The sequence below is a fragment of the Coloeus monedula genome (genome assembly GCF_965178545.1).
Source record: "Coloeus monedula genome assembly, chromosome: 12".
NCBI classification, from domain to species: Eukaryota; Metazoa; Chordata; class Aves; order Passeriformes; family Corvidae; genus Coloeus; species Coloeus monedula.
This window is the reverse complement of record NC_138792.1, coordinates 9,055,848-9,200,026: the sequence shown is the minus strand read 5'-3', so window position 1 is coordinate 9,200,026 and position 144,179 is coordinate 9,055,848. Positions and strand designations below refer to the sequence as shown.

The 144,179-nt window shown below is 42.8% G+C and overlaps 2 protein-coding genes across 6 annotated transcripts; one reads left to right on the top strand and one right to left on the bottom strand.

Moving 5' to 3' along the window:
- Positions 1–24,838: 24,838 nt before the first annotated feature.
- On the bottom strand, positions 24,839–59,469 carry LOC309577620 (putative global transcription activator SNF2L1). 3 transcript variants are annotated; one of them, XM_082289760.1, is made up of 24 exons: positions 59,340–59,469; positions 55,370–55,456; positions 52,874–53,040; positions 51,837–51,937; positions 51,615–51,715; positions 51,158–51,337; positions 49,666–49,821; positions 49,287–49,418; positions 48,438–48,506; positions 47,577–47,686; positions 45,774–46,000; positions 45,112–45,233; positions 44,570–44,722; positions 43,061–43,193; positions 41,943–42,091; positions 41,232–41,351; positions 39,921–40,031; positions 39,622–39,735; positions 37,597–37,719; positions 35,939–36,071; positions 34,876–34,994; positions 34,463–34,675; positions 29,603–29,713; positions 24,839–28,930 (listed from the first exon to the last, which is right to left on the bottom strand). In XM_082289760.1, exons 1-24 carry the CDS (start codon positions 59,418–59,420, stop codon positions 28,859–28,861), a joined length of 3,084 nt encoding a protein of 1,027 aa, XP_082145886.1. In that variant the 5' UTR covers positions 59,421–59,469; the 3' UTR covers positions 24,839–28,858. The 3 variants fall into 3 exon arrangements, with proteins under 3 accessions (XP_082145886.1, XP_082145887.1, XP_082145885.1); XM_082289761.1 differs by lacking the exon at positions 29,603–29,713; XM_082289759.1 differs by lacking the exon at positions 24,839–28,930 and having other exon boundaries at positions 29,460–29,713.
- Positions 59,470–71,435: 11,966 nt separating this feature from the next.
- Positions 71,436–134,861, top strand: GAB3 (GRB2 associated binding protein 3). 3 transcript variants are annotated; one of them, XR_014226768.1, is made up of 11 exons: positions 71,436–71,831; positions 116,616–116,919; positions 122,991–123,204; positions 123,628–124,106; positions 126,645–126,700; positions 127,808–128,063; positions 129,182–129,263; positions 130,869–130,971; positions 132,229–132,342; positions 133,332–134,701; positions 134,787–134,861. XR_014226768.1 is itself a non-coding variant. In XM_082289603.1 (10 exons), the coding sequence occupies exons 1-10, from the start codon at positions 71,760–71,762 to the stop codon at positions 133,446–133,448; spliced, it is 1,794 nt and encodes a 597-aa protein (XP_082145729.1). In that variant the 5' UTR covers positions 71,436–71,759; the 3' UTR covers positions 133,449–134,799. The 3 variants fall into 3 exon arrangements, 2 of the variants coding, with proteins under 2 accessions (XP_082145729.1, XP_082145728.1); XM_082289603.1 differs by having other exon boundaries at positions 126,648–126,700; positions 133,332–134,799; XM_082289602.1 differs by having other exon boundaries at positions 133,332–134,799.
- The last annotated feature ends 9,318 nt before the right edge of the window (positions 134,862–144,179 follow it).

Below are 144,179 nucleotides of genomic sequence, written 5' to 3'. Positions count from 1 at the left end.
TTCTGACACCAGTTTTAATTCAGCCTAGTTCAGCCAAAGGCATTCAAGGGAAAAAAACCAAAACGACTTAGTGGTCAATAGCCAAAGAGAACCCCTATGGTACCAATTTCATGGACATCAGTGTTGATGACTATTCTTATTTTCCTTACATGTCCATCCATAGCCTGAGTATTTACACCTATGACTGATACAACTCATCTCATGGAAGTCAGCAGAACTCCTAATGTTCACCCACTACTGCTGAATTAAAGCTCACTGCCTACCACTCACTGGTAGCAGCTGCTCTCCTCAGGTGACCCAGTCTGAACTCCATACCCATAATTAACAAAATCTCAGCTCCCCTCCAAGGAGATACCACTGTGCTGTGTTAGGCACATCCTGCAAGGACAAGGGCCAACTAACACAGAAAAACCTGTGCAAAGTCAGCTCCGGTCGCTGACACCACTCAGGTGTTGCTCGTAGCAGGCGCCTCCTCTAACGAGATTTGCAGTGCATTTTTTAGAACACTTGGTTAAATTAGTATCTGCAAAGTACAGTGCCACACATGCATAATGCAGTGTGGCAGCTCTGAAGATTCAGTACGGCTGTACAGAGAAGCATCCATAGTGATAAATGAAAAATACAGCTTTTGAAAATACAAACTTTATGTCTCAAGACACTTGTTACTTGCTCAGAGAATGAATGGAAAACTACCATAAGTAAGAATAGGCATTCTCATTAGGCTGTTTGTAACTTACTACTCCGTTCTGCACTGTCAGACCTCTCTGGTCGGGCTAAAACTGTTGCTGTCCCAAATTCAGTCAGTGGGAGAAAGCCAAGCAGACAGCAAAACCTGGAACCAATCTTAACTTGGTCAAGGTGTAGGGATGTTCGAAGGACAGCTCAGAAGGCAATAAAAGACATTAAGTATCTCAGTCACTGATGTGACACTCAGGATGGTGCAAGGTCTAAAGAAGTAAATTGTAATGCAGTCTTGGTCTTTAAAGAAATTGCAGAAGGAGGAGGATAAAAGTCACACCCTTGTGCTTCAAAGGCACAAAACTCCTGCTGCTTAAATGGAGAAAGGACAGTCCTGCAGTTCTTAGTAATATCTGATGCAGCAAATTTTTCAAAAAGACAGAAGAGCAAAGAAAAGAGCAATGCAGGAACACAACAGGATTTGAAGGCACAGATTATTAATCAATATTAATCAAGTTAAGGTAGAGCTTGTTGTTAGACACTATTGCCTTCAAGTTGCTTCTGTTCATGTATTTATTAATTTGGATATTTTTACACATTTTCTGTACAGAAAAAAAAAAAAAAGAGAGAAATTGATTTTAGATTTCCAAACTATGCTCTGTCTTGCTTCACTATTTCCATGGAGCTCCAGAGCAAAGCTGTCTGTTCAAAATGCCAAGTAGGCATTCTGGCAATGAAAACCAATAAAAATGCACAAACAAGAATTCTACCTTGGTAACTAATAGACATGTGCTTCTAACTTGCATTCTGCTGCCTGGGAGCCCCAGGGAACAGCCCTGCCATGGGCAGCACCACACCCAGACCCCTGTTCATAGCTCTTTCCCTAAGGCTACCTCTTGGCATCACACAGGTGAATATTGTCCCCTCACAACAACTCTCTCATCCAGCTGACAATTCCCGAAAGAGAAGCCTTTGAATTATCAACCAGCCATTTGTACAGCTGAAAGAGCAATAAGCCAATACCAGGGTCATAAACAACCATTCCAAGTTCTTTTTTGTGATAAATTGGTTGCAAACATTTCTACTGGCTCTAGCAGTATGAGGTTGGAAGTCATGAGTGAGCAGAGCAATTCCCACTGCAGCTGGATAAACCCTCCCTTCTCAATCTGTTACAGCTCTAACAAGATATATGTGTAGAAATAGTGTTGATCAAGGTGGAATAATATTTAGAGCAGAATGTCAGGTTCAGCCACAAATAGATTTGCTCGTGGAAGCAGCTGCTACACCCGTTAGAATCTTTTAATAAACTGTTATGGAGATTGACACCTTGGAAGTAATTAAGTATTAAGTATTTTTAGGTAATTACTGCAGCAATAACATAAGACGTGCTCATTTTCAGAATGAGGAATTATCTGTAGGTCCCATTGCTGTGCTGCTTTTAATAATTCATAATAGTTTGACACCAATGATTATTACTCCAGCTATCCAACTTTCCAAACAAACTAACAGGAGCCAAATAAACTGTTTACAGTCCAAGGGGAATCCCACCAGTTTGACATGAGCTGGTTATATGGGACTTCTAGGGGAAAGGAGCACACAGTAAGCATGATGGCAATGCACTGACCAACAGCAAGAAATCCACAGGTAAAGCAAGTACCTTTAAGTCAGGATCCTGTGTAGAAGGACAGAAAAAATAGTACAGCAACAAAAGTAGCCATGAGAAAATGATGTCTCATTAACAGGCACACTGCCACGTCTGTGAGGATACTCACACGCTGACAGTGATGAGGAAGGGCTGTTTTCATACCATCAGTGCTCATGGACCACCACCCAAACCAAGCTCCCCATCTTCTCTCTTCCACTGACACCTGAACTCAGGCTTGTTCCCCAAGCCCTTTGAAGGGCACAAGTTCATCCTGGATGTCCAATCACCCGTCTGTGTTTGCCAAGTGAGCCGTCAGAAGCTCTCCTGGACTCACACTCATTCCATGTTCACACAGAGCACATCTTTACACCTGCACACAGAGCCAGACTCAGGCTCATGCTGCTTCCAAGCAGCATTTTATCTGCTAATTGCAAAAAATACAAATGCAAAACTTCACATAGGCACGCACACTTGTTATTTTTGCTATGAACTGCCCAGTTAAACGACAACAGGTTTCCTGTGAGGTTGTATTGATAGGATCTCCACATGCAGATGGGTTTTCTCAGTGCAGGAAAGCTTAACTGTGCTCCCCCTGTGGAGGCAGTGTGCCTATCCTGAAGTCCATTTTAAGAGCAGAGTGACCAGGCCAGACTTCAGTCCCACTCCTGCACAGTGTCACCACTCCAGAATTCAGCAGTGTCCTTCATCCACCCAGTGCCAACAGGCTGGGCATGACACCCTTCAGGCCTTGACAGGTTGAGAGCAGCTGCACTCAAAGAAACTGTTTTGCCGTCCTAAAAGAAATTCTGAGAATTAAAAAGTGAATAAAAATAAATACACATCAATTAGACAAGAAGGCCAAACCCTAAAAAATGTTACTGAATTAAAAAAAAACCAGAACAACCAACAAAGGTTAAAACAAAATGGTTTTATTGATAAAAAATGCTTCAGTGGTTTTAAAATTACCTGAGAGCGCCTTTGGCCTTATTATTTTCAGTAAATCTGGAGGTTTGTTTTGTATTTTAACTTAAATTTCAAGTTATAAATGCACTTGGAACTGAAAATGCAATTTAAAAAAAACCTTTTCAAAATGGGACATTCACTAAAACTAACCATCTTCCCATAAGCAGGCTTGGCTTTGACAGAAAAATGTCAGCATGAAACATACCCACAGCTCCGTTCTGAACTGTGTGGCCCCTAATGAGAGGATATTCCTATATGGCCTTCTGAAAATATCTCTCAGTGCCCCACTACCCAGGCATTCCCAGACAGCTTTTTTCCACAGCCTGGTCAGACCACTGATGTTGCTTCTTCAGGATTTTTAGCTGCTGCCTCACTCCACCCTCCTAACAGAGCTGCTCATCAGGAAAGCTCAGAGTCCTCTGCAAAGATGGGAATATTGTTGCTTGGGACGGATAGATACAGTTAGATTAACCTCCACTTTGTCTTCATTTGCTCCCATCACAGCAAAGACAGAAATATCTGGCCCATACACAGCCTCTGCCCAACCCCATTAACAGTTGGTTAAAAGAGCCACCAAAGGAGAGATTAACAGCTCCTCATTTATTTTAAAGTGTTTCCTGGTTTGTTTTTGAAATGCACCATCTGTGCTTCCACTACGATGTGCTAATGAAACCTGGCTCGTAGTTCTTTTAGGGTACAAAAGTGATTTAAATGCACCGGTAGCCGGAACCTGAACCCAGAAGTTGCAGCTGTGACTGTAAGTAGTGTGTGGTAATGGCACATCCACCTTTTCACCTGGAAAAGCTCATCCTCACAGCTGCCAGGAGCTCTCCGAAGAAGGTTGGGAAAAACCCACCAGTAACATCCAGCCTCTTTTACAACTCAGACGTAATGAGGCCAAGGAGATTTTAGCATCCATAGATTTCAAGTAATGGTTGGATTCAAACAGCTGGAATTGAGACACACTCTCACAGATGGTTCTTATGTTTGCTTCTGTGGGGGTTTAGCCAGTAGACTTTGGGGTTACTGTGTCTGCAGGATCCCAAGGCTCTAAAAAAGCTGCATTTCCCATCAGCTCTATTTTTATTTGCATTGCTACAGGATACCTTGGCATCTGCAAGACAAGACAGAAAGGCTTACAGAGTGGATTGAAGTGTAGGATTAGGGGACAAGTTGACTCCTCAGATAAATATACAAAACCCGCAACTAAACTGAATTTGAAGAAGAATTTTACATTTTATTAAATCTGTTTGGTGCTCTCTGACTGTGTACTCAAGACAGAAGCCCAAGATTTTTATCCTGCTTAAGAAAGCAGTAAAGGTAGTTAAATTCCATACAAGTTCTCTCAGACCAAAGCACATTTCCACAGCAGATAACCCAGATTATGCCAACAAAGCAATGGATTAACTTTTTTTTCCCTCAAATGGTAATGCTGTTGAAAACACAAAGGCAAGTGACACTGTCCTGGCTAGAAAAAGCCCATCAGTTAAATAGTAATATCTCCATCTGGTGAGAAATTACCATCATCTGGGGGAGACAGAGAAGGAAGGAAAGGAGCAGGAGGAGGAGGAGGAAGAGAGTGGGACAGAGGCTTTAACATCTGCCTTTAAATACATTCTTCTATCTGGTAAAAGTGACATAGTTGTGTTTCTAAAGAGATGAAAATCTGAACCTAATGTCAGCAGTCTGCCTTTTCCTGAGAAAAAACACCACGAATTTCAACATCTTTTACCCACGAGGTGAAGTGGTACCAGTTATCATGAGAGAAAAATAAATCACAATGTGTCATGTCCAGACCAAAAACTAAGTAAACTCTGGAAAAGCAACAGTAAACCCTGGAAAGACAAAGTTTTATTCCGCATTAAATATGAAATAAACCTACTAAAAACAGGAAAGCAAAAAACAAAAATTTGAATTATGCCTGAAGATACCTTGGCCATATGTGGTGCCATATTCAGAAATTTCTTTCTAGGCTGCTATGCCACTGTTCAATTTGTTAAATTATTTTTATGCTAGTGAGAATGATTAGGTTTCTTGTGCAGTTATTGGGACCTGAAAGGCACCTTTATTTACCTCATTTATCACATACAGCAGCATTCAGCTGAAGTGTAGAGGTAAACAACTTTAAATAGCAATATTCTTGCTAGAATGCAGTCATCTTGACCACAGGAGCTTTGGAAAAATGCAGATTTAAACTGTTCACATTACTGTTTTATCTGCATTTCAGTCTGAATAACTAACTTATCACCAAGCTCAGCAATAAAGAAACATGGAGGGAAGATATTAAATATTTATGCCTACAGTACCTTATAAGTTTTCATTGAAATATCAATTGTAAAACAAAAGCATAACTGTTCCAGCTACCAGGAGTGGTAAAGGCAATACTTAAAGCCAGCCAACAGTGCCACAGCCAATTTAGTTTGGTGTGCTAAAAGAATTGTTAATTCAGTTTAAATTTGTCAAAGGAAATACTTTGAAAATAGATATTCAAAGTATTTGTCAGTCACTTTGCAATCAGCACCTGCTAGAACTGTTAAATTGTTTGCATGCTACAGGATAGACATAAACTAGGGAAATATCTCCCTACCCTGGCTCCCCAGTTTACGCTGAATTTCTGTCCCAGGGTTTCCTGCAGCTCTGCACACTCACACCAGGACTGACACGTTAGTCCAGGACTCCAGAGCCTGGCCTGGCCATGATGGTTATGGCAAAGCAGGTGCCACAGGCAGCCTTTCATTATGCCATTTTCTTAAAAGGTGGTCTGTTCAATCAGAGAATGTCTTTTACAGTAAGTTGCAATTATTTTTTACAAGAAATAAAGGCTTACTGCAATCTGAAAGAAATAAAAGCTGATCTTTGCTGAAAGAGCTTATTATAAAAGGCAACCTGTGTGGGTGAGGAGGGGAGAAATGCCAGTTAAAATGGGCTGAAGAGAAAAATCAAAGAGTAGTGGGGATAAATGAAGAGTAACCTCTACTTCACAGGATTAAATTATTAATTATCCTGGAGAAAGCCCTGTGTTTACCTCACACATGTTCAGTGCCTTAACAAGGGCCGCCATCAGTGCTGCATAATAACAGCGCAGCACACACTGAGCTGGAGCTCAGCTTATTGCATTACAGCGGATTTTAAACACTGCTGCTCCTCAAAGGCAATGATATGGGGTCAAGAACATAATACCCATTGCAGAGAAATCTAATTCCAAAGCCGGGAAAGTCTCTTCCCACCCCAAAATAGCTTTAGGTATTGAAATGAATCCCGTATTACAGCTAAGCTTTGGTCAAAGCAGAAATTCTGACAGATTTATTACTACCTTATCAAGTGACTTCATGGTTTCAAAAAATACATATATTCTTCTAAAATCCATTTATCTAGGCAGAATTTAATAGTTACAAGAAGTATGCTCATTTAATTGAAATTTGCTCCTAGCATGTTACTCTAGGGCTTCCTCCATCTGCAGCACCCCACCAAGGTGTGCATCCTTTTATTCCTGACGTCTATCTTCCACATTCAGAAGCCCACTTAAAATCATGCTAAGGCACCTTCCTTTATGCCTTTGCATTCTCAGAAAATTGCTTTTTAACTTGGGTCAGCTTCAATTTTAACTTTATTTTTTAGGAAATGTTTTTTAATCTGCAGCAGCTCAGCATTTATATACCTCATTTTACAATGCTGCTCTGGAAGAAATGAAGGAAGTGGCCAAGGCCTCATCACCCCAAAGCAGTGCACTATGTTCCTCAAATGTGCTATGAGGCTCTGGGGGAGACAGGAAAAATAGGCTGTAATTTTGGCTCAGGCCCTCCCCTGCCTCCAGCTCAAGGTAAAATCACTACTGGGTGATGCTGGATGTCAGGACATGCTTTGTGGCATATACATGCCCATGGGCCCATTGGACCTTTACTATATCCAAGCATTTCACTTCTACAAACTTGCTGATTAATGAAGCTAAAAGCCCTTCTAAGAGCTAAGGACAGCTCTGGAGAAAGGCAAGCAGAAATCATCACTCAGGTAAAAGCTTTCAGTTGCATTAGTACACATCTGGAATAACTTGTTCAATTCAGGCCACCTCAAAACAAGCTGACAGGATGCCATGAGAGCCCTGGGTGAGGCTGCAGTCCCTGAGGCAGCTTTGCGTGATCCCCCTCAAGCCACAGGCAAGGTCACACTGGGGCTCTGGGAGCACTCACAGACAGCACAGAGAGAAGGGTCTGGCAGAAGGGAAACCAGAAAGACATTGGATTTAAATTAGAAACTAGGAAAGACATTCTGGACTGTGGGGAGGTGAGGCCCTGGCACAGGTTGCCCAGAGAAGCTGTGACCACCCCATCCCTGGAAGTGTCCAAGACCAGGTTGGATGGGGCTTTGAACAGCCTGGTCTAGTGGAAGGTGTCCCTGCCTGTGGCAGGGGGGTGGGACCAGGCGATTTTGAAGGTCCCTTCCAACCAAACCATTCTATGATGCTGTGATATTAAGAAAGCAGTGTTCCATATAATTGAGACTGCAAACATAAATCTTTGACTAAAAGCATCTTAGGAAAGAAACTCCTAACCGATTCATGGATGTAGGCTGCACACTGAGCTTCTAAAAGTTAACAAAGAAGCATTTCAAATATACATTCTACTGGGTTTGGTTCCCATAATAAATTCTTAATGTAGAGGAGTTGATGCTTCATATTTCCTTTTGTCCACTTCCAATCACAGTGCGAAGTGCACTTAACTGAAGGACATTATTTTAATGAAGTCATTTGTGCCCTTAAAAATTAATATGTCAGAGCAGTTAAAGTCTAGTGACTGTAACCAAACCAAATAATGTATAATGGAGAAATGCAGTGAGAAAAAAATACAGCCTGAAGTCAAGGTTAAAGTAGTTAACCTTAGGAAAAAAGAGGGAAAAGAAAAGCCAACACCAATTATATGTCCCCTTGACACACCATAAAGGATACCATTACATTGTCATCACACTACTGCATACAGCTGTGAACTGAGATGATTAACCATCACTGTACTGTACATTGAAGGCACCATGAAATTTATCTTCATTCGAGGAGATAAAAATTGTATTCCTGTGTTCTAGAGACACTTGATCTAACAGAAGCCCCTCTAGCAGCACAGTACCAGAGCTTCTCAGAGAGCCACGACTAGAGCAGTCCTTTTTGTTGTAAAGAGTTTTGTGCAAGCTAAACACATTGCAAAAATATGATGCAACATTCACTCTTCCTGCTCTTTAAGCTAAACCATACAGAAACTGCTCTTTAATTCCATCAGTGCAGGAAAATTCTTCACTCTTTCTTTGTATAAAGCCATAACAGACTGTTACAGCAGCAGCTCCTTAAATTAGAACAGCTCCAACTCAGGGCTTTGTCTTTAGATAATTCAGCTTTTCCCACATTCAGGTAAAAGTGAACCATGTACCATCTAAACTGCCAACAACATACAAGAAAACAAAGTGCACCTGTTGATGTGCTACTTCTTCATCACCTTTCTTACCATGGTATTTTCTTCAGTGAATGCCATCATTCCAATAAGTAGTTACAGAAGTAGGGTTGATCCCCTGTGAAATGACAGGAAGTGTTCACATGCAGAACTGAAGCTCCTTCCTTCAACATTCCAGCAAATTCACTGCCTTTTGGGTAGTGGAAGGAGATTGCTAGCTGAGCATACAGGAAGTCTAAACACATCAAGAGTTAATCTTCTGTCCAAATTTCCTGATATCCAACACCCCCCACTTCACTCCCAACAAATGGACAGTATTTTTCTCTCCTGCAGAGAAAGACCACATCCACTGGAGCCCAGCAATCTAACACCACAGTAGTTCACTTAAACTGCTGCTCACATGGGGGTTTTCTTCATTATTAGCTGCAAACACTTCCAGACAAGAAAAGCACAATCACATTTGCAGAGCCCATCACAGATATTTATGTGTTCTTCTTCTTGGCCCATGGAATTTACCAGTTTGATAAACTCCCTTCTCCTTTTAACACAGCTTAGCAGTCTCCAAGGTGCACCTCCAAACCAGATTAATGTACCTCCAGAACATTCATAAGGTAAAGAAATGTAATTTAATTTGTGATTGCATAAACCAGTCACGGAAGCCTCCCAAGAAGCCTGAGTTTTCATTTCTTTCATAGTAGACATTTAATTATATGATAATTACTTACAGCTTGCAGCTCAGCTTCTACTTTTATGAAATATAAATTGCTCTTCACTCAAAAGTGCAGGATGAGCATTTAAAAGGCTTCATTAAGTAGGTTTTAAGATTTTTCTGATGACTTTCTTTAAGCTGTGGAATGGAAAGCAGATGTACCTGTAAACTGAAACTTGCTTCACAGAAGAACAAAGTAGAATTGCTAATGTAATACCAGGATGGATGAGGCTTTACAAGAAAAAAAATTAACTTTTAACAAACACATTTTTTTAAATAACAAACAAAATATTTCTGTCAAGCTGCATGATAAAAGGGACCAGAAGGGAAGAAGCAGTATTTCCAGACTCAGATGTGAACAACAAGGCTCTTTATTCTAAATTTCCAGAGCTTGGAAACCTGAGGTTGTGTCAGACTCATAGAGTTATTAAAGCAGCCCAACCAAAAACCCACCAACTCATTTGTGGTTTCCTAAAAGCCTAGGAAACAGGAATTATGAAAGCAGAAAGAGGAAGACAAGAAAAATAACTTCAGAGGAATTTATATATTTTAATTCTGTAACTGTTTTGACCTTGCTTTTGATTTTAGACCATTAGGAGATTGCAGTGCTGGTACTTCTGCCCTCTCATATCTTCACAGTGCTACAAGACTAGACCTAGGAACAAACATATGAGGACACAAAACCACCAAAGGCTGAGGTCCTGGCTGCTACAAAACATTGTGCAGGTGCTACTGCTGTATCAACACACAAATATCTCACGGTGGTGGTAGAAAGATGCTGTTTGCTGCAAATCCTGCAGGAAACCATGACCCAGGCAGGTTCTTAGGCCACCACCCAGCATGTTCTTAGGCCACAGGGTTGTGGTTCCTCCATCCCAGGCAGGAAAGGTGAGCTGAGAAAGGTGCTGAGGTGTGAACTCCACCTTTTGAGACTCCAACAGTAAGTTTTTCTTATTTTAGATTAGTAGATTAGATTAGTAGTTGGGTATGCCCATACTATTAATTACATCTGGATTCGTTAAACATGAATATACAAAATGAGACAATAAAATTAATACACACAACCTGCCTGTAAATTCTGCTTGGCAGCTGTTGTCTGCCACCCTCCAAGTCAGTACCTCAGAAGAGGAATTCTCTCTGAAGCAGAGGAACACAAAACTAGAGACTTGCCTAGACCAGTGCACTGTTAAGGAAACTGAACAGATCTAAAAAACACAGATTGAAAGGCTCAGTTATACTGCATTAAGCCTTTGTATGGACACTCTCACAGAGAATTAAAGCACCCCTGATTCAAGTGAGGCTTATTCATTCCCAAGGGAAAACAAAGCTTATTATGATTTTTTGTCATTTAAATTCTGAAGTAACAAGTCTACTGAGAATTTGTTCATTTGGTTTAAAAGGTACTTTGGAATCATTTTCCTAAGGGCTCCCATCTAGAGCAGCATTTGCAGACTGCAGTGTCTTTTCAGACATTTTACAGACACTGCAGTACTGAGCACTCACATCACCCCAGATTCTCCTCTGTGCAGCAAGGGAATTCAGTTTACTGTTTTTCCTTCCTCTGGAGATGATATACCCCAAAGAGACACGTTTAAGTGTGACCTTGGGCAAGCAGCCCCACAGACACTGGTCTTCACATAGAGGCTGTGAACTGTGCTCCTAATGCACTGTTGGCTGGCCTCAGCCATGATCCAGGGGAAAATAAAGAGCCAACACCCCCCAGCAAGCTGTGCCTTGGCTGGAACGGGCAGAAAAGTTCATCTTTATTTTATATAGTTTACAAAAGGGCAGAAAATGCCACGCCATTTCATTCTGAACAGCTTCTTCCATTATCTACTGCAGCACGTAGTGCTTAGCAGCTAAATAACAGCAAAGGAAGGAAATTAAGAAGTATAGAGGAGCAAAAGGAGTTGTATTTCCAGCTGAGACGTGGAGAGAATTGAGAGACAGTCAAAGGCTGCTTCATGTAGGACTGAACATATCTTCTGTATCCTTAATCACACCAACACAGGCTGCTGGGGTCAGGCTCTCAAATACCCTCATATTGATCAGTAATGTCTCAACCTGTGGAAATCAGCTTAATGCTGAAACAAAAGCTGCCTGGCAGCACATAAAAAATTTTACAGCATTTTTTGAGCACAAGTGCTGGAAGGAAGGTGTGCCCGTGGGCTGCCCAGCAGCATAGAAGGGTCTCTCCCAAAGGGAAAAGGCTGCTTAGAGCTACTGTGAGACCTGACACACTTTTGGCCACACACTTTGCCTTGAAAGGGGACAATATTTTCTACAGCTGCTTTCCTGAAACTTATCTCGTGTGCAGAGAGGGAAGAGGAGGGTCAGGGGACCAGGACACATCACTGCCTTCTATGTCCTGGCCTCTCTATACTACAGCTATTTCCATACTTGACCAGGAGGATCATTCAATGAAATGGTTTGAAGGCAGTGGGGAGGTAAGGAGAGCACCTGATCACACAGTCCCATAAAAATAAAAGGTTTCTCTTTTAAGTTCCACTCAATCTGGCTGAAATTTTGCACTTGCAACAACTGCACAATTAAGACTGTAAGAGATAAAGTTGTAATTTAAATCTATAATTAAAACAAAACTTCTAAAGAGCAATATTTTATTCTTTCCAATCTGTTCTTTTAACATTTTATCCATTTAAGGCACTTTTAAGGCCCATAGCAAGATACAACACCACAATCTTCCTAGAAAGTGAAGTAGCAGGTCCTCAGACAACATCTGCCATCAGGCAGGTGCACTTTGTGCTCCAATGAAGAATGTCCCATTTTTCATGGTTGGATACTGCTGGGGAACCTCATTAGAAACCAAATTACTACCTGCATCAGGTTTACACTAATGTATTGACATCTACAGCACTTGTTAAATGAACCATAAATCCAATACACTAAAGTCATTTTCAACTGAATCAAATCAGGTTTCAGTCAAAAGAATTACAATTCTTATATACTTAATGCTTGGCACTTTCCTGGTGTCTCCAGCTAGATCATTTCAGACACAGAGAGAAAATTGTGAACCTATGAAACAGCACAAGCTAAATTGGACACACTGCAAGCATACTAAACACAGGGCTGGGAGTTTGAGGATGATAATTGACTCTAATTGACTACTTGGTAAAGCTACCCAGGCATCCACAGGCACACTCCTTACTAATCTGTTTCCAACAGATGCTATTTTCTTCTTCTTAGTTAATTTATACTTTCTTATTATACAGAATCTTTTCATTTTAAATCTTTACCTCCTAGTCCCTCTCCAAAGTAATGGCTTTGTGGGACTATGGCAAAACAGAAGGACCAGGCAGCAGCACTGTGCACAGCCCTCCTCAAAATTCTTTCTCAACAGGAAGAAAAATGCCTTCCAGGCCTTGGGAAGCAAATTCACACTCATGTGCTGTCTCTTCCCCTCACAGCCACCACTGGTCTGCTTTTAATACTGATCTGAAAGACCTTGACCCACGTGCGAGTGAGGACAGCATTAACCCCTAATTTCCTTTTCTCTCGGGATCAATGATTTCCCAGTAAATCCAGGTCTGTCATTCAGTGCCTGGCCATGTGCACAGTACAAAAGGGGATGTCAGCAGAGAGGACAAAGCCAGTTTCCCCCTGTCCTGCTCTTCCAGCCTACCGAACAAGCTGAAAACAGCTTGTTCAAACCAACACATTTGAAAGGCCTAATTCAAATTCAGTACAGCTACAAATTTGAACTAGCAGATTTGTCCAGCTAGATTTTCCTCCAGCCTCACACAGACACTTTCCCTAAGTGGCCTTAGTTCTGCTTAATTCATTTCCCAGAAATAGAAAACAGCAAAATGTAAATTAAAATGGAAATATATATGAGCCAGCTCCTCTATCAGCATTAATCGAACCGGGTACCAGTGAATTACTCTGACACTTCCATAAGTGTCTGAGGAACCAGCTCCTTATCAAGAGTTTATATAGATTAAATTCATTTACTAGGCCAGACCATAAACAATCTCTTTTGGCCTCTTGCTATCTAAACTCCAGGCAGTCTGTCTGTGCAAGTCCTCTTCCCCTTTGCTTGGAGCAGTGCTGTCTCCATGATCCACCCCAGCAATAAAGAGATGCCCCTTGGAAGAAGTAGCCACGTGAAAGAATAAAAGGCCACATTAAATTTATGCAGCCTGGAAGCAGTTCTGCTTATCAGTCAGAAATAATTGGTGACCTTCTATTATGAGAAGAAATAACCTCAATAGAAGGGGTGGAAACTGCTTGCTTCCATTCATGCATAGAGCTGCATTGTTTGGAGAGCTAAGGCTGTCCAGTTGGATGGTACTCTCAAACCTCTGGCCACTTTCCATCCCCATTTACCACTTTCCACCCCCATTTACCACTTTCCACAGTGCCTGTGCTGTTTTCAGCCTGCTCCTGGAGGACTCTAGCAGAAAGTCATCCTGCCAGTGTATTCAAGGACACTTTTGCAATGCACTGTTACTCATCTGACACATTTAGAGGCTGATGGTGAAAGTGAGGATCACCCACACAGTGCATCTCATTCCCACATTGTTGCTGAAATTCTGGATCTGCCCCTAGAACAGGCTCTTGAACCTCCCAAGTCAGCCAGCTGGCAGGGAGTCAGCCTGTCCCCTGAACCCAGCACACAGGCAGGCCTTGGACCAGGACAAGCTGGCACAGCTCAGCAGAAGGCAGTGGGCCACTTGCTCAGTGTGTTTGCTATCAAGTGAAAGGTCAGCAACTCATTGTGGAAAAACTTAGAAAATTCTGGTAAACTGAGGTGAAAACACAGCCTCAAGCAGAGTGAAGATGGTTAGAGTGAAGATCACACCTTGGAACACATTTGTTTTCAACTGCTTCCTCCTTCCAATTCTCAAATTCTTTTACGTCCCACTCAGTTTTCCAGTACATTGTTAGTTTCTTACTCCTCTGTGAATAAACATCTTGCACACAGGTTCCATACAGCAATGGAAAGGAGTCACTCACTCTGCATCAGTGTCCATCAGGAGATGGATGAGGATGCCATGCTGCTGGCAGCAATTCACCTCAGCTATTTCTGCAGTGAGCTGGGAAGGCTGTGCCCTCCTCACCACATCAGTCTATAGTCAACTCTCCTACACTTTAACCATGGTCATTTTATCCCCCTCCACCCTGCAAAGTAAAAGAGCAGGTATTAATTTACCAGTAAGTTTGCTTTGCATCCTACAGAGGCAGCTGCCATGGGACACCTGCACAGGATGCTCATCAGACAATCAAAACACTGGTGGGATAACCAGCACTGAGGCTGATGCAGGAGCTGTGAACTGGAGATCTCTGTTACTAAATACATTAGAAAGAATAAAGTCTGTGATTTCACTGTAGCTGGGTGTGTAACACACATCCTCTGTGAACCACACGTTCTCCAGGGGATTAGGGGACCACATGACTGCACTGGGCTTCCCTTTATAGAAGACAAAAAAGCTGCAGGGCAAGCAGGGAACAGAGTCAAAGAAAAGCCTGGTCCATCGGGTAAAGGGAAAGAGATTCAAACTATGTACCAATGAAAGGGCAATACCAAGAAATTGAGGTTAGTTCAGAGCCAGTTACAAAAGCTCAGAACAAAGAGTGGTTACATGAGACTTTAAAAACTAGTAGCAGATCCAGAAATAAAAGCCAATCTTAAAGTGAGTTGTAAAGGAAACACATTAAATCCCCAACATAGTAACAGGTCAGAAAGGTCATTTCACTGTAGAGCTCTCCAAATACAACACAACAAACAAGCTTGCTAATGCTGAGAGAGTCAGGATAATTTTCCTGTAGTACAGTGTCTGTGCCCAACCATAGTGCAAACCAGCCAGAGCCAGTGCATCAAGTCACATAATCAGTGTAGGAGTATCAAAACACGTTCCTCAAACATCTCTGATGAAGGCTTCTGACTTTTGAATTACCTGCTATGCTTCCATTTATTATTTTTGATGACAGTCTTTTGTTTTCATCCAAACTAATTATTCCCAAATCAATGGTAATGGTAGATTTGGCATCAATTATCCCTGTAGATGCTCTCAACTTAAATTATCCTTTTGCACACAGATAATTCCCTTGGCTACCTCCTGCCAGAGCATCGACACCTGAGTATTTATTTCACTAATTATTTTTATGCACATCATCACTGGCATTTGATATAAATTATAGGAACATAAACAGCTTCCCCTTCCTGTGCTGCCCAGAGACATCAGAAGATGGGCTCCCTCAGCAGTGAGCCACTGTCTAAAAGTTGCTCAGAAACTGCACTGAAACTGAGCTGTGTTCATGAAATCTTCCTCAGTCACAGACCCTGTACCAAACAAGGTGTCCAAGCAGATCATTTGTGGAGTCTTATCAGTACAAGACCAGATTTACTGATGTACTAGACTAGTGTCTCTTCATTGACCTCACTGGAGAGTCAAGAGTTCAAAAAAGCTGAAAACTGTCAGGGTTTTTTTGCATTAAAAAAAAAGACTTCTGCACTTTTGTAGCTGCCTCTCTTGTTGTTCACTTCTCCAAGTCTTCCCTGGCCTGGAAGGGATGACTCAATTCTGAAAGAGAAGCAAAGCCCACAGTGATTGGGATGACAGATGGATCCACCTGCTGGCATAAAGATCTTGATTTCTGTCTGTTCCACTTCCAAATTAGGGGGAAAAAAAAAAAAAAGTTGCCTGTTGGAAGTGAAAGGCTCCTACATTATCCTTTACATTATTTTGTTTTCCACCATTTTCCTCATATAAAAATCACCTAAAATCACCTAGGTCAAAAGTAGTCACTTGACTTTCACAGAAAAAAACATAACCAAATAGATGCAAACATTTTTTCTGACATTCCCACTCAGAATGTAAAAATCATCTCAAATAGCCCCTCTACATTTGAAAATTGTGTTTACTTCTGAGACAAACAGGATTAGTCTCAGTGACAGATTAATTTGCTTTTTGATACAGAAAAAATGCTCTGTGGGATAAACACAAACACTGCAGGCTCCAGAGAACTGCAGGAGAGCATTTCACCTCCAGGTCCCTGGTTCAGGTTCCATCTGGAGGTAGAGACAGAAGATTTTTTTAATGTCTAATGATCAGTGGTCTATGTGAAATGAGTTTTGTTGTTGTGCCTTCACTTCAAGCAACACTACTTAGTGTCTTAGTGGTGAGGCCAAGGACTGGGCAAGTGCAGTGAGCAGCAAACCCTCCCTCCTGCTTCCTGAATTTCCTTTCCATAAAGGAAAGTCTGCTCTTGAGCTGGCTGTAACGCAATTGTTCAGAAACAAAACAAAGGATTTCTGACACTGGGGCTTATCAGCTCACTGCTTGTCACCAGAAATAAAATTGTTCTAAGTGAATGCTGAAGGCAGCATTTATAACTCACAAGAAGCAGTTAAAAACTTAGATCTGATTTAGAGAGATGAATAGGCTACCCCCCTCTAGAAGTTTCTCCTTTTTTGCCTATTTGCAGACATGTGGGTTTGTCTAAAGAAATATATACAGTCCCAAAGCCTAGGAGACTGCAGTTTTGGAGCATTTCCAGAAGCACCAGATGAAACACATTGCACCTGGAAAGGTCTGCTGTGGGCAGATGGAAATAAGCAATAAGCCATTTTTCCTTTATGTAATCCCACACCGCCAATAACACTGCCCAGAGGCCTCATTCCCTACCTGACATGCATATTGAGTTACTTTTACTCCTGTGACATAACACACTTAATGTCTTTTAAAAGCAAAAGGCTACTTGAGATTTCCCAAATTGAAGCACTGTTTTAAAGGCCAGAACTTGAGACACTCTGTTTCAGGGAGACCACTACTGCTCCCAGGAAGGCTGCTCTGCCGACCTTAGCGGAGCCACAGCAGCAATAAAGGCACTGCAGACAGTCACAGAGAGCAGCTGTGCTGAACACGGTGCTCTGTGGGAAGGGGAGACACTGGAGAGGGAATGCAGAGAGGCTGCTGCATCCTCCCAGCCTCAGGGCCTCCTAAACCCATGCTGCAGACATCCTCTCAGGATAGCTCTAGCCATACCTCTTCCCCCAGTCTATGCACATGAGATGGGAGAGGAGAAGAAAAAGGCAACATTGCACTTTGCCTGCAATGAGTAGAGGAAGCAAGAAATTAACTGATATGTTTTCCAGATCTTGCCATGATGCTGTATAAAATAAAACCAGGTTCTTGCACCAGCTACCCACCCATAACAATTTATAGCACCTGATTTGGGGGCATTAACCTGTGCACACAAAATGTGTCAGTTCTTATTATTCACTGTAAACATGTCATCAGCATGGAAATATGCTCAGCAAGGCTATTGAGGCTAGTCCTGAAATTGTAAACAGCCCATTAAATAGGAGCAGTAAATGCTCCAAAGTGCTGTAGATCTTGGTCAGCTAAAAAGCACTGGACAGACTCTAAACCACAAAAAATACTTGGCTCCATCTAAATTCCCTTCTTGCAATCCAACCCAATGCTGCACTGCAAGAAATTGAGGAGAAAAGAGCAAGCAGGTAAAACCCACACAAGGACAGAAAATACAGGAGCACTTTCACAGCTGCTGGCTGCTAGAGCAAACACCAACACCAGCATAACAAGCACTCCTCTGAAAGAGAGGGATGAAACACAGGCAGGGGATGCCTATGAGCACACATCCTTGTTCAGATCAAAGGTGTATCTGAGCCATCTCAGGCAACAGAAACGAGAACAGTGGCTCCACTGGTGGTAACTGGAGATTTTGCACTGGAACACAGTGTGGGAGGCAGAAACAAAACATGGTCTAGTTTATAGGAATATTTTTGCTAAGACACAAACACCTAATGCAGCTGGTCCTGTGTAGCCCAGTCCCTGGACCAGTGCAGACACTGGGACAGGATGGGGACATGGGGCTCACCACCACAGAGGAAATACCTGAACCAACTTTTGCAGGGCTGGAACTCAGCTGGTCCTCACAGCAATTTACACTGCTCTCAAGGATAGAAACCACATGCTTCTTTCTTTACCAAACACCACAAAACTTCATTTACTCCCCTGATTGCGTTAACCAATATGAAACAAAGTAATTTTTAATAAAGTGTGCCATGGCAGAGAAAAATTGATACAATCACAGAGCCCGTATAATAGGATTTAATTCTGCTTCAGATGTGCTAGTTTTAATAAAAAAGGATTGAGCAAATCTAAAATAAATTACACTGAAAGGTCAGGCTTATTGCTTGTACAGTTATGTTAACTCTTCCACAGACATTTTTACAGACTGTATTTATGAGACCTTTTGATTTTCAGAAGAGGTATAAAATACATCTGCAATTTTCTCATTATTTGCAGCAATGTTTCTTCCCCAAGTGTCATTTCTTAGTACTTCAAAATAGATTTATTTAACGGACATCTATAAAAAATGATGAGTTATTTATTCGGTGGTTTTGTTAAATTAGTGAAACTGTAATTCCCAATGGAAACTTAAACCCAACTAGAAAAAAATTTGTTAAGGGAATGATGATTCCCATTTGTGTGTCAGTGACACTCGTGATTTCTTACTCATTAATCATTCCACCAGCATGTCATTTATTCAATAGAAAGCAAATCAATTACTTATTTTTATATATAGCTAAGGCCCTGATACTGTGAACTACTCAGAACAGCCATGAATTGGAAAGGATTGTAGACACTGAATCTTATTACAAAGCTCTTATTAATATTACAGCAGCACCTCAAGAGCCTACCCAAGATCATAGCCCACATCACTTAGGTGCTACCATAACCCAGAGATAAATATCCATCCTACCCCTAAATATATGGCATAAACAGACCTGAGCAGAGCAGAGAAAGAACAGAGAGTCTGCAGAGGAAGGAGCTTGCTGCAGTCCTAGGGGAGACACAGAACAGCATGGCAGTGTCCCAGCTCACAGTCCTAGGCTGCTGCTCTCCTGCCTTGCCTGACCCAAATCCTGCAGGCACAACCAAGGACTCCACCAAGCTGCAATGACACCAGTCCACTCTTACCCAGTTCCTTGCCATTGCCATGGCTGCACAATTCCATTGTGTATGAGCACAGATGTTCTCTGCTGCTTCTCAGTGGTTTTACCCAACTCAGGTGAACACAAGACCTCAGACTTGGAAAAAGAACTGTCAGTCTTGATATAATATCTAGACACAACAAGCTCAATTCTCTACAGCCACACCAGAGAAATCCTGCTGAATTTGACCAAAGAAACTATTGGAAAGAACAGAAAATCCAAGCCAGTCTTGGTATTGACACTTCAGGGAACCTAGGCACTAGTCCACCAGCAATGAGCACAGGCAAAGCAGGTTGGACTGGGTCACCACATTTAAAAGTAAAATCTTGGGTTCACTGGGAAGTTCTACTCAACACTTGCACCAGTGAAGAGTCTCTCCAGCATCAGGAAACTGCACACAACCACATCTGGCAGCAGCAGGATAATAAAGACCTGACACAGCAGCTAAGGACTTTCCCAGGGGGTCTTGGGTTTTAAGGGTCACTTCAATTCCAAAACACTGATTTTTATTTCATTCTAATGAAATGAATGGATACTAGGTGACTGGGAAACTGGAAGAGGGTGTTGTCTTCATTTTTCTATTTGGAAAATACAGCAAACCTTAGAAATACCTCCTCAAATCTGCCTCAACAGCTAAAACGTCCACCAGGCTCTAATACATCCGTTCATACACACTTTTTCTTCTGATACCACTAACTCTGACAAGATATCTGTATCTATTTCCACCTATATAAGATAGAGACACAAACTATAGTGTCTGCAGAGGCCCTGTTACATACAACCTGCAGTTACTGCTGCTGTGATTGATCCAAATCCTCTCATCTCCCACAGGAATGTGGTCTCTATCTGACAAAACTATCTATTTTGTCTTTTATTTTAATCAGTTTCCTGTCAGCTGGGCTCTGCATCCATTTGATCAAGTGAACTATGTCCTCAATCAACTCTTCTCCTTGATTTTTTTCCTCTCTATTTTTAAAAGCAATGACCCAAGATCATGAAAGCCATAAAAAATATTGCATTTTCTCAACTTTTATTACTATAGCTAATTCCCAAAGAGAACAAACATTTCTATAGCAGTCCTCAAACAAAGCTCTCAAAGCTCTTTAAATTAAAAATAATTTATTAATGCAGAGAAACTGGCAGTGCTGCTGCTCTCAGGTTGTAGGCACCTTTGTTTATCCAAGAGGAACTCAGAAAACCAAGATACATAATCCACTACCACAGTGTGGGCAGGGCTGTGTTGAACACACTCATCCTGCTGCACTAATTACAGAGGAGACTCCTCTCAGCTCTCCTGTGCTCAGCACATGCAGCCAGGCTGGAAGTGATAGCCTTCCCACATGGCTTCATCTGGCCCACACAAGAACATCTAGTTCTGAGCAAGGAATGGCACATCCACTCCAAACTCCAGGAATGAGTGTAATCAGTGGTTTCATTCCAATCCAGAAGATAGCACTGATTTGCATGGGGTGTATCAATAGGGTGTTATTAGCTCCATATTACTTTTAGTTTCCTCCAGTGAAGACGACTTTCTGACCACCTCCAGACACACTGACCACTGGAAGGAGCCTTCTGTGTAGAGAAGATGTCGATTTCTGAAGGGTGATGGGTCTGCCTGTGTACAATATCCATGGATAGGCACTGGGGCCTGGGATCAGACAGCCAACCCCTGCACCCTAGGCTTCTAAACAAATTTTTAAACCAGGATGCCTGACAGCCAGCATTTTAAGAAAGTCCTGCAGCACCCAAGAAATAAATAGACTAACATTACTCTTGTGTTTCTGATTCTGCCTCCAGTTCACTACAAAGTAACTTGAAGCTCAATAAACTTTGACATGTTTTCATGTTATAAAAACAAAGACAAAAACTTATTTATTCACTTTTTACCTCATACATCCCAAATCAATAATTGCATCTATTGATCGATGACAAATTCAAAACTTTAATTTACATTGAGTACCGTAACCTAATAAGATGGCAACAACTGAATTTGTTGAAATCGATTTTCGTTTCCAACAGAAAATCTTCAGGCCCGTAGCATAATAAGATGCAGTACATGGAGCAGTTAATTACCAATGAGTATCACAAAAAGCTAAAATTAAATTTCTTTTCGACTATTGAAAGAAAATGCTGAGTCTCCAGGGCTGACATTTAAGAAAAAGAAACTTCTTGTACCTCTTCCACATGTTCATTTACGTAATGCTAATCAACCCTTTGTAACATAAATAAGTAAAATTATTTCAGAGATATGTATGTATAGAAGCCATAAAATAATGCCGACATATTTTGAAAGGGTAGGGGGTTTTTTCTTTTAAAATTACGGCGACATAATTTTAATAGTAACTCCCTGAAGAAAAGTCCTGCTTTTTGTGGTGCAGAGGTGCCTGCCTTCAAGCAGTCATTGAATGTGCTCTAACACAAAGCCAACACAGACCTTGCAGGCTGGCTCTGAGCTGCTCTGAGTGTCACATCAAGTGCCACATCAGCTATAGTTCAGCTTAAACTTTGATAGAGGCTTTTTAAATTGAACATAATGCAACTTCTGGATGGGAAGACCTCCTCAAATCACCTCTTATGTGGCAACTAGCCAGCAAGCCAGGCAGTCTGCATGTATGCTTGGAAAGGAGTGGCAATGCTGAGGAGACACTGGATTACAGCCCTGTCAACACAGAAATCCAAGCAGTTGCATAGAGTACCTCAGTATTGCCACACCATTGGCCCTGTTCACAATTCTTCATCCTCATGTTTCCTCCTTTCAGATCCCACACCACCACCTGGGGTCTGAACAGGTAAGAACATGGGAGCTCTGCAGGCAGGAAAGCCAGAGAGAAGCGAAGCCCAACGGTGCCTTCACAAGCTGCGCTCCACACCAGGCACACGCACAGCTCCAGGGCCTTCCTAACTCCACACACTCAGCAGCAAGTTACAGTAGCTTTACTTTAAATTTCCATTTACTAGCAATAAAAATAGATAGATTTAGCCATCAATCTCCAGTTAATTACACACAGATTTTTGCAGCCCAGCTCTCACTCCTGCCTGGCACAGGCAATTTTTTCCAGGATTCAGCCTTTCCGCTCCCCATTTCAAATGTTGGAAGTGGAGCCTGCTGTGAGAGTAGGGCTTGCACAGGGACTGGGAACTGTGCCAAGACACCCCATCTGTTAATTTGGACAGCTTTCCAAGGAGCCTCCACATGAAAATATCCACAATGTCAACTGACCCAGCAGGATTTGAAATAAGGTCTAGAAGCAAAGGCTTAGTCCCAACTAAGAGTGCATCACGTACCTGTGCACCTTCCTGCTCCTGACTTCACCACCAGCCAGCATTAAAGCAGGTTATTACAACAACCAGCAACTTCTTGTCTCTCCTCCACTTTCCAGCCTCATGAGCACTGTCCAGCAGCACAGCTTGGCATCAGGCTCCAGGATGGTCCAATTAGAGTGTCCAGAGGTCAGGCAGACTCCTCACAGCAAAACAAGTGCCTGGGTTTGCAGCCTCCAGCCAGGACATGGTAACCAAGGGCAGCCTCACAAGGACCACGGGGCAGAAATGAACACCAGACAAGCCACACCTCCCTTTGTGCCAGGGTACAGGACACTGAATGAAAATAACAATCCATGTTTCTAATCCTACAGGGCACTCAAGGCTTCCAAGCCAATAAATGGCCTTTTTCAGCTTAAGGACCAGGCACAAGTGTCACCTCCCAACAGAGACAGCCAAAAGACACTTACTGCCACCCAGAGCAGAAATTAGGCAGGCACAAGGCCACATCAAGTTGAGGGTTTTTGAGAGGAACTGACTGAAGGCAAGGGGAGGTGGTGCAAAGTAGGCAGGGAACACACAAATGCTTGTACCAACACCTAGGCTAAAAGGGCCCTGTAGCATTGGGGCTCCTGAAGTGAACATCATTCCACACCCTCACCCAGGTTACACTCCCAGCTGAAACACCCTTCCAAGCCAATTAAAACAAACAAACAAACAAACAAAATCCTGACCAACAGCCCTCCATGAACAAAGACATGAAAATCAAGGCATCTAGAAAATCAGGTCATTTGAAGAAAATGCAAGTGCTACAGTTGTAAGGAAACAGAATTAACAAAAGCCTTACTGCACTCTAAACCCTCAGTGTAAAGTCATGTCTTAAGTAATATCCACCTGTTAAGCTAAAAAAGGAGAACACGTAACAAAGGCCATTTTCCAAACTGATGGGTGGTACTTAAGATTTTGTGGCCTTCAGCATTGTCCACCTAATTAACAAATAAGAAGATAAATGAAGATGACTTTTCAGTCTCTTTTCTTATGGCAGGAAACTGCCAAGAACTGTTTGCTCCCTGCAGAAGCTGACTACAGCCTGACCTTCCCCAAAACAGAGCACACAAGAATGATCATCCTGTGTCAACACAGAGCCCCACACCCACTGAGTAGCTCTGCAGACAGGATCACTGCTCCCATCTGAAAGTTCTGTTGTTTGAACAGAGCTTCTCCTCCAGGAGGGTTGGCAGGTACTGTTTCCAAGAAAATCTTGGAAACAGTAGACTTTGTGCTGGTAAACCACCCCTCAAAATATGCAAGAAGCAGAAACTAGCTATGGGATCCTGCTCAGCCTGCCAGGGAGCAAAGCTATCTGGAAGAACTACAGCTCTTGTAGTGAACCCAAAAACTTTTTTGGCTGCTACTGAGGACAAGGTAAGGTGGAACTACATGTCTATTCCCAGCTCCTTCATCCTGGTCTACGTGCCTCACCTGAAAAAGAACGAGGTCTATAAAAAGTTCAGTGTGGAGCAGACAGAATTGCTGCCAGCCAACACCAGAAAATCTGGTCCTCCAGTCTGTCTTTTTTTTTAGGTCATCCTGAGGAAAAAAAAAGGTAGGAAAATGAGCATTCATGGAGGGCATGCACCTCTCCAAGCACAGTATCTAGCAAGTCTACTAGAGATCAACAAGTGCAACAAAAATTTTCATGGTTCTTACCACTGTGTCAGCTGGACTTAAGCGCCAAAGTATTTCATTTTAGTAACACACCAGAGGTATGAAATAAAAGGGAACCAGCAATATACTTTAATAAAGAATCAATATACATTGTGTGACAGTGTACTGAGACAACACAGGCAAGGCTGTCAAAAAAGCATAGGCACTACTAGTATAGTTTTAGATTACAAGAACCTATAATTTGAAAGCAGATGTGGAACAGCCACACACACCCCTTACGTTCAGCCACCATGGCCTGAAGGTTACGGGAGGCACAAGAACAACAAAACCAGATTAAACTACATTGAAAGTATCCAAGTAACAAGCCCCTGTGTACCAGAATTACCAGAAGACATCAAGTTCATATTAACTTTTATTTTCATATATGTACAACTTAAGAAACAAATCTCAGTTTGAAAATTTTAGAAGTTATCTTGAACAACACAACACCAACATACCTTTGAGGCAGCAAATATTACTCCTATTAAGGCTCTCATAAAAGGATGGATATCATGCAAATGCAATTAAAGAGTACAGTACATTTCAAAATATGCAAACTAAGCTCAACTTTAAGTCTTTCAGAAAAAGAACATATCAAACATTAGAACAATGACCCACAAACGCATTTACATACATGCTTGAAGCTAAGTACATGGACTAGATAAAATTAAGTAAAATGTAACAATTGTCAAGATCTCTTAGTCAGATCAGAACTACAGTTGGTGATCAATCCCTTCTAGCATCACAAGTGCCAATGTCTGCACCAACCTCATCATTTTACATTCACATAAACTGGTATTGACCGCAAAATTCCACCTTTTTTCAAGCTGTAATGCTTTGGCATTTATTTCTCATCACTGAAAGTACTTAATCCCCCTACTGAACGTGGGCAAGAGACATGAACAGAGTGCCTGCAACACAGCAGTGCACAGCAGGAGCTGCAGGCACTGCACAACAAAGTTACTTCCATTGATGCCAAACTAATTTTTGCTTTTATATGCTCCTCATATAGCTACAGAGCTACAAATATATATATGAAGAATATATAAAAGCAAAAATCAGTTTGTCATTACCATCAGGCACTTAGAGTCTGATTAATTTCTGTATACTGTACTCCTTCCTCATCATCTCAAAGAGGGATAGCTGCTTTTTTGTTAAACCATAACCAGCATTACCACTAAATCAAACAAGCAATGCTAATCTACAAGAAAAACATTCATACTTAATATTTTAGTATAATAACACCACTTGTGCAAACCAGCATCTAAAGATGGTCTAGTATTACCAGCAAGAAGAAAGTTCATTTCTTCTCTATGTCATTATAACAAACTGAAATTAAATACAATGAAGACGGTCAGCAGCATTACTTTTTTGGCGTCATCACTAACATAACTCAAAAATAAAAGGACTAGTAAGTTGGAAATGATGAAAATGTGAAAAGAAAACCACCACAATTGCTGTGACCTCTCCCAGGATGTTATGTGCACTGCTGGGTGAGCCAAAGGTGCTAGGTGACTTTCTTCAAGACTGATGTTTACACAAGCAAATTTTACTTGTCCACTGAAAAGGAACTAAATTAATTTTCAAAATGTTGTATCTTGCAGCATTTCTGGCAACTCTAAAATTGCCTGAAGGCCCAGACTTTTCAGAAGTTTTCTATCACATAACATTCAGTGCTTACTAATTTCTTACAAACAGTATTCCTCACCTAAGAAAAGAACAGTTAAAAGTAAAAGGAAGATGCTTTCATTTCTGTCATCTAATTTTGAGTCACAGCAGCATATAATTTAAGATACTGCTAGGCACACACTGTGTGGGTATCTGCAACTGGAAGAACGAAAAAGGGAAAAGAAAGATCCATTTTACTTTAATCCTGACCAGCAGCTGTTAGCAATTTTCTTTAGTTATCACTGTAGGACATGATGGATGGGAAGGCTCAATCCGCTAGGAACTGGTTTATAGCGTCCAAGTGCTCTCAAGGACTGTTGTTCAACAGCACATTCAGTTTAACTAGGGACTACAGACTGCAAGAGATAGCAGATAGTTCCTGGGAGAATCTATCATTCTTCAGAGAAGCTGTCTCATCAAGGGGATAATATCTGAAAGAACAATTGCATGATCTTTTGCTATATGGCTTGTGTACCATGTCATTGAGAAGAGTGAACATTAATTCAAGTGGTAACTCAAACCAAGAAATCTGCATAAAAGAACATGTTAAGATATTACCATTTTAAGACTTTCCATACACTTTGCAACACAGAGAAACCGGATACACAAAAACATGCAAGTCAAACAAAGCTAATCTACAATAAACAAAACCAGAATACACTTATTTCAAGACTTAAAACATTAAAATATTCATCCAATGCTAAATAGGAGCAATAGAATAAGCTCTAGACCTAGCCATGTAATTCCATAAACATTTCAATTGGCTCTTTCAGCCTTTATTTCCCTTCTCTTTCAACTTGTTTTTATAATTTCAGGCCATAAACTTAGTGAGTGGCACATGAGCCAAAAAGCAAATGTAAATAAGGCATCTTCCTCTCTCTATTAATAGCAATGCTCCAGGGATTTGTGGTTATATCTGCACGTAGCTGCACAGCCTTTTTCCATAATTACATGGGATGCCCTCCTCCCAAGGATAAAGCAGGATGTTAATTGCTCCAATACCAAAGCTATCATCTGGGGAGACATGCTCCTTTCCTGAGCACACCTACCCCACTAGGTTGCACACTCATTTAAAAACATGCTCTGACTCCAATCTCCTGCCTGGAAGTTGTGCCCCATCATTGTCAGATGTACCTTTCAACTCATCACATGAAGCTCAACAGATGAATACCAAGTCTTACAAATATAAGCCCAGTGAAATAATTAACGTGGTCCCTGGACAAAAGCTACAATCCAAAATATAGAATCTAATCTTTATAATTACCTTTTGAAATGCTCAACTAATTCATCACACCCATTTTGACCCAAACCTTAAACAGACATTACCAAAAAAGCTGGAAATTGCTCATCAAACTTAGGGACCCTAATCCCAGAAAACTTCAAAGACATGCCAATATATTTTAAATGACATAGAAGAATACGGGCAGAGCTCAAGAACTTTATTTTATAAAGTCCTGAATTTTACAAACACAGAAGAAGGTAGCAAATGCAAAGCACGAAATACAAAGAGTAAAGAGGTTTCTTTATCTCAAAACACCTCAAACCACTGAAGGAAGCAAACTGCACTACAAGTTTACAAGAAGTCTTCAAGGGAAGTACCATGTAAAGCACACTGCATGAATCTAGACCTGACATTATGAGGGCATGTCTCACCATAGCAAGGTCTGTACTAAACACCAGATCAGAGACAGAACATTAAAGTAAAACATCAGATGTCACAGTTACTGTTCTACTGATCCAGGAAAGGCAGAGACTCTGAAGTGAGCAGGAACTGTGAACCTGCTTAATAAAGGCCATTCTTGCAAAGTCAAAAAATCATACATCCAACACTTTCGTCCCTTCATTAAAATAGAAATACTAAAAAGGAGCACTCCATAACATATCCCCATTGCTTTTGACTGACATGTTGAGTAAAAGGTAAAAGAAGAACTTTAGCAGAGATAATTAGAGCAACGAAGATCTTTCAGCACAAGGCAGCAGAGCTGAGCAGCCTACCAACCAGAAAGTGAATTATTGTGTTTGCTACTTAAACAACCAGAAGCTGTTAGCTGACTACTTCCTTTTATGAGGCATAGAAAAGTTTTCATCTAGAAACCCTTCTGAAGAACACCTCACCCTGTGTTTAAGCATGTAGCCCAGCAGAAATCACTGATAAAGAAAAACAAGAAGTGTGTATTTGCTGGGTTTCCTTCTGAACATTTCAGAGAAAAATGTCCACGTAATGCACAGAGCAAACAAGGATGTCAGTCTAATTAGATTTTGTTTTGTCATGCTCCTGATCCTGTCTAAGTACTCCTCTGAAAAAAATCTGATTGATGATGAAGGCACAATTATACAAACCTTAACATTCTCTCTAAATGTAGCTATGCAAAAGGGAGAGAAGGTAGGGAAAACAAAGGTGAAGTATATTTCTCTTCAAATAATTAAGTCAGTTTATTTTCCAACAGCCATATAAATTTAAAATATGAAATAACAGTAATACAGCTATAGAATCTAGGTTTTCTTTCAAAGCAGCAGCATATAAAACATATAAAAGCCAAAAACCTCAGCACAAGCTTCAAAAAACCAAGGACTGAGTGAATTTTGCCAAAGACATAAACCTCACAAAATACAGTACACAAAAATACTGGAATGCATAAGATATAAAGCTACACATTTTAGGTAAAGAAAGCCGTTGTAAAGTATACAAAATTTGCAAAATTAAAGCATGGGACTTGGGGAAGAGTACCATGAATACAAAGAAGTTGGCAATTAATACACATAGATGGAGTGAAGAAAGTGGCAGTCTAATATTTAGCATTCGGTTTTCAGGTTCACGACTTCACTTTCTTAGCATCCTTTTTTCCAGAGTTCTCAGCAGCCAAATCTGCTTTTCTCTTCTGTGACTAAAGAAAAAAAATAAATATAAATTTCACAATAAATTTAAATACATAATTGACTATTTCAAAGGGAATGTATGACCCCAATGCATTCTAGATTTCAGTTCACCTTTGTAGGATATAATGGAAAGGCAAACATAAATCGCCAGTGTAGACACTTAATTCTCCTACCCTTTTTATATCCTTGAAATCATCACATAGTCTCAGTGGTGCAGGCACCACACATACCATGAATTGGATGACAAGATCAGGACCTTGACTTATACACAGTTCTGTTCTAAAGATGACAACCCTTCAAAATAAAAGCAGCACTTTCATTTCTTCTTCCAGCAATTATTATGTAAGGGAGGAAAAGAACTCTGAGAAGAAATTGAAGCAACGTGCGATGTACGTAAGTAGGCAGAAAGTAGGCAGTGGAACTTTCTAAAATGAGTGTTCCTCAGCTACTTAAACAAAAGGCTTCCCAAAAAAAAAAAAAGCCCCAAAATACTATGCACTGGGAATACCAACCCAAAAAAATCTAGAAGATCTGCGAATAGACAAGTATTTCAGTTTAATTTCTCAACTAATGGTTTCTACTAACGCAATCAGTGCCTACCATTATCTTTTATGTTTTCTAACAAAATATATAATGGAATTCTGCCCCACTAGAAGCAAAGTAAGTGCTGCTAAACATACTGCTGTAACTTTTGCTCCTCTTTTCTTCTTTTCAGCTCTTTCTTTTTCCTCAATTTCCATATTTTCTTTTTCTATTAACGATATGAGAGTATTGCAACGTCTCTGAAACTCCTAAGGAAAGAGAACACATCAGATTTTTAAGTAAATTATACAACTTCTCTTGCTTACGTAAGTATGTTCAAAATTCTTTAATTTCAAAGCATTTACATTTTCCTAAAATATTCAATAACACTAATCATTAGCTTAGTTACTATTATCTGTCTTTCCCTCAGTGTAACTTTTAGAAACAGAAAAGGATTTACTGTCCTCCTGACAAGGAGTTTTCAGGATTGTATCTTCCAAACGGACATCCCAAAAGACTGATGTGATCTTTCATTGGTTAATGAAGCAAATTACAGCCTGCCAGCATAGTATGCCAGATTTTAGGAAAGAGGTCTTCAAATATATCTTTAAAGGAGAGAGAAAAGGAAGTAAAGCTATCTTAAGCAATACTTTTTTCAAACAGACTAAGGTTTGGGGGTTTTTTGTGAAAAGACACTGTAGAGCTGCAAATTGGCCAAAAATCTATCCTGTCTTACATTGTGAATTCACTGCTATATTTTTACTCAAATAGCACCCAAGAGACAGTAGGCCCTAAATGCTTTAACATCAAGACTTGAAAGCCATCTGAAAGCCATCAGGACTAAATGCCACAAGGCTGTTTATACATTAAAAAGTATTTGCAATGCAACTCAAAATATCTGCATTGCAGTTACTAATGGTTAGCTTGCTTAAAAGAACTCAATTGACATGGACAGTTTCTTGTACCCCCATCTAAAAGATCTCTTACAAAATACCTAACAGTGCCTATTCTTATTATAATTACTCAATATATTCTATGTACTATTGAGAACATGATTCCATGGGCTTTTCTTTCCAACTCGAAGCAGAAAGCTTTCTTCTGAGAAAAAAAAAAAAACCCCAAAAATATGTCTTATCTCTGTTAAACTCAGTGAAGCCATTTTTGAAACACAGGCTATCCTAGAATTACCTAGTAGCATAAATCTTAACCTACAATGGGTCCATTTGCAATGAAGTGAACAGCTGACCTTTTTGCCCAGAAATTAGTCTCTATTTTCTCAGCATCTGTAAGCTGGGTACTGCCTCAGCCACCATGGTCCCTGACAGAAAACGATGCAGCCTCTGTGCTTTCCTGATCCTGAACCTTCTCACACAGGCGGGCATGTGACTCATCTTTGAGACATTCAAACCCTCAAGCTTAACCACATTCTTTAAGTTCTACAGTTGTCACAGATTCCTCTACAAAGGATGCTCCATGGCCTTGGGCAAAAGCTGTGTAGTTCAGAATGGACACAGAGAATCCTACCACCACATGAATTCTTTTTACCAGACACACACAAAAAAAATCCTCAGGACATTTTTCTTAACAACTCCCTTCCAGAAATGTTCCAGTGTCATGCTTGTAGCTTCACAAGGTATGGTAGTAAGTCATTTCTATCACATCCTGTAGCAGTAACCCCACACCCTCCAGTAAAGGTTAAGCCACGAATTAGGGTGCCATGCTTGTGCCCTGGTATGTGACAGTCCTGGAGCTAAAATACTCTCACTTTAACCAACAAACTTCCTCAAATTCCACCCAAACAACAATTTTTAGATAAAAAAGCAACAAGTCTGAGTAAACTCGAGTTCAAGCCATCCCAACATACACTGCAATCCCAAACATAGAACAAAAGAGAGCCTCTGTCCCAAAAACCTACACACTACAGATGAACAGAGATGAAAGAAGACCAATATAGAATGATGCTTGTCAATATGCCAGAAGTATTTTATATCATTTAAATTTGTGTATATTGCACTCAGACTTAGGAGCTGAGGTCAAGACTGATGACAAGCTGCCTCATGATAATAATAATCAGCTGGATTTTTTCTAGCATATGAGAAACCGGACTGTGTTAAACTCAAGACAAGCAACTAATCAGAAAGGACTAAGAAATAACCTTGATCCATTTGCCATAAGGCACTCAGAAAGATCCTACTTTTTCCTGGGGACAAATGCTTGCATAAACACATACATTTGTAAAGTGTTCATGTTCATGGTTAGACTTCCAGATGGACTACTGCTCCAAAGCATCTGCTGTGGACAGAGGATGGACTCAAGAACAATTTTCTCTGGAGAATCACAGAATCAGCTGACAGTAAGATGTGACATGCACACAGGTTTCTGGTACATCTACCATGAGAAAGAATCTGAGTGATAAATCCTGCACTGAGCTACTGAAATTTCAATATGGACTGCTGCATTCCATTTTAGTGTTATAAAAATACACTTATTTAAAACGCTTTGCACTTTCAGAGATGAGTTTTTATTCTGTGTGGCCTGATACTTTTCTCTTTAGGATGGAAAGACAGAAGATGTACTTTGTTCACCCCTTCACAGCTATAAAGACCTGTATTGCAATAAATAAGATGGGAGCACTGAACCATTGCCTTCCACATGGCTGGAGGCAGAGATGCTGACTTGGGAGCAAAGGCAGCCCTCAGCTCTGTCCACAGCCCCGATACTCCTGTATTTACTAAGGAGTCATTTGTCTTATGCTGGGGAATGTTTGCAGAAAGGTAAAAGAGAATATGCATAATTTATGACTTCAGAGAACAGATACATGCTTCACTGCTGCCATGATATTTTGCATTCTTCCTGCATGGACAGAAATTTAAAAAAAAAAAAAAAACCCAAAACAAAAAAGAACTCAATTTAAAAAGAAAAAAAAATTTACAATCTTGGCACTTGTGATATCTTTAAAAACTTACATTTTGGATAAACCATATGATTTTGAAATAATTAAATGAAGCAGAATTTGTTTTTCAAAGAGAAATCTTCAGGAGAAGAAACAGAAATAATAAGATGGAAGATAAATTAGCTATTTATATGGAATTCAAGAGACATCTAGTGGTTAGAACACAAAGTTTTGTCAAAGAGCCTACTAAGCTCTTTTCAGAATTATGCTGCCCTTCTTATCTTGTTTAATAGGAGTTTAAATGATCACATGTAAGTTTTAACATTCTAAGAAGCCCCTCCACTTTCACTGAATTTATTGACTCCTCTATAAATATTTGTTTATACTGCATTCATTATTCTTATTATGTGAGAATATGTGATTTTATGCGATTTTCCAGCACATTTCTTTACAAAAAAAAATCATTGAACTAGTGCAAAATGGACCCATAGAAATTAATACCTCCACAAATGCCAAGATATTAGAATATATCAGCTATATTACTAAACCATAGAGAGCATGCTAATTTAGAACATTTCAGAAAATTAAATGCACATTGAAAGTGAAAAATTGTTTTAAGTTTGTATTTCCATAATATTCTTTTTCAACCGTGTAGTAGCAGAAAAACTAAAAATATTAATGGATAGAATTTTAAGAGAAAATCTAAGCCAAAAGATTCATTATATGCCCAGTGTGTCAGTTTCAGCATTAAGACACCACAGAACATACTTCTATACTTCAGCAAATGATTTCTATCCCCTTTAAAAAGAAAAGTATATGGAACATAAGGATCTGCAAGGTTTAAATTGAATATTTAACTCTACCCCTGACAACTATATATCAACTAATATTAAACACTGAGCTACATTTTTAATTTCTAGTACCCATTTCTATGATTTATTTAAATGGATTCCTGCACAGACAACTTAAAAGAAACTTCTTAATATACTAAATATTGGAGGCTTCTCTCTTTATGGCTGTAATTTTAAAATCCAGTATTTCTTCAAACAGACATTTTAGTAAGTAACACTTGTAATTCTTTTTAATTAAGGGCTAACTGCTGCACTATCCAGAAGCACTTTAACTGCTGAAATATCAAGTAAAAAATTGTATTGCGTAACTATAAGTGGTACTGGGAAAAGCAAATACCCAGCTGTTCAAATACAATTTTAAATATTTTATCTTATGTTTTATTTATTCTTAGTACAGTACCCAGAACTCTGAAAGAACATTCTTTCAGATAAGCAAATCCTGAGGTCAGGAAATGAAGACAAACAAGTAGAAAGAGCTGAGCAAAAATTTTGAGACAGATCCAACAGCTTTTTATCACTGCAAGAGTCCCATATTCTGATGCTGGTACCCACATACCAGCAACCACCAAAGCTTCTGTTAGTGTTATCAACTCCTGCTTAATGACTGAATTAAAAATCAATGGCTCTGCTCTAACATTCAGAGTACTAGTCTAGACTGCTATTAACCTTGTATTATATTCCCTAAATACAAACAAAAATTTCAGGAAAGTATACATAAAGAAATTTAAGCACTTGTAGTTGTGAATGTGGATTATCCCATGCAAAGTGCATTTTCAACCTGTTGCTTCAATGATTAATTTCTATGTGAATCACTAATTTTCCTCATGCTGTTAGAAATTAAATACTGTATTAGAAAACCTGCTCCTTTCTCCAAGTATATTATTCAGATATTTTCAGTGTTTAATTATCCAAAAATTCTAAAAAAGTCATATTTTAAGAGACATTGTTTGATAAAACACTCAGTTTGCAATAAAATTAACAAGGATATTTTTAAGTCTAGTCTACCTCTGCATTAATCCCTTTGGGTGACATGGGACTTCAGCTTGGCAGGTTTTCTAATCTGTTTGTTTCAGTTGGAATGTTTTTGCTGTACTAAAGGAAAAGGTTACTTTAAAAAAAATAGAAACGAAAATAAAAAACCTTAAGTTATTCTTTCAGCACTTGTTTCCTGAACACCAGTGTTCCAGCACAAACCCAAATTTTATGTGGTGGTGCTTAAAAGAAAGGAACAAGACACTTCATGTCATGCCCTAGTCCCTGGAAGTGGTACTCACCATTGCAGTTCTGGATTTGATAAACCAGTCGAACCTGAACTGAGGAGCATTGCGCACGCACTGCCTCAGCTCCTCATACACGTTTTCCTTGTCAAAGCCCATCTTGTGTAACATACAGATCAAAAATCTGTCTTCTTCTTCCGTGTAATTTTTCCCTTTGTTTGTCCCATACTGAATACGCAGCTGATGAAAAGGTGCTTTGTACCTTGCAATCTGAATGCAAAACAAAAATAAGGACTAATAAACATACAGTGCTACATCAAGGAATTATTGCACGTTACTGTAGATCACTGATAGATGGTATGCTACCTATGCTGCATAAAAAGACAGAACTCCCATCCCCAACTATTCCTTTTCTGAAGAAATTTTTTGGAAGAAGTCAGCTGCAGAAACAAAAAACTTAGAATCATTACTTTGGCATCAAGGGCTTTCTTGATACTGATCCTCCGCTGAATTCTTGCCTCTCCTCGTTCAATTTGAGCCATAATCCTCTCAATGTCCTGTAGTTCATTACAACGTTCCCAGAAAACGGCTAAAAACACAAAACAAAATTGTTGAATATAATCTTTTCCTCTACTCCTACTATTTTACTCAGTTAAGATACTCTGGCAAAAAAAATAAATGTAGCCTGTGGTTCCATTAAATCATGAACAATGAGCTAATGCTCTCCAGCTTATTATGCTAGCCAAAAAACAAGCTTGCACAGACTCTTTATTCAATATCTTTAAAGCTTAACTATAAGCAAAGGCTTAGTAAAAATTCTAACAAAATTTACATTCCACATAATTAATTGTAGTCATGTAAAACTCTGAAAAAAATACTTTTAAGGATGCTTTCCATAACAGTGGTGAAACAGAGCTGCCAGTCTAGCAGTGAAACACATTCATATTTTTGTTTTCACTAGCTATCTCTAACATCAGAGGATACTTAGTCTCTCTATTATAAAAGCTACTCATTTGTGGTTGCTCCAATGATACAAGTTTTAGTCAACCCAAAATAAATTCAACACTTTGAACAGAACTCTTGTGGAGCTCTTCCTTTTCAACTATAGGAAGAACATTGCAAAGTTAATTTTATGAAGGTGTTTGGTAAAATTACATCCAAGGCTGAAAGAGGAAGAAATCTAAAAAGCACTGTGTAAATACAAAAGAAAGATACAGTGTACTAGCTAAAATAGCAGAGACAGAGCATAAAGAATCACATTGCCACTATAAGGCAGCTTCACAATTCCACAAGTCCATGTTATCAGTGAGAATTAACTATGTCAAATTCTAAATCTTGACTAAGGAGGGATAAAGGCAGCTGCAGGTGTTAAGTTATCAAATCAACCTTTTTAACAGAATTTTTTCTTCTAAAAAAAAAAAAATTCTTCCATGCATCCAAATTCTCTATCGTGTAATTTTAAAAGAACACGTAGCAAAAATCGTGGTAATACAGTGGTATTAGGAAATAAATACATTTTAAAATATCACAAACCTGAGTACTCAATGACCTCCTCAGGTGACTTTCCTTCCACCTCACGGGCAATATTGTCTATATCATCACGACCATATTTCTCATTAGCTTTAATAAACTGGTTAAAATCTCTTTTATTCCAGTTTGTAAAACCCTGTAAGCAGCAAGAAGGCATTATTAGGTCAAAGGGAAACATTTTCCAAAATTTTGATTTATGTAAGTACCATTTGCTCCTCTGCAACATCACATAATTACAGCAGCTAATGGTCTTTCAGGATTTCCATAAACTTGCGTTATCCAGGGTTTATTACTGAATCATTAAAAGTCTAAAGAGTTATTTTTGGGCATGACTTCATGTGCATTAGTAAGAGCTTTTTATCCTTTCTTTTTAAAGTTTTTGTGATACTTCTCCAAAGAAACCAGCTCAGTGACAGTCGCCCTTCAGTGGATACAAGCACCACACTTCAGAGGAGTACAGGGTGCAGCAATGCAAGTGTCATCACAAGTTCTTAGAGCAGTGCAAGTATCTAAAGCAAGAGCTCCTACTTCAGATGTTTACAAACCTGGAACCAGACAAACAGGTGGATGAAAGTATAAGTATGTCAAGAAACCATCTCTAGTCCAAAAAGATGCAATCAAATGCAAACTCTAAAGCACTGTCAAACAGAGAATTTGTTATGCACCAAAGTAATCAATCCCAAACTGAACAAGCGAGATGAAATGCACAAAAACATCATCCAAGAAAGAAACATTACAATTTAAAGACAGGGAAAGCAGGAAACACCAAGAACAAACAAGACAATCACATGCCTGGGCAATAATCTGTAGTGCATTGAGTTTCTTTCATCACAGAAATGTATTTACAAGGAGCTTTGTCAGCTCTCCAGCTGAATAAACTCACTCCACAATTAGACAGCATCTTCAGAGTGAGTCTAATATACAAGTATTTCTTTTTAATCATTAACAGCAGTACTGATATGCATATCAGCACATCAACTTAAATATTTCCTCTGCTATACATATGTGAAATTAATAGTGAAATTGTGACCTTGCAATTTTCTTCCAAGGTACACTAGGCTCAATTCTTTAACAGAAAATTTTCTGAATCAAAAAATCCTGTTACTTTGAGACACACCTTTCTCCTTAACAATCAGCTTTTAATAAGCCCACTCAGCAGGGTAACCAGCCAAAAGGTCCAGAAACTAGCCAGTGACAGGGATTCAGTCCCAGTATAAAAGGAACATGCCTAACAACCCAACTGGGACAAAATTATGGATGTGACATGCCTTAGACACCTGCATAAACACCATGTATGTTGACACAGGCTTGTCCTGATTCAAACCCTTTTTGATTTAAAAAGACCACAAGCCATATGCATGTACAACAAACCCACTGATTGGCTTTCTGCATGTATTGCTGGGTAGTGCATCTACTATACAAGTTGTTGCCTCAGAAATGTTCAAAGACATTCAAGGAAACAGTAGATGACCAAGATGTAAACTTGTTGAAGGACAGGAAAGATCCCTCAAAGCAAAACCAATCAAAATCATTACATGTTGTGTGCTCTCTTCTTTCAATAACATCAGCATAGCTTTCCTGTGTGTATTTACCATTATTAGTACTGATATTCCACACTAGCAAAAACCTATGATGAAATACTTCAGCTGATTTTATTTTACCTGTGTTAGAAGCTTTTCTTTCTCTTCACTTTCCTCAGTATTCAGAGGCATAGACTCATCTATCTTCTTTTGTTCCTCCTTTTGTACCTGAGCTGCATTTGGAAGGTCAGGATTCCTGGGGACCTAAAATCAGGGGAATCAAAAAGCAGTAGTACACCAATGTTATTTCAAAGATTGCATTTTAGAAGCACTGATCTGTGCAAGTTACCAAATGTGTTCTACCTAGATTCAAATCTCATTGCTTAAACCTCTCCTCCCAAAAACAGGACTGGATTTAAGTTCTAAGTTCGTTATGCCCTGGACCCACCACTCCTACACACAATGACCACGGGATATTGTGAGAGGCAGAGCTGTCACAGGTCACTGATTTCAGTGGCACCTTTCACTAGCAAAGGACCTGCTTTCCATCGTTCAGTGGTTTAGAATGTTTTATAACTACAGCGAAACACTAAGTTCTGCCAGGTTTACTATAAAGCCATGCACGCTGCCAAAGAAGGACCAGACACACAACACAATGTAAACAAGGACAAGCAACATTTGATCTGTCCCTCTCCACACTGACCAATTTAATATTTGTGACCTTTCAACTGTATTCCAATTCCACTGCACATAACAGCAAACAAGTCAGAAACCAGTATTCAGTAAAGGTTTAGTAGACCTTACGTATTTCTGCAGCAAAAGGTAGTGGAAGTGTTTAGCTAGTTTTAATATATAAGAAATCTTCTTGACTTTACTGGTTTAAATTAAGACTGACACATAAAGCTTGGTCTCTGCCTATTGGATACCTTCTGATACTCTTTATGGCAGTTTTCAGTTTTAATAATAAACTCTCTTCAGATTGAAAGAGCAATACTCATATTTCCATTTCAAAGCAAAACAAATTTAATTATATTTATCACTTTCACCACCAGTAAACAGTCAAACTAACTTTTTAAGATAACAACTATTCATGTTCGACCTTTCCAGTCTGACAGGTTTCCGTAACAGGGCTGAAACACCTCTTTTTACACTCATATTGTCAACATTAGCAATTCTCCCATCCTTCTTTGTTGGAGCATTAATTGAATAAATTTTTTCCCTAAACTAATTACATACTTAACTTAATTCTATCTGCCATCCCCATGAAATTCTTTTGGCTGCAAACAAGATTCTAAGATACCTTCTGCTTTTTCTTAAAAATACATTTTGCTAACATTAATTCTACTGTCTGGCAGCACCAATTTTCTATCTGTTGCTTTGTATGACAATTTTATATTCTCCAACACATTTTATAGGTGATTTTTTCTTGCTGTAAACTGTCATGAAACCTGGGACTTTTTAAAGCAAGTTACAGACATGTCTGGCTGGAAGTAGGGAATCCATTTGGTTTATTCAATCTATTCTGGTCCAAGTAAGGATCACAACATTAAAACAGAATCTGTTCACTGCTTGTCCAGTAATGTCAGCAGGGAAAAGGGAGAAATTCAGCTAAGGCACAGTAGGAAGGGAAAAAAAAGGAAAAGAGAGAAGTCTGTTGTCTCCCTTTTTGTAGTAGTAATACATTTAGACTTCTCCACACCTTTAAACCTCTTATATCCCAGCAAAATCCAAGGAAAATCGATGTCATTTTACTTAAGAGAATAGTGACTTTGTGTTGATATGAAGGTATTTTCTAAATAAGACATACAAAAGTTTTTACTAAAAACATCATACCCTGGAAGGTGACCTTATATTAGCCAAATTTTCCTCACCTTAGACCACATGTCACACATTTGGTTTTGAGTATATGAAGCATCACAACTGTCTTTCCTACTCTATTTTATCGTTAGGAATACACCACAAAACACAAAGCTACACAGATATGGAATTTTTAGTGAAGGAAAGAATGACAGATTACTTTTTCTGCTCCTCAGTGGAACAGAAACAGAAGAATAGAGGCTTTAAGCCATTTCTTTCACAGTAAATTGACAAGTCAAGGTTGCAACGAATTTACAAAAAGGAATACAAATACATTTCACTGGTTTGAAAAGAAGAAAAATGCATTACCTTATATCCTATAGTCTTACGGTAATACAGAATTTCTTTTTCCAGAAGTTCAAATAACCGTGGTGGGAAAAACTGAAAATCCTGAATATTTGGTTGTTTTGGAGGTCGTGGAGCCTTCAGAAACATACAGACACATCAACATGATAGAAGCTTAACTTTTCTGCAAGTAAACTACCATAATTCAGAGCAGTGGCAACCTACGACTTTGTAAATATATTGGGGTAGAGCAGGGGATGCAGCATGGGAAAGAAGGACCAAAAGAATGACATAAAAACACTCCATACTTGCCAACTTCTTACCTTGGGGACTTTTGGTTCACTGACACGTAGGGCTTCTCTGAAATAAGCATCCACTGCATAATTGGCTTTGCGTTCTCTTTTTGGAGGCTCAATCCATTCCATCATGCTCAGCTTAACACAGAACAGAATAAAAAACTACTAAAGTAACTGTCTGCTTCCCTAAAGTCACAAGAATAATGACTAATATGGCATTGCAAAACAGGAATGTATTTTTGCACAGCAAATCTAATGATTGTGCTCAATAATTTGGACACTCTACAATAGAGCTCAAAAATAAGCTAGAAATGACAGCTTATTATAACAAGTATTTAAGCACATAAAAGATAATAAGTAAGGCAGTGCAGTGGCAAGAAACTATTTTTTTTACAGTATTCTAAGTATTTCAGACACCTGAGTAGGGTTATGATTCCATCTACCAAAACACAATGGAAGGGCTGAGGACTTGGGCTCTGAATTCTCTAATTTCTTGTGATATGAATAAATTGCTTCTTCTCTAAATATCACAATGAATAACCTCTCTAAAGGCTACAACACAGACAAAAAATCCATTAGCAGTCAATTAATCTTAACTAAATCCTTGAAGTTACTAAAGTGTATTTCATACTATGCTGCACTTAATTCTCGTAATGAAATTATCAACACAAAGAATTTTATGTATATACCTACACACTGTACTATATTCTCACCAAACAATTTATTTTTCTAGATGCTTCTTCAAAATCAATTAAAAACCTGAGTTAGAAGGGCATTTTGTAGGTAACAAGTAAGAACTCACATATCTGATTCCAGGTAAGACCTTAAGGATATCTTCACTACAGATCTTGTACAAAACAGAGATGCAGAGGGAACATTGTGGGATTGAGTAATACCTCTTTGTAGGGATGATCCTTCTATTATTGGGTAAAATCAATGTACAAACAGTTCAAATTAATGCTTGTGACTAAAACCTTCACTGCAAAAACAGACTCAAGTCCAAGATCCACATTAAAAGTCATTGTCAGGCCTGTATTTTCCCCTCAGTTATGTGATAGCAAAATAATACTGACTGCAGCAGTACAGTAGGATGCAACACAGTGGTTTTGCTGCAAAAGGGGTAACACCTGAGCAATATTATCAGATTTTACCATGAAAAAACAGTGGGGCTGAAAGCTAGTTTAACAAAATTTCAGAATATTAATGCTTGGGCAGAGCCAAATGAATTTTTCAATAGCTCCTTACTTCTCTAGAACAACCTTCATAGTCATAACAATTATAGTGTGGCTTTTATGCTTGCACCTCTAAACTGAACTCTTAAACACTATGAAAAATTACCTTTTGTTTTTCTCTGTAATCTTCACCTTCAAAGTTGTATAAGCTCATCTCTGTGTCCATAGTAAAATTTCGTAGGGAACTCTCTCCCATTTTCTGCAATCGTTCATTCATTTCAGCTGTCTAAAAAGAGAAGAAGATACTTTTAGGCTCACTCAAGCTGTTTTATCTTTTCTGAAAAAAAACAGCTTTCATCATTACTACAACATTCTCAACATCTTTTTCCGATTTCAACTTTTATTTACATTTTCTTCTAAAAGGAGATACCCACTGTCCTTTTCAATTTACAGCAATTTAACTTCAAGACTCCCCATTAAACTAAATATATTATGTTGGGATGTAGTCCTACAACCGTAGAATTTAAGTTTAAAATTTAAATTAAATTTATGCCCATCTCTCTGGAGCTGAAATGGCAGTTCATTTTTTCACAGAGCCATCTATTCCCTAATGAAGTTCCATAAAGATTTTGTGTCTCTCAGAATTGTTGGCATTAAATTTACATTTTTCTAAAACACAACAAAATAAGCAGTGCTTAGATATGATGCACAGAGCATGAACCTTGAATATAATTATAATCACTAATTCTACTCCTTCAAAACTTTCACAAGATATAAAATCTGCACAAATGGTAAAGTAATAATGGATTTACATCATCAGATCTCATTCCATTTTGTGCATATATATTTTGCATTCCATATGAAACAGTTCTCTAACCTTCTTTTCACCTCTTTCTAAAATAGTGGTTATATCTTCTTCTGTCAGCTCACTGTCTTTGGAAGCAAACACATGCGTGGCTCCATGCCGGATCATCTGCAGCATTTCATCTTTTGCCAGTTTGTTGGACTGTTGGTCTATGAGCCTTCCTACAATCACAAGAAATGTGTTGAAAGTTATAATATGGGAGTTCTAGTAGGACAATGCAAACAGTGGATTTTTTTACTTCACTGACAGAAAAGGAAAGGAAAAACAGAACAACCACACAAAAAAATACATTTCACTCGAGATGAGGATAAATGGAAGTCAGGAACTTTGGGGAAAATAAAAAAAACAACTTTGACTCAAGCCGTAACAAAAAAATGTTTCACATTCAGATAATCCAAGTTTTACATTTAAGATCTTATTCTTACAAAGTTAGCTGAACTTTTAAGATCACAATCTTATCTCAGGATGAAAAATTACAAAGTATTCTGTAATAACCACTAAGAAGTACTTGATATTTTCAACACCCAGTTCACTGATTTCAACCCAATTTTCTGATTATTTTTCCCAAAATTTGAATTTCTACTCCAAAATTTCACTTATCCTATCTCATTTCTTCTCATGCTATCAAAATTTTGACCATCATCCTTTCAGTAGCCCACCCTTTGTAAGTACGAACAACCCTAAAAACTAAGCTTGAGTACCTTAGTTTTTGACAAACTATTCTTCTAAGAGCTTCTAAACAAAAATAGACAAAGGTTTTTTGTTGTCAGTTAACTCTTATGTGGCAGCAAGCATATGTATATAATTATTTTAACTGCCAGGGAACATACCTGATTTTCTTTTTTTTCTTTTTAACGTAACACAAAACCAAGTAACATCTATTCAGCTGTAGTTTACTTCCCTCATTTAGACTCCTACTGTAACTCTATGTCTACATTAATCAGGAAAACAGAATTTAAAAATAATTCAGCTGAACAAGTGAATACTTTGTTCACATTAGGTTGACTTAGTACACTGCTATTATACACAAGGCCTGCTTTGTTTAACGCTGTACATTTGTACAGTTATTTAACCACACTTTAAGGGACTGAACAATTCTGTTGCAGACAAACATATATAGCAGTTGATACCTTGTTGTATAACTATAGAGTCCAGCCTCAGTTTTATTTCAGCTCTTTCTACAATCCTCTCTTCAACAGTATTATCAGTGATAAGTCGAAACACCCGTACTGGTTTCTTTTGACCAATACGATGCGCACGATCCTAACAAACATAAATCAATGAGTGTTCAGCAACAAGAACTCACAAGCAATAGACAGTTAGCTTGCAGAAACAGCAGCCTCAAACTAGCATTGTACTTCTTGGTCCCTTGACTATTCAAGGGCACGGAACACTGTAAAACCAGTATTCTAATATTCACTTATACCTGGCTATTACACTTCTAAAGTTTGAGTCATTCCGTAGCAATAAATGCATCTTCCTCATTGTAAACGAAGATAACTGAATGTCTGTCCAGACTACAGCTGGGAAGTGCAGGTACAACACCACATACATGCATACACTTGTACTGCTTTCAAATGAATACTTTCACTTGACACAGGTACTGAAACTTCTGTATCCCTGGCTTGAGCACATTAATTCCATTTGCAGAGTTCCTGGAGCCACAGCTCCAACACTGTGCTTGTCCCAAGCCAGCAAATGAGGTTTATGACTGACACACTACACTCACTTGTAACAAAACTTGTGTTTATCCTCTCTGGAAAATGTCCTTTTGAAGAAAAAGAAGTTAAACAGCTGCCTTCTAAGCTGTAGGTACCAGGATTTTCTGACTGTCCTTTAAATACAAGTTGCTAAATCTTTTATTCTCCTGCATAATACTAATTTCTTCCTGAAAACCCTACTGAAGGTCACAAATCACACAAGTTTCCAGGAAGTTGGTCTACTATTGGCAATAAGCATGCATATCAAAAGGATAAGCCATTCATATTAAATATTTGATGTGTTTAAGTGCATTAAAAGAAAATTTTAAATTACAAACCACTGAACAAATACCCACCCTCCCAACCATGCAAGAAGGATCACATGAGTTTTATTCCACACGAAACAAATTACAGAATCTATTTTTTTTACATTCAGCACTCAGAAAGAGAATATTTTAGTAGGTTTAACCCAAAGGTAACCCTCTTCCCCCCAGCATCACCACCAAATGCTTTTATGCTTATGCACAAACAAAAAGCAAAAGCATAAACTCCCCAAATGAGGGGACTATAAGACTGCATGCTTCTAATTATTTGTTATTATTTTGCAAACAGTCCTCCATTATTCATTTGCTGTTCTCTTCTGAAAAGACAGTATTAAGAATAATTCTATAATTCCATTAACAATATTAATACAGTATTTTGACAGAAGTAATCTGCCATTATGAAAATAATGATGACAAATATTTACAGACAAAAATCTACAGTTTCCTCCACAAATTCTGGTCATGCCCTTTTTATTCAATTCTTTAGTTTCTTGGTATTGTCTTATGTATACAAAAAGTAAAGAAAAATAACAAAAATGCAAGTTCTGAAAACAGTTATACAAAATACAACACTGACAACTTAAACAAACAAATGTGTATTAGAGAACTAGCTCACCATGGCTTGCAGATCTACTTGAGGGTTCCAATCTGAATCATAGAGAATAACCACATCAGCAGTTGCCAAATTAATTCCAAGACCTCCAGCTCTGGTACTCAGCATGAAAATGAATTTACTGCTGTTGGGAGCATTAAATGTGTCAATTGCTTCCTGAAAGAAAAAAAAAAGGTGTCACTAAAGTATCAGATCTTTCACACAAGTTTCCAGTATGTTGGTGGCTTTCCAACTAAATTTCTTTTAAATTTACACAATTTCCATATAAAAAAGAATTTTATCAAAGTAAGAAACTGTATGTTTGGACAGGTGAGAAAATCCATACTGACTCCACAACATATTGTGTTTTTCATTTAGCTGAGGAACAAATGAAATGTACTGTGGACTTTGGTTAAGAAAAACATACCCTTGGCAGCCTTTTAAAAACTGTAGCATTTCTGCTTTACTTTAAACAATGATGCAGCTACATACATATATGTAAGTAATAACTTATTAATCTAATGTGTAAACCAAAGGCATTTCTTGTTTGCATACAGCTTTCCCACCTCTCTTTCCTCATGTGGTGTCTGCCCATCAAGTCTGCAGTACTCATACCCACGCCACATGCAATAGTCTTCCAAAATATCCAGCAAGCGAGTCATCTGACTGAACAGCAGAACTCTGGAACCTGACAGAACACAGAATGTTCCAACGTTCATTTTATATTTTCACATTGATCTTATCACAGAGCTACTACAGAGTATGACTGAGAATTTATGTGAAATATTCTGTACTATGTCTAATTTAAGTAACTCTTTCTTCTCAAGTTACTTTCCTGGTAGTGATTTGACTACTCGAGAATATTATTTGATAAATTATACAGGAGAAATACATAACCAAAGAAAGATAACACTTCAAGCCATCACAAGGAAATTGGGTGATGACTGATGTGCACAGACAAAATAATCCTATCATCAGAAATTTTCTTACAGAAAGGAGAAGGGAGGCTCTACTCTTCCTTTCCTTCTACTTCTCCGTATTTTTCGTCTTACTCATCATTTCCATAAAATTTCTTTCTCTTCATGTGTTAAGATCTACAGAAAATTCATTTTCCACAAAAACCTCACAGAAAGTAATGAATACATTTGCTGCAGGAAAGGCTATTTTTGAAAGATAATTTAACTTACAAGGAGCATTCAGATTACTGCTGTCCATGAACAGTACTCACCCTGCTCTCTGAGTTTTGCCAGCAGCTTATCCAGAACTAACATTTTACCACTGTTGGTGATGAGATGAGTGTCAGTGGTGTAAGGAGGGCCTGGCTCAGCACCATCAAACAGGTAAGGATGGTTACAGCACTTCCGCAGCTGCATCAGAATATTCAGCAGACGCATCTTATCCATTTTCCCAGCTGAATTCAGGATATCAATATCTTTCATCAGGATCCTGGTATACCTGAGGTTTTAAGGGCAGTTTTGAACAACTTTCCGGTTTTTATTTGACATTTAGTACACGAATGAACCCCTGCAATATCCCAATTACTTATTTTTGGATGTGGGAGTCATTTATATAACATTGAGCTATATTATGAAAGTTGGCAAAAACATCTAACTGATAATAAGGCTTTATAAATCCATGTCTAAACATGAAAGGGAATCTCTCTGTGAGAGACAATGATCTGTCATTCACTGGATTATTTTACACTTTCATTTTAGTAGTACAAAGTGGATTAAAAAAATATCACTTATTTGACAGAAACTGCTACAACTGACCTGGCTTCTTGTCTCACGTTCTTCTGGGTATGTACCTTACTAAAATAAGGTTTTATTTTAATTTCAGGTAAGGCTTTTTGGTGCATACATACTTGGATCAAAGGAGGAAGCTTAGGAGGCATATACATTCTTTCAAATAAACTTAAGGAAGGAAAAAAGTTTCTGCTTTCTTCCTCCCAGCTCTTTTCATTACCCTTCCTGAGCTCTTTGAAACTTGTGCATTTTTTAAAAAGCCCCAAAGACAGCTATAAATAAGTTTCCCTGTCTTAACATGCAACTATAAGAAAAAAAATTAGTGTGAAAAGCTATAGTGTTTATCTGTTGGGGTTTTAGCTCTCCTCCTGTTTTCTTTTTCTCTTAAAGGAACTTTCCCCATACATGTTGCCAGGGGACAAATTACTGGGTGCTTAAGAAAAACAAAAGACCTGGCCATAGCGGTGGGGTGCATCTTGCTACTCTCTTTCACCTGGGGGTGTGGGCAGCCAGTTCCTGGCGTTTTCGGCTGCCTTCCTTCTACCGGAGAGACCCCAGGGCTTCCCAAGCTCGCCTTTCCCTGCCCCGCTGGGAGCCGGGCTGTGGCTGCCCTGCCCCCGCTGTTGCTTCGAGCCCTCACTACTCTGTAGCCCCGCACACCCTGCCTGCCCAGACCTCCGGGGGTTCCCACCGCAGCTCCGGAGTTCCATACATCTCATCTGCCATCCGGGATTTGTGCTCGTCCCTGCCGTTCCAGCCTGCTGTTCCTGAGGGTCCGGCCGGACACCAGGATCGGCTGCCCAGGAGTTTGTGAAGCCTTTGTTCCATCCCTTCCCGGGATCCCAGGCCGCCAGTGCCGCGTGCTCCCCGAGCTCGCTCCGGAGCGCCCCCTGCAGCCGCGGGGGAACCATCGCACCTGCCCTGCTCACCGGGAGCCGCCAGCGCCCCTGCCGGCTGCGAGCGGAACTGCACCCGAGGGGAAAGGGCCCGACAGCCGAGAAGGCTGGGACTGGGTTTGGGATTGTTTGCTGTTACTGCCATAGTTATTGTTGTTTGTTTCACTGGTTATACACATATAGATATATAATAGTAAAGAACTGTTACTCCTGTTCCTCATATCTTTGTCTGAAAGCCCCTTAATTTCAAAATTATAATAATTCGGAGGGAAGGGGGGTTGCAATTTTTTTTCTTCCATTCCAAGGGAGACTCCTGCCTTCCTAGGCAGACACCTGTCTTTCAAACCAAGACAATCAGAAAAGAATCTTACTTTGATGTAAATAACTCACCATTCTCTCTGCATTTTGCTGAGCCCAAGATAAATTTTTACTTCCTTCTTTGGAGGCAAACTCTTTTCTACTTCACCTTTTATGCGACGTAAGAGAAATGGCTTCAAAACCTACACAAATTAAGATGTTTTACATAGATAAATGTATAAAATTGACTGCCTCACATACAAAGTTAACAGATTCAATTATCTGATATTTATTCAGAACTAATCAGTATCTATTGCTGTCATAGTGACTCCATGAGAAAAATTCTGCTAAATTCTGCAAAACAAAGTTGTCCAGCAATGACTAAACTCAGACATAAATATGTGTATCTATAAAGGTTTGCCATAATCATCCCAGTTGTTATCTTAAGCAGGGGCCAAACCCGTAAGTTTATAAAATCTAATCCTGTTTAACATAAGACCTGTTTCATTTCCACTAGCAGGGACAAAGCACACCAATATTTTAAATATCAGCAATGTATATTGTAGTTTCTCTGATTTCTTTTGCTACTGTAAGACAAAAAATGTCTTATCTCATGCACAGTAGAACAAAGGTAAAGGCAAACCTTTATTCAGACTAGCATGACATGTATCAGTGCACTATTCACAATAATAAATGGCTTCAAAAAGATCTCACAATTCTTCATTTTCATATTTTATGTTCAGATTTTGTCTGCTTTAAATAGTAACACACAAAAAGTAGTATCTATGATAGGAAGCTCCAATGCTTAATTCATGAAAATTCTGCTAGGCATTTCTGTAACTAAATACCTTCATGTTCATCGTTTCAACTTTGAGATGAAGGGGAAAATAATGTTTTTCTTTTTTACACTGTGCATGTTAATGATGACATGTGATTACAGCTTTAATTACTTACAGCATGAAGTCTTTCTACAAGCTTCTGATCACCGAGACAATTTTTAGTGTCAAACCATGAGTCAAAATCCTGTGGTAAGAAACAGCACAATTGGTATGAACAGTTTATCATCAGTACTTTTACAGACACATATTGACTCTCTTTCATTCCAGCTGAGAGTGGCATAAATCTTGAGACAAATTACTTCCATGAAAGAAAAATCAGTCTGCAATTCTGTGCCATCTCCCTGGTATGTTGTAACATTCGAGTCAACCACATCACTCTGCAGACAAAATACCATTATACTCTGCTTAATTCACAACAATTTTCCATGCTCATCACTGCAGGGTCCAAGTGCTCCCCTTTAGTGCTTGTGTGATGATGGGACAAGTTAAAAAAACCAAACAAATTGAATCCTTAAGTAAATGAGATGGACAGCAGAGTGAAAATAACATAAGCAAGTAATACAAGCACAAAGAAACATAAACAGTCAAAGAGAAGAAAGATTACTTAAATTCCAAATTTAAAAAAGGCTTATGCCTATTTGGATGCTTCATATTCTTGATACTTCATCACTTTCTCAAATTTTGCATAATGCTCGAGCTATTGAAAGTATTACATTTGCTATTACTGGTCTGAGGCCTCAACTACACCAGCAGAATGCACTGTTTTAACTAGGTCGAGTAAAAAGTCCACCTAGTTAATGGTAAAAGAAGTAAAAGAAGTCTACAGTTCAGTAAGCCACAGAGCTTCCCCCGACCCTGGGTCTTCCACAACATACATCTCCTGCTAGGCTGATCATTCTTCTCTTCTACTGACAGCAGCCTGGGAATCAAAATAACAACACTGTACCTAAAAACATCAACTTACATCTGCAGAATTGAAGACATCAGGTAAAAGGAAATTGAGTAATGCCCACAGCTCATGGAGGTTATTCTGTAAAGGAGTTCCCGTAAGCAGCAATCGATTTGTTGTCTTGAACTCACGTACAATCTCTGACAGCTGGAAACACAACATAGTTATCAACACCATCTACACTTAAGCACAGTGAATCAGTTTTTGAAATCTAAAACAATGTCAATTAAACTCAGAGACAGTGAGCTACCTATGAAATTCACATTTACCACCCAATAGCTTATTGCTTCTATTTTAAAAAAAACACCCCACCTAACACTTAAAATCTGCTCAAACCAGATGCAATCTTTTTGTTTTGAACTTATTTCAAAGTATCAAACAATTTCAAATTTACCTTAGACTTCTCATTCTTTATTCTGTGGGCTTCATCAATTACCAGGTACCTCCAGTTAAATTTTTTGAAGACTGATTTCTCTTTAATTACCATTTCATATGATGTAACACAAACATCCCATTCACCAGGCATCATAACATCACGGATAAATGCAGCCTAAAGCAGAAGAACTGGATTAATGAACATTTATAAATATGAACAATTTTTATAGCATCCAGAGAAAGCTGTCTCCACCACCATTACTTATGCACTAAACTAGCACACAAAAGACTCTGAAACATCTTCTCAGTAACTGAAAGTTACTGTAACGAAAGCCTTCAATCCTTTGTACTTTAAGGACAGAGAAAGCTGGAGTTAAGCAAAACACAATTTATTTCCCATTCAAAATTAACTACTTGCTCTTCAGCATCATTTCTCTCTAATTCAAATACAGTACATACAACCAAAAGGGGAAAAACCTTCTAAATTAACTTGTCCAAAGATACAATCCACAAAAGTGTTTCAAAACAACTTACATAGCCCACTCCCAACTATCTTTGCTCTTCCCCAAATATCTCTCTCCTCTGTCCCATCTCTGTTTTGCAAGGCACACATCAAGGCATATAAATCCTTTCACACGAAAGAATATCACCCTATGGGAAAGCCACGCAGACAGGTCTCCCCTGGTGCACGTGAGGCCATTTCCTCTTGTCCTATCACTTACAGAAACAAGCCCAGTTCCCTCAGCTGCTCCTCCTAAGCCTTGTTCAGACCCTTCCCCGGCTCTGTTCCCTTCTCTGAACACACCCCAGCACCTCAATGTCACTAGTGCCCAGTACAGGGGGACAGTCACTGCCCTAGTTCTGCTGGCCACACTATGGCTGGTACAGGCCAGGATGCCACTGGCCTTCTTGGCCACACTGTCAGCTCCTATTTCCTTTCTAGAGCCTTTCCATCCTCAAGCAGTAACAGGCAGCCATGCAATCCACATGAGCAACCACAGAATCCACAGAAACATCCAGCTCCTTGATCTCCTTCAAGTTAGAAAAACACTCCATATCTATTTTACAATGACTGATGGAAAGCTCTACAACAGAATCCTAGTTACAAGGCCAGGCAGGCTTATAAAATACAAGTAAAGAATGGAAAAAGTCACCTGAAAAAAGGTGAAGAAAGAGGTAACAAAGTGAGTGCAATAAAGCAAAATGAGTACACACTGTCACATTGCAAATATGGAAGAGAGATAAAAAATAGGTGCAAAAATCAAACAGAAAGACAATAGAAAAACACATAAATAGTTGTACTTATATCTAATTGAGTGTATTATTTCATCTACTGATTTTCAGGTTTTCCTCATAGTCACAAGCATTACATTTTGCATTTTCAACTCTGATGTAGTTAAAGATTACTAAAATATACTGTAATTAAGGAAGTAGCTTAGGGAGAATTCCACATACCCAACTGACATTTTTTGCCAAATAATGCATACATTTCTGAAATGTAGAGCACTTACTCTGGCATCTTTATCTCCAATAAGGCAAACAGCACGTAAGGATGGAACCCAGCGCTTGAATTCATTCATCCAGTTGTGCAAAGTTGATTTTGGAACCAGGACCATGTGTGGCCCAGGAATGTTTCGGTAATGCTTCAGATAGCCTAATAAAGCTATTGTTTGCAGAGTCTTACCAAGCCCCTGCATTGACAAAGAGGGGGGGAAAGAAACCTGCTGAAGTGAAATATCATAAAGAAATACTTCCAAACCATTTTCTTAATATATAATTCTGCCGTATGTTTAAAGCAAACTACACAAATGTTTGCAAAATAATTTCTTTCATTACAATTCCAGATTTGAAAAATCAGACTGTTGTAGAATGAAGCATACTACTGCACATACATGAAATACAATAAGCACTTAAATGCTGAATTTTGCTCATTAATTGCCACAAAAATTCCAAAAGATTACTGCTTACCATTTCATCTGCCAGAATGCCATTAACACCATTTTCATACAATGAGATCATCCAGTTCAAACCTCTAACCTGATAATCTCTTAGTGTTCCTCCTTTCACATCTGTAAATGTAAGATTCCTCTAAGTAGAAAAATACTAATTCTAAGTAGAAAATTTTAATTGCAATCTGCTCAGATCTTAATTACATGAAATCAATCAGAGAACTGTTAACACCATACTTACATGAAGGAGACTCCTCAAACCGAATACACACATTGGACGTTTTCCGACTCTCGGACAAGAGCTCTTCATCCTCCTCCTGCTCTGTGCGCCTGTGACGGTACCTAAAGGAAGAACCCAGCACTGATGTGTGAACAAAATCACTTCAAAACACTGCTACAAGCTCCAAAGACAAGTTACAACAGAAGCAATCACTGACCCACAATGTGGATGCTCTGGTATCCTGACCAAACCCTCATCCTGTTAATATGTTATTCCTTAGGAGTCATTCCAGCTTTAATTAGAAAGGTTGATAAGAAGCCCTCTCTTTCAGAGTCATAACTATAATCTGACAATATCATGAGTTCTCTGAGGCACTCTTTAATGAGTGACACAGAAATACAAGACATATCAGTGGTGGCCTTAGACTCAATTACTTGATAATTACAATGTTCAGAAAAATCACGTATTCCAATTTTTAAAAAATTTAAATTTTTAAACTAGAATGTCATTTTGCAAACATTCCAAAAACTAGTTGTTATTCCAAGACCCCTCAGAGGCACTACAGGCAGGCTCTGTTGCAATACTAACACAGACAGACCAGTGGAGCAGGACAACTGGTGCTGAGGATCCAACATCCCCACTACATGCACATTGCCTTGTTATAACCTGGTCTAGCCCCACTCTGGTCCCTCTGACTTGTCCACTAGCAACTGGGTCATATCAGGTGGACTTCTGGAGTGCACCTTCTAGTTCAACACCATACAAAAGAAATTCAATTCGTGCTCCAAAGTCACCCCACAATACAAACCAAAGCATTTTACATAGCAAGAATCAGGCAACTTTTAAAAGTGCATTTCTGGTCCAAGGTCACACTAATGTTGATGTAGCAGATGATGCTTTTAAACCAAAGCTTTTTTTTAAAATTGATACACCAGTAATAGGAAATGCTCTGGATTTACTGAAAGTACAGTTTCTATGTTCTATCTCTAAACAGATTATGTTAAAAAGCCCAAGTTGTTTGAAACTGTAAGAAGCCAGAAATAAAAATAAAAACATACTCCCCAGCTGAAATCAAACTCTGTTTTTCATCTTTCTTCATCCGTGGCCGTCCCAGCTTGACTTTCAGTGGAGACGTTGGTGATTTTTGTGCTGCAGGTTGAATAAAATGTGCAAAAAGTTCTGTCTGCTTCAGGAGGAACTCAAACCTTTTTGCTCGATCTGCTTTCTAGTTTCCAAAGTGGGGAAGAGAATTAAAAAAAAAAAAAGAAAAATAGGAAAAATAGGTAAGTTTTCTTCATAAAAACATATTGTTAAGAAACAGAATTCAGACACTCATGAGAACAACTTATATGAGGAAAGACTGACAAGACCATCTGCTAGACAACTCAGAGGACTACAAGCATTGCGAAATAGAGCTGGAGCTGCTCCATGGCACACGAGCAGTGGTGAAGGGATGCTTTAATGGCCTGTCTACAGAAGATAAAGACAAAACTAAAGTTATGACTTACAGTAATGGATGAAATCCTAACCTTGCTCAAGTCAGTGGCAAAACTTTTATCAGCTTCAAGATTATCAGGATTTGATCAAAGACAACAGTGCAGTAGCTCTGCTTTTAGAATTATTTCTGAAGTAATAGATGAACCAGCTCAATACTGCTTTCACTCAAGTTTGTGAATTTTTCTGTCAGATTTCAAATTTCAAGCATTTCGGTTTTGCCATCTCAGTGGGCCATATGCACTTCACTAACTCACACAGCAAAACGTGGCCTTCTCTACATTTAGAAGATGCTACACAATTTTAAAGAAAAATATGATAAAATGCAAACTCTATCTAACAGAATGCAATCGTTACCAGTTTCTCTATGACAAATCTAAGCATCATGTAACACTGTATCATGTAAGGCAATTTCCATGTGATCTCATTTACATATTATGATATAAATGACAGAAGTGAAACTGTAGTTCTGCATTGTAGCCTTTGCAGGAAATACTCGACCCACAGACCTTACACACAAGCAAGTCTCCCACAGCAGGATCACCAACCAAAGAAAAAAGCAGCAAGAATGAGCCTGGCATGCAATGCAGCATCTCGCCACACGGGGGCACTGCGTTTCTTTTAACAGTGCACCACTTACCAGCAAAGGAACATCCTCACTAAGAATCTCCTGGAGAAAAAAATTACCACTTTTCCCCCCCTTGCATTCATTATTGGACCATTTCTTTAAATAACTTGACAACCGAATAAAACGTAAACATCAAGTAAAACCTTTAAGAAAAAGGCATTCTAGAAGGGAGAAGTAGAATAAAAACAAATCCATTCAGAGGATTTACAGTTAACAAATAACACATGATGGTTTTGGCAAAATAATCATAGTTGGTAAGGACCTATATTGAATGACACAGTATACTTTTCTGCCTGCAATATTATTGGCTTAGTATAAGCAATATGTTTTGATAAAACAGTAAAGGACTAGCTCACAACTATACAATTGATAAAAGGTAGATTTTTTTTTTATACCGAATTCCTTTGCCTCTTAGGAAAACTGAACTGAAATTGTAATTTAGGAAAGCTGTAAATTCACCGTGTATTACTGTGAAACAAGTTTATCTGTTTACTAAACTCATTTTTGAAGAACAAATTCACTGCGGGTCTTCTCTTTGGCTAGGAACTGGGTATTCATACAAGGAAGTATCAATTTTCCTATGTCTAACAGTTATATTCTTCCCTGACTTCTGTAATACCCAATCCTTTCAGACTCTACTGTAATTATTAGGCATCCATTTAACAGTAAAGCTTTTAAGAAAAAATATAAGAGAGAGGTACCAGCTTAAACCAAGAACTTAATAAAAATGTCATTCAAGGAGTCTTACAATGTCATACTGGTTTTTGCCTTTGTAACACAGAAGTTACCCTGCTACATCTCCTCTCCAGCATCACAAGCTCCCTTCACTGGTCCTGTGGACAGATCCTCTTTTGCATTGTTATGGCACACATATTATGGGGCATTTAAATATTTAAAACCTTATGTTTTTATATGAGAGAAACCGGCAGCTTCAGTATTTCAGTTAAGTAAGAAGCAGCTTAAGGATGCCTCTGGCATCACCCAAGGGGTCATCAAATAAAACTGGCAGAGACAGATTCAAAACAAAATGGGGAGAGTTCTAAATATAAAATCTCATTGAATAGTCCTTACCACAGATGAGTGTGGATAACTAAAAAAGAAACCACAAAACCAAAAATCCACTGACAACTACTGAGTATAAAAACCACAGGCTACAACTCCAAAAATTATGCAGACAAAAATACTTGGGAAGAATAGGACAGTATTTAACAGAACTACCACTACCTTCCTCCTCTGCTCTCATTGTCTTCACTGAACACCTGTTAGTCACTGTGAGAAACACAACATGGGCCTAGACATTTAAATGAATCTTCATTTGTTTTTCTTTTCTGACACATCCAGGCTGCAATAACTCCTTGTAACTGTGCTGATCCTGTTCCAACAACCAACTGCCATAAAAAGCTGCAGTGTGTTTTGTCATGAAAACACTTACCATCTTCTCTTCATATTCTGGGTCAACTTCTTTTTCAGGTCTAGCTGCCTTTGGAGGAAGTTTGAGTTGAAATGGGGGATCATTTTTCTGGAATTCAAAAGTTAAACATTTTATAAATACCAGTTTCTTTATTTACTTTTTTAGCAAAATGTATCAAACAAACAAACCTACAAACTGCAAGAGAAGAATGCTATTTTTTAAAAATAATTATTTCAAAATGAAGTGACTGCATTAATTGTATCATTTCACCCAAAGCAAAACCTCATGCCCATGATGGAACTAAAAGATCCTCATGTTAATCTCTACAAGCAGGATCCAAATTGAAAGAAATTACTAAAAGAGCACAATAATCTTTCACAGAGATATTACTGTAAATGCGTAATTAAGTTTAATATCTTGAAAAGATATTTTAAAAAATTAAATGTGATCTCTAAATGTCAGATTCCTAACTGTAAGTTTCCGGCACTTGCATTTTGTTTGGATTTTGTCTGTTTTCACTGCTAGATGAATAGTCACAAGCTGAATTGGAAACACAGCTTAACTACACTGAGCCATGAACCTGGGAGAGACACAACCAACCAATTCAATCCATGCAGCAACAACTCCATGGTATACTCTCAGACTGCTGAAGAACTACCTTATTTACTCTATATGGAAGAAATCTATGGAATTGTAACGAAAATGGCTGACTTTTGTAGTTTATGAGATTCATATCTGTCTTCAACAGTGAAGCTCAAAGCATGCTTTCCACAACTACAATACTGGAAAAATGACGAAATGGTAGATTTTTCCCCCTTAATTTAAGAAAATTTTCCTAATTGGTCTTTGAAATGTGACAATAAAAAATAAATCTATTTTGAGATGCATTAAATTATAAAAATATTTTTGAAAAGCTCTGAATAAACTGGAAGGAGCTGCCAGAGTGCATGTCTACATAAAATGTAACAGTGCAGAGTATTAAACTGCTTTAAGTGCTTTGAGTATCAGATTAAATTATAAATTATTATTAAATACATTAAATTAAAATAATAATCTAAACTATTCAGGGTCAAGTAGCAAAACCAGGCCAAAATGTACCAAATATTTAAAAATCTGTCAAGCAACATTACAATTAAATTTCAGAACTGTTACTGACAAATATACATGCTAACTTCTTTTTTAAGCGCAATCACACAAATGGGAGGAATATTTTCTGAAGTCAGAGATTACTGTTTCAAGTATGGCCCAAAGCCATAATTCTCTGCAGAGGTGAACAGTACTAAGTGTATAATGAAGCTGTTTGACAGCTTAATGATTTTATAAATGCATCAGTTCCCTTTGCAAGGCCAAATGTTGCAAACAGGTAGCATTAGAAATATTCTATTCACTTAAATGTTCTTCAATCATACAGGTAATCAGCTCATCTCAGAAAGCAAAGTTACCCCAACATGCCAAAGAGCAGGTCATACATACGTGTATATTCACACCTCCATTATATTACTACGCAACAAACACTCCAAAAAGAGAGACTGACATTGCCAATATCAAGTCCAGTCCTTCAATTAGTGTCAAACTATTCCTTAAATGAAAGCAAATTGACAAGGTATCAATGCCCTTTCAGGCATCTCCCTCACTTGCCCTATAAATAAATTAGATAGATATGTGTTACTGGGGAAAAAGCTGTCTACCTCAGGTAAGTATGAAGTTTCTTCAAGCAGAAGAACTCACTGTTGTGGGAATCCCCTATAACTGTATGATTTCCAAGCATATTGCAATGCAGTAATAGTTTTCTAAGCCCCAAGGCAGATGGCTGCAATACCAGTTCTGTTGTTACTCAGATTATCCCAGAAGGATAAAACTTACGGCAGCATACAAATCAAACTTATTCTGAAAGAAGTATTTCTGAATAACACACTGAATTAGTCAATGAGCTGACATATTACTGCAGCCACAGCACAATAAAATCCCATGGTACACTTTACCTTTCAAGAGAAAACACACGTTCCCCACCCCCCCCAACTCTTATTGCAGTGTTTCTGTTGAATATTGATGGTCCGCAAAGTATCAGAAACAAAAAACAGGAGATTATCAAAAGCCAGTGAAAGAGACAAAAAAAACCAAGATACATGCATTCCTGTGCCCCTTCTCTTCCTCACATATCACAAGGGGGAGAATATGCTGCAGGTTCACTAAAGTACTGCTCTGTGCTGGTGGTGCCAGACAGGGACAGGCATCATACCCAAACTTGCTTCTACATAATGCTCTGAATTACAAAAATCTACACCTTGACAATTACCAGATTTTGATATGAGTATTTCCCCCTAACAACCGGACCATGTACCTTATACAACACAGAAACTAAAATATTCCATGAAGTCTGAGAGCTTTGCCCTAGAAACTTTACACAATGTATCTTCATCACTTAGAGGACTGACTTGTCAGGAACCAGGACAGCAGAAGCCTCAGTGCAATTCACCACGGCGAAAGTACTTTCATTTTTAACTCCAGTAACAATTTCTCTCTATTCTAGAAACAATTTCCATTCAGGATTAAATAATCCCCTGAAAACCGGTGTCATTTAAACAACTCTTAAATTTACAACTGACACAACCACGCAGCACTTACAAAAGATCCTGAGTATTCCAAGGATACAAAAATCTCTCATCCCTCAAAATCTCTAATAACTATCCTAAATACAGTTCACAAGATCAGCCTGAGAGATTTCCATGCAGTAAGTGTAACAGTCCCAAAGTGAGGAGCCCCCACGAACACCTCAATAAACAGCTGGGAACAAGAACTGCGGCTGCTTTAGCTGACTTTACTCTTGTAACTTGTGCTACTGAAAACTCTGAACAGATGCACTAAGAATAATTAGAAGGACTCCTTCTGTGTTTAACTCACATATACAAACTAGAAATACATTCCCAATAGCCAGTCAGACTGTTTTGGTAGTACAACAAAAACTATTTATAAAGTAAAACATTGAGAGGGGAGCAGAGCACAACAGGTTGCATGACTGCCATTGTAATGCAGATGCTGTAACTGTACAGTTGACGTGCATAAAATTTTGCAGAGTAAGTTGTATACAACAGAGAAATAGTCCTTGAACATTTTCCCTCGAGTAACCAAGGAAAGTTCAGGATCACACTGCACTGTGTACCATAGTTGTTTGTATACATAATAAAATAAAGCTTCAAGCATTCATTACAGGCAAAATGGACTTTCAGTAACTGGCATAAAAACCTGAATGCACTGTTATCAGTAGTTCAGCAATCTTCTCCAGTATCATAAATATATGATGCACGGTCCTCATTCCTACTAAGTTTTTTCTAAGATTCATTCTTCAGGTTAAATCTTGTTCTGTTTCCAAGGATACCTGAATACGTCACTTTCTACATGCCTTGTGTCTTTCTCCCAAAAAACTAAGGAGAGGCCGCTGGCAGCCATACGTGTTCTTCCGAGGGATGTATTCTGCATCAGGGCACAATCCGAGCCAGGCCGGGGCAGGGGGAGGCCCGGGCAGCCGGGGCAGACCGGGTCAGCCGGGAACACTTCGGGCCGCCCCCGCGACACTCCCACCCCGAGCCCGCGGAGCTCCCGGCTCCGGGACAGCTTTTCCCGGGGGTACGGGGAAGGAAACAGCAGGGCGGGGGGCGCCGGAACACGGGCCCTGCAGGAGCGCCCAGGCTGCGGGGCTGGCGGGGGATCCGCACGGGCTCAGCGGCCCCAGCCCCGTGCCCAGGCTGCAGAGCCGAGCCGCGGGCATCGCAGGACCGCGCTGACAGCGGCTGCTGACAGGGCGACGCCGAAGGGCAGGCACGGGGGCGGGGGTGTGTCCGGGCGGGGCCGACCCGCAGGGCCCTCGCGGGCCGCGGCGGAGGAGCCCGGGCGGCCTCACGGCCGGGGCTGCGCGGGCCGAGCAGCGGCTGCAGGAGGGGACGACCGGGCCAGGGTCCACCACCCGCAGGGGCCCCCCGGAGCGGAGCGGTACCTCCTCGGCGCCGGGCTCCTGCGCGACGGCCGTGGCGGAGGATGTGGAGGCGCGGGGCTCCTCGCCGGGGCCCGGGTCCATGTTGAGCTCGGCGGGTGCCGGAGCCACGGGGGGGCGGGGGCGGCCCCACCGCCCCTCGCGCCGCGCGGCTCCGCCCGGCCCGCGCCGCGCGGCTCTCGCGATACCTCCGCGGGACGGGGCCGGGCGCGCGCCTCCCGCGCCGCCTGAGGCGGGCTCGGGGAGCGGCCCCGGGCCGGGCCCCCCGTTCTGGCGGGCGCTGCGGGACGCGGGTTCCGCGGCTCTGCTGCCTCCCGTCCGCCCGCCCGCCTGACACCGCAGCTCACGAGAGAGCGCGGCCAGGGCCGCTGCATAACGCCACAGACCAGTTCGGAGTCGAAGGGACCTTAAAGATCATCTTGTTCCAAACCCCTGCCGTGGGCAGGGACACTTTACATTATCCCAGGTTGCTCCAAGCTCCAATCAACTTGGCCTTGGACATTTTCAGGGATGGGGCAGTCACATCTCTAGGAAACCTGTGCCAGTGCCTCACCACCCTTACATTAAAGAATTTTTTACTAATATCTAATCCAAGTCTCTCCTCTTAGTTTAAAACAGTTCCCTCTTGTCTTATCTGCCCGTGTAAAAAGTTGCTCTCCCTCCTTCATGAGCCCCCTTTAAGTACTGAAAGGCTACAAGATCTCCCCAGAGCCTCCTCTTCAGGCTGATCAGCCGCATCTCAGCCTTTCCCCACAGCAGAGGTGCTCCAGCCTCCAGAGCATCCCTGGAATCGCTCCAACACGTCCATGTCATGCTGGGGACCCCAGAGCTGGGTGGGGGTCTCACCAGAGCAGAGCAGAGGGGCAGGATCCCATCCCTCGACCTGCTGCCCTCAGTGCTTTGGATTCAGCCCAGCATTTCCAAGCCCTGTTGCAAATGGTAAGTATGTTTTCCTAAACCACCCCAGGTTTAGGAAACCAGAGAGAATATAATCTCTTAACATCTGCAGATCTAAGAGGTACCAGTGGAGCTCACAAAACAAGAATAGCTGGCAGGATTATTTTTTCTTGAGCAATTTTAAATTCAGCAGTGTTTGCATATTTCTGATGAAAATTGCAGTAATGGAGCCATTCAATTTAGTTACTGGCAGTGCACATATTTCAGACTGTCCATGCAAGACATTCAGATTTTCAGCTGCTGAGCTGTAACTTTGCTCATACTGCTAAAGGATCCCAAACCAGTCCTTGAGCTGGCAGACTTAAAAAACAGAGCTGTAAATCAGCCATGTTACCTGGTGATTACTTACAAAGGCAGTATCATGAGCATTTTGTCCAGTGGCAGCAAGGAAACGTTAGCCCAGTGGACAGAATGGGCAATAAAAGCTACTTCAGTCCAGTAAAAAGCTCAGTAGCTGTTACCAAAATCTTTTTGCATAACTCAACAACTAAGCTGAGCAAATGGGTTATTGCCACTCTCATACACTGCATTTAGAAAAACCTCTGAGACCTCTTTTCCATCTATACATTGGCTCCAGTGAGGTGCCATTAAAATATGTCTGAGCTGTTCCCACGACTGCCTGATTACTCTGAAATTCAGTATCTAGATTATGGCCCATCATAGAAGATTTAAGCTCCAAACCCCTCTTTTTCATGTTGTGGAACAGCTGCAAAGCAGTAACAGTGTTGTTCCAAATTATTTAGCACCCTATTACCTTCTGTGTCTGCTACATCATCCACAAAAAAGCAAGGCCCACAACATCTGCAGTAGCCCTTCCACATGATTTACTTTTAAAAGCTTTGGGAAGTACATTTTTCATAGAGCAATCGAGAAGAGTGACGTGACTGGTTTTGAAACAGTACTCCAAATAGCTTTTCCAAGCAGTACACTCTAGAAAATGAAGTTTACCGTTAGCTATGAGAAAGTCTCTAAGGTGGGAAAATTCCAGTCTATGACGTGGTTGTTCTTAACCTTTAGAGAAAATAGCGTACTAACCACTTTTAATATCTGACTTTCCTTCTCCACTTTCAAATGCTTGATGCTTCTCTTTATGCAAAATGCTCTCAAGTGTTTGTCACAGCTTGTTTTTTCCTTGAAATTCACAGGAACATTGCATGCTGTACAAAACAATCAAGCTGCTGCTTTCATGAAAGATCTCCTTTGGCTATTTTTTGCTTGTGTGCTTCACATTTGCATTTGACACTTTGTAGACATGTTCTTAGCTGCTTCTCTTAGACTATGCTGTGTACTCTGTGCATCTACAGGCCAGTGGCTGAAAAAATCATGTAGTCACACAACAGTATTATCACATGATAATCTAATTAATTTTAAAAAGTAGGAAGTGCTTTTTTGTACTTACTTTGTATACTAGATTTTGTACTCATATTTGACAAATTGTACCGACTATCTCCAATTGGTATTTTTTTTATGTGTTGGGAGGCAAGGGGGTAGTTGTCATGTTAAAGTTGTAGATTTAGCTATTAGCTCTTTGTTTTCCCAGGTTTATTACTCCGTATTTTAGAGTCTGCCAGATATAATCACCAGGGCTGAATGTGTAGTCTCCTACACATCAATTTAGCAGGCTTCCTCTGCCCAACTCAGAAAGATGCCACTTAACATATTGTATGATGAGAATTATGTTTTCTTGTCAGATTTAATAAGAGAAATTGCAGATTCACTGTTACCCACTTGTATGTTTTAAACACTGCTGAAACCTGTAAAGAACTGGTAAGACACAGATCCAGTGACATTTTCACATACTATCCAGGTAATTCCATAAGATTTTTAAATTTCTGGATGGTGATTACTCAGCCTTTTCCAAACAGGGGACTAATTGTAGCAGTCTGCATTTCTCTAGCATAGATATAACTGGGTTTGGGTAACTTCTTAAATAAACCTTAGTATTCTGCAGAATTACTTTCTAGGCCAAGTTGCTATACAAGCTCCCTTTGTGTGAGTTCATAAGCACTACCTGTAAGCCAGTAGGCTGCTGAATTCACAAGAACAAATAAACCCATTACACCAAGAATTGCCAAATCCATGCAAGGCCACCAGTAGCAACAGGTTTGTAACTCGGACCATGGCTGAAGAGCAGTGGCTATGTCTGCCAACTAGAAGTGAAGTGAGAGGATTATATAGGCACCTGCTGAAGAAAGAGGAGCCTTTAAGACCTTGTGAGCCCCTCAGTGAGCAGGTGGGGTTGGCCTCCCAACCTTTGTACAACCAAGGAACTCAGTGGAGGTGTAATTGGAACCACGTGAATGCACTGCGGGGATGGTGATCTGCTGTTAGCCGTAAAACCTTGATTCTGCAGAAAACAACAGCTTAAATAATAAAATGTGCCTTAAATGTAGGTTGTGATGTGTGTCTTTGCTGACTTGAAAATCCCATTTCCAAGTGGCAGTGCCGCTGTCACGTGCCACCAGGTGGCAACAGCGACCTGTACTCGGCTGCGGAAGTCCTGACGAGGGGATCCGGTAGCCTGAGGACTATTGAGTGTGAATGCTGCTCAATCTGGAAACTAATTTTTGGTCAAGAATAGGGAAAAAAATTATAAAAATTACTTTTGAAACCATCTTTTACTTGCTGTTGTTTAATTACCTTTGGAACTGTATCATGTACATACAGTACCTTCCCTTAGAATGGCAAAAGTGTTTGTTAAGAAGGGCCTTGAAAAGGTTGTATCCTGTTACTCTGGGATCTGTTCACACATTCAGGAAGCTCTCCATTGAATGCCATAATCCAAAATCCACCTCTAGGACGCTGGTCATTTCTAGCTTAATCATACCAGCCATGAACTTAAACCACAACTGTGCAATACATGTTAGCAATAAACAGCTTTATGATTCAGACACCAGCAGGATCTGGAAGTAACACAGCTCTCTCTGGGGTATTTGCAAGTTGACTTGAATAGTTGTCACCTTTATCTCCGTGCCTATATCAGCCTCCAAGTGTGATCAACCACAGTAACCACACATTACCCTGAATGCAGCAGTGTTACCATCATGCTTAACATGTTTATATCAAGAGTTGCTGTTTTAATATTGCTGTTAGTAATAGGTTATGTCTCTACAAGTAACCTTGGCTCTGTCCAGTAGCACAGTTCTATGCATTCTTGCACTTACCTGTGCAGCCCTGTTTCCTTCAGTTCCTTATTTCACAGGTTGCCTTCCAAGTTTACCTACTTTAGGGTTTCAGATTTTTTCCTTGCTCATAGGACTCCTTCTCTAGAACTTACAATAAAGAAGGTACTTCTCAAATGTGCTCTTGGTTTATGTGCCACTCCTTTGTAAGCCAGGTTTTGCTGAAGATGCCATTCCCAAGGATGTCCATGGCTGCAAGTCTTTGCAGCAGCTGAGCAGATGAGAGCAGCCCAGCTCGTGGCTACAAAAAAATGTTTCAAACTTCTGCATCAGTAACAGGCAACAGTGTGCCCTAATAGGCTTTACATTGAGTATTCTTAAAGAAAAGGGTTTGCTTTTTTGTTGTTGTTGTTGCTTGGGGTTTTTGAGAGGGTTTGTTTTTTGGGTGGTTTTTTATGCTTGTTTTGGGGGTTTTTCTTTTGTTTTTATGGGTGTTTTTTCTCCTTTTTGTTTGTTGGGGGTTTTTTTTGTGATGGAGGCTTCATATTAATGCATCCATCTTCTGTATCAAGTTTTCATTTCACCCAACAGAGAGTCTCTGGTGTTGCCAATAGGGTTTGCAAATACAAGACCACATTCAGCAGTGGGAACTGTAACAAAATAGTTCATATGTCCTTTGCGTCTGGTTCAAAGAGTTGATAGCTGTACAAATACTCTTTGTTTATACAACTTTATCCCAATATTGCATTTTTAATCCAGGCTTTAGTAGCCAGAGCTTTATTGTGGTACTGGAAAGTCTTCCAATATCACTGTATTTCCCAACCACACAGTTTTTTTGCTAATTTTTCTTTTTTTTTTTTTTTTTTTTTTTTTTTTTTTTTTTTTTGGCTATGTGTTCATTTTCTCACTGGGAGAGCCAGGAACTCTCACAGCTTGTGTTCCTGACCCCTTGCACTGTTACTGGTGTTTCTGCAGGTGAGCAGTGGGTTAGTTCAAGATTCTAAAAAACAAAATTGATCCTAACAAAGAGAGTTACTATTTTTTCCTCAGATCAGCACAGCAAAACAACTCAACTGCCCACGCACACAGGGGCCAGTGCCAATACAGCAGCAAAACAGATCCATGGCAAGATGAAGGGTGGGATTGCAGCCACTCTAATTTGTACCAGTTTAAGCTACCATAACCCAGGCTTTAATAAACAGTTTTACAGCTGTGTATTCTGTCCTGAATGCCAGATTTTGCCCACCTACAAACAGTGATGTCATCCAAATTTAACAATGATTGGTGATTCCTTTGGAGGTCATAAAATATTTCCTGATGTAATAAGCTACGACTTTGCCAAAATCTGAGCATTATCTCAGGACAGTCCCCAACCAGAAGAGTCTAGTTTTGTTTAAAGTGAAAGGCACTTTAAAAGAGATTTTAGATCAAAGCAAAAGCTGTTAAAAGTTTCTTCCATCCAACTGAAATAAGTCTGAAGCATATTTTGCTACTCCCTGCAATGGCATCTTTTTCTCCCCTAACCTATGCAGTCATTTTGCAATATTGAAAACCTATAAACAAACTGCTATTAACAGAGACAGAGTATTATAAAATTTTGAATATCTGTGAGTATCCAGTGAGCAGGCTGGTGCAGTACAGCCTTTAACTCTCTTAAATGATGGTTGAGATTCTTTCTTCATGAAGAATTCTCTTCCTTCTCTGCCCAAAACAAATTATCTTTCTCTTAACCAAAAGCCTATGGGTTTGATTTCACACTGATCACAGATTATTTGTAAACACAACAGTTCTTGTTTAAAGGTTTAACATGCACCAGGATTTCATTTAAATACAGGAAATGCACAGAAGGATGCTGCAAAGTACTGCCTGCCTTAGCCTTGCAAACATGGCAAATGCATTGCATAAGCCAAAAGCCATCACTTCAGCTGCCACAGGCTTTACCCTGCTGTGAAAATACTTTAATCTTGATCTTTGTATCTATTGTTCTATTGTTACTTGTAAACATCTACACACTGTGAAAAACTAAACTGAAGCTATTATATTTTCCAGAGTACTACCATTTCTGCTGAGGGATCTGTTAGATAAAAGTAGCTGGTTTTAGTTTATCCTAGTCCACATAGGGTATATGTCTGCCTTTCCCCTTGCTGCCTTTTTTTTTTTTTTTCTGCTATTTTGCTTCCCTGACTGCCTGGGCCTTCTTTCTTCCTCATCCTGTACTGATTCTTCCTTTTTTGTAACAGTCTCAAACACACAGCTGCCATCAAAACAATCCCTCCTTTCCTGCATTTACATTCTTCACACAGAGCAACCTTTTACACACAAGAGTTCAGAAATCTGGTCTGTTTGCTGTATTCTGGTCTATTGCTTTATGCTCTATTTGCTATATTTTGCTCTATTCAATCATTATTAAACATAGTTAATTGCCTAGAGGGGGAAGGTCTCTCACCCACAGTTCTGCCATCAGCATGAAAAATTCTCCCAGGTGTAAGAGACAGGGTTTCTATTTACTCTCAGGCATTTTGGGGCAATCTAGAGAACAGAGGCAGGCATCCCCTGCTAATTTTCCCGGGTTCATTTTCTCATCACTCCAGAGTGTTCTCTGGTCTCAGAAAGAATATTTGGGGGAAGCTGAGACCCATCCTGCACCTCATGGTGAGCCTTCCACATTTATGAGTCTGAAAGTAGCTAGCTAGATATTTTTTTCATCTAAACATAAACCTACAGACTTCTTTTTCCATCTGTTTCTGCAGGCCTACCTGAGACCTTTCTTTAAGCATCATATTCGAACTTCAGGCTGCTCCAGATAGCCTGGAGTAAACAGGTTTCAGCAAACCCTCACTTTCAGGATATTAAAATTCAAATTTAATAAAAATTTGTTATTTCTGATCTGGAAGAAGCATATCATAATCTTGATGTCAAATAGATTATTTTGTATTCTTGTGCAAAGGTAACTCCTTCAAATTGCCATATAAAGTAGACTTCACATGTGAGCTGAGTATTGATCATTGTTGTGCATGAAAAATGAAGTAGATTTTTCTTAGCTCATAAAAGAAATGAAGACAATTAGAATAGAAATTTTGGATCTTTAAAAAAACTTCTGTCTCTCCTCCCTCAACTGCAAGGATTATTTGCTGACCTTGAGGGGCCAGTGATATCATTACCTCATGAGCATATCCTCACAAAAGGTTTGCTACTGATTCATATGTAGAAAGGAACAGCCATGACTTACTTAACAACCTGTGTAGACATCATAAAATTGTTTACTAGTCTGCAAACAGAAGCTGAAAATTAGCAAAAGCGCAGTTTTTAGTGTGTGCTTTTATGGGTGACAGAGAAGAAAGAAACCTCTCAAAAGAGCCAGGGAAGAGGTTTGAACCAAAGTGAGCCTGTTTGTTGCCACTCCCACTTCAGAAAAAGACAGTTTTGCATTTGCAAATAAATGCACTATTCAGCAGAACTCCAGCTCTTCTACCAGTTACTTTCCTAAACAGGAGACTTTCCGATGAGATGCTGGATGTCTGCTGCTGTTTTGCAGAGGAGGTTAGTGCCAGAGGGCGTTGGTCTGTTTTCTGAAAGGGACTGACAGAGTTCTCCCTATGTGTCATGAGAGCTTTTGGTAAAATTAGATTCTGCCCTGTCCACAACAATAAAGGCCATACCCACATGCAGCTTACATAGTTCATATGCTTCCTGGAGCAAAACCGCAGCAACGTTCGTCTGTTTTCTTTTTTTATTTCCACAGTGGCTCCTGCTCTGAAATCAGGTGTCTGCCCATGGGATGTCACTGCCACCAAGGGCCTGGAGGTGACAGAGCATGGACCAGGCAGAATATATTCATCAGTCGAACAGCACAGTGCAGACAGGTCAGCATCACCCTCGGCCTGTGGTCAGGCTGCAGTTTTGGTAGTTAATTGTTTAAACAACAGCAACAAATCATGTCTCTCTGAGGATCTGCGTGCGTTCCTCCATTAGACCTGATTTGTATGGTGAGGACAGGCTGCTGAAAGGAAGAGCAGGGGCTGAATTATCCCGTGACTTTGCTAAATTTGTCCTTGTGAATGGAGAGAGAGAGTGAAGTATTTGTCTGCAGGGGGGAGCAGACTGGTAACTGTCAGGAACAGCTGGAACATATATACTGTGTCATTTTTTTTTTTGTGGCACTGGGCTTTTCTGCTTGCTGAGAGAATGCTGCAGAGGCATGTTAGCATTCTGCTGAGTAAGTGTGGTGCGAGTTCCATATGTAAACAGGGATCAGTTGCTAGATGAGAGAAAAAGGCTGTTCTCCCAGGGCTATGGCTGTCTCTTGCATGCACCTCAACCTTCACACTGCCTGTGTGGTGTTGTAAATTAAGTTTGAAGCTAGATTCTCAGAAAACTATCTGCTTGTGGAAATGTCAGTTGAGACAACTCTGGCATCCCTTCCTCCTTTTATACCTATAAATTTGTGAATGAAATAAGTCCTTCTGATTTTTCCCATCCTCTCCATCCTGATTATTCATTTGTGCACAAGGAAATAAGAACTTTCACTACTCTCAATAATAACACCACCAGTTGCTGTGCAACATGGAAATGGATAAGTTTAAATAGCACACAACTTCTATCAGTGAGCTGTAGAGTCATGGAGGAGTTTCCCATCAATGCTTCATCAATTCCCATCATCTCTTCTGCTTTATTAGTAGTCAAGTTTTTCCTCTGAAACATCAGTAGCCTAAGTTAGGAAATGAAAGGAGTAGACCAGTACTTCCCTGACAAGCAGTGAATTCCTCTTAGGGATCTGGCTGGTGTGAATTGCGCTCACATCCATGGTCAAACTGACCATGGTTGCTCTGATCTTTGCTAGTGGCACATATGAGGTTAGTCTGGTGGAGGGCAGTGTTGGTTTGTGTGGCAAGGTTTGGACAGCAGAGGGGCTACAGGGGTGGCTTCTATGAGAAGCTGCCAGATCCTTCCCCCATGCCCAACAGAGCCAAGGCCAGCTAGCTGCAAGATGGACATGCCACTGGCCAAGGCCGAGCCAGTCCGTGACAGTGCTAGCACCTCTGGGATAATGTACTTAGGAAAGGGAGAAAAATCCTGTTTAGCAGCAGAAGAGAGGATTGAGAACTTCCCGTTCTGTTTCCAACCTCAGTGCACCCTCTACGTAAGTCTTCAACTGTAGGGTTTTTAAAATTAAGGTGCTGTCATTCACCATCATAATTATAATTCACCATTATAATTTAAATGTGGCTGAAAATTTTGTGCATGGAGCAGGACAAAAGTGAAATCCCACTTCTTCCATCAGGATGAGATACCATTCATTTTTAAGTCTGTTATTGTCGAACACATGTGTGAGTGATACATTATCAGCACAATGAAAGTTGTCAGGGTGAGAAAATAACTTTATTTGCTCTTTTAATGTTTGGAGCACAAATACCAAGAAAGCACAGCAGCTTTCATAACAAACACATTAACCCCCACATGCTCTGCTTAATTATGGCTTCCTGTATTTCTCCTCAGGCCACTGGCACCGTAAGTAAGCTGGCACAGATTTTATTTATTCTGAATATGCTGAGTGCGAGTAGCTGGGCAGGTGCTTTGCAGGCAGCTGAGCCGTTCCGGCAGTTCCAGAGGACAGGGGCCGTCTGACAGAGAAGTGACACATCGAGTAGGGAACAGAATCACTGCACCCCTCCCTGTCACCATGGCTACCACTCAGCAGGCGGGTTTTGGGCAGAAGTGCCAATTTAAGCAACTGCTGATTTCTTCTTATTGCCCCTGCATCACCCCCTCCCTTGATAAGGTATGAGTGCTATAGCTGGCCACAGCATTTATCAGATCAGGAAACTAGTCCTGATGCAGCTGGAAAATAATGTCTCTCTTTTTTTGACTCATTCTTTTCCAAACAGTCAGGTTTGTGATTCAGTTCCTCATGCAGGCACACAGATACACCATGTCTGTGCAGTGGAGGTGACAGCAGAAATGCAGGGACAAGGATGGGGACTGCTGGTGATTTAAGCAGCATTATCACTGACCACAGCAAAGACAGAGCCAGAGCTCTGCCTAAGGCTACAGTCTGCTATTCAATATTTAAATTCATCTAGTAGCCCAGTCTTCTTTTTCCCCTGTCCTGCCCCCTCCCCATTCCCTCTGCTGCCTTTCTGCAAGTGGTTATGCAGCTGCACAAGGGAAGCCATCTGTCTGAAGGATGATCCAGTAAAAAATGGATATTGTTAGGACACTGCAGGGATAACACATGAAATGTATCCTAACTCATTTTATTTTGGCAGTTGGACGTTTTAAAGCCTTTAATTTAAGGCTACTGTATCTGTCAGGGTGACACAGGCAAGTCACATATGGAAGGAAAGTGTGATTTTCCTCCCCTAAATAAGTTCCATGGCTGGATTTATCTCTTCAAGAAGAAGTGTTGCAAAGCCTTGTTCACAAACCTGCTATTAAACATGTGAAGTTGTTAAAACATCACTGTGGATAATGGATAAATGAAGCTGAGTGAAGGTGGTAGTAGAATAGAAGGTTGGGAATTAAATAATACTGCAAGACTGCATGAAAACCACTCTCAAACAAAACATTTTAAAAAGTCAGAGTACATTTGAAATATGTTTATAGTTTATTCATGACAGTTTTCATTTATCGTAGGATTCTTTTGAGACCAGTGATAATGTAAAGCACTAGCAACAGGAATCTATGAATTTGTACAGATTTATTTATATTTTTACGTAAATTTACATAGGGCCTGTACTTATACAGTTATGCCATTTATAGTACATATTATATTAAATACAATAAATACATATTGCCATCACAGTTTTGCTTAAAAACTTGAAAAACACAATCATGTTTCTAGTTTGTGAGATTCCAGAAGTTGACACTGCCAGCTGTTGCAGCCTGCCCTGCTAAAGAGCCTCATCAGAGACCTGAAAACTTCTGTGAAAACATTAAACTCTCCCATGGGCCTGTTGGTGCTGATCACACCTTGCAGAGCCAGGCTGCACTGTAAGTGCTGTGCCTGGCCAGGGGGCCATGAGACTCCTCTGAAGTAACAGATTTGTGAAATCAGTGAAGAACCACTGCGTCCACTTTAACTAAGTCAGAGTTTAAAAAGTCTTCTGAAAAATGAACACAAATTGCCCTGTCCTTGAAAAGGCAAGAGTTTCCCACCCTGGAAAGAGGCACAAACTGCAAGGATATCAGCAATGTTATGCACTCTGTGGGCATATTTTTTATTTGTGACAGTGGAGAGGCAAACAGTCTCTTTGAAGTCACTTTCTGAAAAAGTGTATTTCTAAAAAATCTGTGATAATGTGAGCAGAAAAATCAAGTTTATTCCTATTAAATCCATACAGGGGGCTAAATGCTACTGGGAAAACCACTAAATCCACAGACTGACGAAGTTTGGTAAATGGTGGAAGCTGCAGTGGAGGTTTCAGTGCGGACTGACCCCACCGGCGCTGGTTTTGCCTCCTGCTCCGGCCAGAGCCCTCTCTTGCCGGGTCACCACGTTACCTCACGGGGACCTCCGCGGTCACCGCTGCCTCCGGCGCTCCCACGGCTCAGCCGCGGGGCTCGCCCACCCCGCTCCGCCGGGCATGGACAGCCAGCATCCCCGGGGCTCCGGGCAGGGACAGCCAGCATCCCCGGGGCTCCGGGCGGGGACAGCCAGCATCCCCGGGGCTCCGGGCAGGCACAGCCAGCATCCCCGGGGCTCCGGGCAGGCACAGCCAGCATCCCCGGGGCTCCGGGCAGGCACAGCCAGTATCCCCGGGGCTCCGGGCAGGGGCTGCCAACCTCCCCGCCGTGCGGGGCCGGGCTGTCCGGGGCGGTGCGCGGGAGCCGCCCGCTGCCGGTGCCGGTGCCGGGGGTGTCGCAGCCGGCGGCGGCGAGCCCCGGCCGCCCGTCACGTGCTCGGTGTGTTGCATTGTGCTGGCGGCGGAGGGAGGGCTGGCCGTGTCAGTGATCAATGTCATGACTTCTTCCGCGGGCTGGAGCCGCAGCAGAGCGCAGCTGAAGGAAGCTGATTGCTGTGAGTGCGAATTGGCTGGGAACAATACACACACACGGCCGCGCACCCGCACGGGCGGACACACGCCCGCACTCACCGGCGCACACACGGGCGGGCACGGCGCGCACACCCGCACGCATCCAAGCGCACACATCCCAGCGCACACGCACACATCCCAGCGCACACGCACACATCCCAGCGCACGCACCCGCATCGCAGCGCACGCACCCGCACACACACACGCGCGGGCGGACGCACACACCCGCGCACACCCGCACAGAACAAGCACACACGCACAGGCAGCCCGCACCCTGGCTCCCGCTCCGCCGCTCCGCGCCCGGGGGGAAGATGAGCTCGGGGGACGTGGTTTGCACCGGATGGCTCATCAAATCACCCCCCGAGAAGAAACTCAAGAGATACGTAAGTGCAGAGGCTTTGCTGATATTTTTTTTCTCGCTAAAGGGATTTCGGCATGTGCTCGCTGTCTGACTCTCCCTTTGAAATCTCTCGTCCGTTTCAGCTTCACCTTGGACCAAAACAAAAAGATTTCCAAGTCCATGCGCTTACAGAGTATTTTAGTTTTCACCGACATTCTCGTGCCCTCTGGAATTAACCTTTCCCGGCTCGTAAAATTATAATACTTCAGTTATGTTCATACTTCATAACATACTTCATATGTTATGCAACATATCTTAGGTTAAAAACCACATTTCGGTTTCAGTTAATGTTGCCGTAACTAACAGAATTGTTGTAACAGAATTGCAGATGTCACTTTTCCAGGGACGGACAAGAACATCCTAAAAAGAAAGAAAGAAAAAAAAAAACCCGAACAGCCAAAATTCTAATAGTTTAGATTCTGGGGCTTAGCTTTGTTAAGATGCTCTGTAATTTCTATGACACTTGCTAACGGCAACATCTGCAATAGTTTTATTTACCAATGCCAGATGCAGTTGTTAGCAGAAAGCTTCGCTTTTGGTCTGTGATAAAGAGGTGCTGGAAGATGCTGTGCTGTAAAGTTCCTGACAGCTGAAAGGTGAAGGGAGCTGGGGAGATGAAGCGAGCCCTGCATGGAGATCTGCAACTGCACTATGGGTCCCTTGTTTCATTCACTATCTGTTTGCCTGTTTGTCTGGGGGGAAAAAAAAAAAAAAAAAGGATGTGTGTTGCAAACATAGGAAACTGTCTCATTGCAGGGCTGCGAGGAAAGCACTCCGGGCAGGAATAAATGACCCCTAAAAATTTGCTTGGGACAGCATTAAAAATCTAAGCCCCTCGTGGGCCATTTTGCATACTCATTTGTGATGGTTCTTCATCAGGCATGTTGTTATGTTGTTCTGCTGTAACACTTTTGGAACCGATAATACCCATTTGAGTCATGCCCTTCTAACCTGACTTCCCCCAGAGCTCTGCACCGTACTCGAAGGATGCCACTGGCCGTGTCTCTGGCGCTCCGAGCCGTATGCACAGCTTACATCATTTGTCGGATTCACTTCTGTTTATCAGCATTTTCTCTGGAGTGCTGATGTTAGCTTTTCCCAGTAATATGAGGCATAACTGTCTCATGAAGAATATGGTGGATGTCATTTGGTAGCGTATTTTTTCCTTGGCTGAAAGCTAGCAGAAAGGATAATTTACTGATGTTGGAATTTATTTTTAACTTATTCTAAGCCAGAGTTTCTTCTTTTAGACCACAGTATTGCATTGAAATGGCTGAATATTTGCTTTGTTCAGTTAGCATTTTCCAATTCTAAAATAACCACTATGATGTGTCTCACGGGAGCTGCAAATAAATTATGGGCATCTAATTTTTGCTATATTTTGTAATGAGTGCACTAATAGCACTGTATAGCAGGCACAGTGTAAGAGCCACTGATTCACTCAGCTGATATCATTAGTAACTCTGTCAGTGAAGCTATTTTTGATGACTCAATATTCATAAAAGGGCAAAGTAGAGAAAACAGAATGTGATAAAGCTGGGATTTGAAAGCCCCCATTATACAGTCAAGATAATAGTCACAACAGGGGCTCTGATCAGCTCACGAGGCTACTTGCAGTCTGCTCTGCTCAGATTTTGCAGTACAAAACCAGGGGAAATTTGGTCTATGTTATTCTCCAAACATCAGCCACTAGATTAGCCAGATCTCTGCAGATTAGGCCTTGTTTTCTGGTTAGGAGGGTAAGCTAGTCCTTTGTCCATAATAAAGCAGAAAGAAATCTGCTGCAAGTACAGCAAAGCTTAATGTCCTTTCTCGTATGACTGGTTACACAGTGGATGCTACAAACCAAATGGAAATTGTCTCTCACCTGCTCTAAACTACTTTTCCCCTATTTTTCATAGAGTATCAACAGCATGGCAGCTGTGCATCTTGCACCGGGGTAGCAGATAGCTCAGGCTGAACCACAGTGACTGCTTAAAAACAACAGAGCTTTGAAACAATGACTGTTTAAACTGACTTCAGTAGGTGTCAAGTGTCAATCGCTTACAGGAGAATGGTGTTGGCTCTGGCTCTGAACTGACAACATACATAAATCGCCGAGTTCAACACCACCCTTTGTGTTCAGCTGGAAAAGCCCATGGTCTGAGCCGGCGCTTCCAGGGAGCTTGAAGTGCCAGCTTGGCCCGCTGCTCATGGGACCTCTCGTACACTGCCCAGCCTCACTTGCTCTCACAGGGTTGTCTCCCAGTTTACATTTTCCTGAGTTCAGCGTCCGGCCTTTGTCAGGTCCGACCTGAGGGTCCCGTGTTTTACACACAGATAAATTCTTAAGCCTCCACCTATTACAATCACTAAGAAAATCCAGTTAATTTCAGTGGAATCTGTAGTTAACAGATCAGACAAAGCAATGAATTCAGGTTGTGAGATTGGGAGCTGCAATAGTCCCACTGAAGCCACTGGGAATGTTTGCAGTGTTTATAAAATTAAACAAATTAATCTTTCCAAGACTAGAGCCTAGAGACCAAAGTATACCTTCATTTATATTTGTTTTCTGATGAAAGCATTAAGTTTTCTATGCATAAACAAGTCAGAATTTGCCTCTAGGTAAGCAGAACATTATTTTCAAAACTTTGAAAGTGAAAAGCAGGTGCTAAGAGTCTATATTTTTCCTGTAATGTCTTACAAAGCCGATGCTCTTAGTAGCACTATTCTTAGAAGTGTCTTATCATTCCCTAACAAAGGCTGCTCTCTTGCTTGTGCAGGAAACGAACATGAGATTAATTACCCAAGTGTAACTTTCTGTAAAAACAGAGAGCTTAATGCTAAACACAGAGAATTCATTAGAAAGCACAGGGAGCTTTGCTACAGCAGGCAAATACTCTAATAGTGATTTAACAGCATGGACAATGCTTTTCTCTCTGTCAGATACTTGAACCGTGAAACCACCACGTCAGCCTATCTAAAGAGGCAGTTGTGCAAGGAGTCTCCCAGGAGAGTATTTGGTGTGTGTTGCAGTTCTTTGTCCTCTATGTGTGACCTGAAAGCTGTGCTGCTTTCATTTCCCCACTTGGTTCCAGCTTTTCTCACCAGAAGAGGTCTGTGTGGGCCTGAGGGGTGCCAGGGAACACCCAAAGCTGGGGAGAAGCTGGGTATGGGGCAGGAGACAGAGAGGAAGAAGCTGCTAACAAAAACTAAGAAGTGGTGGTGATGGAGGTAAAGTCCATCCTGCTCTAGACCAAAAATGTTAAGTTTCAGGCATAGCTTGACATTCAGCCCCACAGGAGGAAAACCCACTGAAGATTTTTGCTGTTGATGTTAGTAGATCATAAATACCAGCCTCTGTGGGAATTAGATGTAACGGAGGAATCTGCTTCGAGTTTGATGGGTTTCACAGTTCCTTATATTAGTGCTGAGTACATCCATCCCAATTCTGAAAAGTCAGCACTGAATAGCTGGCTCCTTGATAGTTTCCATGTGGAAATATATCTGATCACTGACGGTTATTATTTGTTGTTTATTTATTGGGGGGGGTGGAAGGAAGGAAGGAATGGTTTCATGGCCTTGAAAACAAAGGACTTACCACAGCCAGTGCAAAAAGTCATGATTAAAGGAAAAACAACATAGAAGAAGGTCCAGAGAATGTCTAATGAAATAAGAGACTGGTGCTATTGAGAAGACACATTGCTCATGCGCTGACAAGGAGGAAGAAATGGGATTTTTAACACACTGCTAATTGCAAGCTCTCCTCAAATCGCTGTCCCACTGTTTGTCACACCAGTGAGGAACAGCAGCGGTAGCTCTACTGAATGCCCTGCCAGTGTTTACTTGCTGTTAGTGTTAGGTTACGTGGTTTGCAGTAGTAAAGGGCCATATACAGATGCTTGCTTGTTGTGAGTCACTGCAGCTCCATTTAAGTCAACGCTGCACAGCTGTACCCCAGCTGAAGAGCTATTTTTAATCTTCAGCACTATACAAATTGATGAGGAAAGACCACTTGCTCAAAAAAAGGCAAGTTTCCCACTTTACTTGAGTGACTGATTTCTTCAAACATTGTTGAAAATCAAAATTCCTTGTCAGCATTTCTAGAACAAGAGTCCCAAATGGACCCCATATTAGAAAATGTAGCCTTGCACTTCTACCACACTTCTTCTTGGAGTGTCTGGTCTGGGAAGACAAAGGCTGTAAATCAATGGATCCGATAACAAAGCTGGTGGAGCAGTGTTCTCTCCTGCTGTGTCTGTGTGTGGGGCAGTAACAGAAGGGCACAGCAGAGCCCTGCCCGACATCTCTGACCGTTGGGGGATCTGGCAGGACCCAACCGCAGCACACCAAGGCTGGGGGTTTAGAAGATAAGAGAATCTAGACAACTTCTCCATTTTTAGCTGAAGTTCTGGTATTTATCAGGAGAACAAACAGGAAGTTACTAGGAAGAAAAAGTAAAGTAGAATTATGGAAGAATTTGCTCAAGTAATAGGAACAGGAGCTGCAGAGCACTGCGAAGGGCAGGTGGGATGGAGAGCATCTGCTCTCTGATCCAGCATTGGGCTGCTGTCACCAGAGGACACTGCCACCCTCCCCTGAAAGAAATCCCCAAGTGCTTTGTGAGCTCAAGTACTTCTTCTGCTGGTTTGGGGGAAGTTTCTGAAAAATATCTCTCAAGACGAAACTTCAATTTAATTTTTATCCATAAGTCTTTTTATTTCCAAATGCTTCTTATAAAGCCTCACACCTTGAGTCCTGTCCCTTCTGAAGAGAGAATTCTGGCCAATTTCATACTTTTCTGGAATCAATATCCCGAGCTCCCTGAGTTTATTTAGCCAATTTTCACGGGTTTTGTAACTCTGGTTCATAGGCTGGGGGGATGTAGGAGTCATGTGGGATGCAGAAAGTTGTCAGAGCCTTTTAGCTCATTCCAGTTGTAAGTTTTGTACCTATGTTTTTCTCTGTTGTTACTTCATTTTAAAATCCAGTGTGCATTCTGTCTATCTGGTTTGTGTATTAAAAAAGAACCGAATTTAGAGAAAATGAAGGCTTTCAAACAGGAGCTCCTGTGTGGCAGTCTACATATTCCCTTCTCTGTGAAATCCTGTGCAAATTGATCTCACTGGTAAAATAACAGCAGAATATTTATGTTAGGGAGGAGTTTCCATCACTGGAATTAAACATTTGTAATTAGCTATGTGCAAATCAGACCTTGTTTTGGTAGGTTAAGTGCAATGTTTATTCTAGACTGTTTTCTTCCATTTTAACAATGTTTTGATAGTTTAAATGCAATGTTTAATGAGATAGGTTGACTTCTAAGAAAGAAATAATTTCTAAAAAACACTGCTGTTCTTGGCAACCTGTATATCAGAATAATTTCCCTTGAACTATTTATTTGGGTGGAGCCATAATAGTCCTGAAGCCCCAGCTTAATCTTTGGCTACATGTTTTCAGTGCACAGGAATGTCCAGCTATTGGTTTCTATTCAAAACAGAAACACACAAGTTATCAGGTCTTTGCATTCAAAAATAGAGCCTAAAAAAACCCACGCTAGTTTGAAATAGAGAAGGAAATGTTAACTTGAGTGGTAATTAAACAAGTGATGCACTCAAACATGGCTCAGAGGAAAATGCATTACAAGTTGTACTTTGGTAAAGTCTTTGTTGTAGTACTAAAACTATGGAAATATGGATAAGCACATTACTTCTACCAATGATGCATTAAAATGCTATGAATATTTGTTATGAAAACTTGATAGGTTTTTGGGAAAGGGACAAGTTTATTCCTAAAGTGTTACTCGTTAGAAAAACAGTCATTTTATTTGCTTTTTTGTCCTTTTCATTTGATTTGGAAATGAATTAGTAATGTGATAAGACAAGGAAAAAATGCTGGGTTTGAAATAAAATTTGCATGTCAAAACATTACATCCAGCCAGATAAAATACAATTTCTTCTCTCTCATTTAATTGTTAAATAAAATGCAATGCTTTAACTTTTAAATGTCTTTTTGCTTTACAATAATATCCTTGCTTTGTTTCAGTTTGTGTTGCATCAGGAAAATAAACAAACAAACAAACCAACAATCACATAGCCATGCAAAACTCAGTTTTAAAATGTGCTGCAGCTTAGTACTTGTTAAAAATAAACCACAACTGATGCCTAGTCCCTTTCTGAGGCTAATTCATTCATAGCTTTGTAATTGTTAGAATGAGACAACTGTTCCTAGAGATTTTGTTATTCCCTTCCCTCCTGATGCCAAAAGCCCCACCTGACCCCTGCAGTCAAAACTGCATTGTTGCTTTCCACAAAAGCCCTGAACAGCACATTTCAGTTATCCAGGATCCCTTTTTATAGAGCATGTTACAGAAAGGCAGTAAAATGTGGTTATTAGTATGAATTTGAAATTACTTATATGAGAGTGTTAATTTAAATGGAACTTGGATTGTCATATGAAAGTTTTTGACTCTTTTTTGACAATGCTTTTTTTTAAAAGACAATACTTTCTGTGAGGCCTGTTAGTGATAAATATTCATCCTGTGACTCCCAAGTCTCGGGACCATGGGTTATGTATTCATATTTCTGTTGGACAGAATAATGGCCATGAGGAGACCCTTTCTAACTTCACAACTGTTGTAATGTCAGCAGAGCACATAGTTTGTGAACAATCTGTTTTTACATACCAGACTTGCAAACTGTTTGTAGAAGTTCAAGGATTTTACAGTTGTGAAGGCATTTTTTCAAGCTGACACGAACTGGTCGTGCCAAGGAGGAGCCAATAGTTCAGAACAAGCATGAGCTATGTTTTACTTGCAGACTTTACAAACTGAGCAGTAGAGCCTCTAAGTTTACCCAGAGTCCTGGGTTTCTAAGCACTGGGAGAGCCGGCTCTGTGTGCCTGATGTAAAGCTGCGCTTCCAAGGGCTGTTGCCAGTTCCACAGAAAAGCCCCTGGCATTCAGAGGTGACTGTGAGCTGATCAAATCACTATGGGAGGAGAAGAAACATATGAAGAGATGCCAGCTGAGTTTACAGTAGCAGTGAAGAAACAGTTTCAGGAGAAGTGATAAACTCCTTCGCCAAGTGTTCACTGCTGTTCCAGCTACATCATCTGGATTGTTTACTAATATTTATAGTGGAAGCTTTGCAAGCTTAAGAAGTTTTATTTTTAATAAGTTCAACATTTTGAACCCATCCTAAGAAAATAATTGCATTCTCACTGAGGCCTTAGGTTTAAAAATAAGAAGCACTCAAGTAGCTCAGGGAATTGGGTTTTTTGAGATTTTCAAGTGTGCTGCTCCCACTGAAAAAAGGTTTGCAACATGTTTTCGCTCTGTCCTCCCCTGACTCCAGGCCTACTTTTACAGTTCTTCACTGGTTAACTTTCCTGGTAAAACTGTGGGATTTGGACTTCAGCTGAAAATGGACTGTTACTCTAATTCCATTTTATACTTTTTCAAATAGTCCTTTTTGACATCTAACTGTCACATCAGCCTTGAGATATGGATTATAGAATAATGGGGAACTGGTTTTGAAAACTGATGGAAAACCACCAGCTAAATCCCATCATTATTTCAGAATCCTCCCCAAACTCCCTCTATCATCTGTGCTGAGCCTGAGAAATAGTCACGCTGAAACGTCATTAAGACAAACAAACAGAAAGGTTAGGGAACAATCAGATAGGCATAGGAAGAACAGGCTTCGTGGTGGTGACACTGCTTTGGTTCCCCTGTGCATCCCTCTCCTTTGGGTTTGCAGACTGGAAGCTTAATAATTCTGGTATTTAAAGGCAAAAAAAGAGAAGCATTTATTGAAGTGTTACTAGATTGCAATGCTTTAACAGTTTTAATATGTTCATATGTTCTTTTTTTTGCTTTGCTTTTTTTCAAATTCACAACTGAAAGTACTGTTGCTATGTTACTGTAATGGTGTGTAGGCTGCTAAATAAATAGAGGGAGTTTAGTCCATGCCAGAAATAGAAAGCCAGGTCAAAGGTGACATTTGGGACATGTTGAGGAAAAAAAAAAAAAAAGAGAATATATAATTATTTCTTTCCTTCCTATCATTCTCTTCAGTCTCATTAAACCCAGACGACTCAGAAGGAAATTACAGCAGAACTTCTGATCATGTCACAGTATAAAAAATTGACACCTTGGGAGTTCTAAGTCTTTTGGCTTTGTTCTTTGCAAGAGCAAATGCACACAGTAGAACAGTGGCACCTCACACTCCTGTGAATTGAGCAGGTACTTGGAGGTATCAAAGGACACAGGGACTGCTGAAAATTCACTCTGCAAAGGCACGCTTGGAAGGGAAAATCTGTCAGAGGAACAAGCTTTGAGAAAAAAAACAAAACAGGAAATTTGAGTCCATTGTCCTTTTTGGGGTAGTCTGGCAGGTTCCCAAGGACCAGATCTACAGCTCAGGCTCTTTGTGAGTAGCCCCATGTACCTGCCTTCACCTTCGGCTGCCTGAACATCTTCATGAGCCTGCCTTGTGAGCGTGCACAAGGGCAGGGGCATTTCACCCTCCTCTGCTGCCTGTGCGTGCTCCTGCTGTACCTTGGCACCACAAGCTCTTGTTCAAGCTCCAGGGGCTCATGCAGTAAATGGGGGGCACTGCAAGCCACTGAGGTGAAAAGCAGAGCCCAGCCCTCCCTCCATCCGTGTGAGCTGGAGCAGAAGCAGCCCTTATCCCAGGAATGAGCCCAGCAGCCTCCTGCCTCGCAGAGGGAGGCCTCTGACTTCATTTCCAAGATGTTATGGCAGATGCTGGAAGCTCTGGGCTGTGTTCCTTGAGCACCACGCTCCTCTCCCCTCCCAGCACCGCCGTGGGCAGGCACAGTGCCCTGATGGGCCCTGCCTTGCCCTTGGCCCCGCTGCCCCCCCAGAAGCATCAGCAGCTCTGAGCCCAGGCAGAGCAGCTGGGAGCTGTCAGACCTTCCCCTGGCAGGCGGCAGGACACAGAACGGCACTGAGTTAATTTAGCACATTTGTAATTAATCTGAAGATCTTCTCTTTAAGTATATATGTTTACTTACAAACAAATTCTTCATGTGACACAATATGAGGCCTCTAATTTCTTTTTGTGTTAGGGAAGAAGCCCACAGCAAGAACCTAAACCAGTTCAGTGCATGCAATCCCATTAGAGATTTCTTGGTGTTATTTTTGTAGTTCCACCAATCTGTTACCTTTCTGCAAACAATCAAGTAGATGTTCCCCTTACCCAAGAGACCTTTGGATCTGAAGCATCCCAGAAAATCCCACATTTAGCATAAAATTTATAGAAGAGGATTAAATTAGAGGTACAATGAGAGCCAAAGATGTGACAAATCTTGATCCTAAATTGCACAGGGTTTAAAATTTTCTTTGTTATCACTCCTTGAATGAAGGTGTGGAACTTGAAAAACTAGGAGCATTTCCTGATATGGTGGATGTGAATAGCTGGTTTAATAAGATACTTTCCTAATTTTCAGCCCCAAGCCAACCCCTAGTGCCTTAGACCTTGGGGTGTGTCTGTCTTTCTGTGTCAGAAAACAAACAAATAGTTTAGGATCCATCAGGGTTGTTTATTTACTTTCATCACGAGTTTGCTGCTGTAATTGGTTGTATTCAGTATTCAGCCTCACACTGAAGGAGAGGGTGTTAGAGGCTTTCTTGTCCCCTGTGGAGTTCAAACCCTCATTTGGACTCTGTCAAATCCTTTACCCTTGCCAAAGACTGCATTTATCTCAAACCCTAAAGTGCAATTACTATGATGTATCTTTCTTTGGAGAGAATAAGATTTTACCAGGCATTTTCTCCACAGAAGTCTGCAGCTGGGAGAAGAGCAACCTACAGCCTGTCCTTTCCAGGCTTGTGTTGCATATGCTCAGCAAACTGTCCAGTTTTAACCAGCAGCAGCAGCATTGCTAAATGGAATGAAGGATGAATTATACTCTCTGCAGTTCTGTTATATTGTCCTCCTATGGGACCTGTTTGCCTTTCATTATATTTCCAGGTCCTTGAAATGATCTTCTAAAACTTTTAAGCACACTTGGTGTGCTGGTTGGTAGATTAAAGCAGTTGACCCGTTAGAGTAGTCCAGATGGGCTGCAGGGATGTTTCCTGTGCTCTTTGTTGGGGCAAACAGCTGGGTTGTTAAACTGGATGAAATTATGCCAAGGCAGAAGATGGCAGACGTGGCCAGCTTTCAGATAAACTGTAGTTAGCTGGATGAAGATTAAGCATATTCACATTGCTGCTCTCAGTCACTGTGAACTCCCCTCACTGTGCCACTTACCTTGTCATGGGGCCAGAGCTGCTTTAGTAAACTTGCCATTAGAGAACAGGTGACACGAGTTTGGGAGGTGAAGAGTCAGGGGGAGCTTGTGTGAAGCTGTAGCTGTGCAGTCCTTTCCAGAACACAGTGATGGAGAGAGATAGCCATAGAGATGCACCCCAGTGACAGGTCTGAGGAACAATCTGCCTGTAGTTTAGCAATCTGAGCTATGTGAAGACTTCAGCAGTGGTGGCTCTAATTCTCATATGCTCAGAACATACTGTGCAGCCACAGACAGGTTTCAGTTTGACTTGTTGCTCGGGTTTACTGGATTTGGAAATGGAACTGGGATCTCTATATGAGCATATTGTTGTAGATTTTAGTTCAGAGACGGGGGTTTTTTTAAAGAAGGTATTTTATGTGCCATCTATGCATATGAATAAAATATAAAGAGCAGAGGAAAGCACTCGGATAAAAGACCTTATAGTATTAATGGGCATAAAGCCTAAGATCAGTTTGTTGTAGGGCAGCTGGTCACTTCTGACTTCCAGCTAGGGCTGCTGCAGCCAGAGTACCTGTTTTGAGTGGAAACATGGTTGTGCAGAATCACTCCAGATTTAGTTCATGGTGCACAATCTTCATGGCTCCTTGCTGGGATGACAAGAAAAGGCACATGAGCCTGCAAGGCAGCAGCAGCAGCAATGAAGTGTTGTAGCACAGCTGAGTCTGTACCATCTAGCACGAAACTTTTCCCTTCAGAGTCAAGTGCACCCATAAAGAACAGAAAGGCCAAGTGAACACTGGCTTTAATAAGCTGCTGGAATCAGGCAGGTGCACAGTCAGACTGCAGGTTAGATCTGAAGCTTTCATTTGCCTTTATGAGTTTGCACGAATCTGCCTGGAACACCTCTTTGTCCTCTCTGAAAAGGTTTCAGGTACAAAGTACTTAGACTCATCAGAAAAAAAACTTTAGATAGAAATGGCACCTCATGTTCTTTAGGAAAACAAGAGCCTAGAGAGAAACCAGAAGCTAAAAAATACAGTCTCAAATTCTAACCTATTATGACCATATTTATGGTCATAATAATGGGGAACATTTAAATGATCTGTTTTCCTACATATTCCTTACTACTAACAACAGTACCTTGTGACTGGTGATGTCTTGTCTCCTTTAAACACTGAACTTGAGTATCAGGGTTGAGCTCAAGGCTTTCCTCTTTAGCTTTTGTATGAATTGACTGAATGCAGATCAAGTACAGAGCCATGATCCTCTGCAACAAGGGATTGGGAAGAGAAAAGCAGATAGGAGGATTTTGCATCCCAGTGGAAACCCCCAGATCTGCCATTATTATCAGAGCTCCTGGTAGCTCCAGTGACACTGGGAGAGATGGTATGTGGTATAGCAACTGCAGCATTTACCAGCTTGTAATTGGAAAGTGGAGGCAATGAATGGATATGAATATGTTCAAATGCACAGTTTCTGTTCATTTTGTGTAACATCTCACTCACAAGATTTTCCACAAAAAGATTTTTCAGCAAGATAAAATTATGGTGAGAAATAAAAGCAGAGTTGAAGAGAAATTGGTAACTTCTTAAAAAGAGTAAACTGTCACTGAAACGTCTCACTTTCTATTTGAGAGATAAAATCTATGCATGGTGCAGCCATTTTTGCTTTGCCTGGCATAAGATTTGCATGACTCATGGCCAACAGTGTGCTGGGGACCTAGAAATACAGAATGCAAAAGCAGATGCTGGCTGCCGGCTGGGGGATTCCTGCAGCATCTCTGAAATGCTGACCCTGTTTGATGGGGCAGCACACAGAGTGCAGGCCAGTGCATGTAATGCTTCTCCCCAGGTGAGGGCATTGATCTGAGGGTGAGAGACAATGCAAAAGCTGCCAAATACCTCCTGTCCTAACAGGCAGTCCCTGCTGGTGAGGATGGATGATGTAATGGATCAAGCAGGAGAAGAAGGTTTGCAGTGAGGAGGGTGTAAGATTTGAAAGGCTGCACGTAGGAATGAGAAGTCGCAGTCCTAATTTGAGTAGCAGGCAGCTCAGCAGATGGCCCAGCAGACGAGTTGCTATGCACCACGGCATGTGTGAGAACACAGAATCACAGAATGGCTTGGGTTGGAAGGGACCTTAAAGATCATCTCATTCCAGGCCCCTGCCAGGACGCCACCCACTACATCAGGTTGTACAGGGCCCCATCCAATGTGGCCTTGAACACTTCCAGAGAGGAGGCAGCCACAGCTCTCTGGGCAACCTATTCCAGTGCCTCACCGCCCTCTGAGTAAAGAACTTCTTCCTAACATCTAATCTGAACATGAGAATGGTGGTGAGGCACCAGCACACAAAGAGCCCTGCCCTGTGCGTGGTACAGGGACCCATCAGATGTCATGTTCCTTACCCCAGCTGTGCCCTCCATCCCCCATCAGGGTGCTTTCCTGGCTTGCACACCAAGCTTCCCACAACAGTATTTCATTTTGCTGTTCTGCAATACAGCCATTTCCTCCGCTGTGCTTTGCCTTCCCTCTCCAAACAGAGCAGAGCCCATCTCCAGCAGTGGAGGTCCTTGCCAGTCACAGTGACACCAAAATCACATCACTGACTTCTCCTGCCTGAGGCAACAGCTCTCAGGCTGAGCTGGCACCTCTCAGGCAGGAAAACCTCGTCACTCTTTGGGCCACAGAACAGCCTTGCTGGCATGTTTTGGGGTTATTTCCTACAATTCCAGTTCCTCCAGCAGTGAAGTCTAGTAGCCAGAGATGTTTCATATGCATCCTATGTGACATGCACCTTCCCTAACAACTTCAACTCTTTGGGAATTTTAGGAAAAAACTTCAGAAAATCTCAAAAAATCTCTAAATCTCTTTGTTTAAGAACTGGATAGTTTGCAGCTGACTTCTCCAGAGGATCTGTTTTGCTGCTTGCTGTTTGTGAGTCCTTGGGGCTCCATTTGCAAATCACCTAAGCACTTATGGCTAGATGCTGGAAAAAGCATCTTTACCCCTAATAGTTTAGAGTGGCCGTTGACAACTCACAGTCACATTGTGATGCCACTCAGCATACCAGTGATAGAAGCTTCTTTTTTTCCAGGCTGTTAATTCAGAGCAATATATTCCTGTGGGAAATTCCAGAAATCCATGTTTAGTGATATAGCAATAATCTCCCTCAGTAGCCAGTTTGCATGTAATGCTGATGAAATGGTTGCCACTGACTTGTTCCAAGAAGCTCCATTTCCAATGTAATCTGCAGGAAAACCACATAGATGCATTGTGATGCATGAATTCAGATCACTATAATTAGGCTGATAAACATCTTCTCGGATATTCTTGGGGTGAGTGACATCTTTTTGCTTTAACTGCTTCTGGAGCAATGTAAACTAAACTGAGAACAATGTTCCTTTTATCAATAGCAGAGTGTTCCCATGGAGTGCTCGTGCCAGCAGATACATGGCAGCTCAGCTATGCCAGTAAAAATGGAGACAGCCCTTTGATTCAAGCAGCAGCAACACAAGCAGTGGTAATCCCTGCTTTCCCACTCACTATCCTGTCTGATTCCTTTTGTTATCTCCAAGTCTTAAGAGCATAGTTCAGGTTTTGTGTCTCCTTCACTCTTGGTGTATTTACTCAAATTGCAAACAAAGAGATTCTTTAATCTCTCCTATTTTTACTATGGCCCCTTGGAGCCTGCACTAAGACTTCCCAAAGTGCTAAGCTCATCCAAGGGTACTGTTGGCCAGTCATTGGGACAACAGTAATTTTGTGAGTCTCCAGTGAAAATTCTTTGGATGAAGTGGTGGACTAGGATACGTGGCTGAGGGTATTTCACTACTGGACCTGTAGAGAGTGTTTAGCAAGGAGGATGTTCTGATCATCCATAATTAAATTCTGTATATACAGAAGCCAATCAGCAACAAAAGAACCCAGGCCTGTATTCACTGCTTGTAAAATCAAACTCTCTGAAGTATCTCTCAGCATAAGGACTGTGAGACAAAGAGGAAAGTTTTAAACTAGTAAGGGGAAAACTTAAACATCATGATCATCTGTCTTATTGTCAAGAAGCAGAAGGATGTTAAAAACTGCTATGCTGGCTGATTTATTTTCAACAAAAATTATTTTGGGGGGCGTTTTACATGCTTACAATAAAACAGTTAAATAAGAAAAAGTGAAATCCACTAAGACTTTTGAATAACTTTTTTGTTCATAACATGCTTGTACAATAGAGTAGTCAAAATGCAATAATCAGACTATGTTTCTTCCGTGCTTGAACATTAGTGGCCATCTGGAAAATTGTGTGTTCCCTATATTCTCTCCGATCCAGTCCACAGCTGCCTGACTTCTCCAGGGGCTGTCTTCAAATAGGAATGGTGGCAACAGGCATGGCACCTTTCAGCTAAAGACATCAGAGGAGCTTCTAGAGCAGCAAAGGAAAATGCCCAAGTGCTGGAAAAAATCTTTCCTTTTGTGGAAAGATCTTGTAGAAAGCACAAACTGCTTGTGGCAAGGGCTCTGCCAGTGCAGATCACTTTTCTGCCTGTAGCAGCTTACTTGAAAAACTTCATCTGAAACCGCCAGTTATCACTCTGCTGGTGCAGGGTGTTGCCTCTTCTGTTCCCAGTAACAACTCTGAGCTGTGGCTGGGGTCTGTTCTGGGAAGAGGCTACATTCACTCTCGTTAGTCAGCAAATACCAGAGCCCCAGGGCAGGGACTCTGCATCAGGGAACAGGGAAACAGGGACATATCCAATGCCTGTTGGTAATCCAGTTGTTAAAAATAAATGTTGACTTGATGAACTCTAACCAAACACTTGATAACAAAGGAACTCTGACATGACGATAAAAGTGCTCAGCTTCTAAGGTCAGGGTATAACTGTGGTAAATGCTGGGGACATCTCAGCTGAGTGGAAAGAAGAGCTGAGGTAGTTACCTAACTACAGGAGCCTTGGCAACTTTGCCCCCTGTTCTTTTGAAACCCATGCCTCACAATGTTATACATTTTGACTTACTATTATTCCTGTATTTGCTCAGCTTTTTGGTGAAAATATCATTAATTACTAATTTAGTTCAGTGGAATGAGTCCAACAGTGTGTGTGTAGTGCATTTAGTGATTTCAATCCTGAGCCTACAATTGCTCTTTCCTGTACATAATGCTGTTGGGAAAAATTCTTAGTTTCACAGTGTCAAGCCCTTGATTAATCAAGGACCAAACCAGAAGCAGAGAACTCTGGAGAAGATTGTCAGGCATCGGAAGTCACTGGTAGTAAATCTTTGTGGAAACAGTGCCTGGCTGCAGCTGCAGGACTTTCCTTCCAGTTGCACACTCCCATGGCTGTAAATGCAGAGCTGGTTCTTTTCCCCTGTGCAAAGGCAAGGCAGAGCCACCAAATCTTTGCTCAGGTACAATCCGTGCTCAGCTGTGTCTGACACAGGGAACTCTGGAGCAGGATTGGGGCAGCAGCTTTGTGGTGTGGGAATGCAAGACACACACATGCAAAAAAAAACCCTAAAAGAGTCAGGCTCAGTGCAGCCCAGGACTTGAATGTCTCTTCAGAGGCCTTTGGCTTTCCTGCTTTTGACTCTGTCCAGGCAGCTCCACCTGTCCTGCATTCTTCCTTTGGCGGTTCTCATGGCTAACCCTCAGCATCCATGCATTCCCTGGCCTCCTTGGGTGGCTGTGGCCCATGCTAGCCCACATAAAAGTGAAGCAGCCACAGGCTTAGGAAATGGCAAACAAGCAAAAAGATCTCTCTTGCTGCTTCTCTCCCTTGGATGGCAGCTTCTTTAATCAGGGGCTGTTAAGAGGATCTTGGAACAGGGTCATACTCCTGTGAGAAGGGCTGTGGTCCTGGAGCTCTAGAAGAGCTGGGCTGTCTCTCTCAGAAGGTTTTCTGACACAGAGCACGTGACATCTGTCACATAATGCCGTGACAAAACAGTGTTTCTACCTCAGAGCTGAAGCAATGTGTGAAGTGAAATTAAGTATAGGTATATGTCATGGGTTCTGATTCAAATGTGGATTAGAAAGCACGCAAGCAACAGTCTGTCTCTAGAGACATTGACTCTTTGCAGCAAAAGAATGAAAGTGAAAATGTCCTGAAAAATAGTAAAACTAAGATTACTGCCTGGAAAAAATACCAATTTTTCAAATTGGATGCAAGAAGTTGTACAGGGAAGGGGCATGGGATGATTTTAGTGCTTCTTTATTCTTCAGCTTTAGTTGTACATTTTGGGTCTGATTTTACACGATTTTGTACCCAAGAAAAGCTTTAGTTTTCCTTTTAACTGTCAAACAGAAACAAACACAAAATCAGCCATGGAGAAGGAGCCTTGGATTAAACAAACACAAAGTCCTAATACAGCTGGATTCAAGGCAATTGGATTATTCTGCCTAATTTTAGTAAGAATTGAAGTAAAACCATTGCGGAGAGGAGACTGAGGTTACAGGATCAATATTAGCATTTAAAGAGATAGACAAAAATGTCCTATGGCATATTAAAAATATTTATTTTGGATTTATTGAAAGATGACTACTCAAATACCCCTAATTCCTAGATAGGCTTAAAATTCCATTTTCATTTCTTTTTAATAAGTCATTATTTAAATTGTGTGTATTATAATCTCATGACAGTAGCAGTGCAATAATACTAGTATGCACCATCATTCTCAACTTACGTTAAGTAATAAGAAAGTCACAGAATAAAACATGGACATCTGTGATGGGGTTTAAAAAATTAATTCAAACAGTCAGTAAGACTAGAAGCTCTTTAAGTGCCAAATTATTGTTGCAGAAGTATTCTTTTTATCTATGGGTCATGATTTCCAAGAAACAAGTGAAAAAACATAAACACTTCCAAGCATTTGTCCCTTTAGGCACAGACTGTATTAAAAAACAACAACAAAAAACACTTCAGGGACTGAAAACAAATGCTGGCCAGGGCATTTTAGAAAGAAACCAGTAATGCCTAACCTGGTGAACAAGCAAGAAGAAAATCTTGCAAACGGTGTTATTACCTGATCCATGGAAGTTCTCCATTCAGCTGAGTTTTAAAATTAAGTTCCCTTTAAGATTAAGGAAACAAATTGGAAACCTTCTTCTGTACCAGAATTCAAAGCAGGAGATGGTTGTGGTAATTACTGGCAAGCAAATAGTAAATACTCTCAGAGGTGAAAAACCACAGAGCTGGAAATCATGCCTCTGCTAAGTTGAGTCAGATTCTGTGCTTAATTACACTGCATGAATAAATTATTGAAAGACGCATTTCAAACTTTTTTTCAGAGGTGAAAAGGATAATGCAAATTCTTACTTTTGCACAGCAGGGCGAAGTGTGCAGAAGAGTGTAACATCATGACTTTGCTGCATTATTGGTTTAGAGGTGCCCTTTTGAGTAATACAAGAACAAACATCCCATTGCTCCCAGGCTAGATTAGTATAAGTTATTTAAGCATCTAAATTCATTTTGTTTCCTGTGTGGGTTCTTTGATGGTGGTTTGATCCACAATAAAAAGGTAGTAGGAGTATCAAAGATAGTCTGAGTATCCATGCTGAGAAGGTGAAAGAAAATCAGCATCACACAGTCTTTCATTGATATGAACACTAAATAATGGCACTAGCACTGTTTCACCTGAAACAAGAAGCACATTGGAATTCCATAAAAGTCAGTATGGTTGATTTTTCTTGAAAATCTCCTGGAGCCAAGCTGAGCAAATACTGTAAGCTTTGGAGCTGCCTGGCAAAGTAATGCTTCATGTTTCTTCTCAAGTCTTCATCTGTCCAAATTCTGCTCTGATTGCACACAAAAATAGCTATGGCAGCACCACAGGGAGGGCCAAAGTCAGAGCAAAATTCTTTGGGTTGTACTTAGCACAGACCATACCCATCAAAAACCACCAATTTCAGACAGTGTTGAGTGTGAAATCAGAAAGTGGCCACAGCTTTTCTGTCTGTTGCAATCTTTGAAATTTCCCCAAGAAAATATGGTTTGCTGGGCAAGCAGTAGTGTCATAAAAACCTTCCGTGCCTTCTTTGGAAACTTTTCCAGTATTCCTCTACGTCTTAGAGTCAACCCATCATTCTGGGGTTAGATTGCTTTTCAACAAATTTCCCTTGTTTGAGACATTACATCGTATTTCTTATCTTTACCATGCACAGGACACATGGCTTTTGCGTGTGTCTGATTATTCTTGTAACCTGCTGAAGTCAGAAAAGAAATTTTTCCCCTTGTTTCTCTAAAGCCAAGATGCTATTCTTCATCTTCCCATGTGATACTGTTTTCTCTCTCTATGGTCTTCCCTCTAAATCAGAGTCCTGACAAATGGAAGATGCACATCCCTTGGCATATCCCTGGAAAACACCTCCCTGGGATTCTGCAGTGACTTTTAACACAAACATCAAGAATCACCACGTTCTTCCTGGGCATTGTAAAGTAATAAAAAAATATATTTTCTCCTGAGAAAAGGCTTTTCTATCTGCAGATGGACTAGATCAATCATTAAATGCTCACGAGTTCACATTTACACTTGCCTTTTGCCATCTCCCTCAGCCTGCCTTTTAAAAGCCTCCTAAAGCCACCTGCTCTGGGCCAGTGCTCTCTGAATGGGCACATCTGTGCCACAGCCACACTTAACTGTGGCTGAAAAACCTCCGTAATCTTAGGGCTTAGAATCCACTCGCTTCTGGCTGATTTATCATCACTGTGAGTGTAACACAGATCTTTGTCCTGACCAGGGGGTATTTCACCTCCCAGCAGGCTTCATTTAAATCTAGCAATTAGACTTGAAGTGTCAGTCACCACATCAGCAACACGCAACCTGGTGGGGCTGCTGCCTGCAGCACACACCATACATGTTGCTTGTTGCACTGCACCCTCACCAGGAACATTTACAATCTCCTTTGCTGAAAAACATGGTAAGGAAGAGTCATAAGTGAAGGAGAAGAGTAGGAGTAATTCCGCATTCAGTTCTAAATTTGTGACAAGTGTGGGATGAAGTTTAAAATAAGAAAAGATAATAGTTGGGGTTCTGTTGTTTCTTTCCACCTCTTAGTAAAATCATTTTTGGTCATACTCCTTACTTCTTTAAAAGCGTAAAATCAAGTGATAGATCTTTGCTAAAGCATTCCATGAGTTAAAATTAAACTTGTAAGTTAGCAAGAGGTGCTACTTGCTCTTGCATTTACTTCTATATTATTTTTTCATGTCTGACCAGAAAAGGGTAACATGCAAATATCTCTTAGTGGTTTAAACAAATAAGCCATGAAGTCTAAAAAAAGGAAAGCAGTTACTGCTTTCTGTGTACAACCACTGCTTTCAGAAGTCTCTTTTATATCTGCAGCCTGTGAGTATGACTCCATTTTTACTCAACAATATTCTGCATTGTTGGGGTAGGAAGGATTAGGGGAAGGGATTTTACTAGCTTGGTTTTCTCCTTGAAGGGAATGCCTGCAGTATTCCTCCCCTGGCAACCAGCAAGGACATGGGGAATGGCACAAGGGTAAACCTTGTCTTTCCCTACAGAATTCAAAAGATTTGTCATTCAAAATGTCAGTTAATCCACAGTAGAAAGCTGTAAAGGTTCCATGGTGCCCATCCCTGAGTGCTCCTGACAGCACCCGTGGTTTTTATAGACATCCTTTCTGTGCACTGTTCCCTGCACTGTTGCTGTGAACAACACCCACGCAACAAGGGCAACACCTTAAAAGAAATTCTCTCTTCTCATTCAGGGCCACCCTTTTGGGGTATCATGTGCAAGAATTATCTCAGCCTACGCAGAACAGAATTTCTCTCCTCTGTGCAACTCTGGCTTCATGTCTGTAGACAGTATTTTGCACTGATGTGTTTTAATGAAAGCCAGAAGAAGAAACAAAAACTTCATTATATTTTTCCTTTTCCTCTTTAGTGTATTAGGGGGGTTTTTTTGACCTTGAGATTTTGGAATTAATTTAATTTAGATCTTGTTCAGTTAAGATGAGGTACACAGCTTTAGAGAACTGGGAGCTCTCTCCAAGTTAGCTTGGCTCCTCCTTTTACACATTTTATTGCATCTTGTTCTGCTGGAAGGTTTGATGCTTCCAGAATGGTGGTTTCTTTCTCATGGTTTATTAGTGAATCATAAAGGTCTTGCTCCATTGTATTCTGATCTTTTTTATTTACTGATAATACACATCTCATGGTCCTCTAGTTTAGCAAAATTGGTTTAATAGAAAATAAATAGAAGCACAACTGAAGTATGAATGACCATTGTCTACACTTAAAATATATATTATCTGCTATAATATATTTGCTCTTTATTTGTGATTAATCTGGTTTCTCACATTGTACTTCAGCTTTTGGCTTATGTACTTGAAAAGTGTTTGGTTACTCAGCCATCTGTCTTTACAGTATCCTAAAGAATCATAATAGATAGTAAATTTTGACTTTTTTAGAGAGGGAGAGGAGTTGAAGAACTCATTGTGGTAAAGCAGCAACACAATGCAGCCTTGTATAAGCAAATGTATTTTGGTTAAAAATAAAATGCAAGGTAATTAATTTGACTAGATTATGGCTTCTCCTGGAAGACCCTACCCCTTCCAACATGAAGTTGCTAATTACTGACACAGCCGAGAGTGAACTGACCACTGTTGCAGGAATAGGAAGAACTGAAAGTGTAAAGCAGGTCTAGAGCTTAAACAAAGTCTTTCTCCTAACTTCAGAGCTCTGGCCTTCAGAGTTCTCTGAAACATATACATTATGAATACCCAGAAGAAGAAAGATCAGTTCCCAATATTCATAGAGTCCATCAGCCTCCAGTGGATTCACAAAGCGTGCCTGATGAAGTTCTGTTTGCTCAGGGTTGGCCGCCTGTTGCTCAGGGAGGTTGTGCAGCACCCACCTCTCTGCATCTCCCATGGAGGGGGTGAGCAGGTCACAGCATCTGTGCTGAGCTTGTCTGGCTGAGCTTCTCTGAGGTGGCTAGGAAATTAACTGCCTTGTTGTCCAGCTTAAATTCCTTTTCATAACTATAGGTAAAAAATAAGTGTGTGATTCACAGCTTGGCTTCAGCTGACCCGTGGGTCGAGCTGCTGTTGTTTGTTTTTGTAATTACTATAGTTACCCTGGAAGCACTCTGGGCATTTAGGTATTTTGACTCCAAAAGCCAGAAATAACTAGTTGGAATAAAAGTGTTAATAGTCTGATGGCTGTGTGAGAGTCACAACCACAGTGTCCTTTGAGACAAAAGAGAGATTGCTCTGAGTGCAGCACTAGAGAAAGCCCTTCCTCTCTGCAGCCTTACACACACGGCAGGTCAAACTTAAACTTCCTTACTCAGAGCACAAACAGCTCTTCCATTTACACAGTTCGAGCTCCCACAGCCCAAGATCCCTTATCACAGAATCACTGAATCATTTAGGATAAAAACCTTCAAAGTCATGGAGTCCAACTAATTAACCCAGCACTGCCAAGCCCACCTCTAAACCATGTCTCCAAATACCACACGTACATGTCTTTTCAATACCTCCAGGGATGGTGACTCCACCACTTCCAAATACTTAAGGGATCGTTGCAAGGCTTGCAGAAGCAAACCCTGCCTCACTCTCTCTGTTGAACCAGGGGAAGACTTCTTCCCATTCAGCTCCCAGACAGAGAGAGGTTAATTGTGCTGCTGGTTTTGTATGGCCCATTTGCAAATCAAAATTAGTAGATGTCAAACATTCAATACCCAAGAAGATTTCCATGCCCCTCTCATGCACATGTTCACGCATGGTGCTTGCTTGCCTCTTGGTGCATGGCTTTTGCTTTAGAAGAGGAAGTGTCCCCTCAGTTTCATACCATAGACAATGTGTATGTGTTAAACACATACTGTGAAATATCATTTTTCTGAAAGAAAATCTTCACTAGATGGTTAAATAGGAGCACTTCACTTAGTTGGAGTCAAGATTCTCCTTTCATCTTGCCAAGTACTACTCAGACTTTGGGCAGTGAAAATGTCAGGGAAAACTTGGACAATGGCAAAAAAAAAGCAGGCTCAATTCCTTAAATTTTAGTTTCAATGAGATCAAAGACTGTTCCTGAGCTTGCTGTGAAGCATGTGCTCAAGCGCTTTCTGGAACTGGGACCTAAACTTGAAGGGCAAATTATTTGGTCATGAATGATTGGGCTTTTTTTTTTGGTACTCTCAGGAAACAGCCTTTGACAGAAGAGTTTCTGTCAGGCTGAATTTCAGCAGTTATCTTTTGGTCATGAGAGATAGCGACTCTTCTAAGTGTGCTAACCTCACTGGAGTCTCAGGATCTGTGTAGGGTGTTTGTTTGCTCTGTGCTCAAACAACCCTTATCTCACATCACTTTTTGTGGGATTCAGTTAGCAAAACCAGCGACTGTGAACTTCACGCTTCTGCTTACAGCTCCTGCCACCATCCCTGCTCTGCAGGCAGGGCAGATTGTGTGGAGTTTGGTTGTCAGGTGACGATACAGCAGCACGGCTTCCTGCTCCTGGAACTGGGTCAGACAATGACAGTAAGAGGTTGGTGGAGTGTTAGAAGACCTTCAAGAACAGGGCAGGAAGCTCTCAGCTCTGTACTCAACTTGCTTTTTGCAAAGAATTCCAGAAACTTCATGAGAATGAAGTTCACATGACATGCAGGATGATCTAACACCTTTGCTGATGTGAAATTTGTTTGTTACTATGAGAGAGCCTCTGGATGTAGAACCATGCAGGGCCGTGGTGTGGGATGCCTACCTGGGTTTGTGTTGCAGTACACAGTGGGTATCAGGATTGCTGTCAGTGGCCCAAGAGCGCTGGATGGAAAAATGAACACTGGGATGCTTTGTGATGGTTTGCGAAACTGTGAAGAGAAAAAGCTGCAGTCTGAAGCTAGCCTGAGCAACAGGCATTCTCTTCTGGGTTTTGTTTTTCTGGTGTAGTAGAGAAAAGCCTAAGCTTACAGGGAGCTGAGCTGCGGTGTTTTACATCTTTTTGTGGTGTTGTGTATTTGGGGGGTTTGATGTTTGTTTCATGGTAAGACTGCTCTCACACCTACACACTGCATTATGTTATGCCCGGCAGACACCCTCAGTGCTGACCTGCTTCACACGTGCTCATCAAAGCGCCAACTACTGCATATACATCATGACCCGGTCTTTTTAATGATAAAGAGGTGTCAGGCATATCTGCATATTTGTTCTCAGATGAAATTCTAGCCGTGTCTGAATTGTGGCTGTAGCCACCAGCTCAGAGTCTGTGAACACCGAGAGCGGGGGGGGGGGGGAGGTGGAACCCACGTGCATGAGAAGCTCCAAAGAATCTGTTAACGTGCATTAGTCTCAGAATCCTTGTGAAAACGTGGTAGCTGCCTACTGTACCACAAGTAAAGTAACTGAGTTGAATTGTTGGAAATAAGGTGTGGTGGGAAAGATTAATTACTTAGCCCTCGGGTACCTTTTAATCTGTGGGTGAACAGATGCCCTGTGTTGTGACAGTCCATCACTGTCTTTTTGACATACATGACTGAGGGTAGAAAAAGAGCATTGCATGCAACACCATTGATCACAGGCCGCAACTTTTGTTCAGTCTGGGAGCACTAGGAGTTTTATTTTTAATTTCAATAGCTCCCCCTCATGATACTTCCCCAATCTAGTCCAGTCATCCTGAGGAAATTTCCCTATAAAGAGCATTAATTCACATAGAACAGTGTTAACACCAATTTTTATAATAACTTAAATGAGAAGGTATAAATCTTTGAATTAAATGGTAATTTCTTAGTCTCGTTTTTTGCCACAGAAACTTTTTCGTTTATTTCCTTGAAATACAGTTTCATTAGTTGATGTGCAATGATTTACCACTAAGTGGAGTTTTTAAAATAAATGTGGTGCTTATTTCTGCTAACAGGCATACTGTATCTTCATCCATAAATATCAAGGCATTGGTATAGCTTAATATACAATTACTCATTTTCTTTATGTTACAATTTTTATATTAAAGAGGTATCACTGTGAAAAGCTTGCTTTCCCCCAGCAAGGATTATTTTATGTGATTTGAAAGAAGTTGCATTTGAGCAGAACTGGAATTCAGTAAAAATGCACAAAAGCATTTAAAAACTATTTTAAAGGATTTAAAATTAATTAATTATATGGAATTACCTACAAATAAACTAAGTGGGTTTTCTTTGTTAATTTTCCACTGTTCAGATTGCATTTTTTTTTTCATAAAAATTATTCAAAATTCCAATTTGTTTGACACTTCCTATTTAGAAAGCAGTAAGTGAAATACATGTAGGAGTCAGAACTTGATGCAAACAGGTAAACAGTGCAGTCCAGCACTGCTTCCTTCTGCTGTCTAAGAGACCTGCTGTGCACTGAAGCTCAAAGGCTCAAGTGTTACCCTCTTACTGTATTACACAATTACATTATAAATCACATTTGCTGATACATATCACTAACACCCTGAATTCCCCTGAGGCTGAAAACCTGTGAATGGTGTCTCTGCACTGAAATGCTAAGTATGTTGAACCTGTGTGTTAGGACTTGTTTGCAACAGAAACGTGACTTGGCTTTGGGACAGCTCTGCTTTTGCTGGGCAGGAAGAGCCAAATTTTTAGTTCTTACCCACTATGAAACACACTCATGCTCAGGAACAGCACAGATCTGAGCACAGGGGTGGGGAGAGCTGTTTTCCCTGTCCTGTCCAAGCAGTGCCAAGAAGGGAGGGCTGACACCAGCAGGAAGTGCCTGCAGAGACCCAATCCATGAGGAGAGGGGGCTTATAGCTGGGCTGGGCTGGATATAGCCTGAGTATTCCTTGGTATATACCAGGGGATCTCCAGCTGACACTGCTGCTGGCCAGAAGAGTACAAAAATTACCATTTTCAGTCAAGGATCCTGCCCACCAGGTGCTCTATGTTCAGTTGCCCAAAGGAATATCAGTAAAGGGCCAAGGCCATCCCTACTCCAAACTTAAAGAAAGGGGAGTCAGAAGCAGCCAGTCTGTGAGTGAGTCACGCAGGAGTACACGGGCACTTGTGATTTTGAGTAGTGATGAGTAAAATACAAGAAACAGCAAAAAGCTTGCTTAGAGAAGGCTTTGTTTGAAGTACATTTCCTTAATTCTTTGGGACATCCCAAGAGATCTGTTGAATGTTGAATGAGATGCTGAAAATATCTGACCTGTCAATGTCACCTGTAAAGGCTGCTAGAAGTCAATCAAAGGTGGAACGAAAGAGACACAGGACATCAAAAGATGCAGGGAAAGCAGGGCAGCCCTCACCTCAGCCTCGGTGCCTGCCCCACGTCACTGCCTGTGCTGGCAGCAGAGGCAGAGGAGTCGTGGAGGAGGAGGGGAAGGCTTGCACAACTATTGCTTGTTCTCATCATCCCAAAGGATCAATTTTCAGACCATTACCTACTTTCCCACACATGCAGACATACATCACTGATCCAGAGAGGATTTGTAAGTTACCATCTGAGGAATCACTATCAAAACACAGACACCATTTGCCTTAGGGTTGTTTGTGGTTTTCCAGTAATGGCTAATGCCCAAAGCCAGAAACAGCCCTGGCCCAGTTGTCCTACTGGGGACAAGGCACAGTGCTTCAACTTATTTTTCTCTAAGGCACAGCTGTGTCTTTGGGCTCCTTTAAATCTGTCTTCAGCTTAGTCACGGAGCAGAGGCTTTCTCCATTCCCGAGCCAGCCCGACAGACACAGCTATCTAGCAAGCCAGACTAGCCCTCTCCAGCACAATCGCAGGAAGTTATTCCAAGCCTCAGACAAATCCCATTTCTATCTCTGGAAGAGTAAAAGGTCAAAAAACACGAGGCTGTAGCTCTGCCAGCAGCACCAGCCCCAGCCGTCACAGCCCACGGCGGGGCTGAGCAGAGGGGACGCAAGCCCAGCGGCTGCCTCCCACCACAGCTCTGCCCTCCTGCCAGCACCAGTGGCTGCTGCCCACACGCCTCCAGGAGGTGTGTGGGGCTCCAAAAGGGCTTCAGGGGCTTGCGTCATTCCACAAGCAACCCCAGGAGAGGCAAGAAAGAAAGCATAAGTACCAGGTTACCAAAGCAGACTTTCCCTGGGAGTCAGCGGAGCCCTCTGGTCCCACCTATCACATTACTGTTGGCATCCAGCCACATCCCCATCCTCTCCCAGCAATAGGCAGCTTCATTAGCACAAGTCCTGATTAGCTCTTGCCCTCTGCTTGCAGTGTACTAGCAAAACAGGAGGTTTCTAGGGGTCTCTGCAATTCTTTAGCAGCAGCCACTGGCCAGCCATGCCCGTCACACAGCACTTTGGACATCGTGCTCTTGCTTTGGACACTGTGCTTTGGACACTGTGCTGTTGCACTGGCAGCTCCTGCAGTGGAAGCAGGGATGTGAGGCATTGTCTATCATCATTCCTCACTGCTCTCATAGGATTTCAGTAACGGCTTCTTCCCTCCTGTTGCTTTGCTGGCTTTTCTGCTTGGCTTCAGCCAAGGAGATACCTCATAACAATGCATACAATGGCCAGCCCACGCCGATGATTCAGAATGTGATGGGGCTACTCCACCCATAGTAAAAACTTGGTCTAATTTTGAGAAGCCCTTGCTGGAGGAGCTGTACCTTCCTCGTGGTGGGACCAGGGGTTTGCTCTCAGCCTTCTGCAGGTTGTGCTGTGTGTGAGCTGCCAGGGATGGAGCTGCTCCTCGGTGACATCCACTCCACAGAGCTGCAGCACCCAGTCCTTTCTCTGCATGGTCCTCACAGTTCATTTTTAATTTGTCCTTCCTTCAGCTTTCCTGCTCCTCCCATTCCTGTCTTTCCAATTTTCTTACCCATTTGGGACTCCCCTACTCTCCCCTTTTAGCTCTTACTTTAACTATGCCTTTGAAAAGACTTCTTATTCTGTAGTCTTCCTTTGCTCCTAGAACATAAACACCCTTGAAATGACCTCTCTAAACAAAGCCTGCATCCCTTCTCCCACCACTACCTACAAGCACCATGTTGATACCCACATGCTGTCACTCCTAAAGTAACATCAGGCAGGAGCCTAAATGGCAGAGCTGGGGAGCAAAGCATTGCCTTCTAAAACAGAAGTGGATCTGAGACCGGTTATAAACAGAATAATCTGCATGGCTCCCAAGCACCACATTTCAGCTGAAGGCAGCCACAGGGAAAGTCTGCTTTTTCTGCAATAGGCTGAGCACTGTAGGTTCAGTGCAGAGCAAGGCTGTTGCATATGGTTCCTTTGTTGTGAACGTGTCTGTCTCCACACCCTCCTAAGGTAAATGCTTTGAGCAGGGCTTTCTTAGCCAGTGTGAAAGCACCGACTGTCCAGGATTCACACTCTTTGAAACAAGCTGAAAGTAAACTGTTGAGCACACACCTTTAGTTATTTAACCACGCTGCGGCTGGGGCATCACTGGTGGGAGGAAGAGGAGAACTCAACAGTGACTGGGAAGGGAGTGCAGTGTCCTCAACACAGGAGAGCCCTGTGGATCAACTCTGCTTGCACATTCAGCTGATCAGGAAATGGTTGTATCTGTGGAGAATTTTGAATTTTTATGTGTCTGCATTTTGGTTGGAGGAGATCTTAGTGTATAAGGCTGTCTTGGCATTTTTGCTGCTAGTTTCTCTGTCTTCATTAATCTTTCCCATAGGATTAGAAGCAATAAAACCCACTTCAAAACTGAAAATTATTTCAAAATTCAGCAGAGGAACTCCAAAGCAGCTGGAATTTCACTTCAACTCCTGTTTTGCAGTTCAAGTTGACAGCATTCAAGCAGTTCAAGTATTAGCATCAGCCACACTTACATTTGCTTCCTTGCATATGCAAGCACTGCAGATTATGCAGATGACTGTACACTTTTGGTTTTGAAGATTTATAGAATTTGGGCTGGCTGAGGTATGGTTTTAAAGCCAGTTGACCAACTCTTCCCATCAGAGGAAAGCAGAACACAGACTTTTTGGTCATTACCAAGGTCAGGTGGGGGCCTTTCACCCCAGCACAGCACCATAGCCTCGCCAGCTGGTTGGGATTGCATCGTCCTAGGGAGCTCTCACTGCAGCCTCACCAGGGCTACAGCCAGATGTGATTCAGGTGCCCCAGATGTGCTTCAGGTGCTCCCCAGACGTCAGGACGCAGGGGGAGCAAATGTACAGATATTTCCCTGAGGGCAGAAGGTATGTAGGTGACCATGCACAAAGGTGGTGGCACTGACCTGCCATGCTCGGCTGGGAGGGGCTGGGAGGGCACAGGTCACGCTAAGGTGAGGCAGGGGAATGGGCAGGAAAGGGGACAGCCAAGGAGCTTGTGCAGCTCTTCATATTCCCCATTTGCTTGCAGCCTTGGCGTAGGAGAGGGTGGCTGGGTGGAGGCATGACAGACCCTTCCAGCCACACCTTCACGGGACACAGCAGCCTGGGTGTGAAGGATCCCTCACTCTTTAGCTGCAGACACCAGGAGGGCGCAAGAAGGCACCTCTCCCTGCAGCACGTCCCATCTGTCTCTGTGTTTCCCCAGTGCTTGTTCAAACAGCACCAGCAGCAGAGGCAGTGGCACACCCCCACACAACAGCAGTCCAGTCTTGATGCCTTCTCCTCCTTCCTGGTCCTTTCCCTGGCTGCTTCCAGGGAGCCCTGGTAAGACAAGGCAGCCAGCAGCATGCACCGAGCAAATGATGCAGTCACAGTCTGCATCCACATCCTTACTGCTCCCTGGTGACCTCATTTTCTGGGTGTAGCTCAGAGTGCATAAACCACAAAAAAAAAAAAAAGGGGATAGGGAAGGGAGGAGAAGAGATAGAGAAGAAGTTGCAGAAAAGCAGAAATAAACGCTGTAGTTTTGAAAATGCCTGTGGAAAAACCCAGCTGGCTCATTGTCCTCACTTTTGTAACAGTAACATTGATCCTATTTCACCATCCCACAAGCACATACTCTTCTGATAGCTTTCCTGTTTAAAAAAGACATGTATCCAGATAGGCTGCACAATACCACTGCCTTCAACCACGTTTACCAGTTTACATTACTAAGAACCTGGATTTTGGTGTTTCATAGATTAGTGTGCTGACAGGTTGAAAAATGATAGAAAGGGAGCTATTACCCTTCTCCCACATTGCTCATATTTAAGACATTGCTGAGCACATTAATTGCACGTTGTTCCCAATAGATCAAGCTGAACTTTCATTTCTGAAATCTGTTTTTACTCCCAAACTGTTCCACTATTTGTGGAGTTTGGCAGTGAGTTTTACTCCTGCCATACTCACAAAAAAATCTGCATTACAAATCGCTGTCAACTGGCTGAACATAACCCCAAAGAGAAGGCACCTGCTCAGGAAAGCTGGCCTGTCCTCTTGAAAGCTGCAGCTTCATCAGCTCACAGCAATGAACCCTTCTGGGTGTGAAATCCATGGGATTCTGCAGACATGAGCACTTCTATTTTTCTCTCTTTTCTCTCCTTTCTGTTTGGGGAGCCCTTGTTGCTCTCCCTGGCACCAGCAGCCCTCCCAGGATTTCACATGTAGGACCTGGCCTTTCAGAGCAGAGGGAGGGCCACAACCAGCTGGTGAGGAGCAGCTCTGCTCCTGCCTTTCGCTATCCCCATGGCCAGAGTGGGGATGCTCAGGTGCTCACACAGGGTAAAGTGGGCAGTGGGCAGGCAGAGGTGGGTACACAGCCAGGCAGTGCAATCCTTGCATCACACCTCATCCTTTTAGTGCCACATTGAATTTGGGCCTTCTACACCACAGCAGGAGACAGCAGGACACTACCCAGTACTGGGTTAGGCACATTCCTGAGTAGCACCAATCTGCTGCCCACAGGCCAGCAGTAGGAAGCTGGTTTGGGGCATCCTGAAGTTACTGCCTGGGTGTGCAGTGTGGTCTAAAATCCACAATGTCCATGCAAAGCCAGGTTTGGCAAGTCTGGGGCATTTCCTGTGAAATAAATAATGGTCCATAGTTGTTTTAATGCTGCTGTGATCAGAGTTCAAGCCTGTAAATATGCTGGGATACCAGAATTCAGAGTGTTAAAGTGTGCAGCATGCCAGAAGTAATTGTTTTCCTTCTGCAGCCCGTTGTAGTCAGATGTTGAGGAAATGATTTAATATTTCTGAACATGTTGTGATTTCATCATTTGATTCAGCAAGGGAAGTTTGAGAAGTCATGTAAATGAAGATAAACTTTAAATATGCTCTTAGGAGTTTATTTGCCACGCTGAGTTTTTTCAATAGCAGTGCTGCGGACATTCATGTCTCCACATCCAAGCAAAAGTTGCAGTGGTGACAGTGGGCTGAAAAAGCTTAGCCTATATGTGGTTTGCAATGGGAAGAACCAGTCTCAGGAGGTGAGAAAGAACTGAGGATGAGCATGCTTCCTCATGAGGGGAAGAAGTGGTGCAGACACTGATCTCCCGTCTGGTGACCAGTAAGAGGACCAAAGAACAGCATGAAGCTGGGTCAGGGTAGGTTTAGGTTGGATATCAGGAAAAGGTTCTTCCCCCAGAGGGTGTCTGGGCGCTGGAACAGACTCCCCAGGGAAGTGGTCACAGCACCAAGCCTGAAAGAATTCAAGAAATGTTTGGACAATGCTCTCAGGCACATGGTGTGACTCTGGGGATGGTGCTGTGCAGGGCCAGGAGCTGGACTCAGTGATCCTTGTAGGTCCCCTCCAGCGCAGGGTGTTCTGTGATTCTGTGAGCAGCACAGCTCAGGACCCACACACAGTCCCGAGTCTGTGCCAGAGGCCGTGGGTTTGTGCCCTGCTGCTCATTCCCAGCCCCACTGGAGCATTCTGCTCCACAGGCCAGTGTGAAGTAGGCAGAGCCCTGAGAAAAAAGGCGCAGGTCTGCAGAATTTCACAGGCAGCATTGCCTTCCCAGAGCGGAGCAGAGGAACGCGCAGTTATCTCCTAAGCATGGGAAGTTTACACAAGGCATGTTTGGATACTCAATCTGACTTTAACCAGCTGACTTTTGAAACACACCTAAAATGTGAAGGAAAGCGGAGCTCACAGGGTGCTATTTCTTCAAACCCTTTGTCCTGAAACCCTCTTTCCTTGGATGACACACAGGGCCCAACAGCAACAGAAAAAGTACCGACAACTCAGAGAGAATTCTTAAACAAAAAAAGAGAAAACCTGGCACAAGGAGCATTGCTTATATTTTTCCTAACATTTATGTATTTTAAAATAAAAAATGACAGGCAGTGGATGCTGTATATTATGAGCCATGTGAGTGATGACCACTTTTACACAAACTAAGGAGAACAAAAAAAAAAAAGTCTAAAAATGTTTAAAAACCAGCTCTGTCTCCTGTGAAGTGTAAAGCAGAGACTAATTTAAGACAGCTTTTAAAGAAGAAAACCCAGGCCTGGAGATGGAACACTGCCTAGAGAATAATTAAAGGTTAAGCAACACAATTTAGTTGATGAGAAGACAGGTGAAAACAGCAGAACCGCAATCAAAATATATTTTAAAATTCCATAGCATAGCTGGTTTTCTAATAATGTACTTTGAAATGAACAAATGGGTGTAAAACCAGCTACTGAGCACTTTCAGCCACCTCCAGAGTTGTTGAGATTCAACTCAACCCGCTTTAAAGGAAGCATGGGCCACCTAAATATACCTCCTTTAAAACACATCAGTCCTTGCCTATATGCAAGGTAGAGACTTCATCCAGCACATTCCACCGTCTGTTTTGGTTTGTGCCTTGCCCACACACTTGGTGTGCTTTTAAATACAATTATAATATTTACTAAATAGGTCTGACAAATAACTCTTAGTTTATAATCTGGTTTGTTTTCTGTAAATATTCACCGAGGGAATCTGGCCGGTGATGACTGGCTTTGGCTGAGCATCTGAATCACACAGCGCTGCTTCCAGTTGGAGGCTGCACAGACCTGATTGCTGGAACAGCATTTCTGGGACAAATACAGACCTTTCCAAGCTTCCCTTTATTTCCCCATCATTTGTTTGTTTTCTGCTTGCATTCTGACAGCTCTCCCAGTGCAGCAGACACTCTCTGCTCGTGCAGGAGCCCTGGCAGCCCGTCGTGGTACCCGGCTCGCCCCTCCGCCCGTGCTTCTGTAAGAGCTGGGTGTTTGTGCTGCACAATGCCTGCCCTGACCAGGCGTGGCCAGGGTAAGAGCTCTGGGGGCAGCCTGCCTTCCCCCCAACAGGGACTTTCACCATGCCTGCAGTCACCAGCAGATATTTGCTCTCTGGCTGGAGAAAAATCAGTTGAGGGCAGCCTGTGTGCAACCCACAAAAGCCAGGCTAGACCCATGAAGGGAGAATTCATCTTCTGATGTGGTTGGTAGAAATACTGCTCATAAGTCCAGAGGCAGATTTCCTTTATTCAGATAATTTCTTCATATCATGTTTCCATTTTTGGGAATCTCTGAATTTCTCAAAGCTTCCTGTCAAGAGGAGGACCTGGCCCCCTCGGAGCAAATGGGAGCGTTGCCATTTACATCAGTGGGGTTTAAATGTCATCGCAAAGGCCGGGTGGTTCCCGTGGGACTGATTTCAAGCCAATACGTAGATCCGAGAGATCTTTGAGTCTGTGTAGCTTGGAGCATGCAATTAAATCAGTGCCCCCCCTCCACATGCCTAAAACCAGAGCTCATCTGGATACTATATAGCTGCTGTTGTGAGATTGGACCTATTCCTATTTTTCTTTCTATCTTTGTCCATATGTGCAGAAAGGTTGATTCTTATTTTCAACAAAAGTGACCTGTTCTCTACGACAAGTCCTCCCACACATGGGCGCCTCCTCCCTGTTTTTCTGCCTGCCTCCCGCACACTTCCTTTCTCCAGGCAATTTTAGGAGTGAAATGAAGTGCAAAGGTCAAAGTCTTTGCAGCGTGTAGCCGTGAAGTCAATAAGGATGTAAAAAAGAACAGCCCAGCTGTGGCCCGAAGGGGCTGTGGAGGATACGGCTCTTTACTCCCGTGCACACCCAGATCAGCTGAGCAGGACACTGAACGTAGGGGCATTTCCTGAACCTTGTTGTTATGTTCAGGCAAAAGTGCTACAGCCTAAACATTTGCAGCTTTTATTCTGCTCCTGCTGGCTACTCTACTTTTCTTCATTAGGTCTGACAGCTTATTGTTGAACTTTTTTTTTTTTTTAAGTGGTGTTGTGGTCCCTTACTAAAAGAGTCACTTTGCCCAATTTCCTGTTTATGCTGGAGCTGCAGCATCATGTGAGCACAGACAGTTGTAGATAGGCTGGCGACTGTTGCTGACCTCACACCACATGTTCAGTTAACAAGGTGAAACAGCAAAATTTGTTCTGTTTGTGTACAGAATACTGAGAAAACTGCCAGTTCCAAGTAAAATAGAGAGAGAGGGACTCCTGATAGCCTGAGGCAGGGCGCAATCTCCAGGCAGCTCTTTCTAGTCTTTAACTGCTTTGCACATCTGTATTCACATTGTGTTCGCAAATGACAAGAAAGGGGATTAGCCCCAACTCTCCTTCTTCCCTTAGCAAAGCAGGTTTGGAGTCCTTCCATAAAAGCTATTAGTTTAGCAAATTTGCTCAAAATTTGTCCAAACTTCAGTCCCTTTGGTATATACATTTTCCTATACTTGTTTCCAAAAATGACTGAAGACTCCTGTGACTTAGCTAGATTCAGTTATTCAGCAGATGCTTATATCCAGCATTTGTATTTCAGAACTGTTGTTTCTTAACCTGGGAGCAACCTATTTTTCATTAAGATCTCAAAGATCCATGCAGAGTCTTCCAAAAATCCTATAAGACCGTGGAAGACTTTTGGATTAAAGCCATTCTAAGAAACCAAAATTTACCACTATTCAAGATTATAACTTATTACTGAAGTTACTACCAAAGAATTAATTATGAACAATTCAGGGGGATCTTAAGAGTTTCCAGGCCATTTTATACAAGCACTTTTTATGTAAAAGTCGGAATTCCTATCAGGCAACTTAAAGCTCCAGCGGCATTTTTTCCACTAACAGAAAACAAAGCTAATAGTTAAATCCAGAAAGACCTGTGTCAGTGTATTAAGCTTCTCCTTTCACTCTGTTTTCAACTTGTTTCTGTAAAAAGCCCAATCCTGCATCCTGAGAAATCTGACTTTTATTTTTTAACTGACCAGAGGAGTGGCACCAAGCCAGACCAGCAGTTCTCTGTCCATCGACCTCTGCCACCATATGCAGGTAAAAAAGGGTTTCAGAAGCAAAAGTGTCACTTCAGATTGGCTGCAGCCAAATGCACAGATGGGAGTGCATCCCCGTGGGTGTGTGGAGAAACAGCCTGATTATCAGGAACACAGTGTAGCTTCAGAGGCAGGTGTATCCTGTGACAGGTGAGCAAATCACAACATATGGAGGCTGTAACCATCATGTACCAGTTGTCAAGTGCTTTAGGATTCAAAGGTGAAAAAAGGCACTCCAGAAACTTAAGCTGCATTCAGGGTGATAACAATGTCATTTTAAATGCTACATATAAACATGCTGTGAGGGAATATGGAACTAAAACTCTTGGCCAGCTGGCGAGGCTGTAAACATCTTCATGTAAAGAGTCCTGCCTGTAAGTCTTCACTGTCAGGGAGCTTAAATGCTTGCAAAAATGTAGCAGCAGTCAGAAGGTGTCGTTTGAGGGGCAGCTCAAAGCAATTAATGTTTCACTGTGCCTGCCCTTGGGAAGGAAAATTGTCCTGGAGGAGCAGAGGGCTCTGGGTGGGAGGAGGCCCTTGGATGGCAATAATCACTCCAGTGCTGTCTTCTGCTGCTGAGAACTCTGCTATGAGCTGTTTATTTTACATCCCCACAAAGTGAAAAAGAAAGACAAAAGGAAACAGAGGGTATGAGGATGTTCATGAGGGTGTTCATGATGTGAGTCAAGTCCAACCGTGGTGGCCTGGCACTTTGGTACCCCCTGCCTGGCATCACAGGCTGCAGGGATACAGGTGGGACAGGGTCCACCTGCCTGCCCAGGGTGGGGGCAAGGTCAGCTGGCCAAAATCAGCATCCCTCCACCCAGGGCTTTGGTTCACCCATTGCAGCATCCTCTTGATGAGAGCTGGCAGTCCAGTGGAAGTGCTGGCAGCCCAGACGGACGGTGGCCATCCTGGGGCCAAGGCTATTCCCAGCCCTGTGCAGATATCACACCACAGCTGACTTTCTTTTCCTTAGCCTGATTTTTCATCAGTTCTCCAGATCGATTTGGGCACAGCTTTACAGTGATGCTGAGTCACAAAAATTCCCGTTGTTTCCTGAAAGTGAGTGAGACCGTCTTTACCATCTTGTTAGTCCCAATGAACCACAGCCAAGTGCAGCTGGGAAGTTACTTCATTTTCTTATTAATACCAACTGTGCCTTTTTCCTGGCACCCCGCAGATGCCGTCGGGATTGCCAGCTGGCCCTGGTCCCTTGGTGCTCCTGACAAACCCCCCTCGGCCACAAGCCTCTCCTGAGAGGTGCAGCCCTCGGGGCATGGCTGGGCTCCTGCCCTGGGGTGGCATCAGTGCTGATTTCATATTGACTGATCCTTGTACTTTCTATAAATGAGCTCAAAGAGGCCTGCACATATTTCCAGGGCAGCTGTTCGCAAGGAAAGCTCCAAGCTTTCAACACCACTGCTGTCAAGATAGGAGGAAGAACAGAGGTGGGATGCCCTGGGCTGGCAATGGGGAGGGCAGCTCATTGACTCCATGCCTGCTGCAGGATGTCACTGTTAAAGAAACACATTGAAAATGGATTGCCATCCTGCCACCACTTCTTGGGTGTTTTGCTGGTTCGTGTTTCACAGGCAAGGCTTTGTCAGCCCAGAGACACATCCATAGCCTCGGGACAGTGGTGAGCAGTGAGATCTGTCAAGTGTTGGGGTGACACTCAGGTCCTGCCTGCCCCACACACCTCAGGTCAGGACCCTGTGAGGCCATTTGACGTATTTGAGCCCCCTGGGTGAAGTGAAGCTGTGGTGGTTTTCTGCTGTGGCAGTATTTGTTGTAGCTGGGATCAGTCAGTGAGCTTTTCCCCATAGCAAGATCTTGTGGGATGAGATACTCCATCAGCATCTCCCCCTGCAAACTCCAGGGACTCATGTGGGCAGCATGACCACAGCACCCACATTTCTTCCTGTGGGAGAGCCCCTTGACACCAACCTACCAGGAGCCATGGGGAAAGTGAGGAGAGCACAGCAGTGCTGCTCCCCTTCAGCCCACAGAGTCATGTGAGCAATCCCTACCTGCAGGAGGAGCAAAGGGACACTGTGCCACCTTGCCAGTGTCCTCAGGGGAAGCCTCTCATCAAAATGACTGTGAGAAGCACAGTGCTTTACTGCTCTTATTAAAGAACAGGGCTCATGAGTGAAATTATATTTCTTCATCCAAGTGTCTGGCTCCTTTCTCCCTTCCCAAAATGAAATGGTTTCATTACTGATTTTACTTTCAGAACTTGTTTTCTTATTTTCTGCAAGTATTTTAAGAACTTAAAATTCCGAAGTTTTTGGGTCACTCTGACTTCGACCCCTCACACCAGCACAAACCCATTAGAGTTACAAAGAATCTTCATGTTTATCAGATAGCAGTGACTCATTCTGTTGCAGATGTTTGTTTATGTAAAGCACCATAAATATTATGGATTAGGATGTAGAGCAGGCAATGGGAATATGTGTAGGTTAGCAGGCAACATATGACTCGGGGATTTTTTTCTCCATTTTTAAATTGTGTGTCATTTTTTTTCACAAACCACAGATTTCTTCATGTAAAGAAACAGAAACAAAGGACACCTCTCAGCTTCTACAGGATGTCCTCTAAGGTGCTTTATTACAAAGCTCTCATTGCACTTAAAGTGCAGGAAATTTTCTGACTGGTGTTTTTAGTCAATTAACGTAGCTGTATCACCTTGAAAGGAAGAAGGTATTTCCCATTGCACTGCGCACCCGTCACGTCTCCTCCGAGGGCTCATGCTGACTTTCTTGAAAAAAGATTCATTTAGAGTCATTCTGAAACTTACCAAGGTGAGAAAGAAAAGTGACTCAATAAAGGACCATGATGTAGCAGATGGAAATCCAGTGTTAGGGTGTAGCCTGTCCTGATCCCGTTGTGTGATGGCCCTTTGCACAGGATGGGCCAGACCATTTGTCTGTGTGGAAAGTTGTTTTGTATGGAAACACTGGTTAGCTCAGAGCTTTTTCCCACCAGAGCTGAGCCCTAGCCTTGAGAAAGCAGAAGTGCAGTGGGCATGAACAGGCAGGGGAAGGATGCCTTTCCAGCACCACTGGGAATGCCCCTCAACTTCAGGCACCCAAGCAAAGGGAGAAAAATGACTGGAAAAAATATCTTATTCTATTCTCTAGGTTAAATAGAATTACATGCCTGTGGAAGCAGGGGAAGGGCCTAAGGGAGGAGTCTCCCTCTCTGAAACTGAGTATTTATTGATTTTTCTTTCCCAGTCATAAACTATGAGTTTCAGCCTCTCACTGCTGACGACATTTGTGAGAGCTGAGTTGAAAATAAGGGAGACAAAATCCAAGAGTAGCATTAAACCAGTGAGTGATGGGCAATGAGCTCATCTGCTCCCAGAGTGCTCCTCAGGGACACTCTGGAAGGGACAAGCAGGCAGCCTCATCAGGGAGAGATTAATTATGCAGAGCTGATGGGTGCTGCAGACCAACAGCCACAACTGAAAACAGCAAAACCATAACTCCAGCTGGGGGACAGTCTGGCTGGTTTAAGAGGTCTTTTCCATCTGATTTCTGTGAGTGAGTAAATCAAGTGTTATTACTGAGCACTGCAGGCTGCCAAGGCAGGAGCCTTTCTGCAAGGCTCTCGCAGTCCGAGGAGCATGTGCTGCATGGGACTGGCCCTTTACTCTGGAAAGAGTGGCACAAAGAGCTCCCAACAATGTCCCCTTTGAACACGAGGATGTTTGCTGGGAGCTGGTCCCGACTCCTTGCCGATCCCTCTTGCAGGGACAGTGCTCTGCAGCCCTGACACCTCCCACTCTGTGCAGGCAGGGAACCTCTGCTAACATATATGGTCTTAGTGGGCTCAGAATCAGCTGCTTACAAACCTGTCTACATATGAATTTTAACTTCCTCTTTTGGGCCATTTATAGCAAATGCTATAAAGTTCCGCTTAACTTCTTTTTTCCACAGGAATTGTTTAAAAACTGTTCTTTAAAAAAGACAAGCTGTGAAAACTTGTCTCAAGTACTGGCACTCCTGTGGGACTGTCATCCTGCAGCTCTGCTAGTTCTCTTTCCCCAAGGGTGGTGGGTTAAGACATGGGCTCACAGTGAGTGGCAGGAGGAGTGGCACTGAAATTCATAGCCCTCAACCAGCTGTGGGAGAGAAGCCATACCAAACCCTTCTCCAGTGGGATTTGCTGCTTTCCCCTCTCCAAGGGATTTTGTGGGGTGAGAGCAATCCCAAATAGTCAAGCCTTTTGCAGTCATCCCCATCACTGAGCTCTCAAACTCTTCTTTGAGTTCCAGAGGCCCTGCAGCAGGCCTGGGGACCAGCACATGTCCTGTGCCAGCAGCACAGCTGTGAGGCCACGAGGCAGGCGAGGAACCAGCACACAGCCACCCTTCTTTCTGCTTCCCCCTGCCATACCCTTTGCTGCATTGTGTAAAATGAAGATTATCCTCATGGGGGAGTTGTAAGCATTAATATAGCTGGTCAAGAATTTCATGTTCGTTGGTTGTTCTGTGTTTTGTTGTTAAAACCAGAAAAAAATCAAAACCCACAGGGCAATTTACATTTCAGGCCAATTTACCTCACTGAGCTTGTACGTCCTCTAATAAATTATTTAGATCTTAAATACTGGATATGTTGTACAAACAAACGAGAACATGGTCGTCAGGCAGAAGGTAAGCGATGAAGGTCCTGGGCTAAACCTTTTCAGCTCTCATTCTGCCTTGTTCACTAGCCAGATGCTTTTCAGCCCAGAATAGGTTTGCTCGTGGCCTGTTTTGTCTGACACTGCTGAGGTAGATCAAATGCTCACATGTAAGAGCAGCCCTCTAAACCTCACACCACTCATGCAGCAGAAGCAGAGACATCAGATTGTGGAAGGAGCAATCTCTTTCCTAGAAACCCTACTGAAATGGAAATAGAGCTGTTCCTCCCCCTTTCAGATGTGGCTCTGGAATTCCCAAAGTCAAAAATTCAGGAGCAAGACGAAAACACTGATAGCTTGTGTTACACAAAGGAATGTGCTGGCAGCCAACCAATGCTGCTGCAAATTCTTTCTTTCTTTTGGCATCGAACTGTTTCACTTACGAAGGGCAGATGAAAATTGTTCTAGATTGATGTTGGCTCTTGTCTGATGGTAGCTGTGTTTCTCTGATACAGCCTTCTCTCTAGTGGCCACAAAGCTTTGGAGGACATGTATACTTCCAATCATCCTATCACTCCTTCATCAAGAAAATAATCATTTCAGGAGGCCCCCAAATGAATGTAATAGTTTGGATGCAATATTCTGGATGCATAGAACCTTTCCATAGTGTGATTGAGGAGCCTAGGCTGAATCCCAGGAATCAGTACCCTATTGAAGTATATACTTCATCTCAGCCATGGGAGTGCAGTCTTTCACCCTTAAATTGATCCACATTCTCTTGTAAATTTGGCAGCGTGTGCAGCTCCAGACTAAATATTGGCAGATATTATTGGCTCTGATCAGCTGAAATAAATCTCTCCTCACCACAGCCCTGCCAGTCTGGCCCTGCTGCCTCCTCGGGTGTCCCCACTGGCCTCAATCAGGGGCTCGAAGGTGCTCTCTTAGCCTGGTACCGACACCCTCAGCAGACAGGGGGACAGTCCCGTAACAGGGAAAGGAGGAGGCAGCCTTGTGACTGGGAAATGGTAAAAAGGAAACTACTGAGAATGTACAACTGTGTAAAACCCACTGCGCTCTGCCGTGGGGCTGGGGTGGGCACTGGAGAGCAGCACGAGTGCCTGCCCTGCAGATGGGGCCTGTGGGGTGCCAGGCACCCTCTGCACCAGCATGTATGAGCTATTAGGGCCCTGAGAGACAAAAGCTGCTGCTGCTGTCTTGTCTGGCCAAGGCTTGTCACTGCTGGGCTCCCAGTGACCCCAGTGTGCTGCATCTCCTTACCCCAGGGAAAGGAGGTACACAGCAGATTGCAGGCAAATGCCAGGAAAATGAGGAGAGGATATTTGACTCGCAGATAACAGCTTCCTGCTGAAAGGTGTGCCACAACCAAAACCCCTGCTTTGCCTGTGCCACGGGACAGGGTGAGTCCTGTGTATTGGCAATGGCAAAGCTGCTCCTGTCCACTTGCAGGCATGCTGCAAGTGGCTCAAAAACCCTGTGCATTATCACTCAGCATTGTAGGATAAGGAAAAGGGTTATGGAGCCAACATTTTGTGGGTAAAGGCACATATTGGGGAATGTTTCAGAATGGAAATTAATCTGAGGAGACAGTGATGGGACTGGATATGTCAAATGTGAGAGGATGTGCAAAAGATAGTCTTTCAACCCCACTCATGCAGGTGACTGGGTCATGTCAGCAGCTGATGCCACTTTTTCCTTAGAAAGTGGAGGACAGGAAAAGGAGCCTGGAGAGGTGAGGTGTGAATGCACTGTGTGTGTGGGGATGCAGTTTGATGGTACAATGAAGCTGATGTTATAAGCAAACACCCAGGGAAGAGGCGGTCCCATCCCTTCCCACCTTTCTATGCCCTCCCTGGTGCTGGCCTGCCTGTGTCCAGCCAAGGCTGGATGCTGGGGCAGTGGGCTGGCAGCACTCCCCATTTTCCAGTGCTGGATGAGGCAGTGTCCACTGGTTTTGCTCCCTCAGACGGCTCTTTGGTGTCAGGCATAGAGCACCCCTGGCACAGGGCAGCAGGTGAGCTCGCCAGGTGGTTCCAGCAGAGTCCCCATCATCCTGTGCCACTGCCACCCTGCCATGGCACCTGACTTCAAGAAGGGTTGAGCGCTTAAATGTCTGTGAAGATCTGAGTGTGCAAATGTTGGTTCACCTGCACTGCTGGCTCAGGCTGTCATCCCTCGGTGCCTGTCCCTCCCCTGTGCTCCAGGATCAGCAGTGGGTTGGCAGCACGGGCAGGTATTTGCTTTGGTCCCTGCAGCTCCATGAGGTTCTGAGCCCATTAATGTTTGGGGCACTCAACGGTGGCAGCCAAGAGCTGTCAGCTTGTTCGAGCTTGTGGTATCACCAAAGGGCAGTTCCTCTGTCTCACTCCACCCCCACTTCCCTGCGTGTTTCTACAGTCCCTGTGTAACCCCCACAAGAAAAATCTACTTGTTTTTCAGCTGCCCAGGGGCTGCTTGGCTGCCTGGGCCCCACCGTGAGCCTGGGGAAGGTGCTGAGGGCCACCCTGTGGGAGATGGAGTGGGGGGCCCACCCTTCCCAAGGGCAGTGCAGATTTGGGCAGCTATCTGGCATTGTTTCCCCTCAGCCCTGTTCTCACGGCTGCTCAGCTGTGATAGCCGGTGTTTTCTCTCAAAGACTCAGCCCTGCTCTCCTCTCCCATCATGAGCCACTCTGGCCGGGCACCTCTCCCTCTCCGGTCTCACAGCAACAGCCCAATGATAAACCTGATCAAATTGTGTATTTACAGGGAAACAGGTCAGCAGGCAGCTTCTCAGGGTTAGACCCAAACCAGCAGAGCCACAGCCCCTCACACACACCACAGCCAGCCTTTGCCTCCTAACGGAGGCACCATAGGCTTTTCCACATAGCACAGCAGCAGTTTTCTCCTTTATCTCACCAGCTGCCCAGGTTGTGCTATACACAAGCCACACACTTCTTTAGAATCATGAAAATCAAAATGCTTGGAAACAGGATCAGGTACTGGGCTGTGCTGCCTCAGGGTGTTGTAGCAACCACCAGCAGGTAGCCCTGACCTCCCACTTTTCCCCAGCTGCCAGCTAGGGGAGACAGTTGCCTACCCCATCTCCTCCCTCCTCAGCTTGCTCAGATGCAGGTGATTTCTATCCAATTTCCATCAGCAGGAGCCAGGTGTATTTAAGCTGCAGGGCTGGTAGCTTTGTTAGGGGGTGGCTTTGTTGTTTGGATTTTTCTACTTGCTGCCTTAGCAGCCTGCTTCTCTGGGAGGCAAAGGAGCAGTTCTAGTTTGTCTCACAACTGAAGCATTTCTCTTTGGTTGTTTAGAGGTGGGAGTGTGTTAGGAAGTGAGACTTTCTGCCCTGATCCATCTGTGGGGGGTGCCTTGAGCCTGTGCAGGATTTGGATTGCAGGTGATAGGGATTTGGGCTCTTTTCAGTACTGTGCATGAGGTACCTGCTGGCCCATGTTCCAGTGTTGTATCTGGCTAGTCCAGAAATTTTCTTCTCCATTAAACATTTTTCTTTTGTTTCTGTTTCCTGTGTATGTTTCTCTTTTTCCCTGGCATCCACAAGATTAGAGTTGTCTAAGATACATCAGTAACCTGTTATCTCTAGTTACTTCTGACAGAGATCAAATCGCTTTCAAACTTCAATAGATCAATGGTGGCAAGACTTAATTTTCTTTGTGCAATATACTTTGTACCTCATCTCTGCTTCCTGTTTATTCCTGATGTGATGCCCTAGTCTGTAAGCACCTGTTACACACAGGCTTGCTCAGCCTTGCAAGGGCTTTTTCTGGGATATTTCATTCTCTGGTCTCTGAAGAATCATTTGCTTTCAAAACAGATTGAGGTGCTGACAGGCTGAACAGACTTACTTCTTAGATAAATTTTTGGGTGAATATTGACAGACACTGAAAACTGGCTGCACTGTAAGAAAAAAATAATTTGGAGTACAAAAAGAAATGCTTTTTCCTGACTTAATGATTGTTGATATTTTTTTGTTGCTCATTTTTGCTATCACCATGCCTGTGGGAACTTGGCATCAGCAAAACCTGTAGTGCCTGGATTATCTTAAACTGTGCCAGTAAGGACTCTTACATCTTACTGTAAGCAGTCTAAACTCAGTTATTTTGTCTTAAGATTGAATGGTTGCCTGTCTTTAAACTGACAGATCCACTCTTTGCAAAAGAAGTGTGATTTTTAACTCAAACACAAGCTACCACCCGGATTTACATCATTGTGACAAAGTCCTTTTGCAAACAGTTCTTGGGTAAGATCCAGGTAGGGAGGTTGTGGTAGTGGTTGTTTGGATGTTTCTTTCAGCAAACTTTTAACTCAGATGGAGGCAGGTAAAGCAGCCGGTGTTTGTGCAGTTGTTGGAGGTCCCTGGGCAGCATGTGAGCCCCTGCACCTTTCCCAGGTTTCCATCAGAGCTGAGGCAGCTGCAGCCTTACTTTTGGCTGCTCCCTGGCCTGGCTGGTTTGGGCACGACGTATCCAACAGCTTTTATGGAGCTCGGCAGGGGCAAAGGTCCTAATGTCTTATTTTGGCCTTTTTTCTGTGGGACAGAGATTAGGATTGATTTCTTCTGGCCCTCAGAGTAGGTGTATTGGTGACAGCTATAATCAACACAGAGGTGCTTATACTGTTGATGAACAAAAACAGCTGCAGAACTAAAAATGGAAAGTATATTATTTTGTTCCTGGGAACAGGCATATAGTTTTATAGAGTGATGCTGCATCTGCCAGGACTTCATTTAAGCCTGTATGGGACCCATACCTTCAGTCACAAGGGTCAAAAAACATCAGTGGTTGCCAGGTTTGTTTTAGGTTGACAATGCCTGTGTAAATAATCGTCATTTTGTAAGGTGCTGAAGTTTTCTGTTTAATTTTTAGCACTACAACTCCCTTAGGGTTTGTTTTGGGCTTTCAGAAGTAATTGGCAGCTCATTAAAAGCTTTGTAATAGCACTGAAAACCATAGGAGGGAAGCTGCACAGGGTATCTAGAGCCCTGGGCTTTGCTGGGCAAAAGGCACTTGTTTCCATGTATGCACAGTTCTCGGTATTTTCATTTTACAAAGAACAATGTGTTATCTTCTCTGTGGATGAGGTGGTGACCTATTGGATCATTTTGATTGCATCATGTTGGCAGGGTGAGGGGAAGGGAGAATCTTGCTCATCTTGACCTCCAAGGAACAACCCTCTGCCTGTTTTCCTATCTCAAATGCAAGCTTGATAGTAAGTGTACCAAATAAAAATCACAATTTGGCCAGCTTATCAAAACAGCTATAAAACCTAAAAGAAAATAAGCATGGAGCACAAGTCCTGTGAGGAGCACCTGAAGGAACTCAGGTTGTTCAACCTACAGAAGAGGGGATGAGGGAGGACCTTATTACTCCAGAACTACCTAAGATGAGGTTGTGGCCAGGTGGGGGTCGGGCTCTTCTCCTAGGTAATGAGCGAGAGGACAAGAGGAAATCGCCTCAGGTTGTTTCAGGGGAGGTTTAGTTTGGACATTAGGAAAAATTTCTTCACTGAAAGGGTGGTCAAGCATTGGAACAGGCTGCCCAGCAAACTGGTGAAGTCACTATCCCTGGAATTCTTAAGAAAACGTGCAGATGTGGTGTTAGGGGACATGGTTTAGTGATGGGCTTGGCAGTGCTGGCTTGACAACTGGATTCAACGAGCTGAGGGGTTTTTCAGACCCTGGTGCTTGTGTGTGGGCTGGGTGCTGGGGCACGTGTCTGGCACTAAGGCCCTGTCTGTGCCCTTGCAGGCCTGGCGGAAGCGCTGGTTCGTGCTGCGCAGGGGCCGCATGAGCGGGAACCCGGACGTGCTGGAATACTACAGGAACAACCACTCCAAAAAGCCCATCCGCATCATCGACCTCAATGAATGTGAAGTGCTGAAGCACTCGGGGCCCAACTTCATCAAGAAGGAATTTCAGAACAACTTTGTCTTCATCGTGAGAACCACCTACCGCACCTTCTACCTGGTAGCCAAGACCGAGGAGGAGATGCAGATCTGGGTGCACAATATCAGCCAGATCTGTAACTTTGGACACCTAGAAGATGGCACAGGTAGGATCACACTCATCTTGGAGGCTGGGAGAATACCCAGGGGTGCAGGAGGCATGGGCCTTGCTGTCAGACTGGGCTGGGCAGGTGGAAGTGGAGTGTGATTCCCATAGCTCCACACAGCACTGAGAGGCTGCTAAACTCTGACCTGAAAGTTCTCAGGGACCTCACTGCTGCAGGGTGGAAATACTCACTGACTGCTTGGTCTCACTTTGATGAAGCAACTCCTGCTAGAGCAAACAGCAGGTCCTTAATAAGAAAAGGTGCTGTTTATGTGAAAAGCTGACTGAGTGTTATCTTCTGGGGCCGTTTATTTCATTACATGTCCTGTATTTATTTAGTTTGGCTTAATGTAAGACACCTGTTCCAGGAAAGCATCCTGCAAAACTCCCATTTTCTCAGGCTCTGCTGGATGTGGAATGTGCACAGACCTGGGTGTATATGCATGTACATAAATCAATGACAGAAACACTAAGCTGCCTTAGTCTGTTAATAAGAGAAAATAAAGAAAAGGCAGAGGATAGGAAAGTGTTAGAAGTGTGTGTCTAGACTTAAGAGATGGTCCTGCCAGTGAAGCATAAAGGTAGCTCTTTTGCCAGGCCCTATACCTGTATATACTCAGCAGAGTGAATTTCTTGAAAAGCTGCCAAGAATTAACCACTGCAAGATGGATGTAGCCAGTAATTAAAGTCAGGACCTGTACCATCATTAACTTACCTTTTAAATGAGACAATCGGGCTCAGATAACAGCAATCTGTCCTTCCCTTGACAATTCCAAGGGGCAGATACAGCAGCAATTTGAGAGTTTCAGAGGAAGTGAGTCAGAACGAAGCCTTTCAATGTGATAAAAGGCAGTGCAAGAGTGGAAGAGGGTGGCCATGGAGGGACACGAGACCTAGGGCAGTAATATGTCTGGGGATATGTAGTGTGGGCAGGCAGTTTATCCTTCCATGGTCTTTGTGCTGCTGCACTCAGAGAGCTGCTGGTGTCTGCAAGTGCTGCAAGGCCGCACCATTACCTAGCAACTTGATAGGAAACAAAAGCCTATGGGAAAGTTTTATTTCATTCTATCATGGTTCCTGGCATTGCTTAGCCTTTTTTTGAGTAGTGTCTTCTGAGGGAAATGGGAGTGGGAAGAACACTGCAGTGGTCCTGTTACAAATGTGATGTCTGTTCTTCTCCCATTCACTTCAGAAAAACCATGAAAACTTGCTGACAGATTTTTATGTGTCAGTACAAGCTGCCCATGAATACAAATTTCAAAGTAGGGCTGGTAGGGGTTGGAGTCTACCGCCCTTTGGAGCTTGGATGGAATTAGGGATATTCAGTAACCACCCTCCTACTGTTCTAGTTCCTAGTGTTGTTGACACTGGGTTATTGCTCTTGAATTTTTATTTCTGGTGCAGGATTATTTTAGATATACTTTTACCAATTACTCTGAAATTAAGGTAAACCCTTCCATGCAAAACAGAAAAGAGAAAAATCATTTTTGTCTCTCAAATGTGCAGGCAGCCTTCTCCTGGCACTGTGTGAGGATGTTCATGGGGGATGTGATCTGTGCCAGAGGAGCTAAGACAATGGCTGTCCCACGATGGGTGCATTTATACTGGGAAATGCCTGTCCTGTTTTGCTGGTGCAGTGAACTATTGCTTTTAAGACTTGCACATGGACAATACTCAAGAGTATTACACATTGGTGTTTCTCTCCCAGCAAAGATTGCCAGTGTAGGCTCTGATGGATGAGAAATGACAGCTCTTGCAGCACCAGTTGGGAAAGTGGACACTTTCCAAGGTGGATATTACCCCCCAAGAAGTTCAGCAGAGCAGAGCATTTGCCTTGGTTCAGTACGAAGTCTGGCACCTGAACTTGCAGCCCCCATCAACGATGGCGTGAGCTAAGCCTCCAGACATGCACTTACTGTGTCTCTAATGCCAAATAGCTCCTAAGAGCTTCTATTTATCCTGCAGCTCCTGCTGGTGAGCTCAGGTCTGGGGTGTATCCAGGTCAGGCTGTCAAGCACATCCAGATCCTCTGATTTAAATCTGCAAGCTCCACAAGTTGCACATCACATTTCAAAGAGTTGCTAAGTGCTTCAGCTTTTCAGGATCTCCTAAATCCTCCAAGAGCCTGTAGGTTTAAATAAATTACCCTTAAAAATTAACATTAGAAGAGAAAAGCCCTATTAAATGCCACATTCTTTTTTAACTTGAATGCTACTGTTTTAAAAAAATACTAGTCCCTGATATGAGTCATATCACTCCTAATCTGTGCGTCACTGAAAATTTGCTTTGACTCTGAGACCAAAACACAGTCTGATTCTTTCTCTGCTTAATGCCCAAAGTGCACACACAGGTGTACACAGTGACTCAGCTTTAAACACTGTCCTGTTGTTCCCAGTTAGTCCCTTCCAGCAGCAAAGCTGGATGAACAGCCAGGTCCCCACACCAGAGGTGTTGGCAGCCAGATGCGGAGCGAAGTTACGAAAGTCGTGGCTCCTGTGAGCACAGCTCTGTAGTCAACAAGAGAGGGGACAGCTGAGAGGCAGAGATGACATGGCAGTTCCAGGCAGATGTCAGGAAGCACCTGGGAGGACGGCTGTCGGGAAGGGTTTGCCAGCAGCACTCACACTGCTGCCACAAGAAACTGCTGCTGGCTGTGCTGGAAATGACAGGGGAGCTGGCACCTTCAGGGAGTCAGCTGGAGGAGAGAGGAAGAGGCCTTGCTCCTGGTTTTCCTACCATATCTATGCAAAGTCCTGCTTCCATCTTTGGTGAAATCTCCCAACAGAGCCATCGTTCCCCAGCCCCCCAGGACCCATGGCCATGCAGGGGATTGAGAGGATGCTTGGCCCAAGTGTCTGGGGCAGGGGAGGGGATGAAATGAAGTGACTGTGGGACATCAGGGGCACAGTTGATCCTATGTACAATGCAACGTAACAGCTTTTCATTGGAGAATCTAGTGGGAACGTTGTTTAACCAGTGTGATTAGGAAACCTTACTAGTATTATTTCTACCTCCTTCATATGTCAGTGCACCCTTGGAGGTGACTGATGTGAGCAGAACACCCCTATTCCACCGTGTCCCTGCACTGCTGTTGCACCAGAACAATTATTGGGGAGGGGACTGGGGTCTGTAGCAGGAGGGAAAAGCCCTCTGTTTCTCCAAGCAATGGCCCTTCCATTGATGGGAGAAGTCACTGTGGAAGATGGTGTGCAGCCTCTGTGGTGACCTTCCCCACAACTGCAGGGCAGAAATGTTTTGGGTTAGTAGCCACCAAAGCAGTTATTTTGGCAGCTGAAGCCTCCTGCTGTCTCTCTGGCAAAAGGGATGGCAGGCACCAAGCCTATTCTCTGCGTTCTCACTGTTGAAAGTAGCCATGCATAATTTATTCTGCCCAGCTGCTGTCGTGGTACAGTTTTAATGCACGCGATTCGGTTACCGCCAGAGCTGGCAGGGACAGGGACAGTCTGTGAGGAGCTGGCTGCAGGTCCCTGAGCCCCTGAAGGTTAGAAAAGGGCAGGTCTGTGCTGTCCCCATCCCTCCCTCCTGCTCACAACCATTGCCATGTGGTCTACAGCTCACAGCCTTTCCTGATGGGATAATCCATGGCTAAACCCTGTGAGTACCAGATGGAGTTCAGGCCTGTTCGTTCTCTGTGTTAATAACCCAGAATGTCATTAATTTCTTTCTTATGCATTGTGGCAGTTTTAGTTGTTGGTTTGTTGGGGTTTTTTTTAATGTAGTCAGATGGTGAAGTGAACATGCTTTTCTGAGATCCCTAGGGAGTTAGTCCAGTGTATATTTGATCATTGTCAGCCTGCAAGACAGCTCTGAGAGTCCAAGATTTGAAAGCAGAGTTACTGTCTGAGCCAGCATGATGAACAAAAGTTATTTTTCAGATGGAAAGGCTGCAGCCCTCAGCTCTGCTTTGCAAATGTGAAACCCTGTAAAAGCCATTCCTTCCAGATGCTTACTGCTGAAACCCTGCTGCTATAAGCACCTGCTCAAAATTAAAGCAAATCCATTGCTTAAACTTGAATTTAAGCATGTTCTTATATGTTTTGCTGACCTGAGGCCCACCACCACCCAGACCTCCGAAGCTAATGGAAAGAAGCAGCAGGGAGTCAATGCTGGTAGACAGGAAGAAAAGAGGCAGCTCCCTCCCAAGTTCAAAGGGATGAGGTGTAGGAGAGTGCAGGGAGGGAAGATCAGCTGGTTTATTCTTCTTCTGACTGCCATCAGAAAGATGAGGGGTGAAGCCTGCTGTGGCTAGCGGGGGACCCTGGGTCAGTAGAATCAAAGACTGTCCTCAGTTGGAAGGGACTTGCAAGGACCATTGAGCCAAGATCCTGGTCCTGTACAGGATGGCCCCGAGAACTGCACCATGTGCCTGAGGGGGTTTTGTTTGTGCTTAGTGATGGTGCTGTCTAACCACTCAAGTCTTGGCAGCCCTCTCCATCCCTCCTGGTCTGCTTGTATGTACACCCAGCACCTTCCAGGGCTGAGAAGTGACTACAGCAACCTGGTACAGTGCCAAGGCTTGTGGCTCTTTTGAGGTTGGGGCTAGATTGGAGCTGCTGGAGGGTCTCAGGACCTTATCACACAGTGATGAAGATGATCTGGGCCACAGGATGCATGCAGCTGGTCAGGGGCTGGGTCCCATCATTTCCATCAAGTTCTGGATATCAGCATTAGAGAAATCTGCCATCTTGCTACACTTCGAAGGCATGTTAATTCTCGGTGTAGTTTTATCAGCAATCACTGATTTCTTATGTTTGTTTTTGCTGTGGGGTTTTTCATTTTGAAGAAGGGTTTTGCAGCTTTGAGTCAGGCAGTGTCTGAGCCATAGAGATGGGCACCCACTGCCAAGCCCTGCAGGTGTCAAGCACCCAGTGAATGCTGCTCCATCCCCACACAGCTCTGGTGAGGGAACTGCCATGCAGCAACCTGAAACTTCATTAGAAAAATCACTTTCTCTAACTGAGGACTCTTGGTGGCACTGTTTGAGCTTACTGCCAGGAGCAGATGCTTTTGGGGAGCTGCTCTGTAAAGACACCCCTCCCACTCCACAGATGCTCATTGTGGGAGGTCCAACTTGCCCTTGATTTTTTGAGTTGAAATGCCCCAAAAGCTTTGTTTAGCTAGATTCTGTGTGGCTCAGCCATCACTCCTTCTTCCCTTCTGCCCAGCTCTCTAGCAGAGACAGAGGTTGGGAGAGGAACAGAACCAGACTTCTCTGCTGCCAGGCAGTGCTCAGGCCAGATGGGTCTGAGTGTCTTGGCCACACGCTGCCACTGAAGGGTGGCCTTGGTGGTGTGAGCAGGCAGCCAGCTCTGGGCCAGCCCCACTGCCTGCAGCCCAGACCCGCTCCTGTCCCACTGCCATCCTGCCATCCCACTCTGTGCTGGGGACATTGGAGTGTTATGCCCAGAGAAGGTGTCACTGGGCACAGGCTCCCCTGTGCCTTGTGGCCTCCAGAAGAGTAGTGTCACTTTTCTCAGCACAGCCAAGAAGCCTCCAGCAATGGCCACACCACAGCCCTTGTGGCTTGATGTCGAGCCGAGAGAGGCATAAAGAGCTTGCAGACAAGTTCAGGGCTTGTCTGGCTACTCCACAAGCTGGAAAGCTCAGTTTTGTCCACCGAGATCTAGAAAGTGGGAAGAAATCAATCCCTTTCCTTGTCACCATTAATTTGAAGTGTTGGAGATGAATAATTAATTATTTGCATTAGATACTAAAAAAAACTTGATAAAACAGGCTGCTGTGCCTCAGCTCTTTCTTCGGCAGAGTCTGTTCTTCATCGCTGGCTACAGGAGGGATGCCTCGTCCCTGCAGGAGAGAGGGACCCCAGAGCAAGGGGGTCTGCACTTTCTGCAGCCTGGAGGACTTTGACAGCCGGGGCAGGGGGAGCAAAATCAGGCTCCCCTCTCCCCAGAACCAGTGTTTGCCTTGACTCAGTGCCGCTCTGGGGTAAAACATCCCTGGTGCAAAAGCAAGGTGGTGACAGCCAGGATGGGCAGAGGGCCAGGGCAAGTCAGAGCTGTCCCTCAGCCGGGCCATCCGTGTCCATTGCAGGTTCTGTGGAGAGCCTGTCTCACACGACCTCGTCCCCACAGCCCTCACCGGCCGCCTCCACCCACACCTCCCGCATCGCCGACCCCTCCTTCTCAGTGGACCACGCTGCTGCCGACGCTGCCGCCGAGGAGACCCCCAGCGAGTCCGAGTCAGTCTTCCTCCCCGACTACCTCTTCCTCTCCAACTGCGAGTCGGGCAAGCTCAGCCACAACAGGTGAGTCTGGGGTCTGCCAGATGTGTCGGGCTGGAGCCACCCTCTGCGTGTCCAGGGGTGAAACTGGGGCACACAGTCCCAGGAGCCCTGCCACTCAGGGCTGGCTCCCAAGCACAAGAGGGGACCACCAGCCTAATCCAATTTACAGGGTGCTTTTCATAGCACAGATTAGTGGTTGAGCTTCATATGTTGGTCCTGTCCCTTTCCAGGGTGGGTGGCTGGCTGGCTGAGGATCTCACACACAGCCTCCTTCCAGACACCTGCTGTTGCCCAAGGTGTTCCACAAAGTGCCCCAGCCTCCAGTGCAGCTCAGAGGGAAGGGACAGATCTTGTCCCAAACTGTGGGGTTGGGTTTTTTGTTTGCTCTGTTCTTACAGCGGAGAGAAAAGGAAAGCTCAGGTTCTGACCTCTGTCTCTTTGCAGGTGTGACAGCTGGTCAAATTCAGACAGATCTCTGGAGCAAACATCATCAGACGATGTTTTTGTTGACTCCTTGCAATCCCAGCCCTCCTTGTACCTTGTACAGCCGACTAGTGCTGGCACTGTGCACCAGGACGGAGCCCCATTGGCAAATCCCAGCATTGTGTCCAGGAACATAGACATTAGCGGGCCATCCAGTGATTTTTCCTCCTCTTCTCCACTGCTGGGGACGCCGCTGACACCAACGTTTCAGATTGACAAGAGCCAGAAGGCGCTGCCCTACGGTGTAACGCAGCTGGATGTGCTGTCCAACACGCCCCCGCCGCGGCCGCCCAAGCCCACCCACTTCTCTGACAGGAGGGGGGACGAGGTGGGTGGCGGGGCCCTCCAGAACGGACACGCAGGGATCTGCCGGGCTCAGGTCACTCTGGTGCCCAGGAGGATCTCCTTATCCAGCTTAGACAACATGAGGAACTGGAAAGGTGAGTGCACTTCCAAGAGCCAGCAAAGCACCAATGTGAGGGATGGAGCTGCCCACACGCACAGAGTGGTTTTGACTTCCAGTTGTGCCTCTCTGTCCTCTTTGAAATCACACACCACCCAAAGTAACACAAAACGCTGCTTTCAAATGAATTAGCAAGCAGGATTCAGGCCTGCTCCTCAGGTTCAGCTCCTGCTCTGTAGAAGCCTTTCAGTATGTGTACACATGGGCAGCAATTCGGCTCTGATCCCTTCAGGGTGCCACATGCCTTGCTACTTTTCCCCCTCCCTCCTCCGAAGAGAAAGCAGTAGAAAAACCAAAATGAGAAGTCAGGCACTGAACTGGGTAATGCCAAACTCTGTTTATACAGGTCAAAGTGTGGGCTTACATGTGGGAAATGCCTCTGGAGCTGTGCTGCTTTGTTACACCCAGTCTGTTCTATGAGACCTGCGTGTCTTTTCACAGCTTAAAGACCAGGAAGTCAGGGAGACGCTGGGGATGGGACGTAATCCCAGTTGAACCAGGGACTCTGCGTGTCCTTGAACAAATCCCACTCTGTCCTTGCACTTCAGTCAGGGCAGTCTGAAAACCTGCTGCTACAGAGCAAGGCGAGGCTGCAAAGCAGACTCTGCTCTGAGCTGAGCTGGCTTTTCCACTCACTCCTGAAACCCCATCATCACAAACAAGAGTAGCAGTCAAAACCCAGAATGTCATGGTGTCAAAAACTAGCATATGCAGTATGAGAAAGCTTTATTACATGGAGCCACAGAACAGAGGGAGGCAGCTAGAATACCTGGGTGGAAATCATCAAGTATATTGTAGTGATGTGAAAACCTTCATTTTTGATGAGGGAAAGAATATAAGTTTTTAAGGACAAGCATCCTTTAGACTCCTGCAGTTTGAATGGCCAGACAGTGTGTGGGGCTGTTAGATCTTGCTCTTAAAGCTCAGAAGCTAAAGCAAGGAGCTCTCTGCTCAGCCTGTTTATCAGTGTACAGATAATTCTTGGAAGGTTTCTGGAGAAACACCCATTTGGTTGGAATTGCTATTCTTAATTATCAGCTACATTTGGTTCCTCCCTGAAAGGCGCTGCTCTTGCTTCTGCACATGTTCTTTTCCAACACATCTGGTTCATGTTCCTCCAACCCAATTTACACCAAAACATTTGTAAGAGGATTAAGTGGCCAAATGTCATGTTATGCCCCTGTGCTGCAGGATTGTCTCTGCCTGACGGGGGCAGCAATGAATTAATAAGTGCTGCCACTTTTTCTTACCCTAAGTGCAGCTGAAACGATTTGAAGGGTTAAACTCTGAATTAAAATGTGTTTAACAAGAAAGATCAGAAAAAGAAACAGGGAGAAAGCAGCAGTTCCTCGGCAGCTTTCCCAGTGAATGCATTCAAATTATTAACTTAATTTTTTGCCCTGCCAACCTGCAAAAGGTGCACAGATGTAATTAGTCCAGGGCAAAGACAGCGTATGCTGGTGGAAGTGCTGGGAAGGAGGATGAGCTGTAAGGCACCTGTATCCTGGCATCTGCCACAGCCTGGTGCCTCAATGTCTTTTTGCCAAAACAATAAATGAATGTAGCTGTCCCAGGACAGTGACTGTGTCTATCTGAACATGTATCTGCACTAACAGAATTGTTTTGTTCTTGTTTGGCCTTTTTTGCTGGTATCACCAAAAACGCCCCCAGTTGCAGTACTGACATCTCCACCATAGGAGTGGGGAATGGATTAGCATGGTTGCAGGGATTTAAGGCATTCCCATAGAAAAGCCATTTTCTGCACAGAAAATCCCTTTTCAGAAAAGGATGGTGGTTGTAAGCATCTCCCACAGCTGATCTTCTATGCGCTGAATGCTGGATTTTGGGGTTTTTTTGGCTTTTGCTGGGAAAATAAAATTGACCTACACCAAGACAAAGGCCCACCGGCACAAGGAGATGTAGAGACTGGTGATTGTGTCTCTGGCTGTTCATTTCCCATCACCTTGAGCCACTTGCACCACATCAGCACTTCTGGAAGACAAAGCAAAGAATTTTTCTCCTACCATTAAGTTCCCCCACGCACCATTTTCTGTACAATAACTGTTGCTTCCCTGGCACCTTAAAAAGCTCCTAAATAAACTTTCAAGAAATAATGAAATAACATTCTCTATAATAGCCCCTTTTCATATAATTTCCCCAATTTGACAGATGGGAAAACAGAGAACGACTAGAGCAGGAGCTGCATTTAAATTTTTGTTTGCTTGCTCCCACACCAGTCTTTCTCCCCAACTGCTTGTGGTATAGGAAGCATAAATTACAGCTGGATTATACATGAACAGGTTCCTTGGTTTCATCATACTTAAAATAGATGTAATCACTCTTGAAATGCTACTGAGTTGGATCTGGTCTTAAGTGTCATTGGATTTCCTCATTTAGGAGTTATGGAATCTTTATAAAACTCTAATTATTTTAGAGGCATATGTTTTACTCTGGAATTATCTCTGTAAGGTTGCACTGCCTTATCCCATTTTTAATCACTTTTTTTTCCTTGCAGCAGACATGGAAGGCAGTTCCTTAAGAAGTCGAGATAAGAGGCTTAGCTTGAATTTGGTAAGTACTCTGCTTGCACAAATTTGAAACACTGGCACATAAACTTCAGAGTGAATAATTTCACATGCTGATATTCAATCATTCCTCTCCTCTGTTCAGCAGAAGAATTAAAAAAATGGGGAAAGTGCCTGGCTTTGGGCAGCTTCTGGACAGCTGCTTTGTGGCCTCAGGCAGCCTTTGAGAGAAGAAGGAGGGAGAGGCCTCAATACTGAGCATCCTGTTTTTAAAGTAGATGAAGCTGGGTCTGTTATGGAAAAGGTTACTGGTGGCCTCAAGAATTAAACCAAGAGCACCAGAACAAATGGCTTATCCCTTGAAAAAGGGGTCTAAAGAAGCCTATCACTTCATGGTCCTGAGGGATCTCTCTTCTTTAGGACACAGGAAAGCAGAGTCTGCTCTCAAAGTGCCTGTGATTGAGGGCTCTATCAGTCCACAGCTTCCTGCCTCAGCCTTTGACAGACACAGTTCCATGCAGCACCATCTCATATCACATAGCCAGTCTTCTGCCTGGTGCTGCATACTGTGTCATGTGGGAGATCCTTGCTGGTGTTGGGCAACTTACATTTTTCTCCCTTTTGAAAGCTTCCAAGGATTGTAATCACTCCCTCTCAGCACTAACCTGGATTAAATTATTTTCTAATGCTAATTCTCAGTGATCAGAAGTGAGCTGTAGGTCTGTGTCTGCTCTCTCGGCTTCCACATTTGCCAAAATCTCCTTCATCAGATGTTCTCCTTTCAGACTTTTTTTTTTTTTTTGTATTAAGGATCCTCCCTCATTTTATAGGTCGGAATTACTGCTGTGAGGGGCAAGTGCAGCCTCGCTGAAGTTGGAGGATTTAACCAATAAAGTCACCAATAAGTTTGGTTCCAGTTTCCAGCAGTGACCTGCGAAGCGCAGAGTGGACTGCTCCAGAGCTGGAGCGTTCATCTGAACTTTTGCGTTTGTCTCTTGTCGCTCCATCTTGCGCCTCTCTGAAAGGCCCCGTCAGCACAGTCCCGGCCTGGGCTCGGCTCAGGCGTGTTCCCAGCTCGCAGCAGCTGCCGGCCTGGAGGGGGCTGCCTGTGCATTAATGGCCCTGTTTCTCTTTCTCCCCCGTGCCCGTGCAGCCGTGCCGGTTCTCGCCGCTGTGCTCGCCGGCCGCGGACAGCTCTGAGGACAGCTACGTGCCCATGCGCCCCAGCACCTCTCCCTCCGCGCCCGGCTCCGACTGCTCCCCCGACGGCTACATCCCCATGAGCCCTGGCTCAGCCACCTTCACCTTCCCTGTCGTCAGCACTGAAAAACTCACCAGCCCGTTGCCTGAGCTTCCCTCGGACGTGGAGCCCCCTCCAGTGAACCGAGACCTCAAGCCTCGCAGGAAGTGTAAGCGCAGAACTAAAGTGCAAAGCCGGGGGGTCCTGACGGTGGGGACACGGGTGACCTCCTGTGACAGTGTCCTAGGCATGTCTTAAAGGAATTCCCCCTCTAGAGGATGGGCTGAAATGCAGCGTGAGTGACTTAGAGCACTGTAGCCTGGGATGTGCCTGCAGGGTGGTTTGTGAGCGGAGGGAGAGCTTCCATGGCTGCTTTTGCAGTCAAAGCCCAGGTGGCTGCATAAGCACAGTGCCCGGCTTCCCACTGGGACTGCAAAGGGACATCGCCTGGGAGAGACAGCAGACTAAATCCTGGCCACTCTGAAGTACACGTGCTCCTGTCTCACCAGCTCTCTGGCCTGCCAGGAATGGGACATCCAAACACTCAAGTAGTCAAACTTGATGTGTAGGCTGTTGGTTAAACCTCTGTGGGGTAGGCACAGCTGTCTTAGTTTAATTAGGAATTTTCTGCAGATGCTTTTGCTGATGGTAATTTTCCACTCCTGGTTTTCGTGGCATGTCCAAAATCTAGGTGGCACTTCTAGAGAATATACTGGGGACAAAATCCAGCTTTGAAGTGGAGAAATTGCCTAAACCTAGCCTATAGTAAAGCTCTTAGGGTTGCAGAGCCAGAGTTACTCAGAAATTGGTTCAGGCAGTGCTACTGTAAAGTGGGGACAGACATTTAGGCCATTGCCATGAAGAAAAGCAAACTCATATCCTTTCTTAAAAGGGTTTTGAGAATGCTGGGCACGTGTACCTTGACTGGTGACAGGAATGATCCTGATCCCCATGTATAGGACCTTTTTGTTTAGAACAGAAACCAAAACCTGTTACAACCTGTAGGCTGAACAGCCTCTCCAAGGCAGCATATGCAGAGCATATTTGGGGCAAGCATATGGATCTTGTGGGCATCTTTATGCCCACTATATTTATTCTGTTATTTTAGGGTGGTTGGGGGACTTTGCTTTCCAGCACTGACCAAAGAGGTCATTTGTTACTGATTTCTGACTTGGCTATGTTCTGTGAAATACTCTGTTAGTTTCTTTCTGTTAATATAAAACTGCATTTTTCTAAACTGTCTGTTTTTTTCATTGAAAACATAGTTCCTTTTGTATTTACTTACAGCACGACCACCTCCTCTGGACTTGAGGAACCTCTCCACAATCCGGGAGCATGCTGCTGTGACCAGGATGTGGACTGTGCCTTAGTAAGTCAACAAGAAACCTGCCATTCCAATCTTCTGAGCATTAGTGTGGAATAGAGTTAAAAATTACTTATCCCACCCCACAAGAAAGTTTCCTGCCAAAGTCCACAAACACAAATTCCTCAGGGTTCATTTCAGTACCCCCCCCCAGGCTTTTGCTGTCTCTAAAAAGCAGGCCTCCCTTTCACAATGGGCAGCTCCAGAGAATTCAGCATCATGTTTTGAAGGTTCCTTTTGAACAGCCTGGAGCTGGTCTGCACTCTGGTGTGGCTGCTCTGATGGCTAAAACCTTGGCATGCCTAAACTATGATAGAGCCATTTTTGCACCTGAAAATTAATATAGCAAAGGAGAACCAGATCAGATAAAGATCTGCCTGAATTGTAGACTGGGTGTAGAATTCTGCTCTGCCACACAGCAATCCAGACTTGAACTGTTGGTGTGACCTTTTGTCACTAGAGATTAGTTGTTGGTAAAACAAATGCTTTTGATCCCAAAGCCCAGGTAGTGCGAAGAGATGATACTGTTGGGCTCCAAGGGCAGCAGAAGACTCATCTCCAGGGAACTTGTGAGCAGGGGAGGACTGCAGCCTGCTGGCTGGGGGAGTCTTGGCACAAAAAGAAAGGCAGCTGTGCTGAAGTGTGCATGCAAAAGCCAGAAATTCCCATCAACCTCCTCTCTACAGCCCAGGCACTCCAGAAAATGTGAGGTTTTGCTGGCATGAGTGCCAGACAGGGCATTTCCACTCCCCCACTTCAGGATGTCATGTGAAGGGCAAAAGAGACACAAGGTGGAAAGTTTCTCAGTTGCAGAGCCCTCTCTCGCATCCAGTCCAAGGCTGCTTAAGCCCTTTGGCACTGCCTGTTGGGGAAAGCCTCCCAAGCACCCCTGCCAGAGCACTGAGGTTAATCAGTGCTGACAGAGTGCAGAGTCCTGAAGGATAATGAGCTTGGGGTGAGTTTGCATGTTTTACACTAACAAAAATAAAAAAGAAGTTATGCCCGAACTAATACAGTGCAAGGAATTACGCTGTTCCTGCTGCACAGAAAGGCCATCTAATTTCCTATTAACCAAGCCCGTTGTGCTCACCTGTGGTAATTTAGTCACCATGCACCTCTGAGAGTTGTGTTCATGGGAGAGATTTCCTTGTGCAAGGGCTGAGCTAGCCATCTCCACAGCACGGGTGGCATGTGTTGACACTGTGTGCAAAGCCAGACAAGTTTGTTTGCATGTACCTCCAGTAGCTGATTAATTCACATCAGTCTCCAAAATGTGGATACCTGCACAGCCAAGTAACTGCCTCCATTATTACCCAAATGAATGATAGATAGATATCTCTGTGCCCCTTGATGGAGAATTGCTTCAATGTCTTATACCTTCTGTCACAGCAGATAGCAAACTTTCATAAATCCCAGAGAAAAAAGTAAAAAGAATCACTCACCGATACAGCACACTGTTTCTAGAACTAAGGAGTGGCTTTGGACATCCTCTCCATAAAGGCTGCAGCCTTAGTGTGAGTTTATTCACCATATGGACTGTGTCAGGCTTTGGCTTCATTTCAGTGCATCTGTAAGATGCTTCCTTAACCTCTCCTGTGTTTTTCTTCATAGCAATCGAATGAGCTTTATCTCACCAGAAAGAGACGGTATTAATTCAGCAAGAATATTTGCCAATTCAGTTTCCGGAGAAGAGGAAGAAAGTTACATTCATATGGTAATCTTCATTTTCACACAGCCATCCTTTGCTTTATTCTGCTCTGTCACATTGATGGAGAATGCAGAAGTTTGTTTTCTAAGAAAAAACGTTGAGGAGGTTTGTCCTTTGCCTTCTGGTTTGGTTTTTCTTTTTTTGCAAATGATGAAATGGTTTTAAACCACAGACACTGGGACCAATTTACAGAGAGATAAGGGAAGCCCTTTTCCTGCTCTGCAGAACTCAGCTGTTCGCCCACGAATGTTGCTGAGCAGTTCCAAGAGATCACAGGGATCAGCCATATTTACATGAGAACTCATTAAGACAAAGGAAAATTAAATCTTTTCACCTTCTAAAGTGTGCCTTGCAAAATCTCCTAGGAAATAACAGAAAGCCGTTAGTGCACTTCCTAAAGAAACACACCAAATATTGTGCAGAAACAGAACTCCCATTAAAGCCTCTTATTGCTTCTGCTTTGGCTGGTGGCACTAACCCCACTTCCCATCCCATGAAAGAAGAACATCTGGCTTTGTGGCTTCCTTTTCTTCGTTTACTCTTTAGCCATATCTTGCAAAAGACCAGAATCTTGTTTTTCTTTGAATTTTAGGTGGAAATGGATCTCAAATCCATTCATCTGAGCCAATGTCTACAGATCTGGCTCCATAGCCAAAGCCCAATACCAATAACTATAAAAATATTTTGCAAAACTGACCACAGTCTCCATGAACCATAGTTTCAGATTTTAACCCACATCTCTGCCAGACTGAAATCTGTTCAAGAGGGCAGTTCCAGTTGTAACCATTCCCCATTTGATTTTTCTAGTCAAGAAAAACCTGTCATATGTTTGTGGTTATCTGTGATTTTATGAGTTTAATTTTCAGTTTCTAGATTTGAGCAGAATTTTCACAATTTCTTCAAATTCTTTAAATGATGATGTTTACGAGGACACCCTGCAAATCTGAGCCTTCCAAGGGCTTGGATTGAGAAGCTGGGCACAAGTCCTTCTTGATAAAATTTAGTGTAAATCAGCCTGTTTTGTTTGTTTTGCCAGAATTACCAGGAGAAAAAGGCTCTCACAGTTTCTTTATGCCATCGCACAATTATCAGTGTTATGCTGTGGTTAGTAACCAAAGGCACCTTTGGCATAGAAAATTATGTGAGTCCTGACTGTTCTCACTCACATTCTGCCAGGCCAATCTCCCAGCTCACAGTTGTGATCCTGTTTCCTTCTAGGATCATGTATTAAGAGCATTAAAAGTTTCTCTTCTTTCCTGACAGGAACACAGACAGGCCACATCTCCATACAGTGGTGCTTTTCCATGGACAAGGAAATCTAACCTTGATTACTTAGCACTGGATTTTAACTCTGCTTCCCCATCCCCTGTGCAGAAGGTACGAGTCATCTGAAAAACCCCACAGCCTCCTGTCTTTTTGTCTGCTGGGAGGAAATGGGGACCCAGGGTTGCATTCTGCTAGGTGCCCAAAGTGCCAGGATGAAGCCAGTCGTGTTTCCAGCTGACTGTATTTGTGCCAGGCTCAAGATTAATATAATAAAAGCATGTTTAGGATGCTGCCAAGGTGTCCTTCGTGTGACTCATGGGGATGTCATTAACACGAGCTCGGCACAGGGCATGGGACTGCACTGGGATGTACAGCCATGAGGGCTTGTGGGCAAGCTGGTTGATGCTTGCAGGATCTCTGCATGCTCCTTCATTCTTATAAAGTCTCCACAAAGCCTTTCCTGCTAGTTTTCCCCAAAATCTCTTTGCAGTAACAAGTTTGCAGCCCATGATAAATTCATGGGGTAAAACTGTACCATCTCTTATAACCTGGCAAAATGTGCATTTTTATTCTTGCATCACCAAAACCATTTCAATTTCCTTTGCAATGCTGAGAAAATACATTTGTTGTTCCAAAGAACTTCTAACCTGCCCAGGGGGTGGGTAGGTCCCACTGCAAAGCAATGAACTGTTGTCATTATGTCCTGTGTATCATTTTCCCCATCAGCCAATACTCCCAGATGCAAAAGACTCTTAAGCTTTCTCATTTAAACCCTCCCTGTATCTAAAATCAGTTAGGTTATCCCTGCAGCAGGATCACTCAGATGAGGAGAGAATGATTATCTGCATGGAAATAGCCAGCACAGCACGTTTCACTCGCTTGCTTTGCTGGGCTGAGTGACAGGGTGACAGATGGACAATTATAGCTAAAGCAGGCTGCAGAGCAATGCTTTTGTCAGCTGATGTCACTGTGAGCTTCAAGGTGAAGTGAAGCAATCAAGGAATGAGGGAAAGGGAAAACAGAAAATCAAGCTAAGTTTCACTAGCACCCCTTTGCAACCTGAAAATTAATACATTGGTTTTTTCCTCTCTGTCCCACAGAAACCTTTTCTGTCTGAGGAACAGAGAGTGGACTATGTCCAGGTAGATGAACAGAAGACTCAAGCTTTACAGAACACTAAGCAGGAATGGACAGATGAAAGACAATCAAAAGTGTAAAGGAAGAAGATCTGGGATCTGGAGGGGTTTTTTTGCACTGGAACCACGATGTTAATGAAGCAGCTATCACTGTAGAGCTCAAAGGAAGAGGGAGTTGTAAGATGCTTACAGTGTGTAGAGGCATTTTTACTGGAAACTTTTGATTTCAGCTGGAAATAGTATGTTGAGTGAGCGAGTGGTTCACTGATGACTCAAGTAATGCATTAGCCTTTTTACTGCCCTTACCAGTAAGCTACATGGTACCATTTTCTGGCATGATTCTGCAACGAGTCATACACTTAACGTTAACAAATCCACTACAACTTGCATTAATCTAGTTCGTCCTGCCTTCTCCTTCTGTTGCATAATTCCTAGTTGCTAAAGCTATTTTTTGATATTCCTACAAATGCTGGAGGTGCTCGGAGTGCTTTTATGGCAGCGGGCATCTGACAGGTTTTGGTGACTAATCAACTAAGGGCTAAAATACTGAAACAATAAAAAGAACTTTTTGAATATATAGTGCTTAAGCAAAGAGAATTTTGAAAAATATTTTTCTCCTGAGTTTAAAAGGTCTGACTGTGAGCTGATGCTGTCAGAATTCGGAACAGGACTATGTACCCATGCGACTGGAACGCATGGTCTTTGACCCTCTGGATGACGGGCATTGTATTAAGCTTCTTCCCTCCATTGTGGCTCATACTTGTCGCTTTTCTGTCTGATTCCTACTGATGTTTTCTCCCCTGTCATGAGAAGTGTCTTCGGCACAGCACAGCTGCTCTTCTAGCAGGAGGCTGCAGCCACACAGCTCTTGGCTGGCCAAAAAATAGAAAGGGAAGCTGTGAGCCTGTTTCTGCAAGCCTTGAGAGAACTGGCAAAGGATCAAGAATGCTTTCATCTGAGCGGCAGAAGAAATGCCATTGGAATTGCTGGTAGCAGTCGTCAATCTGATTGTTTTACTAGACCCACCCCAAAAAAAAAAAAGAGCATTAGGAAGTGCAGCATGCTCCGAGAGAGGCCAGGAGCCTGCCAAAACAGGACAACAATGCGCTCACGCAGCGTGAGGACCTCTGGGCTCAGGAAGCTTATCTACCTTGGGACTTGTTACAGGCACTATCTCAGGATGACATATGTGTATAGTTTATAAGATATTTAACTTTAAACGCTTGGCTGCAGTCTTTATTTCACAGTGGCATACAGCTACTTGACTCATGGAAGTAGGAAGTGATGCCAAGTGACCCACACTGGATTTGGTCTCACAGGCTTTGCTCCTGTAGGTAAGTCCCAGTAGCCATAAGAGGTCTGATCCTGTCAACATGGACAGGCAGACAGGACCCTTACGAAAGATTTCTTTTCTGACAGTGCCAATTCGCTGGCCTCCCTTCATGTGCCTGTTGTTACCACGTTGCATTGCTGTAACCTGACATCCCAAAACCGCTGATCTACCAAACAGAGGTCACAGAAATATCTTTGCAGAAACCACTGGCATTTCAAGGCTCCTACTCAGCTTCCTTCCTACACCCCCTCTGCTGCAGCCATTCGGGCCCTCTGGGAGGCCGAGTCGCACATCCTGCGGGAGAGGCAGTGTAGCCAACAGAAACACAGTTTTCCTCCTACCTCAAGAGAGCTGAAGGGCTTGCAAGTCTCACTGCTTCTGTAGCCCAGCCCCTGGGGATCTGTGGTGACCAGGCTCTCACTAGGTTACTCTGCAAGAACAAGGTTCACCAGCGCCTTCAGTGACTGGGGCAAACTGGGCACCCAGGCCTGCAGGCACCAAGTGTCCCAGACTAGAGCTGCTTGGAAAACTGGGGTTACTCCTGCAGATAGCTGACCTGCTGTTCCCTCCCACTCTGCTCCTCCCCCCCCCCCCCCCCAAAGCTCTCAAATGAAAGTTGATGTTCATAAAAATTTTGAAAATAATAACAACTTTTCCATATATATCTTGTCTGTCTGTTGTGAAATTTAGTTTGTTTAAACCCAGCTGTGTTGTCCTCTAACTGATTTAGCAGAGCTGTGAGCACCCATGTCCTGGGAGTGGTATTGTGACAGGGGCAGGGTGTCTGGGGAGAAGTGGAGATCTGCACCTGCACAGAGGTGTGAGAGAGAGGGAAGCATGGAAGGGCCACAGGTACTGAGACCTTTGCCTTTCTGCTCTAAAGAATTGCCTTTCTTTCCAAGTGTGCAAATAACACGTGTCGCTGAAAGCTCTTGGTGTGCACTGATGTACTGAAAGGGTTAAAAGACCAGCTAAGAGGTGTTTTAAATTAGGGACAGACAACCTCCACAAAGGGTGGGTGAAGTTCTGTTCTGCTACCGCAGATCCCAGATTGTGGAGTGATGGCAGGGCAGCCTCTGATGCGGATCGGAATCACATACAGATCAGCTCGTGTTTGACTGGAGTGTTTCTTTTCATGCTGTCAGAAAATCTTCTGAAGTGGAAAAACACCAAGTTATTGGAGACAACTGACTCGCTTGTTATTCTAGTTTATTGTAAAAATATTTAAATTTCAACAAACCTGGCTAACAGATCATTCAGAAGTTTAGAGAAGAAAGAGCTCTCTCGGGATTTTTACTCCCCTAAAAGGACATAAGCATATAGTTTGGCAGGGACTGTCCTTAGATCAGGATGGCCCCTTTCAACTTCCCGTGTCCCCTGCTTGCCCCCACAACACTCTTATCTTGATCAAATGCTGCTCACTGGTTTCTAACTTTCACTTTTAACTAAGAGCTAAGTTTGAGGGTTTATTCCAATTTTTCATGTAAGGCCTGTTTTTAGCCGCTGCTCCAGGGCCCATGACATGCAGTCTTGTGCAAGTACAACACATGAAACAGGAGCAATTAAAAAAATACCGGGAAAAAAATTTTAAAGCAGAGCACTTCTCCCCAAAGGCTGCTCTTTTCTTTTGTTTTGGTCAAATTCCACTATGCTTCAAAGATGGTAAAGTGGAGGAGGATGGTGGGAGGATGGCAAAGGCCAAATCTGCTGTGGCCACCCCACCACTAAGGATTTGGGTGTGAAGGGAGCTGCAGCAGCCACAACTGACAAACTTGTGGGCCAGTACCTGTAGGGCCAACTGACGGGAGAGGAGGGGTGTTACAGAGCAAAAAGGAGTCACTGTTTAGTTAATTCTGTTCTTAAACCCTAATTCCTTGGCCAAAGAGGAAAGAAAACCTGAAAACTGAGTCAGCTTTTGATGGTGTCATGTCTGAAAAGACAGCCCAGGCCAGAGCCCTTGGTTAGTACCAGCTCTGGGACCAGCCAGGCACACCCCTGATGGTGTCCTCTTTTTGCCATGGGTCTGTTACTTGCATGTATTTTTTTCAAAAGTGTAACAAGAGCTGATGCAGAGAGAGGCTCTGCACCTAAATGAGCATGGGATGGCCAGAGGTCTCTTAGCAAACTCTTGTCTGCTGAGGGAACTGGCATTGCCCAGCCCAGGTCTTGTAGTGCCTTCTCCAGCACTGCTGGGGCCTCTTGTTAAAAATGGGGAGAAGCACTAAATGAGCAGAATAGTTTTAGTTCAATTGGAAATGTCACCCTGTGGAGCTGGATGAAGCTTTGTTGCAGGATGATGGGGAAAACCGATGGTTTGAGTCCTGTGGTTGTTGTTGGGGCCATCAGCTGGTTCCCCCCACTGATGTGTTTAATATGGCCTTACTCTGCCCTCCTTCAATGACCACACATTTAAGCAAGGCATAGCAGGTCCACAACTCATTTGCTTTTTGGACCAAACTGCATTTTACATTTATAACTCCTTTATGACAGGAGTCAGCATTGATTTCCTTACTGGCAGCAATGAACACTTAACCTGAGAAATGCCAACAGCCATGTTACTGGAGCAAGGTGTTCTCAGCCAGCTCACTTTGCCAATGGTAGCTAACTAACTACATCCTGGATGTAGATTTTGGAGCTGCATTCACTTGCAGTGATTCAGAGGTTTAGTAATTCAAAGACCATCAGATGCTGTGATGAGAGCGAAGCACAGGGCAATGCCTTCCCTTTGTCCCCCTGTTCCATGAAACTTGCTCAGGTTTAAAAAAAAAATAAAAGCCACCAAAATAGCAGACTTTTGCCATGTCAAAGCCAGGATATTGTTTGTTTTCAAATAAAAATAAACTTTTGTCTTGTGCAAATGAAGCATTATACATTTTTTTGTATTTGTAAATCTGTGGGGAAACATTAAAGTCATCTCTGTTATGAAGGGGCAAGTCGTTGCTAGAGGGAAGGGGCTCACCTTCCTCATGTTTCATTGTGATGTTTGGTGTATATATTTGCACATTAAACTGTATCTTTTTTCTAATAAATTAATATAAAAGGTAGCTGTGATCTTTAATTATTTTGATAAGTGAAGGTGCTCATGGGATAAGCTCCCACATTCTTCATTTCATGCTTTTTCCATTTCTTAAATCTCTTATTAGGCAGTGACTTATTAATATAAAATATTTGGATGCAAATTCAAACAAATTTGCAAACAGATGTCATACACCTGTGTATCAGGGAGATTATTTGCAGAATAATGAAGAGCAATGAAGTTGTGACTTGGACTCATGCCTGTATCCTCCTGGGACAGGGTGAGCTACAGCCTCCCAGTCCCAGTCCCAGCTCCTGACCATATCCCTGCTGCTGCCACAGCCAAGGGGCAGGAAGGGGCCACAACTCCTGACCAACCATGTAGACCACAAGCACAAATTTATTCAGCACATGCTCTGGGCTTGGATACAAAGACTAGTTGTTATTTAACCTGGTCTTTTAATTGCTCTGTGCTGATGAGTGTAGTTGCTGGTAATATAATTTCCACATGCAGCAAGCTAGGGACATGGGATCCTTTCAATGTGCACATCTCAGGATTTGGAAGATGAAACAAGGCAGTCCATGGGAGCAGAGCTGAGCAAGCCTTGCTGCTAACAAGCCAGGTAGTTTGGAAATAGTTTATTGCTTCAGGCTAGTGCCACTTTTGGACCTGCATGCTTTGTAATCCTGGCTGGAGACCCACTGCAGTGCATCGAGGGAGGTGTAGTGCTTAGAGAGCCGATGATGGAAACTTGGCTGCACAGCTCAAGACACATAGACACGTGTGACTTAGATAAGCCTTCGCCTGCAGGCTTGACAAGGGAACTGCCTGACATTTTGTGTTTGGTCTTCAAGGGAGGGCAGGTCAGACAAATAAAAGGTCAGATAAAGCCTGACTCTCGGTTCACAGCTCTTCCGTGTCCTCTGCCCTGCAGAGATGGGAACAGCCTTTTCATCAGAGAGCACTTCCCAGAAAAGAGACCTCCCTCTATTGCACCAGAGCCTCGGAGGGAAACAACTGTGTCAAAGCCACCATCAGCCCTGCCACCATGGAGTGAGCCAGGAAGCTCTCAGACTTCTCACATCTCTGTGCAAAGTACTTTAGTGATTGGATAATAGTAATAATAATAATGTGAAAACACTGACAGCAAAATGTCTGGATATGTAAGCACTTGGATCTGTAGAGGTTGGCCCCTCTAGTTACAACTGCAGTTTCAAACCACAACAAATACTTCCCTGCAGCAAAAAGCCACAGAGCAGCCAGCCAGGTAGCAAAACCAGGTTTTCATCATGGGGTGTGAAACACAAACCTCTCCAAAAAGGCAGTAACTCCCTACCATAGAATCATAGAATATACCTTGGGTTGGAAGAGATCCACAGTAAACGCTGAAGTCCAGCTCCTGGCCCTGCACAGCACAGCCCCAAGGATCAATTGTGTGCCTGAGAGCATTGTCCAAACTCTTCTTGAGCTCTGCCAGGCTGAGTACTGTGACCATGTCCCTAGGGAGCCTGGTCCAGTGCTCACCCTCTGAGTGAGGAACCTTTTTCTAATATCCAACCTTTTGGCCCACTGCTTTTTGCCTCTTCAACTCTTTTGGTTAAAGTGCAATTGCTTTGGTCTTTTTTAGCTGGAGATGCTCAATAGAGCATCTGCCTTAGGCATTCCTTCGTAGTCCTTGGGCTCTGTATCAACTCAAGGCCACAGTGGTGATACCTCATTCTCTTCAGGAGATCTCCAAGAGTTTTGGCAAAGGAGCCATATTTTTCTTCTGATTTTTGATGTGGGCTTTGCAGGACAGTGATTCCCCCCAGGTCAGTGGTAGTAGCAGATAAAACACTGAATTTGTGCGGTCTTAGTTCTGCACTTTTGCCAGCAACTTATGCAGGCTGCATACTGTGTTTTGACAGGTCTTAAGATCTGCATTTCCCCATCAAACAGCATCTAAAGCTCCTCTTCCCGTTGTTTAGGGCAGAGAGTACAGAGGGACTCAGCTATCAGGTTATACATATTTATGGCAGCACACTGGGAGCCAGGGGGTACCACATCCAGTGCAAACAAAGGATGCACTGGCAGAGGCTCAGCCCATTCCCACCTGGGGAGCTGATCCCAGGCCCTGTTGTAATGCAGGAGTGAGCAGGGAGCAACCCAACCTTTCATTCACTGTCCTGTTTTGTTCTACTTTGATTTTCCTTTCACATCTGATTTTAGCATAACCTCATTGTTATACAGCCCCAACATCCTGCTCTGACAGCTTTGGGATCTTGGCATTGGCATATCCATCACTGAGTAAGAGCCTGAAAAGCCCTTGCTCTCTGGTGGGCTCTCATTGAGGTCTTTAAAGCTTAGAGCAATTGGAAGGGATGTTTTCATTGCTTGTGTTTGTGGAGGTTGTTGCAGTTCAGTTTGCTCCTTCATTCAGAAATGCTCCATTCTTTGTCCAGGAGCTCAGTTCCTTGGAATTGCCTCTGACTATGCTGTTATCTTCAGATGGCTGGGTTTGCTATTGCTGTTGTCATTTCTCAGCATCCTTCCCCACATGAGCAGCATGGGGGAGACCCGCTCTGTAATTTTCCCCAGAAGGTAAAAACCACAGATCCCTCCCATGAAGCATCCATTCTGCCACCTACTCCAGGAGAATATTGCTCTGCCAGCACCTTGGTTTTCTCTGGGAAGGCACAGGGTGTTTTGCAGAGTTACACAACAATGAAAAGGCCAAGACATCAAATAGAGGCAGCACTGGCAGGTATCTGCAAGCACTTGAGGAGGTGCCAGAAGGCAAATACAGCTTTTTCCAGATCGAAGTTCAGGACAAGCTTGAAGTGCAACCTTTTATACAGCCTGAAAGAGAGAACTCCTCTACAAAAAGACATGGAGGATTGAGCAATACAGGGATTCACAAAATCCCCGAGGTCTCCATAACTCCTCCATCTCTCTGTTTGGCATTAATGTAGCTTTCAGGAAGCAGCCAGGCTTATCAGGCAAAGGGAGACGAAGTTTCCCAAAGGAGTCCTAGTGGGGCTTGGGTGCCTCCACCACAGTGGCATCCAGGTGAGATCCCTGTCAACAGCCAGAGTCTGAGACACTGAGCTGTTCCCTTCAAACCTGACCTGCCTCAGGACACGCCTGACCAGGGACTGCGTTATCCCAACACGGCTGTGCCCTGGTGCAGGCAGGCCCAGGAGGGCTACAGGGACAGACTGACCCTCTCCTGCCTCCTGCTGCTGCTGCTTCTCCTGTCGAGCAGCCTCACACCCACAGGGCTGTGCCCAGGCCCTTTGGGGCACCAAAAATCCAGAGGCTGAGAGATTTGCCCTTGGCCATAGGTGCAGGTGACTCCGTCAGTCACATCTTAGGGTACGTTCATTCGGACTGTGAACAATTTATTTTAAAGCACTGAGCAAGCCCAGTGTACTGACAGTGGCAAATGAAGTCCACCCAAAATGGTAGGGGCTTCCCAGCAGAAAATTTATCTGGCCTTTGGTGTATATTTTTTCCATGAAGATGAGGCAGGCAGCAGGACAGCAGGCAGGCTGTTTACAGTTCAAAAATAAGAGATGTCTTTTTAAAAGTGTTTTTAAAATAAAAAACAGAAGATTCATCATTTCTTTGGTTTAACTTCCTCCACAGTTAGTCAGAAATCATCAGGAAATGGCACCGAAGGAAATCCATCCTGTTCTGCCTGGTCAGCACAAGGAATGTGCTCACGCAGACGACAGTGGGGGGGGGGGGCTCTGTCTCTTCCCAGGCAGAGCTGAGCAATGCACCAGAGACAGCTCAAAAGTGAACTTCCATGACATGTTAAGACAAAATGACAGGGAGACAAAATAAAGATGGATTTCCACAATCAGCACACCCAGAATCTGATTTTTGCACTAAATGAAAATTTGGAATGATTCCAGAAATGTCAGAAATTCATTTTTCCATGTCTATATATAACAAAAAAAAAAAACAAAAAAAAAAAACAAAAAAAAAAAAACAAAAAAAAAAAAAACAAACCCAGAAGCACACTTTACCATCCATAAACCACTTCAGACTTTTTTCTAAACAGCTCTGAATCTTAAATGATACCCAAGGCTCAATGAATAGATTCATTTTTACTGCAGACCTGCCCATCTCTCTGTGCTCTTCTCACAGTGACCACACCATTACTCCTTCCACAACCCACAGCTGGACTGGACTGGCTCAAAAAGTGCATGAATGTAGTTGTTTACCTTCAGCCTCTGTGGATCAAGTTGGGAGGAAAGGGTGTTTATTAAGAAATGCCCTAGGGTATATCACATCACCGTGTCCTGCAGCCGTAGGGAGGAGGAGAGAAGATCCAGCAGGCAGGAATTGTGCAGCAAGATTGATTTATTTAATTATTATACAAACTCTTTTATAGACTTTTTTCTTCATAGTCTAATTGGACAAAGGACCAGCCACTCCTTGGGGGTGGTTGGCTAAAATCCTAAAACATCCATTGTCAAAATATTTTTCTACTGTACCATAAACAAGACTTTTCAAGGTTGCAGGTGTTTGGTTGTTTACAGAACTCTGCTACCTCTTCTGTGAGAGAGAAAAATCTCTCACGGACTTAGAAAATAGCAAGAAAATCCTTGCTAGCAGCATTTTTGTATCCACAGGTGTTTTAGTGTTATTCCACCAGGTATGGTTACCTGTACATTCGTGGCTGCAAAACCAGAGATGTGTAAGTGAAAGCCCCATCCTTTTCCATTGGCAACATAACGTTAATCCTCCTAAGGAGCTCTTGCTAAATCTGCTGACCACAGTTCACTGGAAAAAACAAAGGGAAGAGCACATGGAGTGGCTGGTGTCTACTGGGAGGAGGTGAGAAACAGCTATGCAGGAGCTGGGGGCAAAGAGAGGAGCAGCTGTATCCATGAGGATTATTTCAATCCTGCAGATGAGACACTGCGCAGAAAAGGTTGAGTAGGTGAAAAACCCCAAACCTCACTTATACAGGATAGTAAAAAGCCTGTATCTTTTCTAGAAAGAGATCACAGAATCACAGAATAAGCTGAGTTGGAAGGCACCCACAAGGATCATTGAGTCCTGCACAGGACCATCCCCAAGAGTCACACCATGTGTCTGAGAGTATTGTCCCTGTTACTGTTCAGAACTGTACCTGCACTACATTGTTCTACACCAGTGAGTAACCTGTGCCAGGTAAGGCAGCAAAGCATCGTGCATTAGCTCTTCCACCACTCTTTAGCTCTCTCACTTGTGCTTTCCCTGAGGAGACAAGCACTGCCAGGCTGACCCTCATGGCCTCTTTGGTGTCACAGAGAGCACAACCCCACACATGCTGGCAGGTCCTCAGGCTGCTCCAAGACAGATATGGAAAATACCCTCTACGGACAGAGAATCAGGTGTGTCCCAGACTGTATACAAAGCCTACACTCAGAAAGGGAAAACAGTTCTGAATTGCATCTTGTGTTTAGCAGGATTATTTTTGCTATGGCTGCCTTTGATCTGCTTCCTGGGGAAGCAGCAGGTTCAAGGAGCTCTGTGGCATAAGGAAACCCCTGAGGTCCTTCTGCCAGGGAAAGGCTCAGCATGGAGCCCGTGCCTGGCTGTGGGAACGGCTCTGTGTGCCCACCAGCTCCAGCATGGGGAATTGGCTTTGCCTGACATATCCATAAGCTGCTGCTTTTGTGTAGAAGCCCTGTGCAAGCTCCTTTTGCTCTGTGGATCCAGAGGAAAACACACCCAGCTGCTTGCACCCTGGGGAAAAGTCTCAGTCTTGTACCTGGGTAAGGGAAACCTGCAGCGTCAGGAGGAGGCAGAAAAAATCATATTCCACCAGAAGCCTTGCCAACAAGTACTATATCTTAGCAGCTGGTGGGATGTACTTTCTCAATAATCTTTTAACTCTGAATGGTCAAAAAATACTTAAAAATCAGATTTCTCTGATAACTCTGACACTCATACTGCAGCCAAGCAGAGTCCTCTGCTTGGAAAATGTTGACACAAAGGCTTCCTGGTGCTGCAGAGCAGCGGTCCGTGGAAGATGGGATCAGTAACTCCAACCCAGGGTTGAGCAACCTGTTTGTAAAATTGTGATCTGGCCACTTCCCCGGGGAGCTGCTCGCTTCCCCTCCCCATCAACCCTCCCAGTGCAAAGGGCCAAGGGCAGGGCAAGCGGGGGAAACCCAGCAAGGAAAGCTGCAAGGCACAGGGTGAGACAGCGCTGAGCAAAAGGCAAACCCTACCCTGCTGTGCCCAATGCCTACCTGCTGCTTCCATGGGGAAATTACAGCCCAGGAGCCTCCAGTGCATCCAATCCCACTTTGGTGGGAGGTTGGCAGCAGCTTTAGGGTGGGCACAAGGTGTCCAAAGATGTCTGTGGTTGAGTGTGTAGGAGCTCAGGGGAATACAACTTCCACATCCCAAAACATTACCTTTTCTTTTGGCTTGGAAAGCATGCAAACAGCTGTCCTTTAAAAGGTCTAGAGATAATCCT

Excerpts from the sequence above, each read along its gene's own strand:
- LOC309577620 (XM_082289759.1), bottom strand. The coding sequence starts at position 59,420 with ATGGACCCGGGCCCCGGCGAGGAGCCCCGCGCCTCCACATCCTCCGCC. Across the intron at positions 37,720-39,621 it reads GTAAGACTATAGGATATAAG|GTCCCCAGGAATCCTGACCT; the intron begins GTAATGCATTTT and ends CCCTGATTTTAG. Across the intron at positions 34,995-35,938 it reads GGAGGTCATTGAGTACTCAG|CCGTTTTCTGGGAACGTTGT; the intron begins GTTTGTGATATT and ends TTGTGTTTTTAG.
- GAB3 (XM_082289602.1), top strand. The coding sequence starts at position 71,760 with ATGAGCTCGGGGGACGTGGTTTGCACCGGATGGCTCATCAAATCACCC. Across the intron at positions 124,107-126,644 it reads CAACATGAGGAACTGGAAAG|CAGACATGGAAGGCAGTTCC; the intron begins GTGAGTGCACTT and ends TTTTCCTTGCAG. Across the intron at positions 132,343-133,331 it reads CCCCATCCCCTGTGCAGAAG|AAACCTTTTCTGTCTGAGGA; the intron begins GTACGAGTCATC and ends TCTGTCCCACAG.